Consider the following 144,179-nt stretch of genomic DNA (forward strand, 5'->3'; position numbering starts at 1 on the left):
TTCATTTCCTGTTTACCAATCAGCCCTCTATCCATGCCAGTACACTGCCTTCAATCCCATGTAACTTAACTTTACACTCTAACCCCTTATGAAGGACTTTATAGGAAACCTTATGAAAATTCAAGTAAACCACATCCATTGGCTCCTCCTTATTAACTCTACTAGCTACATCCTAAGGATATTCCAGCAGATTTATCAAGCATGATTTCCCATTCCAACCAAGCATTGATTTTCCATGCTGATTCTGTCCTACCCTGTTTCTGTTTTCCAAGTGCTGTGCTTTTAAAGCTTTTCTAATGGTTTCAAGCATATTTCTTACGACCAACGTCAGGCTAACAGGTCTATAATTCTGTTTTTTTTTCTCTACTTTTTTTGTGGACGATGAGGTTACATTAGAAACACTCCAATCCCTAGAAACTGTTCCAGAGTCATTGGAATCTTGAAAGATGAAAAGATGACCACCAATGCATCTACAATTTTTGGGGCCCCTTCCTTAAGCATTTTGGGATAGAGATTAAAAGACCATGGGGATGTTATCCCATCAATTTCCCTGACATAACTTCTTTACTGATTCTGATTTCCTTCAGCTTCTCCTTCTGACTATACCTTATGTTTCCAAACATTTTAGGAATATCAATGTTTCCAAACATTTTAGGAATATCAATGTGTCCTCCTTTGTGAAGATAGGGCCAAGCTTTGAATTCAATTGGTCTACCATGTCTTTGTTCTCTGTAATAACTTCCCCTGTTTCTGGCTGTAAGGGACCTACATTTATCTTCACTTATCTTTTTCTCTTCCCATCTCTGTAGAAACTACTACAATCAGTTTCCATGTTCTCCACAAGCTTACTCTTGTACTCTGTTTACCTGCTCTTAATCAATCCTTTCATCCTCCCTTGCTGGATTCCAAATTGCTTCCAACCTTTGGGCTTGTTGTGCTGCTTTCTGAATGTATGTGTCACATTCTTAGTTATAATGTTCTTCTTAATTTTCCTTGTTAGCCATTGTTGACCACCTTTCTCAATTTATTTTGTGTCAGATGGAAATGAACAAGCGTTACAGTTTATTCCATTCTCTTTAAATGTATACTATTGCCTTTCCACTATCATCCCTTTAATTAACATTCCCCAGGTCTAAATTTCCTCTAGCGGCTGAAACCACTTTTTTATTGTCAACTTCACACATCACATTGATGGCATAAGACGATCAGAAACTTAAATAACCATTAACCTTGGACGTGCCCCAAAAGCAGGTCGACACATCCAGAAAACCAAAATTGATACTGGAGCTATTATCAACATGCTACCACTACACACCATAAAAGCAATCTACAAGAAACTATCTCATAGCTTTTAATGGATCATCAATGCCGTACAGTAACGCAATCACACTGCAGAACCAACATGCAAGTTCAACTTATATGCCTGAAGTCTTCTACCTTGTTGCTACCACTGGTCCAGCATTGCCAGGGCTAATATAAACAAATCTCAGCATCATAATCATTTATATGGTTCACGTACACACACTCAGTGTTGAGAAGAAAAAAGCCATAGGACTTTCCCTTTCAAAGACAGAAGGGAATGAAATGGATAGTCATAACGGATAACAAAAACAGCGAGCAGGTAGAGAACTAACACAATTACAAACCAGACATTCAGGTCAAGTCAGAAATCCAGTAAAAGTGCCTGGATACATGCACAGTTTTCTGAGATATCCAGCAAGCCCAGATCATATGATATTATTACCGATCATGGAGCTGAACTGCAAGGGAATAGGAGCCAGCTCAAACTAACCTATGATACGCCAATCATTAACACAGGAGTGAGGAAGAAAATTCCAGTAATGATGGTGCTTGTGTGATGATGCTTATTGTCAGTAACAAAACACTGAAGTTGTTGACCAAGGGTAACAAAGAATTGAGTCTTGGATATGCCAGGCCACAAGTTTGTTGATTGTATCGGAGTGCAATTCTACTGCTGCTGCTGCTGATAATTCAAAGCGCCACTTGGATACACAATCTTGAGTCGCTAGAACTGTTTGAAATTGATACCATTTAACACAGAAGAAGTGTTAAAAAATTAAAACTTTCTTTTGGAAAGGAGGAGCATGTGCACCCTGCCATTAAAAGGCTTCATGGTTGAGGCGTTTATATGCGAAGTACATAATATTGTGACTTGGCATCCCCCTTCGTCTGCTGTGGATTTGCAAGCTATTCACACAAAAATCAGTTAATGCATTGCAATGTTTGCTTTATTAACTGGAATGTAGTTTACTGTTTTAAACACATTAATCCGTGAAGGTGACTGATTATTCAATTATTTTCATTGACATGACACCACCTAAAAAGACAAAAGCAGCAGATATGGAAACATCATCACCTGCAAATGTCCTCAAAGTCACAAAACACCTTAACGTGGAACTATAGGGCATTCCTTCAACTTTGCTGAGTTAGAATCCTGGTATCCCATCGCCACCCCCTGCCCCTTCCGAACAGCACTGTGGATGTACTTTTACCGCATGAGCTACAGCAGCTCATGAAGACGATTCACAAACCTCTTCCCAATGGTAATTAGAGATGAGTAATAAATGACAAATAAGTGGCATCCACAGCCTGTGAATGAGCAGAAAAAAAGACTGCTTGTCTGAACCAGTCTTGAATGAGCCACAGTTACACCAAACACAACATTGGCAAGAGAAAAGCCATTACACAAATGTTGCCTGTATCATTTACTGCAATCCATCCTGCTCAATATTTGCCCTGACGTTACTGAGCTACAAGTGCCCAGTCTGTTTGATTCTTCATTTCAGTTGATGTTCATTTTTCTTTGTATGTGTCTTTGTGAAGTGCAGTGGCATGTAATTACACCAAAAAGCCAAATGTAAATGCATGTTGTTGTTATGATAGATACATAATTGAAAAGATAACCATGATGGACCTGCAAAACTTCTGTCCAGTCATTCACTAAGTTGCAGATTGCACATAGAAAGAGCTGAACTCTGCACAGTTGTACTGTGTATGTGACTACAACACTTACTCATTGACTTTACATTAATTGTAGCTGTGTGTTTGCTCAATTCTTAAAAGCCAAACTTCTGTTTATGCCCACATTAGAACTCCCTGAGCCCATTCAATATACTACCAGTAAAATCAATGGACAAATAATTTGTTCCGGCATTGGATTTTTGTATAATTCTCAATAAACACGACAACACATGTAGATCTATTGGGAATGGGAATGCATGAAACCTGCCATATTTAAAAAAAAATTTTGCTCCATATGTTGCAAAGGCATAATAACATGTACCGATATCACTGTGCCTTAGTGGGACATGTAAAGGAAACAACAATAGTCTTGCCTTCCTTGTTCCTGCAGATTTTGTACATTTATACGAAACCACTTTTTAATAGGATGTGCAAGAAAATAGTAAAGCTTTGTAAATTGTGGATCATTGACAACTCACCATCTGTGTCTCCGTGTCACCACAAAACTACGAAATGAGGAATTGCCTGAAAGTATTTCTGTTTCAGATCTGAAGAAGAACCTTTCATGTGAGCTGTTTCCAAATGAAAGTTTAAAAGAGCAATTTACAGATTAAAACACGGTTGTTGACTCCATTAGTAATCTGGACACGAAATATATCTGGAGATTGCAACTTTTTGGACTTGCCCCGAAATTAAAATTTACAACATTGTAATAGTCACTTTACTGATAAGATGAATGCAGAAATACAGATATATTTAAAATTAAAACCCTGGAGGGAGTGCAAAATGCATTTTTCCTCACATCATGTAAAGTCTTAATATACACTAACCGACAGACATCGACTGCTATGGTCAGTAAACATCCATATTATCATTGCATCATGTAATTTCCAGCACAGTAGAAAGAGAGTAGGTGGACCATTGTAATCTTCTGTCAAGTGACTTAAATGTATCAAAGAGTTTAAGGTTAATTAGAATGCAAACATGCTTGAGAGGTCTACTACAGAACATAGAACATGGAGCCATACAGCACGGTACAGACCTTTCGACCCATTATGCCTGCGCCAACCAAGATGTCATTCTAAACTAAATCCATGTGCTTTCACATGGTCCATATCCCACTATTCCCTGCCTTGTCACGTGTCTGTTTAAATGCCTCTTAAGTGTTGTTATCTTATCTACTCACCACCTCCCCTGGCAGTGCTTTCAAATCTTTCCTTGTGCATCTCTTTTTAACTGTTCACACTCACCTTAAATCTCTAGGCCATCTTATATGACATTTTCACCTAACAAAAAGGATTCTGACCACCCATCTTATCCATGCCCCTCATAATTTTATACACTTCCATTCGGTCACCCCTCAGTCTCGAACACCGTAGCAAAAACAATCGGTGTCTATCCAACCTCTCCTTATAGCTAATTCACTCCAATTCAAGTAAATTCCTGGTAAACCTCTTTGTACCCTCTCCAAAGCCTCTTCATCCTTCCCACAGAGTGGTGACTAGAACTGCACACAATATTCTAAATGTGGCCTGACTAAAGTTTTATACAGCTCCACCATAACTTGTCAACTTTTATACTCAAAGTAATTGCAGCAGATCTCAAACCAACAATTTTCTGATGACATTTAAAAAACCACATTGAAGGCAATTGGGCCATATGACACCATGAGTAAATGAGAAATAGTGAAAAGGGTGATGGGTAATACAACAGCTGATTTTTTTTGTCAAATAGAAATAGGTATAAGAACAACAGAGGTCATCTTGATTTAGAGTCATAGTCATAGATTTGTATAGCATGGAAACAGACCCTTTGGTCCAACTCGTGCATGCTGGCCAGATAAACTAAATTAATATAGTCCCATTTATCAGCAATTGGCCCATATCCCTCTAAACTCTTCCTATCCATGTGCCCATCCAGATGCCCTTTAAATGTTGCTATTGTACCAGCCTCTGCCAATTCCTGTTGTTCCAATCACTAACTACCCTCTACATGAATGAAGTTGTCCCTTAGTCCCTTTTACATCTTTCTCCTCTCACTTTAAACCAATGCCTTCTAGTTTTGAACTCCCCCACGCCAGGGAAAGGTTTTTGTCTATTTACTCCATCCATGCTCCTCATGATTTTGTAAACTTCTGTAAGGTCACTCTTCAACCTCCAATGCTCCAGGGAAAATAACCCCATCTTATTCAGTCTCTCTCTATAGCTCAAACCCTCCAACTTTGGCAACACATTTGCAAATCTTTTCTGAACCCTTTCAAGTTTAATATTTAACAGATTAGAATGAGTTATAATGTGAATAAATAGTCAGGTTTCAAAACATGGGCAGGGAATTAATCAACCATATTCCTAATAAATGTCAGACTGGTTGGAGAAGGCAACCGATTAGTTCTTTTCTGCTCCTCTCCCATAGAAGCTCTATAGTGTGGAAATAGGTAATTTGGCCCATTAAGTCCACACTAACTCTCCAAAGAGCATTCCACTCAGATTCCCCCTCCTATCCTTGTAACCCTGAATTTCCCATGGCTAATCTGCCTAACATACACATCCCTGGACACCATGGTCAATTTAACATGGCCAATCCACCTAAGCTGCATATCACTGGACAGTGGGACAAAACTGGAGCACCCAGCGGAAATCCATACAGACATGGGGTGAATGTGCGAACTCCATACAGACAGTCACCCAAGGGTGAAATTAAACTTGGGCCCCTAGTGTTGTAAGGCAACAGTATTAACCACTGAGTCACCATGTCACCCATTCATTTTGGATCAATCTCAAAAACGGACTCAAGAAAGCTGAAATAGGAACAATGCCAAGACATTATATGGGCGATTCCTCAGAACATCCTGGAGGAGCAATAAGGGCTTTTCAAATAGATAACAAACAAAATCTATTTGCTATGGCACTCAATCACAAGAAATCACAGGCTTTAAATAGTTACTCCTAGAATAAAACAAAGACTGTGCATGCTGGAGATCTGAAACAAAAATAGAAATTGATAGAGAAACTCAGCAGGTCTGGCAGCATCTGTGAAGAGAAAACAGAGTTAATGGTTTAAGTCTGATTACCCTTACTCAGAAGTGAATTTCTTTCTTCACTAAGGGAAGAGAAAAATCTAATTTCCAGGATCAAGAAAGGAATGAGAGAATATTCAAATGATAGATAAGGTTATGAAAAGGCTAAATGATTTTATAAATCTGATCTGTTTTATAATGAAGTATTAAAAAAGATGGAACTGACTTTTGCTGAACAGAGTTTTGTTGTAAGTTGATGAATGGGTTTGTTGCCTTGATCACTGTGAGTGATGCATTGAACAACAATTAATGAAAAGGTGTAAAACTAGTGGTTGCTTTGATCCTGTCAGGTATTTTCAATTAAAATTATACACGTGGATCTGTGAATTGTGGATTGTCACTTACCTTGACCATGCCTTGTTTACCAACAGCTTGATTTCTTGCATTTCAAAATAAAAAGAGAATTTTTTATACTTTTAAACTTACTTTTTATTCAACATTTCTTTCCCTGATTTTCTGCATTTTGATACTAAAATAAAAACTAAGAAATTCCCAAGAAATCAACGTTAAAAAGAAAAATTAAGAGTTCATCATGAATGGAAATTCAATGCGAATTGAGACACCTCTAGATATTCTCGCCCAAGGTTGGGTACTTCGACCCTACTCTTGAATCTCATGTGCGTGATTTATTTTTAAAGTCACCCGATTCCTCCATTTTCATTTAACTGCTGCCCATCCTTCTACCATTTTGGGCCTATTTTCATCCAAATTCCTGTTTTGTTTTGGCTTTCTCATGCCATGCTCTATGCACAGTCAAGCTGGATTCAGTGACTCATTTTTGCTACTTACCCAAATCAGCATCCTTCTGGTGTAAACTAAAGCAGAGTTTGAGAAACGTATTGATGATGAGGTTATCACTATCAAACCTGATCCTAACCTGAAGTCATGTCTAAATATATTCCCAGCAGAAGTTTCCTGGTGATAATCAATAATAGGAATTTTGGATGAATTTATATTTTGTAACAATCTTATTACAAGTTTGACACCATCCAGGACAAAACAGCTCGCTGGCACTACATCCACCATCAGCACTCAGTAGTAGCAGTGTGTACTATGTATCAGATGCACTGTAGAAATTCACCGAAGATCCTCAGATAGCACTTGCAAAACCCATGACCACTTCCAACTAGGACATCGGCAGCAGATACATGGAAACACCATCACATTCAAGTTCCTCTCCAAGCCACTCACCACCTTGACTTGGAAATATACCTCTGTTCCTTCACTGTTTCTGGGTCAAAATCCTGGAATTCCCTCCTCAATGGCATTGTGAGTCAAACCAGAGCAGGAGGACTGCTATAGTTCAGTAAGGCAGTTCACCGCCACCTTCTCAAGGGTAACTAGGGATAGGCAAGAAATACAGGCCCAGCCAGCGACGCTGACATCCCACAAATGAATATATATTTTTTTAAAAATCAGTTGAGGAGGGGCCAAATGGTTCTCCTCTTCTTCCTCATGTTGCTAAACCATAACATTTTTTGAAGAAAAGAGAATATCGGCCCCTAGATCATAAAATCCCTGTTTGCAGGACTTGATTAGTCAAATTCGGCAGGTGTGGTTCAAGATTGTTGTCTTACAAATGTGAGAAATAGCAAATAGGGACCGCCTCAAGGAAATCTTTCCTCAATGACTTTCTTCATGAGTTGCACTTATCACTAATGACACTAAGGACACGTCTGTAAAATACAATATAAATCTGTCTCCCTATTTAGTCCAGAACCCTATCCCCATCCCCCTCTCTGATGAAGGGTCTAGGCCCGAAACATCAGCTTTTGTGCTCCTGAGATGCTGCTTGGCCTGCTGTGTTCATCCAGCTTCACACTTTGTTATAAATCTGAGCAGGTTTGTTTACAAGCATCTTGTCTCACGGTTCCTCTCCTTGGAGATTGAAGGCAGATTAAGCCTGAAACCATAATATTTATATCTCTTTCTCTTCCTACGAATAAATGTATCCAATATGGCAGTGATTTCTAGAATCATAATTAAGGCAATGAATGACGCAATCCTTCTTATCTCTCTGCAAGTATAACTTAGTTCATCCCATGCTGCTTTCCTTTAACAGTGCCACTGTAAATGTTTTCTCTTTTGAAGCTTATCCAATTCTATTCAAAAACCACTGTTGAATTTGCCTCCACTACAGTGCATTCTAAATTCTAACTAGTCCTATGTAAAATGGCTTTCCCATGTCACTGTCTTTTGCCAGCCACCTTATATTACCTTTTTCTGGTTCTCAACCGTTCTACCAATGTGAACACTTCATACCTGTCTATCATTATATCATAATAGTTTCTCATGATGTTCAACACATCCATCACATCCTGCCTCAATCTTCCCTATTCTGAGCAGGACTAATCCCAGCTTTTCCAATCTATTCATGTCACTGGAATATCCCATCTCTGGAACTATTTGCATAGTTTGTTTCCACACCCTTTCTAATGCTGTCAAGTCCTGCAGTACCCAGAATTAGACACAGCATACCAGGGGAGGCTCTCTAAAGCTTTCCTAAAGCTTCATTGTGATGGCGTATCTGAGAATTTCTTATCATTCCCTGGGTTGCAGATTGAGGGAATGAACCAAGAGATTGAAAACAAGAAAGGGTGATCGAGGGTGCAAGAAACCCTTCTTTAACAATTGACCTTGTTGCTTAGCTAATGTAGGCATTGCAGCTCTGAATGTCTAGATAGCCCTGTCTCCATAGCTGGTAAGTCCTCAAGTCAAGTAGACTGTGAAAAGGAATTCACTAACAGAAAACAGGGTAAGACAAATGAAACTAAGAATATATGTTCAATCCATCCATATACTCCATTCCCCCGACTCTGTCATCTTCTCTAGCCCTACAATCTTCCAAGACTACTGACTCCCTCCCAATCTGATCTATGCTTCACCATCAATGGCCACCATACCTTCAGTTGAACAGGCCATAAACACCGAGCTTCCCTTTCTGAACCTCTCTGCTTCTCCACCATTCTAATCTACTTTATGTTCCCTGTAATACTAACCTATGTAACCAAATTGTCCTAATTGTTCTTTCTTTGGCTCGGTGTCAATTTCTAAAGAGTCATTAGGATCCTGTTCAATGCATTGGGATATTTCAGTGTATTAAATGCATGTTGTTATGATTCCAACATCAAAATGGTTCTATAACAGCAGCTATTACTTTCACATAAATTGCAATCTGCGTTATTTGAACAGATATTATTCTGTTTGTTACAAAATCACAGAAACAGGTTTATACGCATTAATTGTCCTTTCTAGCATAATTCATTCGACTTACCCCTTTTCAGTACAAGGTGTTTACAGATATACAATTTGCGTATTACACTCTTACTCCTTTAACTAATATTGGTGCCTCTGTCTATTCAAATCAGTACAGATTTAGGTTCTGGGAGCAGTATTGGAAAATTAGAAAAACAAAGTGAATGAAAACAACAGGAACAAGAAAATGAGGTACTGTAAACTATTCACACATTTGAATTAGAATTTGGGTTACATCAGTAACAAGTTACTGTCCGTGAGAGGGATTTGTTAAGGCACTCCCTATTGCCACTGTTTATTGAACATTTTACAAAGTGTAAGAAACTGTTACACATGCCGTTTCTTCAATAGTACACAGTTCGCCTTCATGTTAAAATGCATGCATGTAATAACAGAAACATCTGTCTGAGGAAATAGTTCATGGCAGTTAATTTTAAGTCAGAAGTAGCCCTTGTATAAGTGTTTTGGTTTAATACTTAATATGCTGCAAGGGATTAATTGTAAAGTTACATAATCATCAAGAACTATTTGCATATATAGTAGACGATGCCCCATTTTAATGGGAAAATCGTGTCGGTGATTATTTAATAATGCTATATTTAAAAAGTCCAAAAGCTCTAAGAACTAGGGAATAATTTGCTTCCAGCTATTTGCATCTTATAGAAAATAGCTGTATCAGTGCTTTTGTCATTAGTAACACTTTATAGGAATAAAGTTTTCTCAACAATTACTACCCTATGTGTCCCTTTACTCAGTAAAAAGGCAGAGCCAAATGTACATATAGAAGATCTACAGGCTACAAAATGACTATATTTTGTCAAAATGGACTTGATAGTAAAATTGCATCTGTGACCGAGGTCAACTCGTGTAATACTGTAACTTAAAGGATTTGTCATTTTCTGCATAATTTATACAGTAACTTGCTTTATACGAGGATGCGTGGTTGACCCAACATTGAATTCTTACAAACGCACAGCGTTCGCGTATCCTGTGTAATCAAAATTTTCTTTAGTATTCCTAAGGACAAAACACAGCTCTTTGTAGCAATGTTCTTCACTTGTTAACTTTGTTTGTCAGGTTAGATGTTCCAACAGACGTGCCCTTTCTTTCAGTTCATTTCAATGAGGAGACGGCCCTGTTTAACAGATGTCCTTTCTAGAAAAAGCATCATCAGTGAAATAGAATCTGGGAGAAAGTTCATTTCCAGTAGTCCTGAAACTATTCAACTGCCCACAACTGCCTTTCCAATTGGAAATATGTTGGCAGATCCGTACTGTGTACTTTACATTGTGGGTACATTATAGGACTGGTTAGTAATCCAGTGTTGCTAAATGATGATCAAAGGAACAACATCTGTGACTGGCAAATGTCAATAACTGGTTACAAGCTCTTAACTGGTGCAAATGTCTAATATTTGCTCTTGCTTCATGGAAGATCATTGATAGTTGGTCAAATTAGTTACAAATCTGATGACGTACAAAACTATTACAATGTCTTCATTTGGTTAATGTTCACTTTGAGACAACAGATTATCGTTTAGAGACTTCAGAGGTGGCAAAATGCCCATAGTTAGCTAATGATTCAGAAATGGACAGAAATCCAGTTTAGCAACAGTTCTGGCACGCAGTAATATTCCATGAAGTTCCATGATCCCAAGAGTTCCAATATTGGGTATGGATTCACCTATGTTTGAAAGCAAAGAGAATTAAAGCTTAATGCTAGTAATAGCTGCCCAAGTGAGAGGGAACATGTGTGTTAGGATGACGGGGCACATTTGGATTGGGATAAATGCCCGCTGTAGGAGAGCTCCAATATGGTGAGGTTGCTCCAAAGAAGCTAGAAGACGTCACTGGCATAGAGGTGGGGTGGGGGGATACAAAGTTCATCTTCTGTGGATGTGCATGGTAAGCTGACATGTAGGAAAGATCTGAAGGATACTTATACATAGAAGACTCTGTTGGATGTGGTTGGAGAGCCTGTGCAATGCCATGGAAGTCAAATTTGTATGCATAACGCTTGCCATGAACCTTGGTCATGATGTTTTTGTCATAATAATAGCGCAGAGCTCTGCTCAGCTTGTCATAGTTCATGTTTGGCTTGCTTTTCCTCTCTCCCCAGCGCCGTGCCACTTCATCTGGGTCTGTCATTTTAAACTCGCCATTGGTTCCCTCCCATGTGATGCAGTTGGCGTTGGAACTGTCAGACAACAACTCTAGGAGGAACTGCCAAAGTTGTATTTGTCCACTTCCTGAAACAAAATAAGAGTTTTGGATAAGTCATTTGCAGCTCAGCGATTATATGCAAATAGCTAGCTTACATATTTCAACATTCAAAATATGGACATTGAATTCTGTGGTGCATGGAGAAATCAAAACTTTCCTGATGATTCTATAAGTTAATATACAACTCCTGGTTGAATTGAGCCTTACAGTTTACTACTTACAGTTGTTAACTACAAAAGTATGCTAGGGTAAAACTGCAGAGGGCAATGTGGGATCCTTATCACAATCCAAAGAAAGCCCACTTAGCTGATAGCAGGTATGGAGGGATTGACTTGAAGAGTCATAGAGCCATACAGCACAGAAATAAACCCTTCAGTCCAACTAGTCCAAGCTGAACAGAATCTCAAACTAAATTGGTCCCACCTGCTCGATCCTGGCCTATATCCCTCCAAATCTTTCCTATTCAAGTACTTATACAAATATATTTTAAATGTTGTAATTGTGTTCACGTCCACCAATTTCTCGGGATGTTCATTGCACATATGAATCTTATTTGCGGTACAAAATTTGCCTCTCGTCTTTTTTGAAGCTCTCTTCTCTCACCTTAACAATGTGTCCCATAGTTTTGAAATTCCCCATCCAAGGGAAAAGTAAATTACTAAAAGACATCCTGTTAAGACCCCTTATAATTTTATAAACCTCTATAAGGCCACCTGTCAACCTCCTACCTCCAGTGAAAAATGTCCAAGCCTAACCAGTCATTCTTTATAACTCAAATCTTTATAACCAGCAACATCCTGGTAAATCTTTTCTGAACACTCTCCAGCTTAATAATATCATTCCTACAACTGGGCAACCAGAACTGGAGACTATCCTTCAGAACTGGCCTCACTAATGTCCTGTACAACCTTTACATGACTTATTAACTCCTGTATATAAAGGGCTGAGCTGGGGAGGGGTTGAGTAAATCAGGCCTGTACTCATTGGAATCTCACTGGAATACAGAAAAGTGAGAGGTGATCTTATTGAAACTTACAAGGTTCTTGGGGGTTCTTGACGGGCTAAATGCAGAAAGGTTGTTTCCCTTGTGGGAGAGTCTATGATTACAGGGCTTTATCTCAGAATAAGGGGTCACACATTCAAAACAAAGATGAAAAGGTATTTCTTCTCTCAGAGGGGAGTAAATCTGTGGAATTCTTTACAGGAGAATGCTATTGACGCTGGATCATTCAAGTATATTCAAGGCTGAGACAGACAGTTTTCGAATTAGTAAGGGGATTGAGGGTTATGGAGAAAAGGAAGGAAAGTGAAATCAAGGATTTGGGGGACAGCTATGATCTCATCGAATAGTGGAGAAGACTTGATGGGCTGAATGGCCTACTTCTGTTTCTGTATATTATGGTCTTCTCTTCCACTTCCCAATCCATTATTCCAAGTTTTCTGCTGTGTCAAAACATAACCTCTTTACAACAACATTCTGGGTGCCAACACATTAAAGACCTGGATTCAACTGCCAATGATTTGATGCATTGACTGGAAGAAGTAATTGTTGCTATGACATTGAGGTCTGCAGAGGGATTGGATTCACAAAGTTGTGACAACACAGGAGGTCATTTGACCTCATGTCTGCACCAGCCCAGAAAGGTTGGTCTCAGCAGAGTCAAATCCATCAATGATTGCATCAGTCAAGAGCTGTGTCTGAAGAACATTAGCTCTGATGTCAATCTTGTTCAGCTGCTGACATGGCTGGAATGAATTCTGTGGAAATTGAAAAGGTGGACATACTCCGTTCAATTACCAGCAACATTCAGTTCCACCCCAAGAGCACACAAAATACAATCGGGAGATCATAGCACTAACAATAGCATCTTCTAGAAATCTCTCTTTTAGGCAGATTCTGAGAGTAAGCTTCCAAAAAAAAATCAAAAGACCAACTGCCATGTGACCATGTAACAATTAAAAATGGCAAGGCAATTTGCATTATCAGGAAAATTGTCTGGAATGGTGGAGGTACTGATCTGTCTGGTATGTGAAGTCATAGAAAGAGGTTTTCATGTCCCTTGTGCAATTTTACAATTAGCTAATGAATGAAAAAAAATTTGAATTCATTCACATACTGTGTACCCTGTCAGAAATGCCACAGTAATTTTTGCAATTTGTGGCATGTAATGGCAAATGAAAAGGAAAATCTGTTTCTACACGGCAATAAACCGAAGCAGGCTGTGTTATACTAAAATGATGCACCACATTGTGATAAACTGAAATATTCTAGATTAATGCACAATAATCAACTGCATCAAAACTAAATATGAACACAGAGTAAAAAAGGGCACCACATTAAGAGATCATTTCACACTGCAATAAACTGCAGCTTGGTAAAATGCTGTACCACTCAAAACTACCGCACCACACTGAAGAAACTGAAACAGATTAATATATTGTAGCAAACTGGAAAAACTGAACAGTAAAGTTCTGCCTCAGTTTCTATTAAACTGGGCACTATAATAAAACACAGCACCAAACGACAATAAACAGTGTCATATAAAAATACTTTACACATTGAAGGAAAGTATAACAAATAAAACACCATGCCATTCTGTGACAAACTGAGCCAAACTGTAGTACTATACTACATAAAGTGAAACCTGGAAATTACTGTGATAAACTGCAATACTTAAACTAAGATGCTGGAATAAACTAAATCACAATCTAATTTTTGACACACTGTGCTAAACTGATCTGCAAAATAAATTGTATTATATTATGATAAAATTAATCATAATAGTGTGTCTGCAGTAATAAAATGAACCACTCTAAAATAATGCACCACACTGTCATAAAATTAGGAACTTCACTATAAATGGGATAACTAGCCAAATGGTATCCATGCAATTTTTGACAGCTCAATGGGATGTGGCTCTTTAGATTGGAAGATGATTAGTGTTGTCAACTTTTTTTTAAGAAAGAGATAAAATATGTTTACTTAAATATAGGCCCATTAATTAGATGTCAGTAATAGGGAAGATACTTAATGGAATCAGTCAGGAGGCAAAATCTGACTGCTTAAACTGAGAATGACATTATGCAGGGTGGCATGGTGGTTCAGTGGTTAGCACTGTAGCCTCAGCGCCTTGGGCCACTGTCTGTGTGGAGTTTGCACATTCTCCCCATGTCTACGTGGGTTTCTTCCTACAGTCCAAAGATGTGCAGGCTAGGTAGACTGGCCATGCTAAATTGCCCATAGTTGTCAGGAGTGCGCGAGTTATAGGGGGATGAGTCTGTGTGGGATGCTGCAAGGGGCAGTGTGGACTTGTTGGGCTGAAGGGAGAACTGTGGAGAATCTAATCAATGCCTTCATGACTACAATAAAAGGGAGTTTCTGCCACATATCCTTGACTATAGCTTTTGGTGTGGTTTGGAATAAGAGTGAAGTTTTTGATATTTGAGGATATCAACTGTAATCTAGGTCTCACCTTTTTCTTTTAGTCTGACATCCATCCCAGCCATTTTCACTCACACCTAGCTTGGGGTCTTACTGTGATCCTGAGCCTTGGGGAGCTGTGCTAGTGTTGGCAGCCAACGCTTTCCTTGGCCTGCTCCAATGAAAAACAGCTGGGCCATAGTTCTCATTGGGTGGGACATCTTACACTTGGGCCGTCGATCAAAGGGAAGCTCAGACAGTGGCCGATTAAACATCTTAAAGCTGTGAGCAAACCAACCACCGCATCCACAACTCAAGCTACAAATCTACTTGAGAACTTTAGAAACATCTTAACCATTGAACTGATGATGACTTTCCATCCGTTCTCCAGTCAGTGGGTGAGGCCCCTGTTGGCTCACCAAAATCTCAGCTGTTCTGTCCAGTTTTGAGTCTTCATATGACAGTCAAACTTAGGAAAGAATGTCAAGGGGGTTCACAAAATGGGTCAGAATATCAGTTTGAAGAATTTTTCTGTGAAAATGGAACCTGGATTGGAACTGTCTACGTGAAAGATGAGTTATTTGAAAGAGGTCCATTGCTAGTCCATTGTGTTTAGGTATTGTGGTTTCTGGTACAAAATTTCTCATACGTACTTGTAGAGTCAGTTATGGGCATCATTAATCATTACTTGTACAATTCTGTGACTATTCTGTTCAGGTATTTTGTGTGCCTGTGGGTTGTTGAGTGGATGTTTGTACTTCACACTGGGGCAATACCTGGTTCCTGAGGTATTCGTGGAGAAAGTAAAGTTGTTTGTGGATAGAGCTCAATTGGTTGGCATAGGTTTTCCACTGTCGGGCAATTTTTAGCGTGCTGCGCTCAATAGTTTTTTTATGTTTTGGAAAAGGTTTATAGCTCAGGTAGTGGGTGAATTTGTTGACTTGCTCACCGTTCGTTTTCATTCAGACATTTCAGTCACCATGCTAGGTAACATCTTCACTGAGACCTCAGGTGAAGTGATGTTGTTTTACTCCACCTGAAATTTATACTGTCTGGTCCGTTATGGTAGGTGGTGTCATTTCCAGTTTTGTTCTGAATGGGTTTGTATATGGGGTCTAAATCAGTGTGTTTGTTGATTGCATTATGGGTTGAGAACCATGCCTCTGGGCTACTATAGTTACATTGTCCCAGTTAAACTGAAGGCCTGCATTGTCTGAATGTGCCAATATTAAGAAAAGTTACAGGACAACATACCAAAATAACCCAAGCAAAACATAGACATGCACATGAATTCCTAGAGTCATGGTCCTCCACCCATAATGCAATCAACAAACATATAGAATTGGACCCCATATCCAAACCCATAGAGAACAAAACTGGAAATGACAATACTCACCATAACGGACCAGACAGTATAAATTCCAAGCAGAGTAGAACAACATCACTTCATCAGAAACCTCACTGATGATGTTACCTAGTGTAGTGACTGAAACATCTGAGCAAAAACAAGCCTGCTAGGCAAGCAAATCAACGACCTCACCCACAACCCGAGCTACAAATCTTCGCTAAAACCTAAAACCCCGGCCATTTTTATCCTGTCTGTCATTGTGTGTATGTCTCTGCATTAGATTAAAATACCACAACTGACACTGTTAAATTGATTCACTGTAAAATACAGTAGCACTTCATAAGACTGAATCATACTATCTCAGCGTCATGCAATACGTTAAATTGCTGCACAATAAATTACTGGACCACAATGCGGTCAAAAAAATCCACACAAAACTTTTGGATTATATGGTAATAAAAAAAGCTGTGGAAAATACACTAGCCCACACTGTTATAAACTTAAAGAAAAACTGTTCCATACTGTTATAAACTGGTCTGCATTTGAACATTGTATCAAGCTGAACTACAATAACATGTGTTTTGTAAGACATAGAACTGCAATAAAATACTGTACAATATTGTAGTAAACTGAGTCACAATAAAATATGCAGACACACGGTAATAAACCAATTCACGAAATATTGCATCAGATAGCAATAAATTCAATAAATTCAACTTTGCTAAAAGAAATTACAAAACAAAATATTGTTTCAACTGTAATGAGCTGAATGATACTAAAGTTGCACTCAACCACACTGTAATGAAATGAACCACATTAATACACAGTACCATACTATAACATATCCAGAATGAGATGTTGCATCAAACCATAAAAAGTAAACAATGTAGTGTCTCACTTTAATTAACTGAATCACTCTGAAATAGTTAACTGCAATGCATCAAAAATAAATCATATTACATCACTGTGCCACAATATAATCAATTTATTGTGCTAATAAATATTGATTGTTTCAATAAGTTTTAATAATTTTAACACCATAAAACACTGCACCATGCTGTGATGAACTGAACAATAAAATAACTGCAATACAATGAAGCACTTCACGACAGCAGCACACTGTAAAAATTGAACCATAAAAAGTACAGCAACACATTGTAATAATAAATGACTGTATCACACAGCAGTAAACAGCACAATAAAGTACTGTACCACATTTTAATGAACTGAGCCATGGTTACAAAATACTCTAACAAGCTGTAACAAGCCATTCACAATAAAATATTTTACCACAGCGTAATAAATCGAACCACAACAAAATAAACTAAACATTGCTCTACCCAGTAATAAATTAAATGACAGTAATTATTCAACCTCGATGTAATAAACATAAATCATGTTAAAATTCTGTAATGATCTGTAACAGCTCAAATCAGAATGAAATAATTTACCGTGTTTACAAACCAAATGGAGCACAGTGCATTAAACTGAACCAGATTAAAAACTGTACGATATTGTGATAAGGTGACCCACAAAAAGCTGCTGTACCACTTTATAACAAAAGAATAGCAATAGTATATTGTACCAGCTTGTAATAAAATTAAATATAATAAAATACCATACTACATTACAATAAACTAAACTACAATAGCACACTGCACAACATAGAAATAAACGGAATAATACTGAACAATATTGCAATACACTGAACTATTATACAACACTAGCACACTGTTAGAGATTGAACCACAATAACATACTGTAATGAACTACACCACAATGAAATACTGTATCACACACACTACAATCAATAGATCATAAAATATTGCACCACAATGTAATAAACTCAAACACTATTTAAAATGCCACTGCTGTGTGTTAATAGTCAATTACCATGTCATAAACTGAATGATAGTTTTTTAAAAGTGCACCACAAAATACTGAACCCACAAAGATTAATGGAATTATAAAACACTGCAACACTATCTAACAAATTGAACCACAAAATAATACAAACTACAACAAACTAAATCACAACAGTATACTGAACTCCAAACTACCTAAAACAGTATAATTAAGTACAGTACTACATTCACAAAAACTAGATCACAATAATGTCTGACACTGGAAAAATAACAGGCTGTACCCTTGACAGGATACAGTACCACACTTTGATAAACTGAATATGGTATCATATCAAACTTAAATAAACTAAACCACACAAAGGCACTGAAACAAACCATCCTCCACTAAGTTACTGTAACACATTGTAAGCAACTGCACCATAACAGATTGTGTACAACACTGAATTATCAGAACCATACTAAAATATTGCAGTACAGTGCAACAAACTGAAACACTATAGGGCATTGTGTCACTCTGCAGTAAACTACAGCACAAAAAAAATAGTGTAGCACATTGTTTTAGTAAAATACTGCTCCATACTGTTACAATCAGCACAATGAAGTATTTTAGCACACTAACAAACTAGCACACAATAAGATATCGCATCATATTTTACTGAACCACAATAAAATTTTGTATTACTTAGTAATAAGTGGAGTCACAATAACAAACTGAACCTCAGTAAAACATTGTAGTATTCTATGAAGACACATACAGAATGTAATAAGTTCCAATCTGTAATAAATCCAGGGATGGAATAGAACAGTGGCCTACAGTAAGATATTGTATAATACTGTAATAAACTGAAGAATGAACCACAGCACCACACTGTAACTGAGATAAGAGGGGTGGGAGAGAGGGTAGCAATGTCATGAGAATAATCACATAGAGGCCAATGATAATAATCCTGGAATTCTGACTCAAATCCTACCACAGAAGCAGGTGATATTTAAATTCAATTAGTAATTCCGAGATAAAAAGATAATCTCAGCAATGGTGATGATGGCAGCTAATATAATCGTTGTAATAATTTGTCTTGCTCATTAATGCCTTAGTTTCCGTCAAGAAGAGAAATCTGCCATCCCGACATGGTCTGGCCTATATTTGACTCCAGGCCCACTTCAAAGTTGGTGACTCATAGCTGCCCTGAGAAATGGCCATTCAGTCCAAAGGCAGGCTGGGTTGGGCAACAAATGCTGACCTTGCCAGAAAGGATTCCATGAAAAGATAAATAAAACCTTAATAAACCACGGTGAAGAAAACAACACCAGTTTGTAATGAATGGGTTCTGTATAAGTCTGTGATAAACTTATCCACAATCAACTATTGTAGCTATTTGTAATAGACTGGGGCACAATAAAATACAGTCACAGTGACAACATATGCAGTGTTAAAGTACCCTATCAGTCTTTTTTTTTTATTCATTAGTTAGATACCAGGATGCTGTCTGGACTGGAGGGCTTGTCTTACAAGGAGAGGTTGACTGAGCTTGGACTTTTTTCTCTGGAGAGAAGGAGGAAGAGTGGTGACCTGATCGAGGTGTACAAGGTAATGAGAGGCATGGATAGAGTCGATGGCCAGAGACTTTTCCCCAGGGCAGGATTGACTGCCACGAGAGGTCATAGTTTTAAGGTGTTAGGAGGAGGGTATAGAGGAGATGTCAGAGGGAGGTTCTTCACCCAGAGAGTTGAGCGCGCATGGAATACTTTACCAATGGTAGTCGTGGTAGTGGAGTCATTAGTGACATTTAAGTGACTGCTGGACAGCAGTGAATTGAGGGGAATGTAGGTTAGGTTATTTTAGTTTTGGATTAGGATTATTCCACGGCACAACATCATGGGCCGAAGGGCCTGTACTGTACTGTACTTTTCTATGTTCTATGTTCTAGATGTCGGCATCATCGGTTGGGACACCATTTAGTGCCTCTTCCTTAGTGCCCTTGAACAAAGATGTTTACTAGGCCATCACCGAAGGTAGCTAAGAGTCAGCTATTTGCTGTCGATTGGGAGACACATGTCAGCTAAGCCAGGCAAGGATGAAAGATTCCCTCTCCAAATGGACACTGGTGAATCAGATGGGTTTTCACAACAATGGTGACATGGTCACCATTGGGTTCATTTTTAAAGTCCAGATTTTTTAAAAAATTGACTTCAAATTTCATCTACAAAGGCAGAGTGCAAACTCACATCCCCAGTATATTAGGGCTGTGGATTTCTGACATTACCACTGTGTCACAATCTTCCTTACTTTACACTTAAAAATAAATGCCATACATTTAGAGATCAGTATTTTCTTTTGGCAAATCCATGTTACTAGCACATCTGGCATGATTTTTTTTCAGTTGATTGGACATGGACATTATTGGCCAGACTGATATTAATTAGCATCCCTTCAGAATGTGCCATTGAGCTGCCAGTGATGGAGGAATTCCAGAATTTTCAACCAGTGACAGTAAAGGAATGACAATAGTTTCAAGTTGATAATCTATGGCTTAAACGAGAAATTACAACTAACAGCCTTCCCCAGTCATCTGTGTTTCTGGGTGATAGAAGGTGAAAGGTGCTGTCAAAAGACTATTGGCAAGTTTCTGCAATGCACTTTCCAATAGAAGACAGTGCACTGCGGTCGAGTGAGTGAATATCTTAGGTGTTGGTTAGAATACTTGTCAAGCACAGTGCTTTGCAGTGAGTTTGTGATGAGCTTCTTGTGTGCTGTTGGAGCTTCATTCATCCAGGCAAATGGAGAGGACTATGTCACACTCTTGAACTGTGTCCTTGTGGATATGGATAAGCTTTAAAGAGCTAGGAGGTGAATTACTCGTTCCAGAATTCCCAACATCTGACCTGCTCTAGTGACGCTGAATATTTCTTCGGCTGGTCCAATTCAGGATCTCAGACTGAGGGTTCAATAACCATAATGTACTTGCACATTGAAGAAAGTTAGTTAGATTCTCTCTTGTAAGAAATTAACCACTGCTTGGTTTTTTTTGGTGGAATGATACTTGACACTTACTAGGACAAGTCTAAACATTTTCAAAGCCTTGCTGTTTGTGAGTCCCAAGACTTCAGCCGAATCAAACTGGTAGATTTTAAGAAACATTTTAAAGGACGGAGGTAGAACTTTTGAGGAAAGTTCAGAGTTTCATGTTACGGAGATCGAACTTAGTGATAAGTACACTGTGATTAATGAATCACATTTGTAAACTGTACTACATTAAAATTATGTACCAACCAGGTAAGGCCTGATTTGGAGGTAGGCACGGATTTAAAATAATTGGCAAATAATCCAGATAGAAATCAAGAATGCTTTTTTAACGGGAAGTTGTTTTGATCTGGAATGCACTACCTGAAAGAGCAGTGGGTGCAGATTTAGTTGTAATCTTTAAAAGCAATTATATGTATATTTGAAGTGGCAATATTTGCAGGGTTAACAGGAAAGATCTGCATTTATATAGGGCCCTTCACAACTCAAAACATTCCAAAGTGCCTTACATCCAGGTAGTCATGGGTGTAAGAAACATAGCAATCAACATGCATGCAGCATGCTCCCAAATACCACAATTTGATCATGACTGGATTATTTTGATTGAGAGGTAAACATTGGATTGACCATTGGAGAATGATATTCCCCTGTTCTTCAAATTAACACATGAGATATTTTATGGTACTTTGGAAAGCTGACAGGACATTTTTTTTTCCTCTGGATCTCATCCAGAAGACTCCCTCAAATTCTGCATTAAAGGAGAAGGGATGAGTTCGGAAATTAGACAAATTGAATACCTCCTTTAAATATCCAGAACAGTCAAAAAGGTTATCTCCTGTGTGAAAGAATTCAATGATTCTTCCCAACGCACTGCACCACATTAGGATATACTACTTTCACACCACCACATGGTGTAACATACTATGCTGTAACATATATATTACTCTGTGCCACATTGAAAAGCTGCACTACAATATAATTCATTACCTGTGCATTTCTGAAGAAAATAGATTTCAATTCCACACAGTCATTGGAGCCCAATATGTCTTTTCAGTTTTTAAGATATGTTGCTCTGCTATTAAGCATCTGTAAAATCACTTTCTCTAAATGTTTTCTACATATGCTTATAAAAAAAACTGAGAAGTTATTGAGGAGCACAGTCCATTTGTTCCTTTGCCAAGATGCGAAACTTTCTGGTGATTGTTTTGACATAAATAGCAGATCCGAGATAGCAGAAAGTAAATTGCAGCTAATCAGCCTGTGCCTTTAAGTCAACAAGCATATGTCCGCTGGTCATTGTTTCTGGTGATGTTGCAAATCAGTTTTCTTTTGCTAATTCAGTATGAAGAGTGAACACTGGATACACTCCAGCAACATTCTACATATCTTTTGCAGATAATTGCTCTTATATTGATTCATCATCTTACCTGGATTGGCTAACCGGCTGCTGGTGGGTCCTAGAATTTGATAAGGATCTGAAATACAGAAGCACTCTCCTCAGTATTCACCAGAATGGAAAACTAAATAAAAATGGATTTAAATTAAAAGAACATTCAAATCAAATGCTGGAATTCTATAATAAGCATTCATCTAAATAGAAAGTGTCAGAAAAGTATCAAATTTCCTCCGTTTCAGACCCACCCTCTAGTTCACTCTGGCCTCTGTCCTTTGTTGTACAAGCATTGCCTCAGAAAATGTATTGGACTAGTAAATGTTGATTACACCAGACAGTCTCGATGTGGTTAGTCAGGTTACTCATCCAGTTTTGGGTAAGATTGCAGGAAATTTTGAACACCAGGACATTAGACACACAAACATTTAGTTTTCTACTCCGATATAAATTCAGTCTATAACCCTGCATGGAACAAATCTGATTCCATATGCACACAGCCATCTTCTCAGTTTTAGAGACAAGTAATAGGTTGTTGCTTTAGAAATCAGCCCACTTAGGACTAGAGCCATGAAGATTGAAAGGTTCGATGTTTAGGCTTGTACCTGCACTCAGAGAAAGTCAAGAGATTAGAGAAATGGAAGGAGAGTGAACATAAAAGAATAACACTAAATAAATATCCTACATCAGCTTACATCTTCTCCCTATTTCTTTCCATTGCTACGTCGATAGAACATTCTGCAAGGCCATCACACTCTTTCTTTTACTCTTCACTATTACCTGGTTGGGGCCGAGGCTGTTCTGAGCTCTTATTCACACTTTGTGTTGCTCCGGGAGAAGCTGAAAAAATAGATTCATAAACTAATTCAAAGAACTATTTATAGAACCACATCTTTGAACAGAGGATGAGCAACGTTTGTGAGTAAAATTGCAAATGATCAGAAAACAGGATTCTTCCGAAAAACAATTCTGTGAATAGGGCAAAGGAAAGGTTGGCATTCTGGAAAAGTGGAGGGACTGAAGAATCTTTTATCATCCAACATTCGGAAAACATTTGTTCCAACACAGTTTTCAGCGTTCACATTAGAAACTAACCACTTTCACTTAATTTTGACATCCATGTGTTTCTCAACCAGTAAGATTTGAAAACAGACAACACTCTTTGTGGGTTAGAAGCAAATGAACTGACACTGCATCCCAATGCCATATGAATAGAAAAGGACCTGCCATTAATCGCTAGTCTATGATGATTCAGTTAACAATAGAAGAAATGCTCGAATTAGCCTTCAACCCTCCTAGGAAAGATGTTGTGAAACTTGAAAGGGTTCAGAAAAGATTTACAAGGATGTTATCAAAGTTGCAGGGTTTGAGCAAAAGACAGAGGCTGAATAGGTTGGGGCTATTTTCCCTGGAGGCTGAGGGGTGACCTTACAGAGGATCAGAAAATTATGAGCGGCATGGATAGATGAATAGCCAAGGTCTCTTCCCCAGGGTCAGGGAGTCCAAAACTAGAGAGTATATGTTGAAGGTGAGAGAGGAAATATTTAAAAGGGAACTAAGGGGCAATGTTTTCATGCAGAGGGTGGCGCATGTATGGAATGAGCTGCCAAAGGAAGTGGTGGCAGCTGGTATATTTACAACCATCAAAGTGCATCTGGATGGGTATTTCAATAGGAAGGGTTTAATAGGATATAAGCCCAATGTTGGCAAATGGGACTGGATGAAATTAGGATATTTGGTCAGCTTGGATAAGTTGGTCCATAGGGTCTGTTTCCCAACTCTAAGACTCGATAACAAAGGCATGGAGGTGTGGACTGGCTCACACTTGATTCCAATGTTTCACAAAACTAAATGTGCGATTGAAGCTCAACTCTTCAAGAATGGCAGTTTGGGCAAAATGCTTCACAGCTACTGAAATCTGTGAAAGTGTATCCAGCGCAAACTGTTCTTCGGAGAGAAAGATAGAAAACAAAGCACAAAATTATTTAAATGTCAATATATTATCAGCTACCTCAATTCTAACTCACTGCATGAAATACACAGCTAAGAGAGAAAAAAAAACTAGAAGAGAGTTTATCGAAGAGCACTATAACATGCCTGTACTCAGTTTGGAAGTATTAAAGGCTGATTGACTTTTATTCATTTATTCTAATTTTTAATGTAATTAAAGCACTTAGTGAAGTTGAAAATGGCTAACAATTGGACAAACTCCTAAATAAACAGCAATTATATGAGTTGAAATTTGCTGGTTGAGATTTAATGTCACTCACGTTAAATTGCCTAAATTGCCAACCAGTTGGGGAACAAACAAGAAGCTCTCACCACCTCTGAGGCCTGCTAAATTTTAGTGCCTGACCAGCATTTCACTGACCAGTGTCAAATCTACCTAAGAATTCAGGACCCGGGGATGGAAGGTCAATCCCCGGAGCTGCTGGTCAAATGGCGGCTCACGGGTAATTGGAGTGGGAAGGCTGTCATGTGGGGACAATCAATAGACCATGAAAAATGAGAACAGGACTAGACCCTTCAGCCCCTCAGGCCACCGCATGACTGGACAGTTTGCACACAGCACCATGTCTCCTATTCCCTCCTACAGAATCGAGAATGTCTTGCTGCAATTATACAATTCTATGGAAGGGTCACCCAGCCAGAAAAATGAACTTTCATTTCTTTCCACAGATGCTTCCAGAACTGCTGAGATTTTCCAGCAATTTCTGTTTCTGTTTGCAGCTACACAGGGCTTTGGTGAGACCACACCTAGACAATCGTGTATGGTTTGTTCTCTTATCTGAGGAAGAAAGTATTTGCTGTGGTGCGGATGCAGAAAAGGTTTACGAGATTGATCTCTCAGATGACATAATTGATGTGAAGAAGAAAGATTGATTTGGTTAACATTATATTCAGCAGAGCACAGAAGATGAAAGTTGGGGAATCACATAGAAACCTATAAAATCTTATCAGCACAAGATAGGGCCAATCCTGGAATTCTTTCCCTTACAGCATTGTGGATCAACTCACAGCACATCGGCTACTGCAGGTCAGGAAGGCAACTCACCATCACCTTCTCAAGGACAACTAGAGTCAGGCAGTAAAAATGCTGGCCCAGCCATCGATACAGACATTCCACAAATGAATAAAAATGGATAAAAACTGAAAGACCCCTGGATGCTATAAATCAGGAACAAAAACAGATTTGCTGGGAAAGCTCAGCAGGCCTGGCAACATCTGTGAAGAAAAAAGCAGAGTCCGGTGACCCTTCCTCAGAACAAAAAATAGAATGCTCCCGATGATGGGGGAGTCCAGAACAGAGGCCACAGTCTAAGGATACAGGGTAGGCCATTTAGGAATGTGATGAGAAGAAATTTTTCCATTTAGAGAGCGGTGAGACTGTGGAATTCCCTGCCACAGAAAGCAGTTGAGGCCAAAATATGGCATGATTTCAAGAAGGAATTGGATATAGCACATGGGGTTAAAGGGTTGAAAGATATGGGATAAAAGCAGGAATAGGTTCTTGTGTTGGATGATCAGTCACGATGACACTGAATGGCCTAGGAGGTGCATTGGGCCAAATGGCCTGTCCTGGTTCTGAATTCCTGTCTTTCCATGGTTCTTCCAAATGGTTTTTCAACAGCAGGAAGACTGACTGACAGCCTGTGTGAATTAGTGCAAAGCCTGGCAGCCAGGCTTCCTGAATATTGGACCAGATTAAATTTTGCCTCATAAATCAGAAGTGACAACAGTACCCAGTGTCAGTACATCTCTCAACTTCTCTCTGTTTTTCCTCATAAATGGTAAAATACTTGACCATCTGTACCAGTCAGGAGAGAGTTTCCTGGATCTGCATCGTTATGTCACCCAGGCATTGTGCGCATCATAGGGCTCTGTGGATTTTTCAAAGCTTTGCAATATGACTCTGAAAGTTTCCAATATAACTTGATTCCCAGTTCTTACAGATTCAGACCCAGAAAATCTCATGTTTTCTCATCTTGTATCGTCATTATTTTGAAGTCAAAATTCACAGCATCTCTAGCTCGAATTCATTTTTCTCAAGATTTCAGGTCAAAGCTCTTTACTTATCTGAAGCCTTTCATAAATTTCTACAACATAAGATTTGTCTCTGTTAATAAATATTCATTGAGACCATTTTTCAAAATTGCTTATAGAGCGGCCCCCTTGAAAGCCTGAAATTCCAGAATGTTATACATTCACCTCTGGGATTTCCTCAACACTTATAATTCCCAACTGCGGATTTGCATTCAAAAAACTACCTTTAAACTTTGTTCAAACTTGCTGATGCTCTATTCTGTTGATACTGGCACTTAATTTTGCTTTTAAATATATTCAATGGCACTTACTTTTTGTCACATTGTTCATACTATTGCCCCATCCAGATCTCCTGCCAGTATCATATGATGCATCTAAAAAGATCCAAAAGACAAGGTATAGTGAGAAAACAGTTTATTAATCCTGTACCAACAAGCTCAGTTCACAATATTTCAACTTCCCAACAGAATTTATGGGGCTAATGCTGAATGTAAATTTCTAGACGTGTCAATACTACAGCGTATTTAATCCAGAGCTGCACAATAACTAAACAGAATTAACAGGAATCTGTAGGTCATCAAATCATATATAAATTGGGAAGCTTCAAAACACCACAACAGATTATCCACAGTTACCTCATTCATGGTTGTGGGACCTTTGGTGTGCCCAAATTTTTTGTTGAACTTCCTAAATAACAGCAATGACTTTCAAAAATTGGTTTTGCAATGCACTGGGCAGCATTGACAAGAATGACAAAAATCCATGTTTTTTTTTTCTTAATTTCTACAACATACAACAGGGAGATGCCCAAAACCTGGTAACAACAGGGTGTCCCTCCATCAAACACACTGCAGAGGAGATCCTGTGGTGTGGTGGGTAGCGTACTTAATTCTGATTCAAACCTCTGAATTTAATTCCCACTCAAGAATTTGATAGCCAAGGAAGGTGTGCTTGTAACATGGCAAAAGAGATTGAGTGTCAACTTTAAATCCTTCCAGTACACATCAATGGAAGAGAATGGGAGAGATTCCATCCATGTGATGAAGACAAATTGTACACTCCACCATCATTATCCAGACTGTAAAATTAAAGTAATTGTGTATGTTGTCAGTGTAGCTCAGATCCTTGGAGACCTAGTTGGCTAGGTAGCCAGTGTGGATCAGAAAGGTGCAAATAGAATGGGGTTCGGTCTGAATATGGACCTGCCTCCTTGTACTACCTATGGTGGGCATTCCTGCATTAGGTTTGGACCTGTCTTCAGGCAGAGAATCAATAAAAAGTTATTGCAGTTTATTGCTGGCACTGTGACAAGAGGTTAATAACTCTTCCACAGGTAAGTGAAATATTCTTGCCTGGATTTAAGTAATGGCTAAAGAATGAGCAGTTAATCTGATTTGGCTTTTACCAACCTGAGTGTAACCATCAGTAGGCATGGTGTGTTGCTGGTATGTGGCTGCCCACCTAAACACATTAGCCCAGACTGTCCTGTGGTGGCACCTCTACAATGTAAATGCATGTGCCCAGTGCAAACAAAAATTTAATTGTGCCATTTTGTTTGGAACTTTTCTTCTTTGGAACATTAACTTTTCTGAAAACAGGGAGAAGTTACTTATCATAGCTCCACACACCCCTTCCAACTACATTAATGCCAATCATCATTTTCCACAAATAATTAATTACGTTTTTGATGCCACTTTCACTTAAGTTTGCTGGATCTTTATTGACAAATAGTTGCGCGCAAACAATGCTCGTGTTTAGCAAAGTGTAAATCGGCCAACAAATTCAATGGATTAAGAGATATGCCACAAATTTTCAGCCCTTGTGTTTTATTTTTACTACTAAGTAGGGTTTTTTTTACTCAAGTGGCACCTCACCCTCACTTGACATTATTTTTAAGAATTTAAATTACATGTTAATAACTATTAATTTTGTCACATTCAGTCAAGTAGTATAGACATTCAAAATGTGATAATAATGTATTTTAAACTTCTGTGACACAGAAAGACAACAATTTAAAATGTTCAATCCAATTTCCACATTGAGCAAACAATGTCTAGAGCTTTCATCAACATGACTTCCTGATTTAATTTTCCTTTCTGTCCCTTTTTTCACTTTACCCAACTATTTTTCTCTCTTCGTTTTACTTTCTGTTCCTAATTTGAAAGCTAACTCATGTTATTTTCTTCTCCTTCCTTTTTCAAACCTTAAATCTCATTGACCGTAGAGATATAGCACTGATCCAATCATTCATAAAGGTCTTAGCTTCCCTGTTGTTCCTGCAAAATCAGTTTCTGAGATTTCCAGAGTGCAACAGCTCAGTTGTGCATGGTAAGTTATAAAGATTCGGACTGAATGCAAAACACATATGCAATATTTAACCATGAAATTTGCAATAAGTTTTCATTTGTTAGTGTCACCCTCCGTCTGTCTTTTTGTAATAAGCTTATATGGGAATCACTAAGTAATTAAAATAAACGTTTCTCCCTGTTGTTTTCTAATATGAAATACAATAAATATATTACTTTTACAACAGAAAGATATGAACATGGGGCAAAATTTAAGGAGAATGAGGTTTGTTTTAAGAATTATCCTAAAGGGAGAAAAGACAAATAGTCAAGTTTATGGAAGGAATCGTTTGCAGTTTTGGTCTCCTCGTCTGAGGAAGGACATTCTTGCATTTGAGGGGGGAGTCTAGTGAAAGCTCACCAGGCTGATTCGTGGGATGGCAGGACTGGCATAAGTAGAAAGATTAGTTCAACTGGGCTTGTACTCACCAAAATTTAGAAGAATGAGGGGAGGATCTCATAAGAAACATATAAATTCTTGATGGGACCGGACAGGCTAGATGCAGGGAAAATTTTCACAATATTTGAAGATGTCCAGAACTAGGAGTCACAATCTAATCATAATGGTTAAGCCATTCAGGACTTAGATGGCAGCAACAGTACTGCATCTGATTCTAAATCAGAAGGTTGTGTGTTCATATCACATCAGGCTCACAGTGTTTGACAAAAGCTCAAAGCATTGGGAAGCACAGTGTTAGCTTAGGTGTGTTAGCATGGGAAATGCAGGGTTACAGGGAAAGGGTAGGAGAATAGGTCTGGGTAGGATGCTCTTCAGAGGGCTAGTGTAGGCTTATTGGGCCAAAAGGCCTACTTCCAAAATGTTGGGGTTCTGTGAGGAAGAATTTCTTTACTCAGAGAGTTGTGAACCTGTGGGACTCTTGCCCAAACAAAGCTGTTGTCATCAGTTTGTTACATATTGTCAAGGGGGAGCTGGGCATGGCTCTTGTGACAAAAGGATATAGAGAGGGAGTGGGATGCTGAAGTTGTATAATAAATCATGATCATATTGAACAGTGGTACAAGCTCAAAGGGTGAATGGTCTAATCCTGCACCGATGTTTCTAATTCCAGAGCTTTGGTATTAGGTAAATGAAGGCAACCCAATGGAGAAATGAATGAAATCTGGAGTGCTCAAACAGTCAGATTTAGAGGATTACAAGCATTTTCAAAGTTGTGGGTTGAAAGAACTTTCAAAGCCGGAGAGCCCCAATCCTATGGAGAAATTTGAAAACAAAAATGAGGCTTTTAAAATCAAGATGTGGCTTAACTGGGAGCCAATGGAGGTTGACACAGGCAGAGTAATTGGTAAAGTTCAGCAATGAGCTATCAAGTATCTGAATGACCTTGAGTTTACAGAGGCTGGAATGTGCTTAGTCATGAGCTGGAGCTAACCAAAGATGGAGGAGTTTCTTATTAGCATGATAAGCTGAGGCAGGGTGAATTGCAGCAGGTCAAAAGGATATAGGCAACTTTAGCAATGGTGCGTACCTATGTTTGGAAACTCATATACAGCTTATGTCTAACACCAAGATTTTGAACAGTCTGGTAGAGTCTAAGACATTTGCCAGGGAGAAGGCTGGAGCTGGAGACTAGGGAGCAAAGTCTGTGGTGGGAATTAAAGGCTTCATTCTTCTCAATATTTAATTGATGGAAATTTCTGCTCATCCAATACTGGATGGTGTCCAAGCTGTCTGACGATGTAAAGACACTGAGGGGATCAGAAGTGCTGGTCAGGTGGAGTTTATTGGAACCAGAGGGAGGTGAGATTTTATTTAAATGTAGTTAGTTGACATGTTTGGAAATGTAATGCTGAAACAGTTTCAACAGTTAGTTCCAAAAGCAGATTGGGTACATACTTGAAAGGAAAACAAAATGCAACAGCGGGGATGTGGGATTAATTGGATAACATGCTAAAAGAGACATACTGGCAAAATGGACTGAACGGCCTTATTTTAAACATTGCATGATATGAGAATTAGAAACCTGGCAATAGAACAGGAGTCCTAATTGAATGCTGTAAATTACTGTGCGTTCACTACTTAAATCACCTCGTACACTGAGGGCTGTTGTTAGGTCAGTATTTAAAGTAACTCCACATGATTATTTGTGAATGTTGAAGTTTGTTTTATTCCCAAAAAGAAAGTTTAAGGTCAGCTGTATAAATGAAGGCACGGAATGTGGCGCAGCTTTCCAAAGCAAACTGGTTTTTCAAAAGAATTATTTAAATGTGCAAAACTTAAATGGAGCTGGAAGGGGGCGTTGTTCGAATGTGCTGGCTGAGGGTTTGTGTGAGTGTTTTGTACTCCGGCCAAGAGGAGGCGAGGTCACGGGTTTAAATAATTAGTTAGTAGCCAGACTACAAGAAGCAATACACAAACACGATTTAGGAAATGGCCAGGATTTAATCATTTCACTGTAAACACGCCATTAGTGTTTGTGTAGAGGTACAATTGCATAATTATTGGGCGCCAGCCCAAAACGCCAACCAGTACGTTATTCGTTAAGGAAAAGAAATCCATTTTTTGCCCCAAAGATGAATTGTTTTTTCTTTTCATTTCTTTTAAATTCCGGAAAGGCTGTTCGTTATAACAGAAAGAGACTATTTCTCGTGTAATTAAGATATTTACAAATTAATCAACTTCTTCAAACTCTTCTGTGTAATTAAATAGTGCTTAAATATAAACATTCCAACAAATTATATAAAGTGACTCAGTAAGATTAAACCAATGAAAACGGATATTTAAAACACTTCATTCAAGCAAATGTCTACTGTGATCGAGTCAGTTTTGAACGGTATGGAGAATAATAATTTATTTTGTTTAATACATTTCAGTTTGTTTTATGGGGCAGCGATATCACCTCTAAAAAAAGTCTCAGTGTCGTCGTCTAATATTGAGCAGAATCGTCTGTCATTGGTACTGTAATTATTGTGGAAAGTGCCGCGGGAAAGACATCTATCCCCCAGCCCCGCCTAACCAACTGGCCAGTTTCACGGGCTCCAGCGGTTGTTTGTGGTCCCCGAAGCGTTGCGAAATGTGGGCTTGAGCACAGCTCCCTCTTTGTTTTCCTCTCACATTACTTTTTTTTGACACGGCGCGTTTGCAGTCGAGTGTTCGAACCAGACAAAACACAAAATCGAGAGCAGAGCCGTTCTGAGTTGCTGCCACTGTGCTTTGTCTCCTGCCAGCAAACTCCTCCACCCCAACAACTCCACAAAACCTTCACCACATCCCCCCCCCCCCCAGCTAAAATTCACAACATTCACCGTCTCACCTTGTCACATACAATACAACGCCGGCGTACAGAAAAACAAACATGTCCTGGGTTTCTGAGTTATTTTGCTACTGGAATAAACTGAACTGTGATAAAATGAAAATCACTCTCTTTACATCTTGGGAACTGTAGCACTTAGCCTTGTGTTTATTGGACTGATATCCCAAGGAGCAAAAATTCAACTCATTAGGATGTAAATTTGTTATTTTTCTGTGTTTAAGACAAAACTGTGTCTATAAAAAGCGGTGTTTCCTTTTGCGTCTAAAACCCGCCCTGTTTCCTGATGTGAATCCAATGGCTCATTCTGAACTGACTCACGAAAGCAAGACTTGGTCAGCATGGAGGACTTGGACCGAAAGGTCAGTTTCCGTGCTCTATGACTCTATAGCTCTATGACATATTTGTAGGATAACGAGAGATGAGCAATACATGTCAGCCTTGTGCTCACAGCAGGAGAGACGTCAAACTGAAATGAAAGAACATATCAGAGACTTAAAGGGCTCACATTATTGAGCTACAGCAGAATCCTTCCTTTCAGGCACACATTCTGGAAAATCCACAATAGCTTGATAGTAGTTCTATATATAGTGGAGCTTTAACTGCAGTTGTATCATACTATCAACACAAATTAGTATACCTTTTGTCAAATGTAGTTTAAACTATCCCTGATATCCCTGCCCAGCCGATTACAGTTCTGTAAATGTATGTTAGCACGCAAATATTGTTCCTTCTTCTAAACATTATGAGTTTGCAGGAGGGTGTGCCCACTATCTCATCAAATTTAAAAAAAGTCTCTGAAGTTAGTGTCCTTGCAAATCAACAGACCACCCAAACACTTCTCAGATTTGGTTATATAGCCAACTGGAGCTAATCTCTGCACAATACCAAGTCCGTGATATGAGATTCCCCTCCTAGGAAACCATTACACACGCAAGTCTTTTGAACACAATCAGCTATCAGACTTACGGTGTAATTTCGCCTCACACTGTACCCAAGACTAGTTGGTACTAATTCTGAATTGGTGGAGAAACTGTTGTGTCACGTGTTGAGGTAATTCAATAATTGTCAAACCGGTGTCAGTGCTGAATGGCTCTTGAGTAGTTACAATCAGAGTCAGAGAGACGTACAATACTAAAACAGACCTTTTGGTCCAACTCGTTCGTCCCAACCAGATATCCAAAATTAATCTAGTGCTACATGCCAGCGTGTGGCCCATATCCCTATAAACCCTTCCTATTCCTATACCCATCCAACCGCCTTTTAAATGTAATTATACCAGCCTCCACCACTTCCTCTGGCAGCTCATTCCATACATGTACCGGTCTGAGTGAAAAAGTTGCCCCTTAAAGTTTTTCTAAATCTTTTCCCTCTCACTTTAAACTTATGCCCTCTAATTTTGGACTCCCTGGCTCCGGGGGAAATGGCTATTCACCCTTATGATTTTCTAAGCCTTTTTAAGGATAGTGGCATTCCCAGTGTAAATCTTCATGACTTGATAAAACAGCCTTGATGAACATAGGGAACAGCCAATAGTAACAAATCTTACCAATAACATTGAATTTTATTTATGTAGCATTGATAATAGAGTAAAACATTGCTGAGTACTTCAGTGTAGAATTGTGAAGAAAGGTTTGATGCTGATCCACATTATGGGATATTGGGGTTGACGGTCAGAAGTTGTTTCACCGAGGGTTTCAGGGAGCATCTTAAATAAGGATAATGAGACAGAGAGGGGAGGGATTTTGGTAGGGAATTTAGCCCTGAAAATGCTGAAGAGGTAGTCTGTGGGGTTAGTGCGATTGAAAATGGGGATCTAGGATTGTCAGAATTCAACACGTATCTCAGAGGATTGTTGGGCTGAAGGAGATCGGAGGGTGAAGAAGGGTAGATTAGATTCCCTACAGCGTGGAAACAGGCCCTTCCGCCAACAAGTCCACCCCGCCCCTTAAAGCATCCCACCCAGACCCATCCCCCTATAACCCACACACCCCTGAACACTACGGGCAATTTAGCATGGCCGATCCACCTAGCCTGCACATCTTTGGACTGTGGGAGGAAACCGGAGCACCCTGAGGAAACCCACGCAGACACAGGGAGAATGTGCAAACTCCACACAGACAGTCCCCCGAGGGGGGAATCGAACCCGGGTCCCTGGCGCTGTGAGAGTGCGGCGCTAACCACTGAGCCACCGTGCCGCCCCAATTTCAATACAAAAAAGTGAGAATTTTGAAGTCAACACTGCTTCGCCAGTCGCCAGCGTCGGTGAAATATTATAACATTCAAGGATATCGGACAAGTAAAAGAAATTGGGATTGGTGCACTTTTAATGGTAGTTATGTTGCAGCAGACTCGATGGGCCGAAGGGCTTTTCAGTGCGGCATAAATCTATGAATCTATGAGTGAGCACAGGGAACTGAGTATGTTACAGCACAACATCAGCCCTGACTCTATGACACAGCGCTGAGAGAGTGCTGGTATAGATTGGAGGTGCATCATTGATTTGAAGATGCGTCCTCATATACACCCTCAGGTTGAAGTTAAATAACAACAGGGCGTAAGTCTCAGTCTGTGACCGATATTTTTTAGTCAATCAGCATTACGCGGAGTCATTGTCACTTGCGAAATGTGGAATTTTGCTTTGCTCGGTTGCAGTACTGGTTCCTACATTTAAACAATTGCTCTACTTCAAAGTATTGGACTTCAGCTATTACTGTCAATCAGTTGCATTGGGTGGGTTACATCTTTTCACGTGCCTGATTCAAGATTTCCGAAACCAACTTTCCACTCTGAACTCAAGGCATGCAGTTACTGAGGAGACAGAGTGGTCCTCGAAGCCTCCCTGAAAAAAATGCAATACTTCCCGTGCTTCACGAGGATCTCTTGCCCAAGATCACCCAGACTGGAGAAGAAACATTGCAAAGATACAACAACCTCAAACATGTGGGACTGTCCCAGGTGGAAAGCCACATGCAAACAATCGAAAGAACTACCAAAACCTAAGCCTCCTATCCACCTACCCCTCCAAACTCCACCGGCAGCAGGGTGGATCTAGCATCTGACTGTAGTTAACCCAAGACCCGCAATTCTGGACCAGAGGATAGCCATTCTCGGTCCCAGGGGATTGTCTAAAAGGGCAACTTCAAAGCACCAGACCTGAAGGTGCCTGGTGGCTCGGTGGCTCAGTGGTCAGTACTGATGCTTCACAACACCAGAGGCCTAGATTCAATTCCAGCTCTGTGTTTGTGTGGGTTTCCTTCCATAGTTCAAAGCTCTGCAGTTTAGGTGGATTGGCCGTGTTAAGTTGCCCTTAGTGTGCGGGCGAGGGGATTAACCATGGGCGAGTAACAGGGATGGGGTGCTTTTGGGAGGGGGGGGGAATGTGGAATCAGTGAGCTGAATGGCCTTTTTCCATACTGTATTGATTCTATGAAATGGGAGGGGAAGTCATTCTGGTAAAACAAGACACAGTCTGAACTCTGGGATAAGGCAGGAAAATCTCTGGGAGACCCAGTCCAAGTGCATTTGGATCCTAAAAACAGTGTCACAAGAGCTTTGCTGGGATTTACAATTCTGTTTTCTGAACCCATTCCACTCAGACCACTTCAGAACAGGATCAGACCAAATACGCGTGTTGGTTGGGTAAAGGGTGGGGAATGTGGGTCTTTGCGTTGGATTTCCATATTGGTCCCTGTCCCAGTGAGTACACTCTTGAGCCTAACACTCGGTTAGGATGATTAAATGAAGCTCAACCTTCGGCGGGGCTTATCGAGGAGTTCACGCTGAAATATCACTTCGTTTTGGGATTGCAGGTTAAAAAGAAACGAAAGGCGCATCCCGATTCCCGCAGGAATGACAGGGAAAGCGAAACAGCGTCTCCCAATTCTGTACAAGCTAAACCGGTAACAAACACAAAAGTGTTGAAGCTGATCACTTGATCTAACCTATTTGAAACACTCAGAACATAACCACAGCGAAAGCGGGTGCGAAGGAGCTGTTGCCATGAGAGAGCACGGTACTTGTAGCAGATCTGAACCTGGTTGTTATTTCCAGCCTGGGCGAGGCTGGCTGCTATACCAGCAGCAACAAGCTGTGATTAATTCAGACGACAGTGAGAGATCTCTTTTCTCTTTTTGTTCCATTTTCTCTCTATCAATAATGAGCGCGGCAGATTGGTTCTGTTTTGTGCACCTGCCTGGCAGTGAGTCAGGCCAGAGCACCGACACCCCTCCTCCCGCGACCCCCACCAGATCAGTTCCTGATGGGGTATTTATTCAGCTTCCTCTTGGGTAAATAAAAGAGGGCGGACTTGTGGAAACCCTATTAAAGCATCAAGGGCTGGATTCTGGTGAGCTTTTGTCTGAGTAATGCACCTTTTAGCTTAGCATTCAGGTAGAGGCGAGGGGCAGCTGAATGGAAGCGAGGTGGAGTGTGCACTCCACCGCTGACCTAGTACCCGGCACCTGCGTTCGCCACTCAGAACGCCACTCACTGCGTTCCACAAGCCGCCTGCACAGATTGCTGGATCAGGTCAAAGACTCAGCTCTCACAAAGCCACGCTGGCAGACTGTCCCATTTCCTGCTTCCCCCCCTCCCCGGTGGAACTGGTAACTGCTCGAGAATTCTATTTCCATTCACTCGTCCCACTTCCTGTACAACTCCCTCATCTTTTCCCAACTTCTCTCCTGAAAATGTTTCTATTTTTGTCTCTGATAAGTGACTGACATGTCCAGAAATAATTCCCAATCCCAGCCCATCGCGGAAATGTCACATATTTATATCTGGGATTCGACAGGATCTCCTCTCTCAAAAATTCATCGGCTCACAGAGGCCATTCTGCCACTCATCATACGGAAGCATCTGTTCCATCCACCCATTCGCTTTTTACAGTTTTCCAACGACTTCAACTACATATCCCATTCTATGTTAGGTTTGTTACCCAATCTTCTTCCAGCAGTTTTTCCACATCAACTCTCAGAGAGAGAGAGAGAAAAAATTTGATCCTGCCCCCTCCAGTTCTTTCTCGCTACATCCCTGTCTCTCGTTCTTGAGTGTTACCCATTCTCTCATAAACCCTTGCTTCTGTTCTGTGGAAATTCTTTATAATTGGAACATTTCCTCAACTGTTTTTGCCTTCGGGAGAAGAATATCAGCCCAGAACGAAAATACAGGAAAGCACAACTTGTGTTGTAACACGGTGGTTATTCTGCAGCTCCAAATCAAAGTATAAGAGGAACAGGTCAGTATGTATCATTCAGGAGTTTTGCTGTTTTTACTCCTTCTGGAAACATCTTCGGACTTGCTGTTAAACTACAATTTTGATTTCCAGGTATGCGTCCAGTCAATCTATTCCACACTCTTTGGAAAGCTTTGATATCTTACCAAAAGAGCAGTGTCCAGACTTAGCGTCTCTATAGTGTGGAAGCAAGCATTCACCCTATCGAGTCCACATTGACCCTCTGAAAAGCATCCCACCCAGACCCACCTCCCTATACTATCCCTCTAACCCTGCCTTTCCTATGGCTAATCCACCCAGCCTGTACATCCCTGGACACTATGGGCAATTTGGCATGGCCAGTCCATGGAGCCTGCCTATCTTTGGACTGTGAAAGGAAACCGGAGCACCCAGAGGAAACCCCCACAGACACAGGGACAGTTGCACAAGCCAGGATTCAAACCTGGGTCCCTGGTGTTGTGAGGCAGCAGTGCTAACCACTGAGTCACCATGCCCCCCAATTTTGTAGAAGAATCATAGAATCCCTACAGTGTGGAAGCAGGCCATTTATGGGCTATAATTATGGTTCATTAAGTAGTTAGACGCAATGCTTCAGGTGGGTCTGAGCCAGTGGTTTAGAAAGATTTTGAACATGAAAACATAAAATAGAAGCAGAGGGAGGCTATTTGGCCCAATTGTGTGTGTCCGTCTTTCAGGAAGAAAGCTCAATGACATCTTCTCGCATTGTCTCCACATCCTTCAGTTCCCTTTGTAACTACAAATCTATCAATCTCTGTATTACACTCAAAGTGTGAGCATCCACAGCTTTCTGTAGGAGGGAATTCCACAAACTTTTGAGGGAGGAAATTCATCCTCATATCAGCCCTAAATAGTTCATCCTTATTCCCAATACTGATGCCCAGCTCCAGACACCTAAGACCAGGTAAACTTTTTCCTAGCATCTACCCCACCAAACTCATTGCATAAATGTATATACTTCACCAAGATCATTTCTCAAAATTCTACATTCTCAGAAATGAAAGCCGAGTGTATTTACTCTTGCTTCATTGAACGTTCTTCTCAGGCCAGGAATCAGTCATGTGAGCATTGATATCAAACTGCCTAAGGTAGCATATCTACCCTTTGGTAAGGAGTCAATACTTCTTTGCCATTGAACATGTGATTCTAAAACCAAAGGTCTCATTTTGTCTTTTTTTCAACAGATTTGCTATGATATCCTGGTGTCTTTAAACATTTATGGGCACCTCCATGCCTCCCTGCTCCCTCATCCTTTTAAATCTGTAACATTTGTGGGATTGTATTGCAGTAAACAGGAGTGCAATGTAATATAAGTGATGCTGCTGAGTAGTAAATTAGGCTGTTTTGCAAGAAATTTGAATGTTCTGCAGTAAATTAGGCTATTCTGTAATAAATTAGACTGCACAGTAGGAAGATAACAACGTGTGAGCCCAGGCAGCATCAGAGGAGCAGGAACACTGATGTTTCGGATCTGGCCCCTTCATCGGAAAAGGGTCCAGATCCGAAACGTCAGTTTTCCTGCTCCTCTGATGCTGCCTGGCCCGGTGTGTTCATCCAGCTCCACACCTTGTTATCTCAGATTCCAGCATCGGCAGTTCCTACTATTTCATGGTAGGAAGATAGTTGAAATGGGATTCTATTCCGTAATAAGTAGGACTGTTCTGTAAAAATGACTGGTTTGTAATAATGAGATTGTGTGTAATAATGAAACTTTTGTAATCAATGAGACTTTCCATCGTATTTGAAACAATGCTGCAGTAAGTGAAATTGTTGCCTATTATTGAAAGATAGAAAGGAAAGAAATTGCAGAGATGAGGAAATAGTTATTATCTTGAGGCTAGAGGTGCAATATGGTTGTTAAAGCGAAAGAAAACATTTACACACTGCTTAAAGTAGGGGTGAAGGAAAACACTGAATAGGAGGAAGAGTGGTGAGCATTCTGCAACATGTGAATTAGTAAGAAGTAAACAGTATCATTGCAGATATAACGCTAATTCCTGATATTGACAGAAGTATCAACATTCATAACTGGTACGTGAGTAAGTTGTGACACTGGTTAAAACTCTGGAAAACTTGATCAGTTTATTTAAAAAGTAGCTAGGAAGAAATATAAGTATCAGTCAAAACATGACTTTTGATGGCAAGGAACCAGAATGCAAGACAGGCAAGTGATTGAGAAACAGAAAAGGAAATTAACTTATTTTCAGATTGTGGGCACATACGATTTGGATTTGTCTTTTGCATTAAGTTGAAAATCACAGCGTAGGAGCAAGGTAAGAGTAACCTTAAAAAAATTACATAATGTAATCCAGTTTAATTGTGGTAACAGTGAGGAAGTCAGAAAAGAGTGAGACAACAGGAGGGAACAGTAATACAGGAGCAACTTAAAGGGCTGGGAAGCATTTACAAGGAACAGGTCTGGAAGACAGTCTTGTGTTAGAATTAGCCAGTTACAAGCAGAATTTGCCTACACTGGAGTAAATGGAGTTTGATTAACCACGAGCATTTGAGGAATGTGTGATAGGAAGCCTGGTAAAGAAAAATGCAACAGCACACACTGTCCTATGCAGATACAGAGTATGTGATCTTAATTTCTCCACAAAGCCACTAAGTAGATATGTTTTCTTAAAACTTTCTTCATTCAACCTTCATCATTTATTTAAATTGGTTTCAGTTTGAGTTAACTCAATGCATAGTGGAGTTAGATCAGCCCATTCACCAGTCCGTTCCCACATGGCAGTAAGTTGCCATTTGCATTCATAGTGAACCCTTCATTCAGGGTAACACTTTCAGGGCTGAGAAACTTTCTGAGGTATAAAGTAATGGACATCCAGCAGTCTGCATACTACTGTCTGAATACTTCTATCATTTTAAAAGTTAATTGGGAAACTGAATTACTTACTTTGGAAAAAAGTATTCCAAAATGTGGAAACCTATCTTTCAAATGAAAGCATGGAATTTTCATTCTGGTCTCAGTCTGGGAACATGAATACTTGGCAGTGAGGATTCACTCTACACTTCAATGTCAAACTGTTACTTCTTCGGGCAGAGTCACATTACTTACTGTCCAGTTGCACATTTCAAAGCAGCTACTGACAGACAGCCTGGGAACAGACATTTTGTGTTGTATTTCCCTTTCCAATGACGTTGTTGAATTCTGCTCCTATGACCTCATGAACGAGGTGTGAAATTTCACAAAGCAGACACTCACTGTTGGCAAGCCTTGTTGGATTTCCTTAATATTCAGACAGTACTTTTTCCAACACTGCACAGTGATCACTCCTACCAGCACTGTCATGGACAGTATAGTTAGATGAGGTAGATGTTCTCTCCAGTTTGCTCTCTTACTACTTGTTGCACATTTAGTCTGGCAGCTGTGTCCTTCACTGTTTGGCGAGTTCAATCAAGCTGGTGCAATTAGTGGCACGTAGTGATGGACGTGGAAGGCCAGACTATATTTTGTGTCCATGCTTCTTTCAAATTATGTTCAACATGAAGGAGCACAGATTCATCAACCACAGAAATGCAGGCAGTAGTAATCCACAGGAGATAGCCTTTCATTTATTTTCCCAATGGCCCTATTATCTAAATGGATAGATAGTTGGATGGATAGATACGTGGGTAGATAGGTAACAGGGAGATAGAGATAGACATTATTGTTTCATAATTTCACAACACCCCAAAATAATTTATGTTCTATTGCATACTTCAGTCACGCATGTTGTAATCTAAGAAAGTAGCAACGGCTTTACACATTGTCACAACCCACACAATAAAAGATTTGCTAAAGAATGGAAAATCTGCCTTAATGATTTTTTTTCTTTTGGCCAGGACATCAAAGGGAAGTCCTCTGCTCTTTTATGAACTAATGCTATGGAATGTTTATATGAGAGAGAAGACATGGCATCAATTTACCATGTCATGTGAAAGATGGCAGTGACAGTGCAGCACCCCTTCAGGCTACATGATGTACCTACAATCTGTGTCATGGAAACAAATGTGTTACCACTGAGCCATAGATGACATAATCAACAGATCATTTGAATACCGTAAGGACAACAATACTTTAACCATGGGCCATGACAACACTCCTACATTAACAACATGGAAAACAAGGTTTGAGGTTGCAAATTTTAGTGATATCTGTCATCCAATCAATTTTATGTTGGTGCGGTCTCTGACATTATGGGAAATTATCCTGCAACTGAGATTAATATATAAAACATATATTGAGCCATAGTTTACCATTATTATGGCTATTGAACCTAAAGTTCATTCAGTGTCAGTGCCCCATCAAAACATACACTATTGCAGAAATATTATTAGCCTATTAGTCCGAATTTCCTTAACGTCACTCCCACACCTTTAGAACAGTAACATAAGTTTAAAGTGAGGTTCCTCCTCACATCCTGGTAAATTCAGCACAGTGAGAAGTTTTGGTCTATGTATTTGGTGAATAGTTTCCTGGGCTTTACTAATCACCAAGATGATGGGAGCTCATATATTCAATACTGGTAATAACTAATAGCACTTCAGTTTAATACAGGATGGACTTGATTTTTTGTAATTTTTGTTGCTGGTTATTGCAAAACATAGAAGCGGGAAGCATAGAAAATAAGAACAGGAGGCCATTCAGCCATTTTAACACTCTCCGCTATTCAACATGATTATGGCCGATCCTCTACCTCACTGCGATATTCCTACTGTCTTTCCATGCTCTTTGACACCTTTATGGTCTGGCAATCTACTTCTTTCTTCAATATATTCAGTTCCTTTGCCTACATAGCCTTCTGTGGCAGAGAAATCTATATGAGCATAATCTCTGACTGGGGATGTTTCTCTTCATCTCAGTCTGAAATGGCCTTCTAATAAAACCTGAATCAGTGATGCCCTTGTTCAATGCAGTTCCTCACCCCCACTCCCTGGCCACGGGAATCACCATCTCTGCCCAGCCCTTTTTACACTATTCTATGCAATTTCTTCTCATTCTTCTGAAATCAAGACTAATTATAAATATGCATAAAATGCTGGTATTATTCACACTGCCCATTTGATATGGATGTATGAACAAAAATTATTGGCCTATAACCTAATGACTCACTGTCCTGTCTCAGTGGCGTATATTTTACCCCACTGTGACACAGCACCTGTATATCCAAGGCACAGAGTCACATTCCTTTGTTAAATGTTTTCCTGTTACTCAGTGTTTCATCTGTTAGTCAGCATGCTACTTTTTTGCCATGCAATGTCCTGCCTATGTGCCTCAGTGGGCACCTTCTCTGTGCAGTTGTATGGTATTGCTTCTATACTCTGTTTTATAGTGCTGCGGAATCTGATTTCTCACTGGGTAATTGGGCCACCTTGTGTCACCCCTCTGTTATAAGGAATAAATGAAATCACTAAGGTAGTTGTTTGCAAACAAGGGAATTAGTGGATTCTTTCAAAGCTGACCTGGGAAGAGGACAAGAGTAGCCTAGATTACCATTGATCATCCGTTGAAATTCAATGAAGTGATTTTTATTCTTTTATTCGTTCACAGGATAAGGGCGTTGCTGGCTAGGTCATCATTTATTGCCCATCCCTAATTGCCCAGAGGGCAGTTAAGAGTCAACCACATTGCTGTGGGTTTGGAGTCACATGTAGGCCAGATCAGGTAAGGATGATTGTTTTCTTCCCTACAGGACATTAATGAGCCAGATGGTTTTTTCTTGACAATTGATAGCTTTATGATCATCATTAGATTCTTAATTCCAGATATTTATTGAATTCAAATTTCACCATCTGCTGTGGAAGGATTCAAACCCAGGTCTCTGGATTAACAGTCCACAGATGATACTACTAGACAATTGTCTGCCCTGCGATCTGGGATGTCCCATCTGATTGACTGATTGGTTGATAGGAACAGCTTCAGCAACAAATTTTAAAAGTAGGAACATTATCGAAGCTAAGAGGAAAGAGTGGGATAGCTACATGAATAAGAAAAGAAATGCTTGGGGGGAATTTGGGCCAAGTGCATGCAGGTGGGACTAATCTAGTTTGGGATTATGGTCGGCATGGACTAGTCAGACCAAAGGGTTTGTTTCTGTGCTCTATGACTCTATGGTTCTTTCACAGAACCAATAAGAACGTGACAGGCTGCAAAATCTTCTTCTGTGCTATATCAGTCCATGATTCACATGAGAAAAATGACCAGTTGACATGAGATACTAAGAACTGCATACACCCAAGGAACCAGACCCAAACATTAGTCAGTGCATCCTGCAAAGGGAGAGGTGTGGTCCATTCCAGATGCTGAATACGAGCATCATATTGTTTTGCTTTTTGTTGGTCATGCACCAGTGACAATGTAGCTCATTCACATGCACTAGAACATTGCAACTTGTTGTAGACTGACCTCAGCCCTGTCACAGTCACGCTGATCATGGGACAAAGTTCCAACTGATACAGAATGTGTGGAATGACAAGCAAGGAAGAAGTTTCAGCTGCTGCTTTCAAATGCTGCAATCAAAAATCTTGAATATCAGATCCTCACATTGCCCTAAATAAACAGTGCCAACACTGGTTGGACAGATTCCTAAAGATTTCATCACACAATCTGCCTGTCATGATTGTCCCACCCAGTCAAACAGCATTTAATTCTCATTTCTGTAACTAATATCAAAACTGTCCCACCAAGTGTAAGAAAACTTTTAATTTTTAATGTCCCTTTCATTTTATTCAGCTGTTTGGAAGGAATTAATTCTGACAACTCGAGGATAAATGTGAAGGGTTAGCAAACTCTCTAACAACAGAGCAGAAATAACAATCACATGAGCAAATTACTCACTATATGAGGATCCTAACTACCGAATATGTTTAGATGTTTATGATCTGAATCTTAACAATTTCTCAGAAACATTGCCTAAAGAGCTGGGTGGGATCTCCTTTGGGACCACATTCCAGTATTTATCTAGCTTGGGAGAGGAACTCTATTTAAAACTGTTTACTGTTTAGTGTTGAGTAAATTTGAATTTACATCCCCAAGAGTCTTGCTGTTTTTGTGATACTTCAAACCAAAGCGTGCCACATTCTGATTAAATGTATCAGTGAAGCAGGCAACTGAAAGCCCGATTACCTAACCTTTGTTGTTGGCTGTAGCCCCTCTTTTACATCACTGAATTATACAATCTTCAGTACTTTTCAGGGGGAATCCTGAGTTGTTCCAGCATTTCACAATGCAGGCATTTTAAGGTAGTGACTGCGAACTTCAAGACTTTATTTATTGTCTATCAGAGTAGAAGTCCCATTTTTATTAACATCATCCAGTTTTCCTAGCCAGATCATAGTTCTAATGCCCAGATCCTTTATCGCTGTGTTTGCACGGTGAGAATTTTTCATGTAAGAATCCAGCAAGCGAGGTTACCATACACAGAGAAAATCACACGCCAATTTCTAAGACTACTTTCTAGCAAGAGTTATTGATCAGTGAACGGAAATGGGAAACCTGGATAAATTAGGTCCATTTAGCTCAGAGGGACTTCAGGTATGTTTAAATTTTGATATGCCTTATGCTGCAAGTCTGCAAACTCATCGCAGAGCAACAGATTGGCCTAGAGACCACTTATTCCATGTGGTCAAGCTCCAATTCCTGATTTAACCGTTAAGGGGAGCTCCATCTGTTTATTACTGTGCTTATTTTCAGGTCTTGCATTCTCAACAATGATGGTTCAAAATTTTCTGTCAAGGTAACAATGATGCTGCTAAGCAGTGAAGCTCTCACCATTGTTTAAGTGCAGATTGCACAGCACGTTTTGGTGAAGTGCTGATGTGAGTTGATACGCAGATGTCTAAGGCTAAAAGAAAAGTGCTATAGATCTGAAATAAGAACCAAAAGTGTTGGTGAAAGCAGAAGAATCATTTTGAACTCAAAATATTAACTCTGTTTTTGTCTCCACAGATGCTGTCAGACCTGCTGAGTTTCTCTGACACTTCCTATTTCAATTTCAGATATGCAAAGGTTGCTGATAGAGTGAAGAGAGTACCTTGCTAAGAATTCATGAAGCTGCTGTAATTTTTACACTGTCAATACAAACTAACAATACCTCTTAAGATGTGATAGACAATACTGAGAATCAACCTTTCTAGCATGGAAAATCAGCTATTACAAGAATGGAGTCTCATTCCTTCTAGTTTTTTTTTGTTGGTGATGTTAAACATATCATTGATTTTGTTTTTCTTTCCCTTTTGTCTTTTTTTCTCTCCTCTTAAATCTAATCTTTGTTTCACTGCATTTATGTACCTTTTTTGACATTGACTCTCTACAATTGACAGCACATTCTCAAACTCTGTGCTCTTAATTTTACATTCCTTAAATTTGATTAATTAAGAGGATGGATAGTTTATCAGAGATAATGGGAACTGCAGATGATGGAGAATCCGTCTGGTTCACTGAGGTCTTAGATACCCATTTTGCTCATTGTGCCATTATTGGGTTATCCTTTCCAACACTTGTGCAATTAAAAACAGTTAAGACTTAAAGGTGGAAATCAAGTCCAATTAATATGCACATTATTATATGTTCTGCCAAGGTGACATATGATCTAATGTAAACCACTTGCATTTGGATGGAGTCCTAAAATGCTAAGGTGTAGTAGGCAATGGAGCAAGTGCAGCTAAATGGGATTAGTATAGTTTAGCATTTGAAAGTAGACATCTGCATGATAGGCCAATGTGTCTATTTCTGTGCTGTGAGACCTATGACTATTTGTATGGAAACATCATTTAGCTATATTTTCAATTATTTTAAAGCACATTACCATTGCACAAGCTTCCAGCATCAATGTCAATCAAGCATTATTTTTCAACTTACTAACTTCCTGTCATCTGGTATTCATTTGATTTTAATTTTAGTTCCTTGAAGTTTGTATGGATGATTTTCACCGAGACCACCTCTGGTATTATGAACCGTGCACTGGTGGCCAAAATGGGATCTTGAGCTGCACCACCAGCTTAGCCCACATTTAGCTGAACCATCAGGATTTGAAGCCAACAACTGCAATAACTGCCTAGAGGGACAGTGAACTATTGATTGCCAACCAGAATACTCAGAATAGTGCTTATTAATAAAGCTGCACATCATTTGGTGGCTATGATTCAACTAACACTCTCCTGCCTGGGAATCAATGTTGATCAACTTAATCAAATGTTTAGTGTTGTTAATATACAGAAGAATATACATCCAGGATCATGATATGGACTTTTTTTTCCCCACTTGTTCATGGTACATGACACATATCTGATTAGACCAACATCTATTGCCAAATCTTAATCATCCTGGAGAAAGTGATGATGAGCTGCCTTCTTAAATTGCTGTGATGCATGAGGCTAGGAATATCTACAGGGAATGAGATCCCAATGACAGTGAAAGAATGGCTATATAGTTCCAATCCAGAATGTTGGAGGGGAACTTGCAGGTGATGGTGCTCCCGTGCATCTGCTGCCCTTGTCTTTCTGGGTGGTGAGGTGTGTGAATATGAAAGGTGCTATTGAAGGAGTCTTGCTGAGTTGTTTGTAGCTGTTACACAGTGCTACTAATATGCATCAGTGGCTGAAGGGCTGAATGTTTATGATATTGGATTGGGTTCTAATCTAGCAGACTGCAATGTCCAGGATGGTGTCAGGCTTCTTGAATGTTGCTGGAACTGAACTCATCTAGCCAAATGGAGATTATGCCATACACACTCATGACTTGTATCTCCTAAATGGTGGACAGGCTTTGGGGAGTTAGAAGGTGAATTACCCACCACAGAATTCCTAGCCTCTGACCTACTGTAATATTCATAATATTTATATGGCTGGTCCAGATCAAATTTGAGGTCAATTATTGCCCACAGGATTTTGATAGTGGGGGATTCAGTGATGGTAGTACCATTGAATGTCAAGGCATGGTAGCCATTCAATTATATATCAACCTCAAGGCCTACAGGACCGAGTTTGACAGGATCCATAAGAAAAGGTAACATAAGCAGTGCTTACGTAATATCCATCTTGGATTAATAGTTGCAGATTGTGTGAGTAAAGGCAGAATGTTAGAGGGTTACATATTGAGGGAAAAGATAAACTATTACAGAAGACGTTAAATTTAGGGAAGATGTTCAACTCGACACAAGCATAAAACTACATGAATTGGTTGGTATAAAAAGGAATCACCCAATTTTTATTTCTACTGAAATAAGGCACATAAGGGTCTTACACCATAGTGGTAGACCCCTACCACTTCACAGGGAGCATGGTGGCTCAGTGGTAGCACTGCTGCCTCACAGTGCCAAGGACCCAGGTTTGATTTGAGCCTTGGGTAATTATGTGGATTGTGCACATTCTCCTCATGTCTGTATGGGTTTCTGCTGGGAACAAGCAGTGGAGTAAAAGAAACTGAATAATTGTAGAAGGAGCATTGTGAATTTTTTTTGTGGGGTTAGTATGGGTGGACAATTTGATCGGCATGGGCCAGTTTGGGCTGAAATGCCTGTCTCCATGCTGTAGGGCTCTATGACTCTCAGCAAGGATCCCCAGTTCACGTTCTCAGATGTGTTTCACAATATGTTTGAACAGGTTGATTTAAATAAAACAAGTCACAGAATGGATAGACAAGTGACAAGTGGAGCTTAATACAGAGAGGAGTTAGGCAATGCAGATTGATGTTAGGTAGAACCAATATATACTTAATGACATAGTGCTAGCAAGTGTGCAGGGGCAAATGAACCTGGTGGTTCATATGTGTATGACTTTGAAGATGGAAAGACATTGTGAGAGAGTCATTAGCAAAGCATAAAGAATTACTGGCCTCACAGTGCAGGTAATGAACAAGGTGACAGGGAGGTTATGCAGAAAAGCTCCAGTTGAGCTGAAAGTGCAGTGTTACGTCTAGTCCTTGTCACCACACTTCTGAAAGAATGGGGGATTTCATGAAAGGGTGCAGGGAAGATTTACCAGAATGGTTTCAGGGATAAGAGATTCCAGCTACACGATTAGAGTGGAGAAGATGTGGCTGTTCTCATTGGAGTGAAGGGGATTGACAGGAGAATTGATAGAAGCATGAGAGGCTATGGTAGGTTTAGAGAAAGTAGACAAAGGAAAGCTTTGCCTATTAGTTGAAGGTTCAAAGATCAGATGGGGGTGGGGGGGTGGCAGATGCTGAATGGGTCGACACAGATTTAGAATTTGGGGCAAGGGATTTTGAAGAAATATGAAGAAGAACAGTTTCAAGTAGTGAGAGGAATTTACCTGGAGCTTGTTGCTGCAATGATGGTGGAAGTGGAGATATTTAATAATTTCAAAAGGAATTTGAATACTTGCAGAGAAACGGTACTGACCAGACATTAGTGCAATGGTCCAAAGTGTCACAATGACTCCATAGGCTGGATTTTACAAGATTTTACGGTTCCACCTCCCCCCAAGGATGGAACCAGGTCTCAATCCCACGACAATTTAATGCTGGCAGCAGTACCAACACCTTTCAGGCAGGACTGCTGCTCGGATCTCAGGAGGAGTTCTACCCCCTTAAAGTGTTGCCTGTCCATTGCTTGGCTCAGTCTTGCTCCAGCAACACCAAATTGGAGTGATGGGGTGCTCTAAGACAGCACCTGGTTCTGCTATGTATTTCCTTTACTTCCACCAACCCTCTTGTAATATTTGTGTGTATGTGGTTTGCTAGAATAAAGCAATGAATGATTTACAATAAGTGTTCAGCAGAAGATATACATATTAAAATAATGAGTGGTACCTTAGCAGATGTTAACTAAAAGCAAGTTACAGAAACGTTAGGCCGGTTAGCAACATTACACTTGGTAAGTGATAAAGATGCCTCCTAAGAGATATCAGGCTTAGAAACAGTAAGGTCTGCAGATGCTGGAAGCTACAGTCAATAAATACGGAGCTACAAAGCACAGAAGGCCAGCCAGCATCCAAAGAGCAGGAAAGTCAACAATTCAGGCTGAAATTCTTCACCAGATTTACTTGAGTCATATGGTTGCCAATAGTAAGGACAAAATTAACTGACTTGAACAACTCAAACAGAAAACTAGAACAAAATACTTCCATATATATATATATATAAACACACACACCAGTGGGTAGAGCTATGCAAAGGCTTCAAAGTAACTCTTGCAGACTGTCATATGTGATCACTGCTTCAGTGCTAAATTGAGGATTGACCCAGTGAATCTATGGCTTTATCACAATGAGAACAAAGGAAGATGTTGGAAGTGGTCATGTGCCTTCGATCTTCTGCTGAAGTTTTCTTTAACTGGAAATGTGTTTTGACAAAGCAACATATGGACATTGATGAAACATTGCACATCATCTCTAACGCAGTGATAATTTATTCTCCTTTGGACCCAGAAGGCGATTTTTAGTTTATTTTCAAATCACAAATAAAATTATTTAAATTAAACAAATTGAACTAACCTTCTTTGGCTGGGAGACGTGCTGATTGATCAGTGTGAGATGATGTGGAATAGCTTAATGGAGAGCTACCTATGGAAGATATTGCAACCAGTCAATTAAAGATCTACATCAAATATACAACAGAATGCAAATTGTTTACAGTATCATCCTAGCCAGCCCACAATGACAAAAGGCAGCTCATGACCAAGTAACCACTTCACAGTGTTTTCAAATCAAGGGTATCTCAGCTGATTCTACACAAGTAATCACTTACAGTTCAAAAATATCTCAGTACTTCAACAGGCAACAAAACAAAACCACAGAGCTGTATATCTGTCTTTCTTGAAAGTGTCAAAAATAATAATAAAAGCAATTTTACATGATTAACATGTATTGCAAATGACAAGTCAGCTTTGCAGTGGCAAGCAGTGTAACATGATATCTATTACCTATGAAATTGACTATAATCTGCCAATGATTCGATGCTTTATGCAAACCAATGTTGTCATCCTAAAAATAATAATTACAAGATGGAAATAAACAAGTTGTGTTAACAGAGCACCCTGCACTTACTTTGAATGTCACAAAGTGCTTCATAGCCAAGGAATTACTTTTCCAATACATACTTGACAGTCATTTCCATAAATATTTTGCAGAAGCGGAATATCATACAAACAAACAATTAAAATGCTTAAGTTAGTCTCTTCTCATTGAATTAGTCCACAGCAAATTGGTAACCTATTTCACACAATGTTAAGTTCAAGCCAATGCAACAAAACAAAGGCTGTCATAGAATAGGCTAAGGATTTGTTTAGATATTGTTTTGAACCAATGAGTTCAGAGATGTTGCTATACACACTTCAGAAACTAGTGGGGCTTAAACCCAGGTTTCCAAACTCAAAGATTTGTGTATTGCCACTGCACCACAAGAGCCCTGACCACATAAACTCTACTGAGGATCTGTTATTCAACCAAGTAACTGCTACTGACAAGAATTAATTTCAACCCCTTCCTACCCATTGCTTTTACTGATATGGGGTGAGGAATTCTTGTATATTAGGCCATTGGTAAAACTATCTGCTTTACTCCACATAGTATTTTGGACAAAGAGGCAGCATTTAGCAGTTTAGTTGAAAAAGAATATTTTCAATTATGTAGCACTTTCTTGTATTGATCTCTCAATCTATTAGACCATACACCATTAGATAGAGAAGCACTGTTAAGCCATTTGGTCCGTCAAGTCTGCTGCACCATTTGAGCATACTTTCTCAAACCCATTCTCCTGCCTTCTCCCTATTACTCAAGAACCTATCGATCTGAATCTTAAATGCATTCAATGCTACCACAGCATTCTGCAGCAATTAACTCCACCGATTCACTACTGTCTGGGTGAAGAAATTTCCCACAAGTCCTAGTCTCTCCTACAAGTGGAAAGAACTTCTCCACATCCAGTCTATCCAGGCCTCTCAGTGTTCTGTAAGTTTTAATGAGACCACTCCCACACCCCATCCCCCTGAACTCTATTGAGCCCAGATCCAAAGGTCTCAACCACTCTTCATCTGACAAGCCTTTCGTCGCCAGGATCTTGTAAACTTGCTCTGGACTCCCTCTAATGCCAGCACATCTTTTCTTACATACCCAAAACTGCTCACAATATTCGGAATGTAGTCTGACCAGAACTTTAAACAGCCTCAACAGTACATCTCTTCTCTGTATTCTAGCCCTCTTGAAATGAATGCTAACATTGCATTTGACTTCCTAACTGCCAACTGAACCTGAATATTAACCATAAGGGAATCTTGAACCACGACTTCCAAGTCCTTTTATTCTTCAGACATTGAAGCCTTTTTCCATTTACAAAATAGTCAACACCTCTATTCTTCCTGCAAACATGCATAATCTCACACTTTCCCACATTGTATTCCAACTGTCACTTTCTTGCCCACGCTTTTAGCCTGTCCAAGTCTCTCTGCAGCCTCCCTCCTTCCTCATCACTACCTGTCCCTCTACCTATCTTTTCATCACCTGCAAACTTAGTAACAATGCCGTCAGTTCCCTCATCCAGGTTGTTAATGTGTAACGTGAATAATGTGGTCTCAACACCAATCCATGCAGAACTCCATTAGTTACTAGTTGTTATCCTGAAAAAGATCCTTTTATCCCCAGTCTCTGCCTTCTGCCAGTCAGCCAATCCTCTACAGATGTTGGTTACTTGTCCCTAACACCATGGGCTCTTATAATATTTAGCAGTTTCTTGTGTGCCCCCACCCCTGTCAAAGGGCTTCTGGAAATCTGTCAGCATAGATTGTGTACTAGAATGTTGCATGAATCTGCTGATCTTCCAACTCTGAATTGAAAGGACTACCAAAGAAATGAACCAAGCTAAATATGAGGCTTGTGTGGTGTAGTCTTAGTGTCCTTAAGTCTGAGCCAGATGTGCCTGAGTTCAAGTCCCAGCTCCTCCAGAGGTGTGTCACCATATTTCTGAACAAGTTGATTAGAAAATAGCTTTTGAAATAGGTAGAGAATTCCATTGAATTTCTCTGTGCTGCTGTTCAGCCTTCATTCAAATCACTTTCAGTTCCAGGTTGGCTGGAACTGAATGCCTTTGTTGTATCAGTCCAGTGCAAACATCTGACAAGTTCCCAATACCAAGAAAGAAACCTGTTTACTACCAATTTAAACAATCCCTATCTCCCAAACCTCAATCATGTGTCCTATTTATTTACCTAACTAAGTTGTCTCTTTGTAAGTCAGGTTTGCTGGGTATTCTGGATACAATAAAATGAGGAAATTTTCTTACTGGAGTTAAACTAAGAGAGCACAGGTGTACTTTGCCAATATGAGAGTTACCACTGGATCAATTAATTTGCACTCTGTGGATAAATATGAGATGATTCATTTGGTAGCAAAATAGGAAGGTGGATTATTATCTGAATGGTCATAGATTGGGAAGGGAGGAGACCTCTGTGCCCTTGTGCACCAGTTGCTGAAGTAAGCATGCAGGTGCAACAGGCAGTGAAGAAGGCAAATGGTATGTTGGTCTTCATAGTGAACGGATTCCAGTACAGGAGCAAGGATATATTGCTGCAATTGTGCAGGGCCTTGGTGAGACCATACCTGGAGTATTGTGTGAAGTTTTGGTCTCCTTATCTGAGGGACGATATTTTGGCTTTGGAGAGATTGTAACAAATGTTTAGCAGACTGATTCTGAGGAATGGCAGGGCTGACATATGAAGACAGACAGGATCAGTTAGGACTGCATTCGTTGGAATTGAGAAGCAGGAGTGGTAATTTCACAGAAACATATGAAGTTCTAACAGGATTAGACAGGGTAAACATTGGAAGGATGTTTCCAATGACTGGGGAGATTAGAACCTGGGTTCACAGTTTAAGGATGAGGAGGAGGTAATTTAGTACTGAGATGAGGAGACATTTCTTCACACAGAGTTTGATGAGCCTGTGGAATTCTCTGCCACAGAACATTGGAGCCAAAATATTGAATGGTTTCAAGAATGAGTTAGTATTAGTGTTTAGGGCTAAATGGATCAAAGGGTATGAGGAGAAAATGGGAACAGCGGACTGAGTTGGATGCTCATTCATGATAATAATAATAATAATGATAAAGCAAGCCTAAAGGACTACATGATCTAATCCTGTTCCTATTTTCTATATTTTCTATATTCCTATCTTATTTCATTATAGTTTCTCACCTTAGACACATAGGAATGACAGACAATTTTTTTTTAGCATACCCTTCCCCATGATAAAAAATGCAGGTGAATGTGAAAAAAAATGTTCCATTTCAAAAACAAACAAAAAAAAGTTCTTCTGAACAGAAGTTCTGGAAAGATCGGGGTAATTGTTGTTATCACTACACAGTGAACCAAACATCGCTTCTGCTACAAAGTGTGAAGCTGGATGAACACAGCAGGCCAAGCAGTATCTCAGGAGCACAAAAGCTGACATTTCGGGCCTAGACCCTTCATCAGAGAGGGGGATGGGGAGAGGGTTCTGGAATACATAGGGACGGGGGAAGGCGGACCGAAGATGGAAAGAAAAGAAGATAGGTGGAGAGGAGAGTATATGTGGGGAGGTAGGGAGGGGATAGGTCACTCCAGGTAAGCGGAGGTGTTCTGCAAAGCGGTCCCCAAGCCTCCGCTTGGTTTCCCCAATATAGAGGAAGCCACACCGGACAATAGATACAGTATACCACATTGGCAGATGTGCAGGTGAACCTCTGCTTAATATGGAAAGTCATCCTGGGGTCTGGGATGGGGGTGGGGGAGGAGGTGTGGGGCAAGTGTAGCACTTCCTGCAGTTGCAGGGGAAGGTGCCGGGTGTGGTAGGGCTGGAGGGAAGTGTGGGGCGGACAAGGGAGGAGTGTGGCTTTTTCAACATTGGGGAAACCAAGCGGAGGCTTGGGGACCGCTTTGCAGAACACCTGCACCTCTCAGTTGTGAACCATTTTAACTCCCCCTCCCATTCCTCAGATGACATATCCATCATGGGCCTCCTGCAGTGCCACAATGATGCCACCCGAAGGTTGCAGGAACAGCAACTCATATTTCGCTTGGGAACCCTGCAGCCCAATGGTATCAATGTGGACTTCACAAGCTTCAAAATCTCCCCTCCCCCCACTGCATCCCAAAACCAGCCCAGCCTGTCTCCACCTCCCTAACCTCTCACCCATCCCTTCCTCCCACCCCAAGCCGCACCCCCCACTACCTACTAACCTCATCCCGCCTCCTTGACCTGTCCATCTTCCCTGCACTGACCTATCCCCTCCCTACCTCCCCACCTACACTCTCCTCTCCACCTATCTTCTTTTCTCTTCATCTTCGGTCCGCCTCCCCCTCTCTCCCTATTTATTCCAGAACCCTCTCCCCATCCCCCTCTCTGATGAAGGGTCTAGGCCCGAAACGTCAGCTTTTGTGCTCCTGAGATGCTGCTTGGCCAGCTGTGTTCATCCAGCTTCACACTTTGTTATCTTGGATTCTCCAGCATCTGCAGTTCCCATTATCACTTCTGCTACAACCTGACATAGCTGGTCTGCTTGATACCACTTAACACAAAATCCAACTGACAAAGCTAATCACCACGCATGGTCAACAGGGATATTTACTCTATTATCCACTCTTGAACTTGTTCTGAATAGAAATGTTGTTTTATTCATCATGACATTAGCCCAGGGAATGGCCATAATATATCAAACCCATCCATGTCTGAAAACTGTCAGAAACTCCTCTGTAAACCTTAGATCCCCACAGTTCATTGTGCAGTATTATGCCTCCATGCTGTATAATTTATAATTAATTCAGCTGCGACAGAGTTGGGAATTTACTACGATAGTCTCTAGATTCAACTCTTTTCTTAGTGAATTACAATCATAATAAAGAGTTATTTACACAGTAGAATTAAACTATAATTCTGTGGCTGGAATGAGTTTTGTTTCATATTTTGTTCCAGGGTCTTGGGAATGTAGCTGACTAAACAATCAATGAAAGTGTGATTCGTTGTTCATACACTTAGCTTACTACTGTCTTTTAAACACTTATTTAATTTTATAGCGCATTGCGAGGCCATAATTTTCAACAGAAGTCCACCAGCATCCACTGGTAAGAAGCCAGACACTGACCATGGGCAATGCTATTTTGGATAACCCTCTGGATGTGAGCTACAGTAAGGAGGAAACATAGGGAGTTATACTGGGCTGTATCTGGAATACTTTCATAGCATTAAAATCTGTGAATGCAGCAATCCGGAGATTAAATGTGCCTCACCCACTGCCTCAGTTCCAAACACGAACATTCATCTGCTGCAGATGGAAGATTCAGTTTGTCTAGGCTCGATTCCCAGTGGACGGTGAAATAGCTTCAAGACATGAAGTCTGAATTCCCTATTGTTGATTTTCCAGTCTAACTCCTAAATTTGTCCAGAAGGGGGAGTGTGACTCTCACATTCATAAATCAATATGTGAAATCAAAATATGTGAAAAGAACAAGTCTTTCAAATTCATGGCTCATTTACTTATCATTCTGACCTTCTGCATATTGATTATTTCTTTTTTTTTCAATAGAATGCACTAGATTCACAGTCTTTTGAATGCATCTTTTATAAAATTGTTTCTAAGTTGTCATGCAAAAAAGTAAAGCAGCCTAACTAGCCTATCAGAAGACTATTAAAAAGAGAAAAAGTATCAAAAGTTGATAAGTCATCCCCTTCTGTAATAAAACAAAACAAAACTATGGATGCTGGTCCTCTGAAACAAACAAAAACAGAAAACACAGGAGAAACTCAGCAGGTCTGACAGCATCCATAGAGAGAAAACACAGTTAAGGTTTTGAGTCCAGAGACCCTTTTTGTTAATTTGAGCCCATGCTCTGCCCTGTAGCTCACCAGGTGATCTAGAGAAATGTGCCATTTAGATTGCATTGACCAACCGAAATTTTAGAAATACATTCATAAGATATGCTTCAGTCCTGATGTAATGCTGACAGTGAATTATCTGCCCTTCTGAATATATTACATTACCTTTCAGGCAGTATAACCTAATAATAATCTCAAGTTTGCATTATCTCTGAGACCATCCCTGACAAAATACTTTAGGCACTGATAAATAGTAACAGGAAGAATATCGAGCAGTAAAACACCCACAAAATCTATAACAATAATTGAATGAAACTTTATTTACTTTTCTACTTATATCAACAGCAACTGTAATACTTTACTTATAACTTGGTTTCTCCATGTTACTACTTGTACCTAGCTACCTTTGTACCTGAGATGGCGTTGTTTGTGACAATATTGCACATATTTCACTGTATTCCCGTACTTCTGCACTTGAATATATGTGACAATAAAGCTTAAATCAAAAAAGTCAAGAAATGCAGGGTGCTCAACTGATGAAACTCCACACACCATGGGAAAAGCTAAAAGAAAAATCAACTAACTTTCAGGGCTAACAAAGGAAAAGGTGGTACCTTGGGCAGGAGTGAAGGTTAATTCTGCTTTCAGTGCAAGACCTTCTTGTGTCATCTTGGTAAAAGAATTGAAGCCAGCACCGATCGCAAAGAATCATTACGAGGCTGACTGACAATTAAAATGCTTGATAGCACTTCTTAAAGAATCAGCTCCCATAACACATCATTTAATGACATTTACAATAGCAATTAGCTGACCAAGAGTAAACAGGTCATTGCAAAGAATTCTAAGCACTGCCTAAAAGGTTGTCATATTTTAATGCTCATTTATTACTGAAAGTTTGAAGAAGACGGGTGAAGCTCATCAGGAGACTTTCTGAGAAACCCTGTTTTGTATTGTATTTTTAATGTAATAAAAGATGCCAAGTGTGTCATAGCAAATGTTAAGACTAACTCACAGATGGAAATTTTCTGCCCAATGTCTGAAAACTTGATTAAAGCGATAGGTTTGAAGTAGTATCTTAACGAAGTAAAATGGGATAGGGAGTTTTTGTTATGAATTAAAGGAACACAGCTATCATGAAGAGTTGTGAGGTTGGAGGAGATAACCACAATAGAAAGAGTTGAAGGAATGAATGGATTTGGAAACAAGGAAGAGAGGTCTAATATTGAGGCATTGGTTAACCTGTGACCACAGAGATGATAAGTGAATGAGTTTTGATGGAAGTAAGAATATAGGCAGCAGAATGTGGAGAGATATCAATTTTGTGGAGGATAGAATGTGGAAGGATTGCACTGGAATAATCATGTCTAGAAGTTATAATCATGCTGGAGGGTTTTTGACAGGCTGAGAAGGGCAGAATGCGAGGATGTTACAAAGACGAAAATATGCAGTGGTAGCAATGTCTTGGATATGGGTCAGAAGTTAATTTAAAAGTTGAAGACTTTCAACAGTCTGGTCAGGCTCAAAAAATGTCAGAGAGAAGAATAAAGTTAATGGTTATGGAGCAGTTTGTAGCATGGAGCAAAGACAATGGCTTTGGTTTTCTTAGTGTTTAACTGAAGGAAATTTCTGTTTATCCAGTAATGGATGAGGGCCAAGCAGTCTGATAATTTCAGAAAAAGTTGAGACGAGCAATGGTGAAATTCAGCTGGTTCAACATCATGTGAAAGCTGACATTATGTATTGGGAAGTTGCTGCCAAGAGGCAATATGTAAGTAAGGAATAGGAAGAACACAATAATAACTCCTTATGGGACACAACAAGTAGAGTTCAGGGAGTTGAAAGGGGAATCATTGCAGATGATTCTCTGACTACAATTAGACAGTTAAAAATGAACCAGGTTTGTGCATTTGGATGTGGAAAGAGTGGACTATAAAAATGAGGAGGAGTAGCTGACTTTTACCATGGTTATAAAGGGCCTCATTTGTGACTTCACCAACTATTTATCAGCGTCTAGTTTGTGAACGTCTGAGAATATCATCTGAAAATTGTTTAGTTCTGTTCCAATCTGCTGCAAGACAGTAGAAAAGGAGACAGTGCACGAAAGTGGGTTTTAGGTACAGGAGATTTCCCATCCACAAGTTCTAATCCACTGAGATGTCCATTATCAAAACTGAGAGCATAAATGTGTCTTCTCACTCACTTCCTTAGTATCCTAAAGCCTCCCACTTTTAATCAACCTGCTCGGACATATTATGACAGATCCCTGGAGCAGATGGGGCGTAAAGTCAGACCTTCTGACCTAGACATGGGGACACTGTCACTGCACCACAACACCTGCTACTGCATATCAACCAGCCCAAACACATTTGTAGCTGTACAAAAACTGCATCATTTGCTAAACCTGCAAGGGTTTGAATTAACACCTCTAGGCAAGTTCAAATTATGGCAATCAGCAATTAGAACAAAAACCATGTGCTAAAACTAGAATTTCAAACCAGGTGTATCTTATTAGCACAGGACCCTTTAAGCACCTGTTTTCACTTTTCCATCAAAATAACCACAAACTAGCAGCACTGTATTTTTGAGGTAAAAAATATTTAAAGCCGTTGCATGAAATGTCTTTAGGGGCATCATTAATGCATTTAAAACTACTATAAGAACATTTCTACAAAAACAGATGAGCTAACTTTATAAAAGCACACAATTACATTTCTCAATTTGAATTTGAATCAATTTGGAATATTTTATGTGCTTTGATAATGTTCATTTTTATATTTATTTATATGTATTCTATTATATTTACACTATATTTAGTATTTTTAATGTAGCAAGCCATCTCAAAGTACTTCAGGAGTGTTATAAAACAATATAATGATATGTTAGGAGTTGTGACCAACAGGCTTTATCAAAGAGGTACGTTTAAAAAAGCTTCTTAAACAAAGTGAGTGAGGTGAAGAAGCTTAAGAAGGGAAACTTAGAGCAACAAACATTCATAGAGCCAGACAGCTGAAGCTCTAGCCACTGGCAGTGGAGCAATGAACAATTGGGATAGAACATGGAACAGTGCAGCACAGCCAGTTCAGTTGTGCTGAACTTTTACCCAAGTAAAAGGATACACAAGAGACATGAATTGTAGGAGTTCAGAGGTATCAGGCAAGAGGCTACAGGGATCCAGAGGATAAGGCAGATTGATTATGTGCACACACACTTTCACCCAATTTGGGCAATAATGGGCAAATGTTGGAAAACTCATTATCGACCTATTGACCACAGCATGAGCATTTTGTCCATTGCCAGCAAGTCCTGGAATGGAAGGTGAATGCATAGCTTTTAACTTGGAAGCATAGTGCTACCTCCAGAAATGTAAAACCTCCTAGCAGTGCTGCAGAGGGATTTGAAAACAAGTGGAAGATGTTAAAATTTAATTGGTGCCAGACTGGCAACCAATACAGGTCAGCAAGAAAATGGTGAAAGGCAACCTCAACTTGACACCAGTTAAGATACAAGCAGTAGTATTTTGAACAGTATCAAGTTTATGGAGAATACACATTGATGGTGCCTGCCAGAACACTGGAATAGTAAACTCTTACCATTGCAAAGGCATAAATGTGAATTCCAGTGGCAGATGAGTTCAGGAAAAAGGGAAAGCAGACAAAATATGAAGGTGAAATAGGAAGTGTTTGTAATGGAGGAGATATGGGTGTAATAAAAGCCTAACCCAGGCCAAAACATGAAACTACAGAAGCAAGTAATTAAATTTGAACTTTGGTAATAGGAAAAATAATTGTAAAATATGTATCTGAGCGTTAAAATAGTTTCAAATATTCTGAGTCACTGGTTTGATTTCCATACCAATTTGTATTTAGAATTTACCTTGAAACCCTTAATTTCCTTTCTATTTTAGAGAAAAGATCCGATCCTGATTCTTCCACTCTTTAAATAGCATAATTTGGAATTGAATCTCGCAGACATTTTATTCAAGCAACTTGGATGTTTCATCCACACTCCTATGTGTTTTTTTTCAATTATCTAGTGCAGTAGCCATGAACAGCAGAGTTAAGAACATTAAATCATCCAAAGTTCATACCATATTGAATGATAGGATAGGGGATATCGGACCTGGGGTACATAGGAACAGATGAAATAAGAGCAGGAATCAATCATATAATCCTTCAACCCTGCTCCATTATTCAATATGATCCCGGTTGATCTATTTTCTTTACAAATTCTCCATTCCCATCCACCTCCAATCAACCCCACTCTCTTGCCAAACAAGAATCTAACTACCTGCTCCTCATAAATATCCAATGACTCTACTTCCCCCATCATCCGAGACAGAGTTCCACACTTACACAGCCTTCTGAGAGAAAAGCTTCTGATCTTTCTCCAAGAGGGCAACCATTAATTTTAAAACAGTGTCTCCTCATTTTGATTAACCCAGGAGAAAAATGCATCCTTTCCACATTCACCTTCTCAAGACTATTCAGGATTGTATACACTTCAAACAACCCACCCCCTCATTCTTCTAAACTTCAGAAACAAGCCTAAATAGGCCAAGCCTGTCCACTCCACCCTCATAAGACAATCCGTTCTTTCTAGGAATCACTTGAGTAAACCTCCTTAACCATTGAGCTGGCTATGGCAAATTTTATATGGAGAGGAGAATAGGTTCAACGAATAAAAATTGATGGGTAGATTTGAGATCAAGTGACAAACTCACAAAAGTGATATCAGATAGAACAAAGTGTGGAACTTCATGCCTCTTAACAGGATGGAGACCGAGATTATAATGGCTGTGATCATGGATCCATACCTTAGCTATTAGCAATTGTAGAATAAGATTTTTGGTTGGACAGTATCGATCTCAAGCTGGGAATTTATTGTTATAATCGAAAAGTGGGATTGATAAACAGCATTTTATTTTCATGATCCATCAATTTTTAACATACTTAATATGTTTTTCATATTAATTTGCAGTCTATATAATGGAATAGTGTGGATATGTCTTGGTTATCATTTGTAGGAGAAGCCATTTCAAGAGAACAAGGTCGCTTTTTTTGCTTACAATGCAGTGGAGGGAGGACAAAACTTGATTGATGAATAACAAAGCGGAAGAATAACTGCTTAAAAAGGCAAGACGTTTCAACAATTAAGGAACAAAATACTCACTGACAAACAACACGGCAATCACAATGTATGTGGGAGCACATAAGAAGACCATTCAGCCCATCTTGCCTTCGGCAGCTCTTTGAAACAATGAGATCTACTCTCGTGCTAACCTGATAGCCCTATGACATTCCCTTATCAAATATGTACTTTTCTTCTTCCAAAGATGTGCATGTTACGTGAATTGGCCATGGGAAAAATACAGAGTTACAGGTACGGGTGGCTCTGGATAGGATGCTCTTAAGAGGATCAGTGTGGGCTCAGTGGATGAATGGTCTGCTTCCACACTGCATAGACTCTACAATTTGTTATTGAGTCCAATTTTTCAGGTATCTTATACTCTTCTAATAAATATTTATCAGCTAATATTGACTTGAACGAAAATAAAAATCAGTATATAAGGGTATGGGCATCTGTGTTTGTCTATATTTCATTTAATGTTTTGCAATATTTTTAATGTCGAAGTACAATTGAAATATGCTGTGTGTTATGCTCTGTGGACTTGGAAGGATAAGTGCATGAGAGAGTCAAAGCTGTGGGATTTTGGGATGTTGTCTGTCAGATTTAGAAAATGCATCTAAAACAGTAAGTGAGTCAACAACTATCAGGGAAAGTTGGCACAGCTGAAGTGAGGAGGCGTTGTGGAAGAGCTTTAGCGTGGGGGCAGTAATAATTCTCATTCCAAAATGGATTTGAGGTCGGGAGCTACCATCTGTTTAGTGGATAAGAATTTACTGAGAGAAGCGTGTCTTCATGTGGGAGAGAAAGGAGCACTCAATAACTACGTCATATTTATCTCAAGAACATCATGTCCAGGTAAATAAAAACATTTCCTGGAGATGACAGAGAGGAACTAGGGAAGTGCATAAGAGGTAAATGAAATATAAGGATATGATGTCAGGGTGAGGTGAAATGGAAGAAGCAGCTGTGCAGCAAAACCATTGGCTCAGATCTTGTTTTGCCTCATTGTCATATTTCTGTGGTTCAATATTTCATTTAATTCTATGATACATCTTTCAATTCAAAATATCATGTCTAATTTTTTGATTAAAATAATGTTATAAAATCTTTCCTACTTTAAATTAAATCAAACAACCAAACAGTAGCCTCTGTTGTATTATACTTGCAGTAAGAAAAACCAGAATAATATTATTAACAGCACCAGATGTGAAATGTTATGATCCTGGCCTGTTGAATTAACCTCTCTCTTTTGAGATTTTTTTTTAGTTTTAAGGGGAATACATTCATTCTATTGAGCAGAACTCCCATTTGGAGCCCTGAGGACTTGGCTGGCCCAGAATTTTTACCTTGGATTTTGTAAAAAGTGTATGGCTATCATGATTTTTGCTTAAATATTTCATACTGCAATGGAGGCTATTGCTGACACTACAATATTCACTGACAACAAAATGTGACGCTGGATGAACACAGCAGGCCAAGCAGCATCTCAGGAGCACAAAAGCTGACGTTTCGGGCCTAGACCCTTCATCAGAGAGGGGGATGGGGTGAGGGTTCTGGAATAAATAGGGAGAGAGGGGGAGGCGGACCGAAGATGGAGAGAAAAGAAGATAGGTGGAGAGAGTATAGGTGGAGAGGTAGGGAGGGGATAGGTCAGTCCAGGGAAGACGGACAGATCAAGGAGGTGGGATGAGGTTAGTAGGTAGATGGGGGTGCGGCTTGGGGTGGGAGGAAGGGATGGGTGAGAGGAAGAACAGGTTAGGGAGGCAGAGACGGGTTGGACTGGTTTTGGGATGCAGTGGGTGGAGGGGAAGAGCTGGGCTGGTTGTGTGGTGCAGTGGGGGGAGGGGATGAACTGGGCTGGTTTAGGGATGCAGTAGGGGAAGGGGAGATTTTGAAACTGGTGAAGTCCACATTGATACCATATGGCTGCAGGGTTCCCAAGCGGAATATGAGTTGCTATTCCTGCAACCTTCGGGTGGCATCATTGTGGCAGTGCAGGAGGCCCATGATGGACATGTCATCTAAAGAATGGGAGGGGGAGTGGAAATGGTTTGCGACTGGGAGGTGCAGTAGTTTGTTGCGAACTGAGCGGAGGTGTTCTGCAAGGCGGTCTCCAAGCCTCCGCTTGGTTTCCCCAATGTAGAGGAAGCCACACCGGGTACAGTGGATGCAGTATACCACGTTGGCAGATGTGCAGGTGAACCTCTGCTTAATGTGGAATGTCATTTTGGGGCCTGGGATGGGGGTGAGGGGGTAGGTGTGGGGGCAAGTATTGCATTTCCTGCGGTTGCAGGGGAAGGTGTCGGGCGTGGTGGGGTTGGAGGGCAGTGTGGAGCGAACAAGGGAGTCATGGAGAGAGTGGTCTCTCCGGAAAGCAGACAGGGGTGGGGATGGAAAAATGTCTTGGGTGGTGGGGTCGGATTGTAGGTGGCGGAAGTGTCGGAGGACGATGCGTTTTATCTGGAGGTTGGTGGGGTGGTGTGTGAGAACGAGGGGGATCCTCTTAGGGCGGTTGTGGCGGGGGCGGGGTGTGAGGGACATGTTGCGGGAAATACGGGAGACGCGGACGAGGGCATTCTCGATCACTGTGGGGGGAAAGTTGCGGTCCTGGAAGAACTTGTACATCTGGGATGTGCGGGAGTGGAATGTCTTATTGTGGGAGCAGATGCGGTAGAGGCGGAGGAATTGGGAATAGGGGATGGAATTTTTGCAGGAGGGTGGGTGGGAGGAGGTGTACTGTAGGTAGTTGTGGGAGTCGGTGGGCTTGAAATGGACATCAGTTACAAGCCGGTTGCCTGAGATGGAGACTGAGAGGTCCAGGAAGGTGAGGGATGTGCTGGAGATGGCCCAGGTGAACTGAAGGTTGGGGTGGAAGGTGTTGGTGAAGTGGATGAACCGTTCGAGCTCCTCTGGGGAGCAAGAGGCGGCGCTGATACAGTCGGCCTCCTCGTTCTCACACACCACACCACCAAGCTCCGGATACAACGCATCATCCTCCGACACTTCCGCCATCTACAATCCGACCCCACCACCCAAGACATTTTTCCATCCCCACCCCTGTCTGCTTTCCGGAGAGACCACTCTCTCCGTTACTCCCTTGTTCGCTCCACACTGCCCTCCAACCCCACCACACCCGGCACCTTCCCCGCAACCGCAGGAAATGCTACACTTGCCACCACACCTCCCCCCTCACCCCCATCCCAGGCCCCAAGCTGACATTCCACATTAAGCAGAGGTTCACCTGCACATCTGCCAATGTGGTATACTGCATCCACTGTACCCGTGTGGCTTCCTCTACATTGGGGAAACCAAGCGGAGGCTTGGAGACCGCCTTGCAGAACACCTCCGCTCAGTTCGCAACAAACTACTGCACCTCCCAGTCGCAAACCATTTCCACTCCCCCTCCCATTCTTTACATGGCATGTCCATCATGGGCCTCCTGCACTGCCACAATGATGCCACCCGAAGGTTGCAGGAACAGCAACTCATATTCCGCCTGGGAACCCTGCAGCCTAATGGTATCAATGTGGACTTCACCAGTTTCAAAATCTCCCCTTCCGCAATTGCATCCCTAAACCAGCCCAGTTCATCCCCTCCCCCCACTGCACCACACAACCAGCCCAGCTCTTACCCTCCACCCACTGCATCCTAAAACCAGTCCAACCTGTCTCTGCCTCCCTAACCTGTTCTTCCTCTCACCCATCCCTTCCTCTCACCCCAAGCCGCACCCCCATCTACCTACTAACCTCATCCCACCTCCTTGACCTGTCCGTCTTCCCTGGACTGACCTATCCCCTCCCTACCTCCCCACCTATACTCTCTCCACTTATCTTCTTTTCTCTCCATCTTCGGTCCGCCTCCCCCCCTCTCCCTATTTATTCCAGAACCCTCACCCCATCCCCCTCTCTGATGAAGGGTCTAGGCCCAAAATGTCAGCTTTTGTGCTCCTGAGATGCTGCTTGGCCTGCTGTGTTCATCCAGCCTCACACTTTGTTGTCTTGGATTCTCCAGCATCTGCAGTTCCCATTATCTCCAATATTCACTGAGCCTTTTTTGTGATGTAAGGTTAACTCGCCCTCAGGTTAGGAACACAGCCCAATAAAGGAATTGTCCCAGAACACCCATGGAGGCATTTAGGGCTTATCAGGGAATTAATGTGGGATTTAACAGTGAAGTTCATCCATCTGCAATAATACTAAATAAACTGAAACCTAACAGCATATCCTAGTTACTTCTCATAGGAGTAGCCCAATTATAATGTATCTCAAATTTAGGGATGAAAGCAGTAAGTGCTGTAGAACCTCAACAAGCCTGGCAACATCTATAGACAGAAAAATGTAGCTACTGAATGGAATCCAGTGACCCTTCTTAGGAACAGATAGCAGCCGTATATGGCAGTATTTATGCTAATGACAGGTGGAGTGAGGGGAAGGAGGAAATAGAATATATGGAGAAGGAGAAAGAAAGAAGAACGAGAGGCAAATTAACTGATTGCTGATGGTAAGTTGAGAGGGAGATAACTGGAGAACTCCAGAGAAGCTCAACATGAGCTGGAAGAGAAACTTCTCGTCTTCCACTCAGGTAATTTACAGTTTTCAGGACTCAGTATCAATTTTAACAATTTCAGAACATGAACATAGTCCAGTCTGTTCATTGCCTCCCATGACAACTCTCGGTCCCATTCTGTGAGGGGTGCTCCCATTTCTTACTGTTCACATTCTAATTAACACCCAGTCAGCATTTATCTCCCTCCCAGTTTATTGTTAGCAACCCCTTTGTTTGCCTCTCTTCTGGGCCCCTACCCCATGTGTTCTACTCACTCATTCCCCTATTCACCTCTGTCCCATCTACTGAGAGTTCTGAAGAAGAGACACTGGGCTTCAAATGTCAACTTTTCTTTTTCTGTTCCATCCAATACCTGTCAGGTGTCTCAGCTATTTCTGTTTTAAGAGGATTCAGATCCAGTGCAAGCAGCTCTTTGTTTTATTTATGATTTAGGAAATTGCATGGATTAAAGCCCAAATTCTCACCCTCGGATCAAGTATCAATTCAGCAAATATTTAATCTCGAAAAGCACTAGATTTCATTATATTTTATAAATACTCTGCCTCAGGCCTTCAATGCCTTTAACCGAAGTGGGGCACCGGTAATAAGGCGAAACACAGTCACCTTAGCAGTGAATACAATGGAGAGGGTGAGCAGCTGGTCTCACTTAAAGTCGCTCATACACTGGGACACCTGAGATACAGTTTGGCAGAAACAGCAGCGTCTTATTTATTAATAGAACCACATACTGGAGTTAAGGAGTGTTCGTGCGCAACCGTAGCTGTTTGAGGCACAGGCAGGGCGTTGAAAAAAAAAAGTGGAGGGTATATGTGAGCTAGTTTCCCGTACAATACAGGCAAGCACACCCGGTGTGGCGGGGTGTGTGTGGGTGGGTAGATGAGAAATGCAGCTCTGTTGTTCTGCCTATTTCTCCCACATCTCGTTCGGTCAGAAGGCCAACCCTGCCAGACGTGGCCCTGAAAGTCTCAATGAAATAATCCTGTTATTATTTACTTTATTATTTTTCCTCCCATCCATCACTCGTCTTCTCTGCTTCCCAGTCGATTTGTGGAAAGATAGATAGATACAACGGTAAAGCTGGGAGGTTCTCAGTGTTTCTCAGATTAATAAACTCCATTTTACACTTGAAATTGCAACGAAATCGACGGCAAAGAGCAGGACAGAGGAGGAGGCCACGTGTTGCTTAAACAGTCAGCTCTTCTGATGCTGCTCGGCCTGCTATGTTGATCCAGCTCTGCACTGGGTTATCTCAGAATAAGGTGAAAAATTCGTGCAGGGAACCCAGAACCGTGAATTTTGCAAATAATCACATACATGCATTAGCCAAGTGAGAGTTTGTAGCATGGGGCGTTAGAAATAAATTTCTGACATTAAATGTTAGTTTGGATATTTCAATAACGTTTGTAAAACAGTTCCAATTTTTTTGTTTCATGTTGGTTTAACATTTTACACTATTCTTTACGGATTTAAAATGTCACTCTGTTCCTAGCCTCTGCAATAGTTTAAAAGATTTCACTGGATTAGATGTTAAATGCCGCTATTACGACATTAATCAACTCCATGTGAGTGCGCGTTTATGTGTGAATTTGTACAATTGTAAATGTGTCTTGCTGTTTGTGTGTGTTTGATAGGTGCGTGTGTGTGCGTGATACATGTGTTGGGAGGAGCACAGGGAAGGGGGGTGGGGAGGTCAACTCGTATTTTGACGGTAGCAATCGTCTTTAGGCGTCGGCACTAACAAAAAGGACTGGGGCCAAACTAGAATTTTACTAATCTTCTGAACCAGAGAACTGTCTCCTCTGCTCAGAATAAACAGCTAACAAAACCCAAACCCATTTTAGCAAGTCCAGGTTTAATTTGGAAATGCCTGTCATTAGTCGGGTGTTAATCTCTCTGTTCCACTATCTGCTTCCCCAGAATGTGTCACATCGTGTAACGGGGAGTTATGTGGCAAGGCTGACGGTTAGAGATCACATCTTCAACCTCTCAAAGCCCACAACAAGCTCCAATCTCTTTTTGTTGTAAATTTTACAGACACCCTGAGAATGAATCCTCTCATTCTTGCCCGGGTTATTGATTGAGACACAAACATCAGAGCAGAGGCCTCACTGCAGAGCGATTCAACTCAGAGTAGTTAGTAACACGAAAGGAAAGTTTAACAATCTCCAACCCGACTGCCCTCAGATCTGTGATGTGGATTTCCAGAGGCATGGGCTGCAATTCTATTAGAAAGCCCCAGCCCGCAAACCCACATCATTATTAAATTTTCACGGTTTGATATAGAGAACAAGCCGGCGCGGGACATTGTCTTTAGCATGAAAAATTGGCCTCAGAAGCTTTTAGCAAACCACCGACTAGCAACCTCAAACTGTCAGCAATTGCGGGTCCTCTCCCCCCTCTGACCCACATAAGGAGGGTGCCATATGTGAGACCCACTCTTTAGGCTCATGTTCCATATCTGGAGACGAATCGCTTCTACCTTTGGAGGGTTGAGCCCCAGAACATCCCGAGCTGAACAACTGGAGTGGGGCCCACTGGGAGCAGAAAACGACTGATCGGAGCGACTCCTCATTCCGCTCACACACTTCGCCACATTTTATTACATTTCGGCAAGTAACCTTACATTGTATGGGCCAAAGCAACACGAGAAGGGGAGAGAACAGTCGCAGTGGCTAGCTAACGATAAGGCCCAACTAAAATCAAGCAGGATTTTATACATGTGCTGGAACTCGAGAATGTCGAGGCTAGTCTAAACAGCCCCCTTTGCATTTCTTCGATCTCAGTTCCAACCCCACTAAAACTAACCCCGGAAAAGTGCCCCCTTTTGGCTCCAGTTAGCCCGAGTTCGGGATTTGAGAAAGCAGTAACAGTACTGAAATCAGCCTAATTTTCAGAATCCTCGCTGCCACTGGGAAATCTCACCTTCGCTCAAAAAGTTACAATTCAGGCGCTACTTGCCACGAGATTGTTGTCTAACAAAGTTCCGATTCACTGAAACCAACTTGAGGCGTTGAACGGAGAAATATTCAGTGTTCGGTTATCCTAATGCACTATATATTTCATGATCTGCACCGAAAGCAAAACCTTTCACTGTACCTAGGTCCATGTGACAATAATAAACCAAATCAAATGATACAGCCGGACTGTCAGACCTTGCAGCATCTGAACATACTCAAGTAATAGATAGAGGAGTTTTTAAACAGTGAAGGGTCAGGGAGGATGGGGAGAGGGCGGAAGTAGGGTGTCGAAATAAAGAGACAGCCGTGAACAAGTTCAACGGCGACGCGAATCGATGGGCCAAACGATCTTCCTATAAACAATAAAAGACTGGCTGGGGGGGCGGGTGTTTATTACAGAAAAAAAAATAAAGCGAGTGCAATGGCTAGGCATAACAGATCAACCTATTCCCTAATCCAGTTAATGTAGCTCAGTCGTTTAATTATAATTGTTAATATGCACTTAAGTGAAAGAAATTGCTAGTTTTATAGTACAGGAAAATGCATTGTCTCACTCTGGGTGTAGTGCACAGCTTAGAAATAAACGGCGCAGTTTTAATTTATCACATTGGAACAGAAATCCAACAGTCCAGCATTTGCTGTAATCAATTCCACTCTGTTCCTCATACATCCGACGAAAATAAAAAAGCAGCATGTTCAAACAGTTACAACAATGAAACTGTAAGTAGCCGGGTAACCTACACCTGGTCCTGAACACAAACACATCCAGGTTTTGGTCCGGGTACTGCCTCCCCGCCGCAAACTAACGATTCATTTTTTGAACAAGATCGGAAACCATTGGTTTATCCACAGACACGAGCTTCACTAAATTTCGCATTGTGTACTGACATTAGCAAAGCATCATATTTGAAAGCTACAGCCATTTCAGAACGAGACCACACAAGACGTGTTTGTGAAATGCTTGCTTTTTTTCTATAATTAGTTGAATACAATTGCTTTGTGGAGTATTGGCAACAAAGAACTTGCTAGGCTAGACTATCTCTGCAACTGATGGGATCCAGGACAAGTCACCATCACTTCGAGTGAAATTTTAACTCAATTGCACCAATACAAGCAGCGCCGACTCACTGCCACTTCTAGTTAGACTGATGGTGAGAGGTGGAATCACACTTACTTTCCCTGAGGTAATTTAGATGTGAGAGCAGGACTTCAGCATTGTAGAGGGAGGTCAGGCGGAGAAAGTCTTCCTTGTTCATTTTACAGAGCTCCTTGCCGTCAGTGTTGTGAAAGAGAGCCGTGTCGATCTCCAGCAGCCCGTATTCCTTGATGGCCCACTCCAGCCACTGTCTGACGTGTTCCTGGCTCCAAAGAGTCGGATCTGCGAAACACCAGCCATTTAAAGAACTCATCCAGAATCCTGCATAAACCGCACCGACTGCACAACACTAAACTCTCCAATCCACACGTTGTTCTCGTTAAAGGGACAGTGCCGATTCTGTACGCAGTTAATACTGAGGCTTAGCTCCCACCAGCCGCTTGACTCAATCCAGATGCATGCGAGCCAGTCGGCTAATTTCTGGTAATGGAAATTGAGTGCATAATTGGATCAAAATCAGTGAGCTTTAGAGATGCTGTCGAGTCTTATCACTGATATTTCACCTTGGTGTAATTAAAGCAAAACTGAGAAAGGGGCACGCGGGACAAGGGGACGGGGGTGGGGGTGGGGGTGGGGAGGAAGGTGGGGAGGAAGGTGAAGGTGGGGGTGGGGGTGGGGGTGGGGGTGGGGGTGGGGGTGGGGGTGGGGGCGAGGGGAACTTGTGAAAGACCTCCATTGGTGGTAAGGCCTCCATCTGGCCTGAGAGACTACATTTGCTACCTATCCTGCAGTTACCTGCCGGCACGATCACTCTCCTCTCGTTGGTGGTCATATTGGGCGGGGGAGGTCCGTTCTTCTCATCCATGTAACTGCCGTAACTCATGGGGTTGTTGTCGGTGCCACTCACCAGCTTATTGCACTTAGCCACGCTGCAGTCTACAGGTGAATCTCTGTCGGAGGCGAAGAAGGAGACAGGCGTCAGAGCGAGGAAGGTACAGAGAGACACAGGTGCCGCAGTTCGCTCTCCGCATCCCCCCCCCCCCAACTTTGTTCATTTCCTCAGATTACTATACAACAGACCGCCGTTAGCGAACTTCCTCTGAAAATGTGGGCATCAGTTCCCAGAGCGTGTGACTCACTTTACATGTGTGTGTGTGTGTGTGTACACAGCGGTCAACGGTAGATTATCCCATTGTTCAAATGAATTGAATTTACAACATACAAAGCATTTCCAGAAGGAAAAGAGGCAAGAGTTCCAGGGTGCGTTAGATGTGAACGAATTTTCCTAAGTGTTGATTTCGTTTAATCTTCACGCCACTCGCCACCAACTTTCCAATACCCAAATACAAAACTGGCTGTTATTCACATAAAACCAGCTTCACTGCTCTATGCGCGTAACCGAATGTTTTATTTTGTTTACAGAGACTGATGACAAAAGGAGCGAGGTGAGTGAGGAATGAAGAACAAAAAGAGACAAGATGTGATGAGATTTTCACATGTTTGACTGCAACCCTACGGAGGCGGGATTCGGTAATGTGGGGACTGTTTATATTAGTAGGCTAGGAATCCAGAGAACGTGTGTTCAAATTGCCCATTGCAATTTGAGGATTTAAATTTCATTTCTAAAGGACCTGGAACCAATAAAAGCTGACGAAATGTTCCCAGACCCAATGGGTTCACTAACGTCCTGTTGTCCTCATCCGGTTTGGTCTGCACGAGTATCTCGATCTGTAAGCTGGGCCAAAAATCCCCTCTGTTGTGTAAAAGGTCTAGCCCAAACGTTTCAAGAGAGCTAGAGACGAATGGAATCCCCTCAATAAATGACGGCATTTTACATCTTTAAAGAAGACAAAATACACTCGGTTGTGGCTGGGAAGCATTTTCATCTGGGTATTTGTTAATAAGACCTTCTGTGTTGACTGGCGGAGAGGTGCGCAGATCACAATCTAACCCACATCCCTCCCAACAGAACTACACCACACACTTGGGGACTGCAGGGATCACATTGAAGCGTTAAGTGTGGTAGAGCGCACAGATTATTTTATCCAGTTATGTCATCAGATGCAAAAATATTAAGTGCAAAATATGTGTGCGCTTGTTAGAAATACAATGGGAGAATTCATAACGCTCTTTCGTGGAACGAATCGAAGTAAACTCAATGCACGTGCACGCTTAATTGATACAAACACACTTGGGTGAGATGTATTTCAGAGCTGAGACTGGGCTAGGGAATTCAAAGCATTGCATTGGGGCAGTAGGGCATTATTACAGGTTGCGAGGACCTGAATCGAACAGATCAACTGTTCAATGCACTTCTGCCCCTGCTCTGCCTGTGGCATCGGCCTTGGTGGGAAGAGACCGCCTGATCCGGTGTTACCTGGACCCGTTAATATGGTCGTATTCCCTCTTGATGTGAACCCTGACGGGCTGGTTGATCCATTCTTGTTGAGGCAAGGGATTGATTTTGTGCGTTTGTCCATAGTCGGCGGCAGCTGAAGCCGTCATATCCGCTTTGGGGAGATGTGCAGCCACGTACGAGGTGTCAAACAGGGACTGATCGTCACTCACAACCGACAGGGCTTCCTGAAAACAGCAGAAAGAGCAGAGTTCAAACAGTGAGAGAGTTACAGGTACGGATAATAATCCCAATCCGAGATACTAAATCCTCCAACCTAAAGCAGAGATTCAGGGGGCAATGATACAGCGCCCCCCTCTCCATTATGTGATTGTGACAGCAACAGGTTAATTATTTCAAATAGCCTCACCCTCAACAAGGAGAACGTAATCACTTCAGAAAATGTTCATCAATGTCACACACACATCTGTTTTAAATCCAGCCCACGTCATGAAAGGCTTTTAAACGATACATAATAAATGTATAAATCCCGGTGAACAGACGGCTGTGCGTGTTTATTGGTGTCACAGGACCATTATTAAAGACGCTGGCCGTGAACGGAACACACATAGTCGTTTAGAACCGACACTTTACTAAAATGAACACCTTTTGGCGAAGCTTGCATCTTGCGCACATCAGGACAATTCGCAAGAAATACCAAGTGGTATTCTTGAAAATTGTCTTGACCAGGAGCAGACGAAAAACGTTCCAGCATTTTTTTTCCTTTCGGCAAATTTTAATGGAACAATTATTAATTGAGCACTTTTAGTGACCATGTTATCTCAATTAAAACTGAAAGCACAGGAAAGTCCAATTTATTCAGGTACGCTGTCCCTGTGAGCTGGAAACACTGATCTCGTGTCTCCCGATCAATCTCTGGAAGTGACTGAGGTGTCTGCACGTTGTGGAGAAAATGTTGTACGAATCTTGCATTGAAAGGGAGTAACAAAACTGCGAGAAAGTCTGAAGCAGGTCTAGAAGTTAATAGAAGGCAAGCGAGCTTTGGGTGTAGAAGTAAAAGTAGCCCTCTCGGCCCCGGTCCGCCGTGGCCCGGACTGAGCTAGGACATTGGGAAGTATTATCCCAGTACTGTCCGTGTTCGTTCAGGCTTGTCTGCTCAGCGACTCCGCACTTGCCAACGCTCAGAAACCCAAGCCAAAACCAAACTTCTGTGAGCTCGGCAAAAGGGATAGAGTTAGCGAGGGGAAGGAGCAGGGAGAGGCGCCTAGTCTCCTCAGAATAAGTAAGAGAGAAAAAAAAATCGCAAAATAAATGCCGACAAAAGTCGAACATAAATCAGAGGGAGAACAGGAGGAGAGAGGATAGTTTTCCATCTTTATTGTATTAAGGAAAAAGGAAATCTGTCAGGAAGCAGGGGTGTAAAGAACGGAAATGTATGCTGGGTCGATAAGGGAGGGGGTTTGATGAGAAACCTACAGTTCAGTTATGAATCAATCAAACCTTCACTTTAAACTGTTTGTTCTAGGACCCTGAAGAGCGCTCACCTCTCTCCCTCTCCGGTTGAACGTTCGCCACTCCGTAACACTGGATTTTAAAGGGATTTCCCCCTGCCTTGGTCCTATTTATTGGCTCACCGTCTGCCCCGGGGACAGCAAATTCTCTGTCGGAGCGAACAGCAATGAGCTGCGGGCAGCGTGCACACACTGCGCGGCGGCTATCCTTCAGAGGGACATACCAAGGGGGGTGGCGGGGGGGGGGGGGGGCGGAATTGCTGGTCACACACACGGTCGCCGCGCGCTATTTGTGTCTGTCTGGGGTCGGGGGGTCGGGGGGTGGGGGACGGGTGGCACCGGTCCTGAGTGCCGCTGGGCGCTGTGCCATCCGGCGTTGCGCAGTTGGTAGAGGTCGGCGGCAGGTCCCCTCTTTGTAATGAGAGCAGCCCCTCACTCTCCTGGTCTAATCCAGGGTGAGTGATAGCCAGCTCTCTGTCCCCGGTGCAACTCGAATTGGAGGAGCGAAATGTCCCAAGCCCTGCAAGGACAGGGGCACAGTTACCCCCTGCACAAGCCTCTGTCTGTATCATCTCCCAAACCAAGGAGAAGACGTTTCCAAAGGAGGCAGACAATTTGAGGGAATCGCCCTGCTTGTTGCTGGGCTGGAAACTTGGGGTGGGGGGCTGTTGGATTTGGCTGGGGGTGCTGGTAGTGGCTGAAGTGAAGGAGGGAGGTGAAGAAAAAAAGTGGCGTCAGCCCGAAGGAAAAGCGAAAAAACTAAACATCCCGAAGAGAGGAGATTCTTAAACCCAGCCCCCAGCCCAGAGCCCCAGCCCCCTTCCCTTTACCTTAATAGTGCCGTCCATTTCCCCCGATTTCTTCCCTTTTCCACAAATCGGAACAATATCGCAAACATGACACGGTCAGGAGGTAATTACAACCACAATTCTTACTCGGACAAGCGAGGTAACCGGATGAAAGATTGGCAATTTTGGGAAGTGAAGTCAGCTGCTCGGGAGGAAGCTGAACCAATGGTGGGGGCTCGTTACACATTTTTTTTTGAAAGCAGGATATTTTGGCCGTCAAGATAAGGCAGAGAGAGAAAAAAACACACACAGAAACAATAGCCGTTTCTCTTTTGCGTGGTTCCAAAGCGTTTTCCTGTTCGCCCCTCACCCTCTCTCAGACAATTCTGCCCTGCTCCACACGCACGCACAAATTCACATGCCCCTTTACTTCAGAATAGAATGAAGCCACCAGCTCTGGTTGTGTTTATAACCGCTCACAGAGTCAATTGGCAGTCCTTTCCCCCACCCCACACAATCACAACCGTCGGCGGATTATCTCCAACTCCTTACGCCCTGTTTTTAGGAAGGCTTTGACATTTATTTATTTATGAAGGTCAGACAAAACAATCCCGGCCCCCGGCATCATCTCAAGCAACAAACGGCCTTTTCCGAAGCCCTTTCAAAAGTTACCCGCAACCAGTCACCAAATGAAGCAATTCACCTACCGGCTCCCTGTTACAGTTCATTTGCCACTTAAAATACACACTTAGGAACTCTTCTTACTGTACTCAGTATAATTCAGAATTGAGTTTACCTGCTCAGGTGATTTTTTAAAAATTTATTTAAATGCATTTATTTGGAATCTGCCCTTATAGTCCAGACGTGGCGCTCCTGGTTTCTATTAAAATGCGTTACAAGTCTTCAGTGGCCTTGTTCAATCTTGAGTAACTTAGCGAGTTAAGCCCGCAGCTCCCTCTCTCTCTCTCTCTCTCCCACCCACATCACACCCCTACCCCCAACCTCCCCCCCCCCCCCGACAACCCCGCAATCCCCCCGCCTCTGAAATGATTCTCATCAATCCAGGCAGCATTTGACTGGAACTGCAGATCCCAACCTGAGCGGATCGTGGTGGGACACTGACCAATCGGGAGAGGGCTACTTTCAGCGCTAATTGCAGGTTTCATGTCTGTGTGTTTGCAGTTTCACTTTCTCACTCTCTCTCTCACTACCGGGAACCTCTCTCTATCCGTATCCTGAACGCTGCTTCACTGTATATGTGTCTTCAGTCTGGGTTTACAAGTGCGGGATTATTCACAGCGAGTCAATGGGAGTAGGGGAAGAGATTGTCAGTTTGCAATAAGGTTAATCGAATACTTTAAAATACAAGAAAAACACTTCTTATTGGTGCTTTGACCATAACAGGGACTGGTTTTGTAGAGTTGCTGCAGTTCATGAATGAATGAGCCTTTCTTTGCAGATCACAGAGATTCTCATCCCCGATCTGCGGCAAAATGTTCTTCAGAAAGTCAACAGCTCGGTTCTTGTTGAGGTACACAGGCTCACCCTGCTCTCCTCCTCCTCGCCCGTGAGGCTGTCCCATTCGCGCCCCCAACCCGCGCCCCCCACACAAACACATCAAACCGGCGCAGCCCTCTCCCCACCCGGCTGCAGCTACAGTCCATCATCGCTCTGTATCAATCTTGAGAACCCCGAGTCCTGGGCTGTGCAAACAGTCACTGGGAAGAGAGGTCGGGGGTTGGGGGGTTACCCAGAAAGCCGAGCAAATAGACCTGAAGACTTGTTTGTAACGGGGAACAGATTCTCACTTTGTTCCTGGCATTTCACTTCTTAAGAGTTAAAGAAACTAAAATTGTATGGGGAGAACGTGTTTAAATCACGGAAAGCAACAAGAGGGCTGCCTAGAATTTATGACCCAGCTCTGGCGGTGAGCTTTAATATCTCATTTTACTTTTCTTAGGGGTGGAGGAGAGGAGATGACGATAACTTCAGACATCCAAATAAAACGAACCTATTGACTTAGCCTCGGAATGGTCGGGGTAAATTCCCGAAATTACAATGGCTGTACGAAAAGTTGGCGGGGCGGGGGCGGTGGATTCGGGATTGTGGTACGGTGAGGTGTATCTGCAACTCTGAGCGCACAAGCAAGCTGTCTGGGCCGTTGCTCCAGGCCATAATTAATTTGAGATTTATTTTTATTGGAGAATTTCTAGTCTCCGCTGACCTTAGCAAAACAAGCTTGCAACCAGGACCTGGATGCGCTTGAATGAAACATAATATAACCGCAGAGTCCCTCTTGTTTGTCTGATTCAGGGGTTCGTCTGAGTGTTTGAATATTGATACATAGCTTTCTTTTCAAAGTAATGGACGTTGGGGTTGTAATTAGATCGATATCTCGTTGTGAGCATCGTCCTAAAGGGGCCAATAGTGACCCATGTGAACCCCAATGAAGCAGAAAGGGAGGGCACTTTTTCTCGCTGAGAGTCTCGCTCACTTGGTGAGCTTTGGTTGAACTCTGGAAAGGAGAGAGCAAGGAACAGAGTGAGAATTGTTCCCCCTTTGGTTGGAGACTGTCTGAAAACCAGCCTTTGTGAAATAACACAAACGTTATGACTGGGTGAAAAAATATGCTATTTCAAGGGGGTTGGGTACAAGCCCGAGGTCTATAAACTGCACTCTTTAATAGCGCCATAGAATATCAGTGACATCAATGTTTTCGAAAGGTCTTCTTTAATAGGACTGAGGCGCGTTTTAAACTTCTGTGACAAAGCTTCCCCTTTTGATCATAAGTAGTTAACAGTGAGATAAATAGCTTTTGCACACCTGCAGCTGCGTGTTTCCACCTTGAAACAATAGTACACATGATCACAAACTTCTTCAATGACTGCAAAATGGGCAGATATTTACCTTGTGTGACTGTTTTTTTAAAAAAATCACAAGGTATCTATCTGGATCATATACATGCACGGTGATCGAATCAGACAAAACTAATTGGACTCTACAAATGATTTATTTTTTTATTTCATTCGAGATGTTTTTTTCACTGTTGTTTTGACTTCTGGTGGATTCCTCACCGACCCCCCCCCCCCCCACCCCGTCTCGTCAGCTCTGGGTCGGGGAGGGGTTCGTGCTGGACGGGGGAAGTTCCTCGTTCTTAAAAGGTCTGAATCTATGAAGAAATCGGCTGATGCCCCACCCCAAAAAAAGGGGCAAAGAACGAAGCGATGAAGACTTTAGTTTGGAGTTGGCCAGATACGGTCTACAGCCAAGCAGCTGGGACATCGGCCATGTGACTGCAAAAACCAGAGAGGGGGCCTTAGTCCCCTTTCTCCGGACCATAGCAGCTATGACAGCACTTCTAAAGCGGATCTGCAGTCAGTCCACACTCACATTACGCACATTCCTGAGCGGAATGGTCGATTCAAAACTCGTTCACATCGTCTGTCTACTTAATTTGATTTCACACATGTTCTGACTAGGCCTGAAGCCGGGCTGCCATGCAATATTAATCTATACTAAATAAAACTACGAGAAATTCATTTTTCGTTTCAAATTTGCATCCGCCGCTGAACTTGAAGTTTGGATTATTATGTTTATGTTAGGCTTTAAAAATGGAGAGACAGGCGATAGCGAGAACGTCCAATTCTATTTTTTTCAAAGAAAGGCTTTAATCAGTTCCAGCCTTTTTGACGTTACACGCCACTTGGGAGTCTGGATGATAACGAGGGATGAGAGAACAACAGGTAATATGACAGCGATAAGGAATGAATAAGCAAAGATATTGTGGGCGATAAGGAGTGAGTGTCAACCCTGTGTTTAACTTAATGGTAGACAGGGCCTTATGCAGCCAGTTTCTGAAATTACAAATCATTCTGAAATTGCACAGGATTATATCTGGATCACTGGAGCTAAACAGCTAGAAATTCAGACACAGCTGAGGGGACAATTTCAGCAAAATTCTTCAGCATGCCCCTTAGCTTTTCTCTTCGATTCTTCTTACTGACAGAAAGCGTGTTAAATGGATTGAAGTTCAGGCTGTTGCAGGTACACTGCTGCCTCATTCTTACCTTTACGTAAGACGAGGTGTCCGGAACAGTCTGAAACATCTTCCTTCAAGCTGCCCGCTTTCTCGCTCCGGTTGGATCCACGTCCTGAAAGGAGTCTTACATTTGAGAAGGAGAGTTTTGCTAGTGCCCCTATTACCCAGGCCACCACACCTTGACCCCTCTACATTTCCTGTCGACTGCCTGGCCATGTCGAACCGCACACAGCGGACATAAAATACATTCCAAATCACTCAGATAGGGCATCACTTTATCCTAATCCGCCACAGACACACCTACAAAAGTGATGTTGCTCAGGAAATGTTTAAACGCTGCTCCTTCAAACATGCATCGCATTAGTGAGTCAGTCAGTTTGTCTGTCCATGTATCCATTCTGCCTATCTATCCACCCACCCATCCTTTAGATACTGTCTCTGTCCCTCAGGCTCCCTCCCTTCCCGGTATATCTATTGCAGGGTTAATATTGTGTGGCACTCATTTCCCTTCCACTCTTTCATTCCTTTAATTTCCTCCACGCCCCTCTGTTCTCTCCTTAACTTCTCATTTGCACCCCCCCCCCCCATTCTTTCCGATTCTCTTCCTCTCTTCACCTTTGTGTTCTTCCAGAATTCATTTGGATGTGTCTACTAACCCGAGAGAGTCGCTCCCTTCTCATTCCCGAACTCGTTTTAAGTTTGTTTCAGCTGCTCATTGCTCCGTGCTGTTTTGTTTTAATCCCAATCCCTCAACAGTCGTTTTTCACTCTTTAGGCTTTTGTTTTTTGGGGAAAAAAAAGAACTAGAATAAACCGACTCACCCTCTACGTCGGCTAAAAGCACCTAGGTTTCTTTAACCCAGCGCAGTAATGCAGCAGCAAGATAGGCTGGTTAACGGGTCATTGTCAGCCTAATACTGACTGTGTACAAATCTTGACAAGAAAGTACATACTGCGGTACAGTGGGGGCTGTGTGCCTCCAAAACTCCAGACAGACCGAGTTCAGCAAAGCCTCGGGGAATTACTATTAACAGACCTTTTTTTAAAAAAAACAAAAGAAAAGCTTTGGTTTAGTTGATCAATCTCTGAGATGAATTCGAATTAATTACTGTGAAATGGAAATCCTCCTGTGTCAAACTGATTGTGAAATCCGTCCCCATGAATTACTGCCCCCACCCCCTTACATTTTTACCATAAACCCCGAGAAGTAGGAAACTTGGATTTTTACTCTTTTAAAAGGAGTTAAACCAAGAGGCGACGCTGAGTGGAGCTCAAGCTCCGTAGTTTCAACACAATCTCGAACTTAAACTTAACTTAAAGGAATGGACTTAACTTTAACATAGTCAGCCCTAACTTCAGTGACAAAACCAAGAAGAGAAAATATCACTTTTTTTTTTAAAAAAGGAGGTATTCAGGGTACATTTATCCATTTTTTAAAACAAAAACTAAACCCTTTAATTCAGTCAGTCTCCCCTCCCCCACGGCGAGCCAGCCTCCAGCATATTGAAACAGTTTTCTCTGAACAGTAACATCTAACGAGTCGGGGTGAAAGGGGCCAGACAGGTCGCTCTGTCTGCGTTCAGCTCTACCGTTCAATTATATACTAACGGAACTGATGAAGGTATTTACATTTCTAGGCAACGCAGAGTTAACTAATTCGTGACATTGCAGGGAAATGAAGTAATATTGAGAGGGAAAGAATACGCGCCCGAATTACAAAAAATACGTCATGTAAACAGTGAGCTACACATTTGAAACATTTGAAGTTTTAAAGACTTTTGGTGATGTAGTTTACAGCCACGGGACAATGACACGTACACACAGTCAAACAGATAGACAAACACAGCCACACAAGCACATACAGGCGCACACAAACATAACCACAAAAACAGTATCACACAAACACGTACCAACAAAAAAACAGACGCACGCAAACGTGGACACTCAAATGCATATAGTTACACACAAACACATACAGTCTCACACAACACAACTGCATACAGATACAAAAACACCGACACACAGCTGCTGGCACCTAAATACAGACAAACACAAATACACAAACAAACACACGGAAACTCAAAGGCTTACACGGACTTACAGAAACGCACACAAACAGATATACACCCACGGAAACGAATACAAGTGCAAATACACAGACATATTCACGCAAATGAATGAAAAATTGATTGAGCGAATGAATGAAGGCCGTGACCTGGAGTAGCGCCGAGTTCTGGAGCTGATGAAAACAGTCCAACAAATTTTCAGATGTCACAATCTGACAACTGCTGAAATAATTAAAATGCAAACAATCGGAAACACTAAATTCAGAAACACACTAACAGACCACTATGAGCGAAGGGAAGTGAGTCAATTCAGCCATGAGATTTTCACTGCACCGTTTTCACAGCCTCGCTGCACAGGATCTATTGTTCACCAAACTGTGAACTCGATCGAAGCTCAATAAACAGTTGATTCAAAAAATAGTTGCATTTGAGAGAAAGCATCTGGTGTACAACTTCTTAGACACAATTTATTGCACACTCGAGTCTTGTGTAAACAAAAGAAGTAACATGTGTTAGCAAGAAATATAGCCTGGAACTTGCGGAAGATGAATTTCAGAGAAGGTACAGATATTTTGAAGGGAGTGTTGGATCATAAAATCACAGAATTTTAAAGCAGAGAGGATGGCCATTCGACATGTGCCTGAGTGTGCTGGCTCTTTGAAATCTGTTCACATTAATCCCAAAACCCAGCTACTCGCCGTCACGCTGCAAATTAATGATGTTAAAATGCATCGTCCAATTGTCTTTTTGAAAGTATCTATGAATTTGAATCTTTCAGATCGAACATTCCAGATAACCGCCACACTTGTGTGAAACAATGTCCTTTCATTTCCTCTCCAGTTATGTTTCTCATCATTTAAAATACCTGACCACTTTTCAACTACACCCCACTTGCAAAAGATAACCGTTTCTTCCTGCTTGCATTACCAAAATCCTACATCATTTTACACACAACTGCGCCTTCCTTTAAACCCCCTCTGTTCTTAAGACAACGATTCAAACTTTTTCCAACTCCTGGATATAATTGAAACCCTTCTTCCGAGGTTACATCCTACAAACTGCTATTTTTTTTTACCTTCCTCGAGACCGTGACATCCTTCCCAATTTGTGGTGCCCAGCTGAACACATGCTACAGCCACAGTCTAACCAGAGACTGGTAAATGTTTAGTAAGATCTCCTGAGTTCATTATTTCGAGCCCTATTTTCAAAGCCGAACACCCCATAATATTTGCAACTGAATTGTCAACTCCAATGATTGATTAACATGCATCGCCATATTCCACTTAAAATGAAGCCATTTCAATGATACTGCCTCTTAATTTATTTTTCCCTACATGCACCATTTCACATCCACTTAAGTTATGAATGGAGTTCTCTTGGACACTCCTGCTTGTTCCTTGATTCATTAAGATCGCGGCTGATCTGATTGCAGTACTTCCGCCCGCGGTGATAATTTTTGAGTCTTCTCTTAGTCAAGAATCTACTTACTTCTGCCTGAAATAAATCTACCACGTACACATTTTACCAGTTTATGCTCTTCTGTGTACTACAGACATTTTTCCAATCAGCCTATTACTACTTTCCTCTAGGACAGTTGGGACTTGCACCTTGACCTCCTGCATCACTGCACCACAAGGGTCTTTTACTGCTCATTTCATTGCCAACATGTGAATTATTTGCAGGCGTAGGACTTGTACTCCCCGGGTGAACTTATAGAGGTTTATAAAATCATGAGCGGTATTGATAGGGTTAATAACCACGGTCTTTCTCGTAGGATAGGGGAGTCCAAAACTAAAGGACACAGGTTTAAGGTGAGAGGGACCTAAGGAGCAACTTCTTTCACCACATGGTGGTGCATGTATGGAATGAACTACCAGAGGAAATGGTGGAGGTGAGTGCAGATGCAACATAAAAGGCATCTGGATGCTATATGAACAGGGAGGGTTGAGAAGGATATGGGTCAAATGCTGGCAAGTGGGACTAAATTATTATAGGATTCTAGTCAGCATGAGCGAGCTGGACCGAAGGGCCTGTTTCCCTGCTGTACATCTCTATGACATTGTGTTTAGTTGCTCATACAGTGGTATTGACACGGATCACAACGTCACGATCTACCTTTCCGCAGTCGGTAAATCCATTTGTCATCATTCTTCGCCCCGCCCTTAAAGATGTTTTTCAGTCCATCTGTATATACACGTGCACACCTAAGTACTGCGTGCCCCAGGTAAATATGACTTAAAGAGCCGTTCAGGCCCGGTAGATCGAAACTGCTTATTGGCGTGCAAGCTCTGTCAGAGCGCGCTCCTCTGATGACTCAAAGTATCCACCTTTCACAGAGCTGACCGCATCCAAATCAAAAGACAAACAAGTTGCCGAATGTATGAAGCAGCAACCGCGCATTCTAGAATTAATAAAGGAAACGTGCTTGCAGAAGATGGAATGATTCAGGTGGCAGCACTTTGTGAAACAAAATTCTCAACCAAACATATCTATCGGCCCGGCCCGCTATTAGAAATATTTTTAAAATTATTTGCAACGAAAATCCAAGTAAAAGGACATCGTGGAAACTGGTACAACACAAAACAGGGTCGATATTGTAACTAAACGAAATTTGTATGCATTTGTTTTGGAAACTTTAAATTAAAATATGTTCGTTTCAATTTGAAATGTACAGAAAACGATCTTTTACAGGATACCGATTGGGTTAAACGTAATGGTTGCAAGTCCATTCGGCGTCTCTTAACCTGTGCTATCTCCCTCGTTGCTTGCCTTTAGCAGCGAATTGGAGCATTTCTACTTAAAGGTCAGCGGCCTGAGAGATTAATTTCTATTTTCATTTTTTTCTCTCTCCAGGGATGCTGCCTAACTTCCTGAGCGTTCTCACCATTCTCCGATCAAACCGGACCATTTCTAGCGTTTTCGGTCCCATCGTGGTTTTTATTTCTCTCTCTCTCTCTCTCTATTGCCTGCCGTAGAAGAACGGCAGATACAGGCCGCTGACCGGCTTTAACCAAAACCTCCATGCGCACGTCTGATCACTGTGTCAGTCAAAGAAAGTAGCCGATTTATACAAAACCATGTAAAGAGCAAAATATGTCTGGTTTGCCATTCCATTAATTTCCGGAATGCACTTGCTTTTTTAAAAAAATGCCAAATCCGAACACAACGAAAAGAAGTTTGGTTTGAAGCTGATGTTGGAACTCCGGGTTTACAGATTGATGCTCACAATCCAGTAGTGCCAACAACAACAAGAACTCCCCACCTACAAGGTCAAATACATGTACAGCAAAAAAAAACTTTCCCGAGCTACCATTAGTGTTGAGGAAGGCTCATTGGACCTGAAATGTTAACTCTGACTTCCCTCCACAGATGCTGCCAGACCTGCTGAGTTTTCGCAGCACTTTGTTTTCGTTTTTGATTTACAGCATCTGCAGTTCTTTAGATGTTTCTTAGGATTAAATGAAGACCACAGCCGAAGCAGTGACTCCCATTAAATAGACCTCCACTAGCAAAGCCAATGCGGCCGGTATCAGTCAGTGCTACAGCACGACTACTGTCCGAATTATAAACACCGCTGCGCTAGAAAGAAGCGTTGTCAAATTACTCACTGACGTCCAAATGACCAGATGTAATCTTAAAACAAAACAGAAATTGCTAGAAAAGCTCAGCAGGTTTGGCAGCATCTGTGCAGGAAAAAAAAAGTTAACTGGGTTCAGAGGAAGGGTCACGGGACTCGAAACGTTAACTTTTTTTTGCCTTCACAGATGCTGTCAAATCTACTGAGCTTTTCTAGCAATTTATGTCTTGTTTCCTGATTTACAGCATCCGCAGTTTTTTAGTTTTTTTTTAGATGTAATCTTAACCTTGCAATACTGTTTCCAGTACAGACAGACTACAACAGATATGGCAGTCCCAGGACAGATGGATCAAAAACACTCCAAACGCACCAAGTCTGATGAACCTTCTGAGGAAGGGTCACTGGATCCAAACCTTGCCTGTAGGTTGAAACCTCCCTCCTCTTCTATCATAAAATAAAAATGAAAGAACTGCGGATGTTGGAAATCAGAAACATAAACAGAAATTGCTGGAATAACTCAGCAGGTCTGGCAGCATTTGTGGAGAGAAATCAGAATTAACATTTTTGGTCGAATGACCCCTCCTCAGAACTAATGGTAGCTAGTAAAATGTCAGTTTATATGCTAAAGATAGGATGGGGAATGGGCAAGGTGTAAAGGGTAGATGGAAACAGAGCCCAAAGAGAGAGAAGAACAGTTGGACAGACAAATGAGTGGACAATAGTTTGGCTGGGAGGGTGAATAGTTGTTAATGGGAACTGTTAGTGGCCAACAATGGGTTGTCTATAAAAGCAGACTATATGATAACAAGGTCTGGGAATTTGGGTAAGGGCATGAAACAGCTCAAGCCCTAAAACTGTTGAACTCAATATTGGGTCCAAAAGGCTGTAGAGTTCCCAAGTGGAAAATGTGGTGCTCTTTCAACCTGTTCATCTTATGGCTGTGATCTCTTTAGCCTTTCTCAACAAACTGCTGAATGCGATGTGAGCTGGACTCACCCCTCTGGTCATTCTCTTGCTGCTGAAACAGAATGCTCTGGCTTCAAGTACCACCTCACATTGATCATGAAAGGTGCATTGACGCTGCTCAGTGTTGGGTATCAATGAATCTCCAATCTCCCCCAACAACTTCACGCCTGAATGCAATCGCTGTCAAAAGAGTAACCTTCTAACTTGGAGAGACATCTCAATTTTTTTTTGCAAATCTCAACTCATATCAGCATGTATTTGCCTGTGATGACTGTACCTTCTAAAAATAAAACAAAACCCTTCTGATGTGAATATCACTCGCAATCATTGCATTGGTTAAAAGGCTCACAGAAGGTAGTGATGAGCCATCTTCTTGAACCACATGCAGATCATGTGCTTAAGTAAAATCATAGTATTATTACAAAGGACTGTGTGCACTTGTATGTAATATTCATGCGCAATAATGTTTGTAATATAGACTTGATAAATATAGTGCATGCATCACATGTGTTTAGGAAACATATAGCTCTTTATTATCTCCTGATGAACAGCAAATATAAATAAATGTCTTTTTCATTAGAACTTAATTTTCTCCTTCCAGTACAGCACTGCAGGAATTCTTCAGAATAGCGTCCCCGGAGCAATTCTCTTCATTTCCTTTATCACTAGCAATTCCTCCAACATAAGGTTCTTCACTGATGATTTCACAGTGTTCAGTAGCATTCACAGCTCCTCAGATAGTGAAGTGGGCCATGCTCATTTGTAGCAAATGTCAGACAATTTTCACATTTGGATTTGTAAGTTGTAAGTAACATTCACACCACACAAGTGTTAACAGTAACCTTCAGTAACAACAATAGTAATAAAGTTGGTAGCATTAACAGTAATAAAAACAAAAGAGAATTTAATCACTTTCCCTCAACACCCAATGGTGTTACCATCATCAAAACCCCACCATCAGCATCCTTGGGATTACCATTAACTGCAATCATAACTGGACCATCCATAAAAATACTGTACCCACAAGATCAGATCAGAAACTGGAAATCTGATAGCTAAACTCTTATTTTTTAACTGCCCAAAGCCTGGCCACCAGGAATAACATGCTATGGAGTTTGATGAAATGCCGAGTAGGTAGAGCTTCAAAGATATTCAGTAAGATTGAGATTGTCGATATTGCTCAATGGCGCCCTCTACAATTTTTTTGAACATTAACTGCCTCCACCACTAAGGCACAGTGATAATAGTCTTCCCATCTACATGATGCATTAAATCAACTCGTTAAAGTAGTTTTGATATCACCTTCCAAATTTGCAGAATCTACCATCTAGGAGAAGGGTAGCAGACACATGGGAACAACAACAGCAACAATTATATGTAAGGTCCTCTCTAAGCCACACACCATCCTGACATAGATTGATATGGCTGTTCCTTCAGTGTTGCTGAGTTTAAAACACAGAACATCCTACCTGACAGCACTGTGGGTGCACTGGCAATAAGTGTACTGCAGCAGTTCAAGAAAGTGGCTCACCATGACTTTCTCACAGAGTCATAGAGCTATATAACATGAAGACAGATGCTTCAGTCCAACTCGTCGATGCCAACCTACGTAAATCTAATCCAATTTGCCAGCATTTAGACCATATCCCTCTAAACCCTTCCTATTCACATACCTATCCAGGTGACTTTTAAAGTTGTAATTGCACCAGCCTCCACCACTTCCTCTGGCAGCTCATTTCACACATGCACCACTCGTTGCATGAAAGGTTGCCCCTTAGGTGCTGTTGACATCTTTCTCCTTTCACCTTATGCCCTCCAGTTTTGGACTCGGCTACCCTGGGGAAAAGGCCTTGGTATTCATCCTATTCATACCCCTCAAAATTTCATAAACTTCTATAACGTCACCCCTTAGCCCCCGACAGCCCAGGGAATATATCCCCAGCCTATTCAGCCTCTCCCCATAGCTCAAACCATCCAACATTGGCAACACCTTTGAAAGTCTTTTCTGAATCTTTTCAAGTTTCATAACATCATTTTTATATCAGGGTGACCAGAAATGCATACAGTATTCCAAAAGTGGCCTTGTCGATGGCATGTCCAGCCACAGTATGACATTCCAATTCATCTAGTCAAAACACTGACCAGTAAAGGCGAATACACCAAACACCTTCTTCGAGATCCTACCTACCTGCAACTATACTTTCAAGGAACTATGCACCTGCACTCCAAGGTGTCTTTGTTCAGCAACACTCCCCAGAACCTTACCATTATGTGTATAACTCCTGTCCTGATTTGTCTTTCTAAAACGCAGCACCTCACATTTATCTAAATTAAACATCTGCAGCTCATCAGCTCATAGGACCATTTGATCAAGTTCCCTTTGTACTCTGAGGTAACATTCTTGGTTGTCCACTACGTCACCAATTTAGGTCTCATCTGTAAACTGACTAACCATACCTCAGATATTCACATCCAAATCATTTATATAAATGATTTTTCAGTGCCAATTAGAAATGAGCCACAAATGCTAGTTTCGACCATGATGCTCACATCCCAGGAATAAATACGAAAATGTAGTTGTCATACACTTCCAAGAAGCGAAAAAACATCATACAGAGAATCACTTAAATGCTGTCATGGCAGGAAAGGACTCGGTTGTTAGGTACAGGTTGTGGTTTGTTCTGGACCAAAGGATCATTGATACAAGGTTAAATGTAAAATGTTTAGACAGAAAGCACAATAATATTCTCTTCAGAGAGTTATAAGGTAGTGGAATTTAATTCTGGAGTTAATGGCTCAGATAAAACCTTTATGAACATTTAAGGTTACATACATAAGTGAACGCAAATGAATTTGAAAGGCTCTGAGAAAAGTGTAAATAAATGTGATTCAAGCTATTTTGTTGTCACATAACGTAAACAGCATAAGGACTAGTTGGGTCTAGCAGCCTGTTTTAATTTGATATTTCTACCTGCATATACATGCAGACATTAGGATTTACTGTTATGAAAGTGCATAGGTGTATCTGGTTCACTGCAATGCTGTGACTCAACTGAAAATGTGTATTGATTCTCAAACCCTATTACACCTGAGCTCAACATGTAAGTTACCTGCCTGTTGGAATTAAGTTCTGGTTTTTTATTCACGGGCCAAAAGGTTGTTTCTGTGCTGTATTGCATTAAGTTAACAGATAATACTGATTGGTTTCATGCACTTATCAAGAATTACTATTTAGACACGTTCTAATCAACCTGTTCAGAAATGTTACCCCACCCTGTGGAGCAGGATGGGACTTGAACCTGGGTCTCCAGACTCAGAGGCAGTGACGCTATAGCATGCTATAAAAACCCTAGGAAGTCCTGATTTTCTTTCCCAGAAGTCAATCCAATGCAGCTCACTGTTATTTTCCCAGTATCCTTGCCTCTAGCCCTGACTCCATGAGGCTGGGAAAATTCAGCTGCTTGCTTTATAACTCTCCCCATAGATGTTTTCCAACGCATTAGCTACTTCTAATGTTTTGTTTACATTTCAGATTTTCAGCATTACCAGTATTTTGTTACTGATATTGATCATTAGCTTGAGAGATTAATGATATAATGTCAGAGGCTACAAGATTTCAATGCTTTGTTTCTTTAGAAGCTTTTGTAGTGCTTGGTTCTGTTGTCATTGCCGGTGGATCGAGCAGTTTTAACCCAATGTTTCAACTGTTATTTAACTCTAAAAACTAGCTTCCTCTTCAATCATTTTTCTGTTATGGGATTTCTGGTTGAAGAACAATATAACTTGCAGTTTAATGGATACACACGCATAGACACACCTGAAAATAAACTCACACAAAATCAAAACACAAACGCTTACTTGAACATACACTCACACTCGCCTCCCATCAAGAAAAAGAGCACCCAAATGCACACAGCCCTAAAAATATGCTCACACCATGGTAGATATACTCATATGACACCCAAACAATCTCATTCGTGAACATTCTCGCACCATCTTGGAACACCCACAGTCTTGAAAACACTTTCATACCGCACACACATTTGGCTTCTATGTGCATTTATACAGTATTCTGGTTTGTATACACTTGGTGGGTGGGAGTAGAATATTTAGTTTTAATTCTGATTAAGTATATACTCTGGATTGTGTTTTCCTTTTGATCTGTGTTTGTGAAAATATTCTGGTGCAGTGTAGGTGTACATACAGGAGTGTATACGTTTGGATGCCATTTGTAAGCATGTGTACATATTAAGTTTCTGTGTAAATGAATTCCTGTTTAAATTCCATTTTGGATGAGCTTAAAGTTGTGAAAATATATATTCTTCATTTAAATATATTGCATAAGTCAATTTTTTTTGTGTTCAATCATGGGATGATGGCATGACTGTTTAGGCAGCATTTATTGCCCATCCCGAATTGCCCAGAGGGCAGTTAAGAGTCAATCACATTGCTGTAGGTCTGGAGTCATAGGTAGGCTAGACTAGACAAAGTCAAAGTGTATTCCCTGAAGTGAGACTAGCCCATTCCTACATCATCAAATTACTGGCTGAGACATTTAAAGGATCAATTGTGTTTAGCTAAAAGACAATGGATGGGACTATGCTCCGGACCTGGGTCAACCCAAGTTTGGGATAGCAGCCATGCTGAGTTTGAACTGTATTATTGCCTAGCTAAGAATAAGCATTATGTGCCTAAACCTTAGGAAAACCAGTAAAAGATCCAAGTTAGTTGTGGTTCTAAGCCACGATCTTCACATATTAACTGAGAACAGAATGAGAGAGTTAGGTTTTTCTTCCTGTCACCAGGAGTTGCAGTGGAAAATATCCAGAATTTCTTTCTGTTCTGCTGAAAATGAAGTGAAGTAGTCTTCAGGTATCATGCTAGCTGAAGAAGTAAGGAAAATGTATTTCACTGAACACAACTATAAATGCAAATTCAGACTATTCAACCACACAAGCCTTTATATCTTGTGAACACAACTCTTTCACTTCATCTCTTCGGTTCAGACATCAACAGGCAAGCTATGTAAAGGGTTGAATTGAATTCTGTCTTTAAAGGTTGTGTTTTTATCCTTATTTGCATTTAATCCCGGTGTATATTTAATTAATTTATGTACTATGTATTTATATATTTTCCTCAACTATTTTACAGCAGCATTTTGCAAGCAATTAACTTTTACATTTATTAAGATTAAAGCTTTACTGCAAGTTGTTTTTAAATTAAACAACTTGCAAATTAGAAAAAGAAAAACAGATCTGTGTACATAAACACAGAAATTCCTTGCTCATAGGCCACTTAGAAGATGCCTTTTTACATTGTGGTGATACATATGGCTGGGTGCTGTGTGAATGTTTACTTCAACATGTATCTGCTTAAATTCTCTTATATATGGTTATGTAAATGTTTGGGTGTTGTATGAGTGATACTTTTTATTAATTCATGGGATTTTGGTATCACTGGCTGGTCTGCATTTATTGCCCATCCCTAGTTGCCCTTGAGAAGGTGATGATGAGATGCCTTTTGAACTGTTGCAGTGCATTTGCTACAGATGAATCCACAGTACTGTCAGGGAGGGAATTCCAGGATTTTGACACAGTGACACTGAAGGAATGGCAATATATTTCCAAGTCAGGTTGGTGAGTGGCTTAGAGGAGAACTCACAGGTTATGGTGTTCCCATGTATCAGCTGGCCTTGTCTTCCAAGTGATAGTGTTTTTGCATTTGAAAGCTGCTGTTCTAAGTAGTCTTGGTAAATTTGTGTTGCATCTTGTAGATTGTACACACTACTGCCACTGAGCATTGGTGTTAGAGAGATAGAGTGTTTATGGATGTAGTACCAATTAAGTGGGCTGCTTTGTCCTGGGTGATATCAATTTCCTTGAGTATTGTTGAAACTGCAGTCATCCAAGCAATTGGGAATAATCCATCACACTCATCACTTGCGTGTTTCGGATCGTTGATAGCTTTTGAGTAGTCAGGAAGTGAGTTACTCATTGCAGGATTCCTAGCTTCTGATCTACTCTTCAAGCCACAGTACTTATACAGACAGTTCAGTTCTGGTCAACGGTAACTACTGGGATGTAGAAAGTCGGGGATTTAATGGTGAAAAAACAATTGAATATCAAGCGTTAATAGATTCTCTATCATTAGAGAGAGTCATTGTGTGTTGGCATTTTGTGTGCTGTGAGTGTTACTTGTCGCTTGTCAGCCTAAACTTGTTTTTTGTCTAGGTCTTAGATAGCAAGATGTAGAGCTGGATGAACACAAGCAGCACATTAGGAACATGAAGGCTGAGGCTTCGGCCTACACCCTTTGGGTATGGACAATGTAGTATCTAAAGATTTGCAAATGGTGCTACACATTATGCAATCATCAGTGAAAATCCTTACTTTTAATTCTATGTCAGAGACAAGGACATTGATGAAGCAGCTGAAGATGGTGGGCAGCGACATTGACCTGAGGAACTCCTGCAGAGACATCCTGGAACTGAGATGACTGACATCAAAAAATCACAACCATCTTCCTGTGTGCCAGATCTGACTCCAACCAGCAGAGAGTTTTCCCTCCCATTCCCATGAACTCCTGTTTTGCTACGGGTCCTTGATGCCTCATCAGTTAAAATGCAACCTTGATGTCAAGGGCAGTCACTTTCACACAACCTTTGGAATTCAAAACTCGACATGGCTGCTATCTCAGCTTGTCCACTTTTGGACGCGGGCTGTGATAAAGCCAGAAGTCACATGACACCAGGTTATAGTCCAACCATTTTTCTTTTGAAATCACAAGCTTTTGAAGCGCTGCTCCTTCATCAAGTGATGTCCAGGGCTGCATTCGGGCTGTAATGACATCAAATGCTGAGTAACCTGGTGGGACCCAAACTGAGCATGAATAGATTCGTACTAATCAGGTGCTACCTGGCAGTATTCTTATTAACATCTTTCATTGCTTTACTGATGGTCGAGAGTAGATTGATGTAGTTGTAATTGGCTGGATTGGATTTGTCTTGCTTTTTGCATTCAGGACATCCTTGGGAATTATCAGGCAGAGACTAGTACGGTAGCTATACTGGAACAGCCTGTTTAGGGGCATGCTAAGTTCTGGAAAATGTCTTTAAAATATTGTCAAGGCCCATAGATTTTTTAGTATCCAATGCCTCTAACCATTCCTTGATCTCACATGAAGTGGCTGAAGAGAGGCACCTGTGATTCTGCAGATCTTTGGAGGAGGACAAGATGGGTCATCCGCTCAGCAATCCTGGTTGAAGATTGTTGCCGATACAATAGTCTTATCTTTTATCATGAATGCTGAACTTCCAAGGTGGTTGAATTTTGAACGTTTTGTACCTTTGACTCAAAACAAAATGGAGAATTCAAGGTAAACATCTCAGCATCAAATCATATCTATAGGATCTGGTTGCCATAGGGACAGAAACACCAGCAAAATATTATTATGATAGCATTAACATGGACACAGTAGGGGTCAGAAAATTTGGAATTACTTCCAAACAGAATCTGCATCTATTAACGTTTCGAAAGAACATTAAATAATTTATTTTACTTTTAAAGGAATCGATTGTGATTTTTGTACAATGTGAAGTACTGATCCATATGACTTGAGGACCCTCAACCTGGAAGCTGCATCAAATGGGGATAAAATTAAAATATGGAGGAAATGTAGTACACAGACTGAAAAACTGAGGAACCAAGGGAAGAGAGGAGCTTGGAGTTAAGATTTCTGTGGAAGCAAATGTGCCACCGTTTGAATGATTACATAGCAGACCCTGTTTACATGAATGCTGCTACCTATGCAAAATTGGTAGCTAAGGTCCAGATGGAAAAGCATTATAATTTTTCATGGAGTAACTCAAACTGACCTTACAGTTTGCACGAACTGTTTGCTTCCTTCATAAAAGAGCTTTTGTTGTATTCGCCATTCCAAATGCAGTATATAGTTCACACTGTTAACACAGCTTGGAGCTGGAGGAACACAGCAAGCCAGGCAGCATCAGAGGAGCAGAAAAGTTGATGTTTCGAGTCGGGACCCTTCCTCAGGAAAAGGTTCACACTGATAATAGTTTGTTTAACTCAATTTTAATTTGAGTTGATTCTAATTCACCTCAAACTTATAAAAAATGGAATCTTGCCCAGTAATTTCTTCATTTACTGATCATTTAGGAAATTTGTTTGTTTTGGTTTATGAATCTCATAGGGATTACAAACTGTCTATTTGTCTATTTTCATATTTGAATATTGTGTGAGTGCAAATTCAGAAGCACAACGCTAATGAATATCCATGTGTGCATTTCTGGAAGCTGCTTGAGTGTGTAATCAGCTGTATATATGTTTGGGGTTAGATGAGCATACAATCAAGTGTATGCACATTTGGGTGTTGTGTGATTGTATAATTATATTTCAATATTGAGTGCATCTGTTGGAGGGCTGTGCCAGCTCATATTCGGGTGTGTATGTATTTGAATGCTCACTGAGTGATTTTCAAGAATGTGCATAATATAGGGGTGCTGAATGAGTGATTTTGGGGTAGATACATTTCAGTGTGATGTGAGAGATATTTTGATAGTGTGTATGTTTGTTTGCTAGCTGAGTGATATCCAGATGTGTATATATTTGGATGCTGAGTGAATGAAATTTAAGAGCATATCTTTTGAAGACCTTTGGTTAAAAAGTAGAGCAGTTAGATAATTTGTAATTTCCTCAAATTCCAAGAAATATGTAATTATTATTAAAAATATTTAGAAAGGATGCTTGCTAGAGCTGATGCAATTTGTAAAAGTATTAATTCTAATTTTCTTAGAAAATAAGAAATGCTGGTCCTTGAGATCTGATGACCCTTGACGTGGGAGCAGTGCCCACAGTAAAGGAGTTAAAAAAACATAAGTCATGTACTGATAGGCCATAAATTAGATGTGAGATATAAAGGAGAGCTACAGGCTGAGGAGCTGGAGGTTGAAGGCGATCAATAACCAAATGCAGGCCAGAAAAGAGAGCAGAGAGAGACAGAAGGAGGTACTAAAGAGCCCTAGTGAGCAGAAGCAAATCACTGTTGGGACAAAGTCTGTTTCTTTGCTTTGGCAGAAAAGGAGGCACGCATTTTTGGAGGTACTCTGGTTTGGCCAAAAAGGCCAAACTTGGAAAGAGATAGTAAAGAGCCAGATGTTTTCCCTGAAATGGCCAAGTAGCGATCTGTACTCTGACTGGAAGTAGGGTCATATATGCTTTATGGATTGCCCAGTAACTCTGTGAGATCCATTGTTGTTGTATCTATTAATTGCAATTTAAAGTACAATAAATAATTTAAACTGACTGAAATAAAAGTAAAATATTGTCCATTGGTCTTTCATTGACGTCATTATGTAAATATGATTCTTTCAATCTGTTGGTTTCCGGAGAGATCATAACAAAATTGGGAGCTCATCCAGCATTAATCTGAAATTGGCTGCAAGCTGTGTTCACTGAACCTTTGCAGAGTTCAAACAAATAAGATTTCATATTTGCTTTTATTGTTTTCACTGGGGAATCAACATGAGCAGCTTTGATGATTAAGCTTTGGTGATGCAAGAGGGCTTGTCTCTGAATGTCTTTAATCAGTGAACAGAAGATAATTTGAATGCCATTGCAAAGAAAATGGGGACCAGTTTCAAATCAAGAGCTAAGAGGGAAAAAACTGTTGGACAATTGGCTGAGTACATGAAGCTTGAAGGAAAAAAGGAAGCTTCTGGCAATATGCAAGGAAAGTCAACAAGACTTCAATTCAAAAGAAAACCAACAATAAAGTGGACATGAGAAGAACAATCAAAGTGAAAATTCAAAAGAGAATGTGAGAATGAAAAATAGAAATGGAGACATTGGAATTGGAAAGAGAAAAAATTCAAACTATATAAATCTGTGTTGGGAGTAAAAGGGAAGGAAGACATGGAACCAACTTCTCTCACTTCTGTTTTGACAAAAATACTTGCTTGAACCCTACTTTTGTTGATAAAGAAGTAAACTTAATAGATTTTTGATCTTTGAGAGAATTAAGGGGCTAATAGAAATGGGAACTGGGTGAGAAGGTCAGAGCTGAGGCAGAAGATCAACATTAATGGGAGAGCATATTCGGTCAGTGAAGGTTTTTAGCGATATATTCAGATGAAGATTAATTAGGTGGAGGCATCAACCTGTTATGTGTGTATATCTAAATTATGAAATGAAAGGAAAATCTCCTAGGCTTGTTTCTGTTTCTGTGAAAATACTTTATTGTGACAAGGAAAAGCCAGATGTTGCAGGGTTGAGAATGTGAATCACTGTGCCAGGAGGAAGGCCTCACAAATCTAGCTTGCTAACAGGACAATTACGTTTCTTGAATTTCTAACAACCCCAATGAAAATTAGAAATGGAATGAAATTGGAATTGGAAAGAGAAAAATTGCCTAGTATACAGTTTGTCAGATCGAGTAATCTGTAAATATGATATTGGATTGTGTTTTACACACAACACTCAGTTAAATTAATCACCTGAATGAGGTGAATCCATACTGATGGAGACAGAATTCCTGCTGGAATTCACCACACTGGATGGAAGTCGAACTTTATTCTTCATTCATGGAATGTGGATGTTGCTGGTGTGGCCCGCATTCATTGCATATTTCTTATTGCCGAAAGGAGGCAGTAATGAGCTCTTTTCTTGAACTGCGGATGCCATACTGTTGTTAGGAAGGGAGTCTGAGTTTTTGACCCAGTATCAGTGAAGGAAAGACAAGTTAATTCCATTTCAGAATAGTGTGTGTGTTGGAGAGAAACTTGCATGTGGTGGTATTCCCATGCATCTCTGCCCTTTTCCTTCATGATAGTAGTACTTGTTAGCTTGGGATGTGCAGTCAAAGGAGTCTAGGAGGGTTGTTGCATTGCACCTTGTAGATAGTAAACACTATGCATTGGGCAGTGAAAGGAAATGGTTCATAGCAAGTGGGACGATATGGAATTTCCATGGTGTTGTTGGAGCATCAAGACAAGTGGGGAGCAGATGGTGGACAGGCATTAACTAGACAGGATGTGAGATATTCCCGACAGAAATTATAGTCTTTGACTTCCTCTTGTACTCACAATATGTACATGGCTGGTTTTGTTCAGTTTCTGGTTAATACTGTTGTATTGGCTTTGACAGTGGGGGGATTCAGCAATGGTAATGCCATTCAGTATCGAGGAGAAATGTATCTCTCGTGTTCGAGATAGTCATTGTTTGGCACTTGTGTGTCATGAATGTTATTTATCACTTACCAGCCCAAGTCTGGATGTGGTCTTGTTGGATATGTATACAGAATGCTTTAGGATCTGAAGAGTTGCCAATGGTGCTGGGCACCATCCAATCATCAGTGAACGATCCCATTTCCAATTTTACAATGGAAGGAAGGCCATTCAAGAGTTAGCTGTAAATGATTGCACCTAAGACAATACTCTGAGGAACTCAAAGTGCCCTGAGACTGAGGAGACTGACCTTCAAAAAAAACAGGAATGGCTGTCATCGACAGAGTGTTTTTTTTTCGCTAATTTTACATTGTAACCGGCTTTGCTAGCCTTGACAACGTATTTGGTCAAACACTGCCTTGATGTCAAGGTTGGTCACTCTCACCTCAGCTATGCAGCTAAGCTCTCCTGTCCAAGTTTTGACCAAGGCAATACTGAAGTCAGGAAATGAAAGGTTCTGGGAGAACCAAAATTGAAGATCAGCTAGCAGATTATTGCTGTGAAACTGCAACTTGACTGCACTGCCAGTTATAATTTTTGTCAATTTGCTATTTATTGAGAGTGGCCAGATGGGGTAGTAATTTGTTGTAACAAAAACAAAAGACACTGGGAAAGCATCTGTGGAGAGAAATCAGAGTTAACATTCCAGGTCCAGTGACCCTTCTTCAGAAATGATGGTACTTAGGAAAATGTCAGATTCTATGCAGAAGATTGGATGGGGAGAGTGGGTAAGGAGTAAGTGAGAGGAAGGGATAAAACTCAAAGAGAGAGAAGAGCACTTTGTCGACAAAGGAATTGATAATGGCCTGTCTACGATGGTGAATAGCTGCTAATGGAGAATGCTAGTGGCTGACAATACATAGTGTGTAATGGCAGGCTATGTGATAATCAAGCATGGTGTGTGAGGTTGGGGGCTAGCACATGGGAGAGTTCAAGTCCTAACGGCCTTCTGGACTCAATATCAAGTTCAATAATTTTTGGGCCTGAACTTGGTCTTGCCTCATCTGGCACTGGAGCGATTCCTCTTTGAACATCATTCCACCTGTTGGATTGAAGACAGTAAGGACTGCAGATTCTGGAAGCCAGGATCAATAGATGCAAAGCTGGAAAAGCACAGCAGGTCAGACAGCATCTGAAGGGCAAGAAAGTCAAAGTTTTAGGTCGAAAACTTCCATCAAAACTGGGAGGAGGAGGGGAGTACAGATGTAATTAGAGGGAGAGGGCTCGGGCTGGGGATGGGAGGTGGGATAGAGATGGTTAGTTGCAGGTAGAGAGTTGTAGTGATTGGTCATTGGGAAGTGTGGAGTGGATAGGTGATTGGAACATGGACAGGCTAGGTCGGGTCAGGGAGGCAATGAAGAGGGGAGGGCTGGAGGTGGGATGAGGCTGGGGTTGAAGGGATTTTGAAGCTGGTGAAGTCTACATTGAGGCCATTGAGCTGTAAGCTCCCAAAGCAAAATATCAGATGCTGTTCCTCCAGTTTACGTTTGGCCTTACTCTGACAGTGGAGGAGGCCAAGGATGGACATGTCACCAGGGGAGTGGGACAGGGAGTTAAAATGGGAAGGTCAGGTTGGTTGGTGTGTGCAGAGCACAGATATTCCACGAATTGATCCCTGAGTCTGTGTTTTGTCTCCCCAGTAAAGAGGAGACCACATTGCGAGCAATGGGTTGGATGAAGTGCTGTGAATCTCTACCAGATCTGGAATGATTGTTTGGGATCTTGGACGGAGGTGGGAGGGGGAGGTGTACGGGCAGGTGTAGCACCCCCTGTGGTTACAGGGGAAAGGTACCAGGTGTAGTGGATGCGTTAATGGGGAGTGTAGACCTGACAAGGGAGTCACAGAGTGAATGGACCCTGCGGACAGGAGTGGGGAAGAAAATTTCTTTTGGTGGTGGGGTCTGATTGTAGATGTTGAAAAAGTTGGAGGCTGATGAGTTGTGTCCGGAGGTTGTGGGGTGGTACTTGAGGACTAAGGGGACTCTTGTCCTTATTGTTGCTGGGGGTAGGGGTTTGAGGGCAGAAGCACAGGAAATGGAGAAGATGCCATTGAGGTTATCTTAATCACAGAGGAGGGGAAATTCTGGTCCCTAACATGGGAGGATATCTGGGATGTCCAGGAATGGAAAGCCTCATCCTGAGACCAGATGCAGCAGAGGGACCATTCATTCCGCTATTCCCTTGTCAGCTCTACATTCCCCACCACCTTTTCCACTGCACCTGGTACCTTTCCCTGCAACTGCAGGAGATGCTACATCTGCCCTACCCCTCCCCTCCCACCTCCACCTGAGATGCCAAACAATCCTTCCAGATCCAGCAGAGATTCACCCGCACTTCATCCAACCTGATCTATTGTATCCATTGCTCCCGACATGGTCTCCCCTATATCGGGGAGACTAAACGCAGACTCGGGGACTGGTTTGCAGACCTTCTGTGCTCTGGATGCACCAACCAACTTGACCTTCAGGTTGACATCCATTTTAATTCCACCTCCCACACCCTGACAACATGTGCATTGTTGACCTCCTCTTCAGTCACTGAGGCCCAACGTAAGCTGAAGGAACAGCACCTGATACTCCACCTTGGAAGCTTATAGCCTAATGGTCTTAACATTGACTTCACCAGCTTCAAAAATCTACCTATTCCTAGCCTTACCCCATGACCAGCCCTCCCTCACCTCCTCAACTCCCTGGTCTGACCTAACCTAACCCATCCATCCATCTCCTGACTCCACCCTTCACACTGGACACTCACTATAACTCTTGATCTACTTCTACCTATTACCACCTCTACTACCCTGGAGCACCAGAGGAAATCCACACAGATAGGGGGGGAATGTGCAAACTCCACACAGACAGTTACCTGAGGGGGGAAATCGAACCTGGATCCTGGTGCTGGGAGGCAGCATTGCTAACCATGGAACCACCATGCCACTCAAAGACTTTGCCTTTGGATAGCGACACTGCTATGCTGTCTTGAACATAGAACATAGAACATAGAACATAGAACATAGAACATAGAACAGTATAGACCCTTCAGCCCACGATGTTGTGCCAAACTTGTACCCTAATCCGAACGTGTCTCTAACCTCCAACCCTACCTTATTCTATCATCCATATGCCTATCTAATAGCCACTTAAATGCCCCAAATGAGGCCAACTCCACTACCCTCTCCGGGAATGCATTCCATGCCCCAACCACTCTCTGAGTAAAGAACCTACCTCTGACGTCTCCCCTAGGTCTACCTCCACTCACTTTAAAACTATGCCCCCTTGTAATAGCTACCTCTACCCAGGAAAAGTCTTTGGCTGTTTACTCTATCTATACATCTGATCATTTTGTACACTTCTATCAAGTCACCTCTCATCCTTCATCGTTCTAAAGAGAAAAGCCTGGGCTCTCTCAACCTTTCCTCGTAAGACCTTCCCTCCATTCCAGGCAATATCCTGGTAAATCTCCTCTGCAGCTTTTCCAATGCCTCCACATCTTTCCTGTAATGAGGTGACCAAAGCTGGACACAATACTCCAGACGTGGCTGAACCAGGCTTTTGTCTGGCTGGAGAATAACTTCACGGCTCTTGAACTCCATCCCTCTATTAAAGAAAGCTAACACACCATACGCCTTCTTAACAACCCTATCCACCTGGATGGCAGCTTTCAGGGAACTGTGAACATGAACCCCAAGATCCCTCTGCTCCTCCACACCACCAAGAATCTATCCGTCAGCCCTGTACTCTGCTTTCAAATTTGTCCTTCCAAAATGAATCAACTCACACTTTTTGGGGTTAAACTCCATCTGCCACTTCTCAGTCCAGCTCTGCATCCTATCAATGTCCCTCTGTAATCGAGAACAGCCCTCCACACCGTCCACAATATGACTTGTGAACTTGTTAATCCACCCTTCCAGTCCTTCATCCAAGTCTTTTACAAAAATCACAAATAGAAGAGGACCCACGACAGATCCTTGTGGGACACCTCTTGTAACTGAGCACCATATTGAATATTTTCCATCCACTACCACCCTTTGTCTTCTAAGGGTCAGCCAATTTTGAATCCATTCTGCCACATTTTCCCAAGTCCCTTGATCCCTTACCTTCTGCATGCGCCTACCACGGGGAACCTTATCAAATGTCTTACTTAAATCCATGCATACCACATTCACTGCTTAACCTTCATCATTCAATAAGTTTGTGAGGCATGATCTATCCCTCACAATTCCATTGACTTGAGTCAGATGCTGCTTTCAATTTCCCATTGGTTAATAATTGCACAAGTGTTCAGTAACTGGGATGTCAAGTTTCAGATGAAAGAAAGTCATCCCAGCACCCGGACTTAATTGTGCCAGCTCCATTCAACCCAATCCTCTACCATACTATAAATCCTGTGCCTGGTCAATCCAACATCCCAAGCCCTATTCTCTGCCAGATATTGAAAACTTGTTTCTAATTCATAGCTTCTTTATAGCAGCTCCCACAGAGGGAGAGATTTCCAACTCAAAGTGACCATGTCCCAAGCCTCAATCAGGTCCAGGTAAAAGACAGATAATTCCCAGAAAAACATTTGGTGGAAATATCCTCTCTGTAATCAGAACTGCAGGTCGTAGTTAAAAATGTGCACCTTGGCAGAGGTTCAATGTAAAGGTATTGCTGTGGGGTGTGAAAGTGTAAAATTGCTATCTGCGTGCAAAGTACCTGACTACCCAACCTAAATAGGAGACTCAATACCTAAGCAGTGACCCAATGCTGCTTCTGAAGAAGGGTGACTGGACTTGCAACATTAACTCTGTTTTCTGCCCACAGGTAGTGCAAGGCCTACTGAGTTTCTCTGGCAATTTCTGTTTTTGTTTAAGACCTTCAGCATCTGCTGTTCTTTGTTTTCTTTGAACCAGTTTTACCTGTCATCTCAGAAAAACTGAAAACAAACAAATGAGTTTTCTGTGTATGTTTGTGACAAATTCCAGGGGAAGAACCAAAGTTGGTGCTGCAATATGGTGGCAATATGGGTTCAGACCAAAACTTAACCCTAATACTCAAAGCAGTTCTGTCCAGTGCCTCAGAGAGTGTTCACTCTGCTTTTCTTCACAGGGAAAGGTGAACTATCAGATGCAGGAGGCATGTATTACTCCACGTAAGGCACCTAAACTCCTCCAGAGGGGAGTCCATGCCAGCTAGACCCTTGAACATGAGGCACATGGTCATCAGTGTCAGTTGAAAGGACCACCTCCACATTTGGCCCAAAAAAGTCCCATCTGTTTTTTTTATGCAAGGGGCACAGGAGTGGCTCCACGTAAATTGAACATAAATGGCCAGATAGGGAACATGCCTGATGAATCCTAAAGGTCCCCTACCAGGAATATCTTGAATTCCACAGACACTCCACAGCAGTGGACAGAAGTTGGAGTTGGGTGATGAAATGTATCCTGAACCCTAAACTTTGTAAAGTCCTGACTATATATTTGTGATCCACCCTGACAAATGATGATTTCTGATCAGGGCAGAGACAAGCACTCGACTGACAAGCCCTCTGGCAATGATGGACCAATATATGCAGAAGTGATAGGGACGTCTAAGGGGCTTTTAGATTAGCACAGGAATAAGCAAGGATTAGAGGGATATGGACCATGGCCAGAGAAAAGGGGTTAGTTTAATTTGGCATCATGTTTGGCACAACATCGTAGACCAAAAGACCTGTTCTTGTGCTGCACAGTTCTATGTGCTTTGTTCTGTGATCTAAGAGTGATCTCATCATGAACATGGTGGCCTGGCATTAGGCAGCACAGTTCCACAGCAAGGTGATAATGCTCCAGCAAAGATTTCAGAAATCCATGCTGAGGAAGTAGACTGAACACTTGTTTTTAACAATTACAGCTCTGCATCAAGTGATGGGCATCTCTCCAGTCACAATACCTTCCTCCAGGGCTTGTGCACAAACATTTCACGAGAAGTCCTGGAATGGTCAGAGGAATTCCATTTGTTAAATTGCCCAGCCCCAAAGACTTGCCTTGGAGAGTTATTTGAGGATATCAGTCAGCTCCTCATTTAGGCAGTGTCAGGGTTGATGTGTAGCAAGTCCTCCATGGATTTTTGTGAACACTCTCATTGAACAAATCCAGAAAGAGAGGAGTGGGATGGCATACCAAACTCCTCCCCTTGAGCCCTGATAACCTCCAGGCTTGAGACAGAGTCTGAGAGATTGATAGGATAGTAAAAGGCCTTTCCGCCCATCATGTCTGACCAGTCAAACTAATCACCTCACTATTCTAATCCAGTTTACCAGCACTTGGTCAATAGCTTTCTTTACCTTGGCATATAAATGGACATCTAAATACTTCTTAAATGTTCTGAGGCTTTCTGTTTCTATCACCCTTACAGGCAATGAATTCCAGATTTCCACCACCTTCTGGATGAAAAAGGTTTCCTCACACCTCCTCTAAACCTCTTGCTTCTTATCTAAAACCTATGTTCCTTTGCCATTGATCCCTTCAATAAGGGGAAACATCTTTTCCTGTCTACCTTTTCAATGTTGCTTATAATTTTATGCAGTCTAATCATGTCCTCACTCAACCTGTTATGCTCCAAGGAAAACAACCCCAGTCTGTCCAATCTTTCTTCATTGTGAAAACTCTACAACCCAGGCGACATCCTGGTAAATCTTGGCTGCGCCCTCTCCATTACAATCACACCCCTCCTTTAATATGATTTCCAATACTTATACAGCCACAGACCTTTGCCAGGCCAGGCTAGGCAACACCCAGGGACATCAGGTTGTCCATCAGCTTAGCCGGTGTCTCCACTGGCAATAATGAGTTCATGTTCTCTGCCTCTAGTGGAGGCGTTGAGGGTAGGTAGGGGAGTGCCACAACATCTGGGGTAGAGGGACAGATTCTGATGTTGCTTCCTCACCTCCAAAAGTGGTGCCTTTTTCAGGAAAAGTGAGGAGTGGGGCAGACCTCTGTTTCACCAAGAGCCTCTTGTTTCTCCTCTTCCTCTTAATTAACTCATTTGGGCTTGGGACCATGTGTTACACAACGGATTCAGGGTCCCATGGTTTCATGATGGGTCTGTTGGGCTTAGCAGTATGCAGTGCAGGAGGGAGGGAGTGCTGAACTCAGGGCCACATGAGGACTAATTTGACTCAGTGCCACATTGTGGCTGGGGTAGGTTTGTGGACTTGGGACCTTGTGGGCACCTACGCTTAGAATTTTTCAGATTTGAGGCCATGCAGGAGATGGTTGGGTTCAGAGCTACATATGAACATACTGAGCTTGGGGTTACGGGGGGCCAATACTAGGGCACTACCTTGAGATACTTTGCCTTCTTCCTTGTTTTTTTCTATGTGGATGTTCTCACTCCTCCACATGACCAACAGCCATGGTGATGTTGCTGTTGTGGACATCCACCCTGGCATCTGATGTGGTTTGCTGGTGTGGAGGTGAATGAACTGCTGTGTGGATGGTGGAATCTGATTCAGTGTGACTACAAAAGAGGATTGGATAAACATCTGAAGCAAAAATGCCTGTCGGTTTAGGGGATAAAAAAGTGCAAGGAATGGCATAGCATAGAGTCCGCGTGGACTGTGGGTTGAATGGCCTATTTCAGTACCATAGCGTACTAAAGTAACAATTATTCTGAATTGGGCAAAATTACAGATGCAGGCTTTGGTGATACAAAAGTACTTTAATTCTAAACCTTGTCTAGAGTCATCATGGAAGTGCCACTTCATGGAAACAGATCCTTCACTCCAACTTGTCCATGCTGACCAAGATTCCGAAACTAAAGTAGTCCCATTTGTCTGCATTTGGTTGATATGCCTTTAAACTTTCTGATTCATGTACTTGTCCAAAAGTCTTTTAACTATTGCAACTGTGCCCACATCTATCACTTCCTCTGGCAGTTGATTTCACACATGAACCACCCTCTGTGTGAAAACATTGTCCCTCAGGTCCTTTTTAAATCTTTCTCCTTTCAACTTAAATCTATGCTCTCCAGCTTTGAACTTCCCTTACTCAAGGAAAAGGACCTTAGCCATTCACCTTATTTCTACCCCTCGTGATTTTATAAACCCCTCTAAATGGTCACACTTCAACATCCTATGCTCCATCGAAAAATGTCTCAGCTTATCCAGTCTCTCCTTGTAATTCAAACTCTCCATTCCTGGTAAATCTTTTCTGCATCCTCTCCAATTTAATAACATCCTTCTTATAGCATGGTGACCAGAACTGTAAACAGTACTCCATCGGTGGCAGACGCTTATTTATCCAATATTCAGATGGTCACTCATAGATGCCAAGCTCATTACGTTTGGTGGAAATGATTTTATATTTTTACACTTTTTTAGACCACATTTATCAAATGTTATTTCAAATAAATTATAAACTATTTGGTACCCAATTACACATTCAAATGCACAGACAGGGAGGATCAGTAGGCCATTTAACCCATGTTTAATTGGATTGAAATCTTAAATCCACTTTCCCACCTCCCCCTGATAAAGTTTCACTCACTTACTTAGCAAGAATCTGTCCAGTTGTGCCTTAAAAATGTTCAAGAATTCTAATTCCACACTTTTCAGGCAGGATTCTAATGACTGAGTCCTCCAGTCTTGCTGTCTTACAGCAAAAGAAGCTATTCAACCCATCTTGACAAACTATACAAGTCACTAGTCAGAGCTTAGCTGGAATACTGTGGACAGCTTTGGCCCCTTATCTACGGAAAGAGATACTGGCATTGGTGACAGTCCAGAGGAGGTTTACTGGCCTGAACCCGGGTAGGAAGGCTCTTATGAAGAGAGGTTGAGTAGGTTCAGTACTCATTGCAGTTTAGAAGGTGAACTTTTGAAACAAACAAGTTTCTTAGAAGTGAAAACATAAGATGCTGGAGATCACAGTGGGCCAGGCAGCATCCGTGGAGGGAAAACAAGCTAACATTTTGAGTCCAGGTCACTCTTGATGAAGACTCATAGACACTTCAAATGTTAACCTGCTTTCTCTCTATGGATGCCACCTGACACGCTGTGATCTCCAGGATTTTTTGTTCAGTTCAGGTTTCAGAATCGGAAGTAATTTACTCTTACATAAAGTTCTTGTGAGACTTGACAAGGTAAATACTGACAGGTTGTTTCCCCTTGTGGGAGAGTCTATGGGCAATAATCTGAGAATAAAAGAGCACATTTAACACAGAAATGAAGAGGGATTTCTTCTCTCAGAGGCTTGTGAATCTGTGGAATTCTTTACCAGAGAGAGCTGTAGTGGATGGTCATGAAGTATATTCAAGAATGAGATAGATTTTTAATCATTATTGGAACCTAAGGTTATGCGGGAAATGCAGGAAAGTGAATTTGAAGATTATCAAACCAGCCATGGTCTCATTGAAAGTTGGAACAAACTAGACAGGCTTCTGTTCCTACGTTGCATGGTCTCATTTGCACTCATTATCAAGCACCTATCTATGTTAGCTCCAACTCCCTGCACTTCGCTTATATCCTTTTATGTTAAAGCGTTTAAAGTAATTACCTAAATATTTCTTAAGAATGAAAAGGAAATGAGTAAATAGGAGAAGCAGTATTTTTCTTTGCATTAAAACTGGGCTTCTGCCTGTTGAGATAACAAGGTGTAGAGCTGGATGAACACAGCAGGCCAAGCAGCATCAGAAGAGCAGGAAGGTTGATGTTTTGGGTCTGGGCCCTTCTTCATAAAATGCAAAGCCTCTTTCTTCCAGTTGATCCCTGATATTGTCCCTGTCTCATTTCCTGAGATTCCATCTGAGACAGTGTTTGATAGTCTGAGGCACATTAGGGAGCACCAGGAGGGGATCAGGAGCAAATGGGGTAATAAGTGCATGGGAAGGGGTGAGGAGCGTGTAGGACACAGTGGGGAGTATGCAGGAAGGGTTGAGAAATATGTAGAATGGAGTAAAGTCTGTGGGAAGGGGTTAGGAGCTGGCAGAGGGGCTACAAGGAGTCTGTGGGGTGGTAAAGACTGTGCAGCAGTGGGTAAGGAGCACCACTGAGGGATAAGGAACATGGTAAACTCAAACCCAGAGAGTGTGGAGAGGCAGTGGTAGTCAGGTTTGATGGGTACAGGTACATGTGCGGGTGTGAATAGTTCTGAAATGCAGACACAGTAACTTGTGTGGGAAGGGGAGTGGAGGAGAGAGGATAATGTACTGGAGGCATGTGTGGCCTCCCTCCAGGGAGCAAAATTACTTCTGAGGCATGGACTTTGTCCAGTCTGTGGGCTTTTGTGTTTTCACCCTGGGTTCTTGGCCTGAGCACTTGCCATTCAGAGACTGGGAATTAGCGGGGTTGGTAATTGAGCCTCCCCACTGTGCTGTGCTTGAAGATTGATTCAGTGCTGTAAAACAAAACAATTGCTGAATTTGTGCACAGGTGAGAGCAGCAGTCCTTCCCTATGAGGATATAGCAAGAACTGCAGATGCTGGAGTCAGAGAACACATTGTGGAGCTGGAGGAACAAGGGTTCTGAACCGAAGCATCAATTTCTTGCTCCTCTGATGCTGCCTGGCCTGCTGTGTTCCTCTAGCTCCCTTAGTGTGTTATCTAGTCCTTCCTTATGAGTTTTTATTTCTCTCTGCACAAAGGCTGCCAGACCTGCTGTTGAGTTTCTACAACACATCCTGGTTTTGTTTCGGATCTCCAGAATTTGCAGTTCTTTCTTTGATTTCGTTATGTGTTGTTTCCTTTTAAATCTAACCCTAAAATGACAGACAAGGCTGAAAAATATGCAAGATTCAGGTTGCATGTGATATAGAGTCATGGAGGACTACAGCACAAAAAAGGGCCTTTTGGTCTGTTGAATCTGCCAGTTGCAAATAAACACCTAACTCCTCGAATCCCATTTCTGGCACTTGGTCTATATCTTTCTAAGTCTTGGAATCTCTAAATACTTATTAAAAATAGATAATCCAAGAGTTTCTGTCAGCACAAGGTTACCCAAAACTGAAAATTATCATATGTTTTATCTTTTACAAATACTACAAACAAAATCTGTTTGTGTTTTTAATGCTTTAGTGCAAAAAAACCCTGAAATCCTGGGATATTCAATTCATTTTCTTTCCCAGGCCATTGGTTAACAATAATGTTCAGATTTATTGGTGAATGTTTTGCAACAAACGTTTTAAAGCTTTCCAAAAGCAGAAGTCAAAATAAAACTGTAAATCTGAACTTCACACAGGAGGTGTGGAAATAACACAACCAGCCAGCAGCATCTGGATAAAGACGGATTAGCAAAGGTATTTTTTCTGAAGAAGGGTCCAAACCTGAAACATTAGCTTTCTTGCTCCTCTGATGCTGCTTGGCCTGCTGTGTTCATCCATCTCTACACCTTGTTATCTCAGATTCTCCAGCATCTGCAGTTTCCACTATCTCTTAGCAAAGGTATAGTTTGTCAAAGTCTCGTGAAATTTTCAAATTCTATCCAAAGATACATTTACAAAGTGCAGCCTACAGTTTGTCTGCCAAAAGATTGCTGTTCTCTGGTTAATTGTTTCAGGCCAAAAAGAACAAAACTGCACCAATATAATAAAATGTGAGGCTGGATGAACACAGCAGGCCAAGCAGCATCTCAGGAGCACAAAAGCTGACGTTTCGGGCCTAGACCCTTCATCAGAGAGGGGGATGGGGAGAGGGAACTGGAATAAATAGGGAGAGAGGGGGAGGCGGACCGAAGATGGAGAGTAAAGAAGATAGGTGGAGAGAGTATAGGTGGGGAGGTAGGGAGGGGATAGGTCAGTCCAGGGAAGACGGACAGGTCAAGGAGGTGGGATGAGGTTAGTAGGTAGCTGGGGGTGCGGCTTGGGGTGGGAGGAAGGGATGGGTGAGAGGAAGAACCGGTTAGAGGCAGAGACAGGTTGGACTGGTTTTGGGATGCAGTGGGTGGGGGGGAATTGCTGGGCTGGTTGTGTGGTGCAGTGGGGGGAGGGGACGAACTGGACTGGTTCAGGGATGCAGTAGGGGAAGGGGAGATTTTGAAACTGGTGAAGTCCACATTGATACCATTAGGCTGCAGGGTTCCCAGGCGGAATATGAGTTGCTGTTCCTGCAACCTTCGGGTGGCATCATTGTGGCAGTGTAGGAGGCCCATGATGGACATGTCATCTAGAGAATGGGAGGGGGAGTGGAAATGGTTTGCGACTGGGAGTTGCAGTCAATGATATGTGGATATTGATCAGTTCTGAGGTATATTTGCAGTGAAAGTTTACTTTTTTTGGAAGTTTGGAAGGTTGGGTTATCATTTAGATTAAGATTGTTCATGGATTTGGAGTATGTCACCCAAATTGTCAGGGTTGTTAAGAAAGCATATGGTGTTTTGGCTTTCATTAACAGGGGGATTGAGTTTAAGAGTCGTGAGATCTTGTTGCAGCTCCATAAAACTTTGGTTAGGCCGCACTTGGAATACTGCATCCAGTTCTGGTCGCCCTATTATAGGAAAGATGTGGATGCTTTGGAGAGGGTTCAGAGGAGGTTTACCAGGATGCTGCCTGGACTGGAGGGCTTATCTTATGAAGAGAGGTTGACTGAGCTCGGTCTCTTTTCATTGGAGAAAAGGAGGAGGAGAGGGGACCTAATTGAGGTATACAAGATAATGAGAGGCATAGATAGAGTTGATAGCCAGAGACTATTTCCCAGGGCAGAAATGGCTAGCACGAGGGGTCATAGTTTTAAGCTGGTTGGAGGAAAGTATAGAGGGGATGTCAGAGGCGGGTTCTTTACACAGAGAGTTGTGAGAGCATGGAATGTGTTGCCAGCAGCAGTTGTGGAAGCAAGGTCATTGGGGACATTTAAGAGACTGCTGGACATGCATATGGTCACAGAAATTTGAGGGTGCATACATGAGGATCAATAGTCGGCACAACATTGTGGGCTGAAGGGCCTGTTCTGTGCTGTACTGTTCTATGTTCTATGTTTTGATTTAGACTGTCCTTGAATTTAGGATATATTTTAAATTACCTTGTCTGTAAATTGGGGCTACTTTTAATTCAGATTACTTATGGCTTGTACAAAAATTGAGATAAATTATGACATGCTTTCTACTTGGATTGAATTGTGCTGAGTGATGTTTTTGATGGAATAGCACCAGTTAGGTACATTGGGAGTTGCGCTGAATTTCTGTCTGAATTCGGTATGTCTCTGTGTTTACCTGCTCTGGTATGTTGCTTTCCTACAATCCGTGCGTCTAAGAGTATCAGCTTGCAGCTTCTGAAGCCTCCAGCCAGCTCCTGGTGCCTTATTTCCTGTTTCTATTTCCAGCTGCAAGACACTAGCCCATGTAACTTGAGCGCATCAAGTTGACCATCCGTGACATTTTCTTTGCCTTTAGCCTTAGCCACTAGCCAATGCACAGGAAATAAAGCCGGATACATACAGAGGGTTCCCGGGCGAGAGCACACATCACTTTCACTTCTGACCTGTAGCCAATTCCAGCAGAAGTATCAGTCCAGGAATCAATCCCTCTTTGTCTGTTGTGATCCAGTGGACAACCTTTCACCCACTTCACAAGTGTTAAAGTGATTGAACTGAAGGAGAAGGGTAAATGCAGAAAGAGAGGGGGCGGGATGAATTGAATGCAAAGTGGAGAGAAAATAAGAAAGGGACACTGGGCATCAAACAGAGAGCCAAAGAGGTCATAAACCAGAGAGAAAGAGAGAAATAGGCAGGAAGAGAAATTTGAAATTGGAGAAAAACAAAAATAGAGACTGAGGTACCCTAAGAGAACGGGAGTCAAAGAACTAGAGAACAGAAATACGTTGAGATCAAAATAGAAGAAAGAATGTTAAAAGAATAAGAGAGGGAGTAAACTACAAAGTCAGGTAGAGAAAAAGCACAGAGAAAGACTCCATAATTGTACATTTTTCCTGAGGTACTTTATCTAGCTTTGCTTCCCAGATACTCTGTCTTAACGTCACATTAACCAATCAGAAGAATAAGCCTAATGTTCATTTCTTCTATAATATTAAACTTGTACTAGGCATTTCAAACTGTACTCTTAATCCTCTCTCACCACTCCCCCAGGGCATCCAGATTGCAAATATACTGCACTACCCATCTTCAGGTGTTGCTGAAAAAGCTGTTATGTGGTTGAATGTAAATTACACTTTGCCTGTGAGGAGAGGCTGATGTGTAGATGTAATATACTTTCTATCAGCGTTGTTTTCTTAAAGGAAGGACAGCCAGGAATATGCATTTTGCCATCGTATCAAAAAGGTTCTGCAGGAGCTCTCAGAACAGTTTAAAACCCCATTTAATTCATGATTTAAATCATAAACCATATGCAGCCATGTTAGAGTGGTGTAAGACTGCTCCTGAAGAGTTCTTACATAATTTGCCATTGTTTAATTCTAAAATCACATCAAGACCTGATTCCAAAATTATAAATAATTCTGATATTTTGTGAAACAACTTCAGATTAATGTTAGGGTCGTATATCATGGTGAAATTCTTTATTCCAGTGGTGCTATGAATATATCCCAGAACTTTTTTGCTTTTACTACAGTGGAGTTTACTGAAGGGTTTTTAACTAATTGCTCCAACTGGATTTTGTAGACCAGTTAAAATTACTGTTTTCCTACTGAGTGAAAATCTGATTATTCGATTGTGTAATAGCGAGGCCATCAAAAGTTATTCTCCGAAAAGGTCACCACCTGGAAGAAAGTGTTTGATGAAGGAAAGGGGCCAAATAAAAGTTTGATCCTTTTTGTGTTTGAGAGTGAAAGTGGCAGCAGATGTGTATAACAGCATAATGTAAAACAAAAACATAAAGCTAAAAATCAGCCTGCAGCTGGAAAGGTAGGGTGCACTAGATGTTACGGTCCTAGTTTAGCAACACAAACAATAGATAAGTGCATTCAATACACCTGATAATTTGTAGAGTAGTACTGACTGCAAAAGATTCCAAATTGTTGAAAAACCCAATTCAGTTATTAATGATATTTGGGAAAGATGGAGGCATCTCTTTGATTTGGCCTACAGATGACATAAATACCACACTACACAATTATAAAATGACAAAAGATAGCGCTTTAACAATGCTGTCTCATCCCAGAAGCATTTTTTAAAAATACAAGTTATAGCCCTTAGTCAGAAGTGTAAATCATGTTAAACACCGGCAGTGATTTGCAGAATTTTGCCTTGCAGTAGATTGCCACAAGTGTTAAGTCCCTTAAAGTGATGCTTTAATCTCGTTAGTACTATTTCCAAAAGCCAATGTTCTGTTGCTATGTCTCAATTACTATGTTTCTTCTCCATGAGTCAGTGAGTGTGTGTGTGTGTGCGTGCGCGCGCTTGTAGTCAGACTTAATACTTGCTAGAAACTGAAAGGGCCTTCTGGTTAATTGGAACATTATTTCTTCACCCAGCTAGTGTATGTCTAGTGGTTGCAACTGAAAGAACTTCCAAAAAAGATCATTAACAGAAATGAGTGCAGTGAGTAGGAACCCATCAATGACCTCAGGCTCCCTGATAAATAGTTTCTGCTGCAATGAATCGCTCCATTTGTTCTCACCCAGCGTGTCCCCTCCCTGCAGCCAACTTTCCACCTTAAAAGGTTCTTTTTATTTTGTTAAGTGGTCGCCAAGTTGCAAAGTTCCTGAGAATGTTACAGTAAGATCTGTTTTTATCCACAAACTACTCATTCATTGGAGTGGGGGGGGGGGGAGTGGCAGGTGGTGGGGGATGGGGGTAGGGGGCAATGCCATTCAGTTTTAGGGCAGTTCTGTCATGGTTTAAGTTGCAAATTTCCTTGTCATGTGAAGGAGAAAGGGTTGGGGAATTGGGACAGACCATGACCAGAAGGAAATTGCAAGTGCTTCTTTTCCATTCCAGACCATAAGGCAAAGACGGAATTTTACCATGTGGGAAAAAGTGCCTGTATATCCTAATCCATCATGGTATTTTCTTGCAAGACCGTGAGAAATAGCAACATGATTTAGTCCCATGAATATCATTTCATATTTCATATGGTACCAGTTTGTGCTATTACAATCTGAGTGCATACAGCCTGGAATGGCAACTTTTCTGCCCAGGTACATTTAAAACTACAGAAGGTGGTGTGCACAGCCCAGACCATCATGGAAGCCAAACTTCCACCCCTGGACTCTATTTACATGGCTCGCTGCCACAGAAAGGGGGCCAACATCATCAAGCACCCATCATGCCCTGATAATGACCTCCTACAACCTCTCTGTCAGGCAAAACATACAGAAACCTCTTCTCTACACAACCTCTTCTGTCAGGCGAAAGATATAGAAGCCTGCACACACACACAAGCAGATTTGGAATCAGCTTCTTTCTGGCCGTTATCAGACTGTTGAATGGACTCTGTATCCTCAAATAATGTAACCTGCAATGTAACGCCTATGCCTCTAAGCCTTTCTGATCTGTACATCCTTTGCTTGTTGGTGGGTATGTGCATCTGTTTGCAGTCGGGTTAGCCATGATCTTATTAATTGGTGGAGCAGATTGAAGGTGCTTAATTACAGATGTCTCCTAACTCATACGGTCAATTATATAACATTGTGCTTTCCTAATTACATGCTGGAGCGGGGTACTAATGTTCAGTGAATCATTCAAGAAGACATCAGATCCTTACGCATATCAATGCTCAGCAATCTCTCTCTTTGAGAGAACATGATTCAAGTTTAATCTCCCTGCCAAAAAGAGCAATTTCACATTTTTGCACAATATTCTCTATTTGCCATGTTTTTACCTACCTCTATATTATTGGAGCTCGGTACATTCTCTTCACAACATACTTGTTTACTACAACAAAAACAGAAATTTCTGGAGAAACTCAGCAGGTCTGGCAGCTCCTGTGGAGGGATAACCAGAGTTAATGTTTTGAGACCAGCAACTCTTCTTCAGAGCTGAAGTTCTTCAGTTTAAGTAACTACGATTTTCCTGATCTTCCTTCCTTCCATTTTCTGATTTATTGTTGCCTTTCGGGTCTTACTTGTAAGCTCTGTTGAGAAGATTGATGTAAAATACCTGTTCAATTCATCTGTCATTTCCTTATTTTCCATCTTTAAATTTTGAGCCTTAATTTCTGTAGGACCACTGCTCACTTAACTAACTCTTTTGCCAACAAAGTGTGAAGCTGGAGGAACATGGCAGGCCAGGCAGCATCAGGGGAGCAGGAAAGTTGACATTTTGCATCAGGACCCTTCTTCAGAAGTTCAGAAGGGTCTTCATTTCTGAAGAAGTGTCCTGACCAGAAACGTCATCTTTCCTGTTCCTCTGATGCTGCCTGGCCTGATGTGTTCTTCCAGGCCCACACTGTTACCTCTGACTCCAGCATCTACAGTTCTTACTATCTCAACTCTTTTGCCAGTTCTATTAGAATTCATAGAAAGAATTAACATTTTATATTTCTAGCTAGTTTTCCCTTGTACTTTATTTTTCTCTTTTTTTTGTTCATTCTTTGTTCAATCTTCTGCCCTGCTACCTGTCTTCGCACAAATATGTTTTTTTCTTTTAGTTTGACATTATCGTAAACATTTCTAGTTACTTACAGATAGTAGGCTACATAGCCTGTAATTTTTTTTCCACCGTGTGGATTCCAAGACCCATGCATGGCAATACTTCGGTCTGTCAATTGGTATACCTGGAACCTCCATGTACATGAATGCACAGTCACACAGATTAGAAGGAATACTGATGCTGACTCCATCCCTTGAAGTTATGTTTTAAATATCGCTATTGTACATATTGCAAAATATCCTATTAAATGGCTGCCGTTGCATTTTTGTTTTATTATCCTTTAAACAAATTTGCCAATTCATTTCAGCAGGCTTTATTTTCATACTTTAATGACTTCTTGGTTTTTGTGTAAAATCCCACTCCTCACTCCTTCAAACTGAATGTAAAATTCCATCATACTATGGTTGCTGCTTTTAGGGTATGCCTTCATTATGAGATCATTAATTAATTCTGTCTACCTGCCGAATATCAGATCGAGTAAGCCAACTGAGGAGTTGGCTCCAGACCATGTTATGAGAAACTGACCCAAAAACATTCTATGCATTCCTCATCTATGCTATGTTTGCCAATCTGACTTCTCCAATCAATGTGGAGATTAAAATCATGCATGATTTTATTTCTGAAAAGCTGTCATTTTAATTCCTTTGCAATATAGATGACAGAGAGCGGTGGTGAAGGTTTGCCTTTCACACTGGAGGCCTGTGACCAGCAGTGTACTCCAAGGATCGATGCTGAGTGCATGGCTTTTTGTTATTTATATAAATGATTTGGATATGGACATAGGAGGTATAGCTAGTAAGTCTGCCAATGTCACCAAAATTGATAGGACAGTGGACAGCGAAAAAGATTACCTCAGATGGCAGCAGGTCCTTGATCAGATGGGCCGGGATTGGCAGATGGAATTTAATTTAGATAAATGTGAGGTGCTGCATTTTGGAAAGGCAAATCAGGGCAGGACTTATACATTTAATGGTGAGGTGCTGGGAAGTGTTGCTGAACAAAGAGACCTTGGAGTGCAGGTTCATAGTTCCTTGAAAGTGGAGTCATAGGTAGATAAGATAATAAAGAAAGTGTTTAGTATGCTTGCTTTATTGGTCATATAGGATGACCAATAAAGCAAGAATATAGGAGCTGTGAGGTCATGTAACAGCTGTACAGGACATTGGTTAGGCCACATTTCGAATACTGCGCAAAATTCTGGTCCCCCTGTTGCAGGAAGGATATAGTGAAACTTGAAAGGGCTCAGAAAAGATTTACTAGAATGTTTCCAGGGATGGAGGGTTTGAGTTATTGGGAGAGGCTGTATAGGCTGGAGCTATATTCCCTGAAGCATTGGAGGCTAAGGGGTGACGTTATAGAAATTAATGAAATCATGAGGAGCATGGATAGGGTGAACAGCCACGAACTTTTCCCCAGGTTGGGGAGTCCACAACTAGAGGAGAAAATTTGAGGTGAGGGGAAAAGATTTAAAAGGCACCTAAGGGGCAACATTTTCATGCAGCGGTTGGTGCATGTATGGAATAAGCTTCGAGAGAAAGTGTTGGAGGCTGGTACACCTACAACATTTAAAAGGCATCTGGATGGGAAATTAAATAGGAAAAGATTAGGGGGATATGAGCCAAATGATGCCAAATGGGATTAGATTAATTGAGGATATCTGGTTGGCATGGATGAGTTGGACTGAAGGGTCAGTTTCTGTGCTGTACAGCTTTATGACTTTTAGACTGTATGTGGTTACTGTTAAGGTGCCTGTATATTGATCTCATAAGTGGCTTCTTGCCTTTATCATTTCTTATTTCAACCAAAACTGTTTCCATTTCTTGTTTTTCTGGATTTAGGTTGTCCTCCTTTATTGTGCAAGTTCATCATAAACTAACAGAGCCACCCCTTCATCTTCTGCTATTTTACTGTTATTCCTAAATATTCAACACTCTTCAGAATTCACATTTTAATCAATGTAATCTTGTAGTCTTATTTCTAAATTGGCCATGAGGTAGTATTGACTCATTTCTATTTGCAATTGATTATTGTTTATTGTGAGTGGAATTGAATACAAAAGTAGGGAGATTTTACTTCAGTTATATGGGGCACCGGTGAGACCAAACCTTGAGTACTGTGTAAATTAAGGGTCACCTTATTTAAGGAAGGACGTAACTTTGTTGGAAGCCATTCACAGATAGGTTACCGGACTAATACCAGGAATGCGGGTAGTATTACTGATGAAAGGCTGGATGGTTATGCTTGTGTCCATTGGGAGTTAGAAGAGTGAATCATGAAGTGATTGAAACAGTTAAGATCTTGACAGGGTGGATGTGGAAAAGAAGTTTCCGTTAATGAGGGCTAGAATTAGGCATAACTGCTTAAAAATAAGGGGCCCACCGCTTAAGACAGAGGTGAGGAGAAACCTTTTCTGACTGTGGGTCATCAGTCTTTGGACTGACAGGGCAGTGGAAGCATAGCTTCTGAATATTTTAAAGGCAGAAATAAATCCTTGATAAGCAAAGGCATGAATATTCACCTGGAATTTGAGTTAATTAGATCAGCCTTCAGAGCAGCTGTCTCAGTGGGCAGAGTGGCCTATTCCTGCTCCTATTTCGTTTGTGTGCATGTATATTTGTACATTCATATTACAGATTTTACTGACTCCTTTCTGTTATTAGCTGTTGAAATGTTGTAGACTCCTGTTGATCCATGTCCATTATTGCAGTTTAAACATTACAGAGATCCTCTGATCTCTGCCTCATTAGCGCTCATCAAAACATTGCTGAGTAACTCTTGTCCCTGTTCATTACTGCCCTTCATGGGGTTTCAGCATTGTCAGCTAAGCAAGTTTTTGTTGCCAATCCTTAATCGACCCAAGAAAGTATTGGTGAGCTGCCTTCTTGATCACTGAAGTTCCTGTGGCTTAGTGCTGTAAAAAGGGATTTCCACCCAGGGAATGTGAAGGAATGTCAATATATTTCCCAAATCACAATGGAGGGGAATTCACAGATGGTGGTGTTCCCATGCATTTGATGCCTTTGTCCTTCCAAATGGTAGAGGTGTTAGGTTTTGAGGGTATTGTTGAAGGACCCTTGGTAAGTTTCTACTGTACATCTTGTTGATGGTGTACTCTGCTACCATTATATGTTGGTGGTGGAGGGAATGAGTGCTGAAGGTGGTAGATGAAGTGTCAGACAAGTGGGATGCTGTGCCTTTGGTGATGTTGAGATTTAATATTGTTGCTAGAGATATCGTCATCCAGGCAAGTGGAGAGTTCTGACAGTGCCTTTTGGATGGTGAGCAATCAGAATCTGGATTACTCATCTCTGAGCTGCTCCTTTAGTCACAGTATTTATGTGGTGAGTTAACGGTTTCACCCAAAATAATGATAGTGGGACATTGAGGGGTAGCTGTGTTATTGAATGTCACAACATGGTGAATAGATTCTTTTCTGGTCAAGACGATGATTGCCTGGCATTTGTATGGTTTGAATATTACTTGTTACTTTTCAGAGTACTGATGTGGTACAGAAGAAGGCTATTTGCTCCATAAATCCAAAACTGAACTAACAAGCAGTGGTCAGAGGGTTTGTGTAATGTTTAAACTGCAGTAATAGACAGATTATTCTGGCCTTGCTGTAAATAGGGATAGGCACCTTAAATATCCTCGGGGTCTTGAATGATACTGAACATTATTTAAACATCATTAAACTCCCCTGCTTTTGTTTAAATGTTTTAGATTACCTCTGGTCCCTGGATGTTATTGATATTGTTAAAAATTTACATTCTTTCTGATCATTCTGGAAATATCCCAGCTGCAGGGCTAAAGACTTAAATTCCCTAACTTGCCATGTTTTAACCAAGCTGTTCCAGTATAACAACAACACTGGCGTCCAGCAGAGAAAGTGGAAAACTACCTATTTGTGTTCAAATCACAAAAAGCAGAATATATTCAATGCAGCCATTTGCTACTTTTGAGCATTAGCAATTAATGCTAGATATCATGGAAATAGATATTAAGTGGCACCTATTCTTCAGTGCTCCATTCTGGCATTGCCAGAACTTGTTACAATCTTAAATAAAAACCAAAATAACTGTGGATGCTGTAAATCAAGAACAAAAACCAAGTCGCTGGAAAAGCCCAGCAGGTCTGGCAGCATCTGTGAAGGAGAAAACAGAGCTACAGTTTTGGGTTGGTGACCCTTCCTCAGAACTGACCCAAAGCAACTGGACCTGAAAAGTTAACTCTGTTTTCTCCTTCACAGATGCTGCCAGACCTGCTTGGCTTTTCCAGCAACTTTGTTTTTATTCTTGTTGCAATCTTAGTTCAAACATGGGCAAAGGAGCCGAATTCCAGATGGGAGGTGATAGCCACTACAAAGCAACACAGTATTTTGCAGATAATAAAATGTGAGGCTGGATGAACACAGCAGGCCAAGCAGCATCTCAGGAGCACAAAAGCTGACGTTTCGGGCCTAGACCCTTCATCAGAGAGGGGGATGGGGGGAGGGAACTGGAATAAATAGGGAGAGAGGGGGAGGCGGACCGAAGATGGAGAGTAAAGAAGATAGGTGGAGAAGGTGTGGGTGGGGAGGTAGGGAGGGGATAGGTCAGTCCAGGGAAGACGGACAGGTCAAGGAGGTGGGATGAGGTTAGTAGGTAGCTGGGGGTGCGGCTTGGGGTGGGAGGAAGGGATGGGTGAGAGGAAGAACCGGTTAGGGAGGCAGAGACAGGTTGGACTGGTTTTGGGATGCAGTGGGTGGGGGGGAAGAGCTGGGCTGGTTGTGTGGTGCAGTGGGGGGAGGGGAGATTTTGAAACTGGTGAAGTCCACATTGATACCATATGGCTGCAGGGTTCCCAGGCGGAATATGAGTTGCTGTTCCTGCAACCTTCGGGTGGCATCATTGTGGCAGTGCAGGAGGCCCATGATGGACATGTCATCAAGAGAATGGGAGGGGGAGTGGAAATGGTTTGCGACTGGGAGGTGCAGTTGTTTGTTGCGAACTGAGCGGAGGTGTTCTGCAAAGCGGTCCCCAAGCCTCCGCTTGGTTTCCCCAATGTAGAGAAAGCCGCACCGGGTACAGTGGATGCAGTATACCACATTGGCAGATGTGCAGGTGAACCTCTGCTTAATGTGGAATGTCATCTTGGGGCCTGGGATGGGGGTGAGGGAGGAGGTGTGGGGACAGGTGTAGCATTTCCTGCAGTTGCAGGGGAAGGTGCTGGGTGTGGTGGGGTTGGAGGGCAGTGTGGAGCGAACAAGGGAGTCACGGAGAGAGTGGTCTCTCCGGAAAGCAGACAGGGGAGGGGATGGAAAAATGTCTTGGGTGGTGGGGTCGGATTGTAAATGGCGGAAGTGTCGGAGGATAATGCGTTGTATCCGGAGGTTGGTAGGGTGGTGTGTGAGAACGAGGGGGATCCTCTTGGGGCGGTTGTGGCGGGGGCGGGGTGTGAGGGATGTGCATCTATATCCCCCACAGACGGCAGCACTTCACAATTTGGCTCCCAGGGGCATTTTGGGATAAACAATGCCGCTAGCCTTGTCAGCAGCGCTCGCATCACATGAAATATTTGAGAAAAGATCCAGTCACTGAGTGTTAGTGTTATCAATAGGTCGTCGTATTTATCTATTCGCATGTTATTATTATAATTATCATTGCCAGGCTCCCTCTAGTGGTTGTATGATAGTGCAATCAGCAACAAGCCAACTTCCCTTTGGTTCCTGTACAGTAGTGTCAGCATTAACAACGCAGATATGCCGTTACGCTGTGAAGTCGGGCCTTCAGTAAAACGATATGATCTATTTTATTTCAGCGTGTTCCTGTTACTGCTTAAGGTTGGCTTGAATTTCTCCTCCCCCAGGTAAGTGGGCTGTGGTAAAATTGGCGGGATGATAGGAATCTGTTTTACCTGTAGATATTTTCAGAAATGTTACTGTGCATCTCTGGAGCAGGTGGGACTAGAACTTGAGACTTTTGGTCTAGAGGTAAGAGAGCTGCCACTCCGCCACAACAGCCCCATCAGATCTCGGGCTTTATCACTGTTGAGGAAGATGCTAATATGGTTCAGTTTCATTGAGGCCAATCACGTCCATTTGAGAACTTCTTATCATTGGATCTGTCATTACAGCAGTGGTAAGGGTCACTTGGCTAACTGGACAGTCTGCCTATTAAAACCTAATATATTTCCCTCAGACTCAGTGCGGGGTGATTGCCCCTGATTGGGTGCCCTGTGACCACAAGTGACTGAGTTTCTTTTTTGCTCATTCCTACCTCAAACTTGCTGGGATACTTATGATTGGTCCCTTTGAATTACTAGCTGTTCCTTTGGCCTGCTTCTGGTGATGGCGCTGGGACAGTTAAGGCATTGTGCTTCAGACAGTCAGAAACTAAGACTTCAGGTCATGAATTCTCTGAACCACGTGAAATTGAGTGGCAGCTTCCAGGTAAGCAGAAGTCTGAAAACATGGGCATTTGTATGTTTCCTTACTGCACTTACACAGCTATTGCCATGAGAGACATGGCAAAGACACTGACCACTATCTGAGGCCAAACAAACCATTTGGCATCCTTCTGAGCCTGGTTTTAGAGTCACCCTATGACCAAGTTAGTCTACTTCCACCTTGGTAAATTTACCTGTCTCTACTCCTGCCATTGCTCAACTGCTGCTGAAACCATCAGCAATGTCTGTGTTCCTCCTAGACTCAAATGTCCCTCATTAATTTGGGTTCATCCTGAAACTGAGTGGCAATTTCCGAACCAGTGCCAAGCACCCTTTCACCTGCGCTCCCTGACCTACAATTGCTTCCTCTCTGGAACGCCTCAGCATTAAAATTGTGACCTGGATTTTTCAATCCCTTCATGACCTCTTTGTCATATTTTTATTAGATTTTTCATCCCAGTTCAGACCTCTTGAACTAGTTCTTTCATTTTGTTATTAATAGTTAGAATCACAGAGCACAGAGACAGGTCCTTTGGAGCATCCTGGTCAAAATGATCAAAATGTCCATCCACGCTAAGCCCTTATCCCTGCACTTTGCCCCATATCCTTCTAAACCTTTCCTATTATTAGCAAGGGTCGTAATACAGGTGTATGGCAAACTCCACTATGAATCTTCCTGCAGTCCAAATAAAATCAATAATTAACCACCATTCATTTGTTTAAATCAACAAATTTAGTAAGCCTGTCTCTCTCTCTCTCAATCTGTAAGCTCTAAATTGGCCCATAAGTCTGCTGTGCAACTCTTTCTGTTGTTGGACATCAGGGTGGCTCAGTGGTTAGTACTGTTGTCTCACAGTGGTAGGGACCTGGGTTTAATTCCACCCTTGGGTCACTGGCTGTGAGGAGTTTTTGCACCTTCTCCCTGTATCTGAGTGAGTTTCCTGCCACAGTCGAAAGACGTGCACGTTAGTTGGATTGGTCATGCTAAATTGCCCGTAGAGTTCAGGGATGTTCAGATTAGGTGATTAGCCATTGTTAATATGGGGTTATGGGGATATTGTGGGGGTAATTGGGTCTGGGTGGGATGCTCCTTGAAGGGTTTTTGCAGATTTGCTGGGCCAAATGGCCTCTTTCTGCACTGTAGGGGTTCTATGGAAATCCACATCAACAGGATTACTTTCATCAACGCTCTGTTACCTCATCAAAATACTAAGCAAGTCAGTGAACTATAATTTGCCTTTTATGAAACCATAATTAGCCCACATTAGCCCTGGTGATGATTAATCTTATGCTCAGTTATTATTTCTAAGGGCGTCCACAAGTTTTAACTGACTGGCCTGTAGGTGCCAGACTTATTTTATACCTTTTAATGAATAAGAATGCAGTACGTGCAATACTCCAGTCCCCCGGCAATACCTTCAATTTCAATAAAATGTATTGTTCCCCAAACTTACATTCAAATTCCTTGGAACACTGTAGTAGGCCATGGACATTAAGGTCAGCCCGGGAGGAAGGTGGAATTTTTTTTTTCTCCCTTTATTCATTCACAGGATGGGGACGTCACTTTTAGGCAGCATTTTTGTCATTCCCTAATTGCCCAGAAGGCAGTTGAGAGCCAACCACATTACTATGGGTCCGGAGTCACATGTAGACCAGACCAGGGAACAACGGCAGTTTCCTTCCTTAAAAGGACATGAATGAACCAGATGGGTTTTTCTGATAATTGGCAATGGATTCATGGTTATCACTAGATTCTTGATACCAGATTTTTTAAAAATTTAATTCAAATTGCACCATCTTCTGTGATAGGATTCAAAACATTATCTTGGTCTCTGGATTAACAGCCCAGCAATAATACTGCTAGGCCATTGCCTTCTCCACGCAGCGATGGCGGTATAGTCGTGAGCAAAGCTGCCTTCCACTGCCGTTAACCCAGGATTGACTTCCGGCCATTGCAAGTTTAGTGTTTAAAATACAGCATTCGTGGGCTTGACATGAAAGGAAAATTAAAATGAAACGTTTATTGTCAAACTTGCAAATTGAATAGATGTGTTCTGCAAAGTGGTCATTTGACTTTCCAATATAGGGGAGACCACATTGTGAGCAATGAGCACTGGTACATTAAATTGAAAGAGCTAAAAGTAAACCACTGTTTCTCTAAGGAAGAATAATTTGGAACCTAGGATGGCAAGAATGGAGGTTGTGAAAGGACAACGGTAGTAGATTCGCCAACTTTAGGTACATTTAAGTCGTCATTGGACAAGCATATGGACGTACATGGAATAGTGTAGGTTAGATGGGCTTGAGATCGGTATGACAGGTCGGCACAACATCGAGGGCCGAAGGGCCTGTACTGTGCAGTAATGTTCTATGTTCTATGACACTTATTGCTTCACGAAAGGGAGACAGTTCTTGTCAACATAGTAATCTAAGATTGTTGCATTGTCTGTAAACTCCAACAGGCTACAGTTTTGGCATGCCTCAAGCATTACTGTGTCCATTTTAATTAATAAACTTTTTCTTTAGCTATGGCATTTTTCTTTAACTATTAATCACTGGAAATCTAGATTCATTAAGCAAATGGATTTAGCTTGCATTAAAATGAACAGTAATTATTTTTATTTGCTTATAGATTTGGGTTCAGTTTGTACGTATTGGCCATCTCTAATTGCCCTGGATAATGTGGTGGTGAGTTTCTTGGGCCATTACTGCCTTTGGTGTGTGGGGTTAATTGGAAGGGAGCTCATGGATTTTGACTCAGTGACAACAAAAGAGTGAAATATGCTTCCATGTCAGGACAGAGTTTATTTGGAGGCTAGCATGGAGGCAGTGGCATTCCCATGCATTGACAGGAATGAATGTTGAAGGTGATGGATAGGGTGCCAATCAAATGGATTGTGTTGCTCTGGATGTTGCAAGGCTTCTTGAGTGTTGTTGGAAATGTGCTTATCCAGGCAAGTATTTCTTACTTGAGTCTTAGTTGTAGACAGAATACAGGGACACAGGAAATGATTTGATTGCTGTAGGATTCCTAGCCTATGATCTTCTTTTGTAGCCTCAGTATTTATATGTCTGGTTCCAGTTTCTGGTCTATGGTAAGTTGCAATATAGAACATAGAACAGTACAGCACAGAACAGGCCCTTCAGCCCACAATGTTGTGCCGACCATTGATCCTCATGTATGCACCCTCAAATTTCTGTGACCATATACATGTCCAGCAGTCTCTTAAATGACCCCAATGACCTTGCTTCCACAACTGCTGCTGGCAACGCATTCCATGCTCTCACAACTCTCTGCGTAAAGAACCTGCCTCTGACATCCCCTCTATACTTTCCACCAACCAGCTTAAAACTATGACCCCTCGTGCTAGCCATTTCTGCCCTGGGAAATAGTCTCTGGCTATCAACTCTATCTATGCCTCTCATTATCTTGTATACCTCAATTAGGTCCCCTCTCCTCCTCCTTTTCTCCAATGAAAAGAGACCGAGCTCAGTCAACCTCTCTTCATAAGATAAGCCCTCCAGTCCAGGCAGCATCCTGGTAAACCTCCTCTGAACCCTCTCCAAAGCATCCACATCTTTCCTATAATAGGGCGCCCAGAACTGGACGCAGTATTCCAAGTGCGGTCTAACCAAAGTTTTATAGAGCTGCAACAAGATCTCACGACTCTTAAACTCAATCCCCCTGTTAATGAAAGCCAAAATACCATATGCTTTCTTAACAACCCTGTCCACTTGGGTGGCCATTTTAAGGGATCTATGTATCTGCACACCAAGATCCCTCTGTTCCTCCACGCTGCCAAGAATCCTATCCTTAATCCTGTACTCAGCTTTCAAATTCGACCTTCCAAAATGCATCACCTCGCATTTATCCAGGTTGAACTCCATCTGCCACCTCTCAGCCCATCTCTGCATCCTGTCAATGTCCTGCTGCAGCCTACAACAGCCCTCTACACTGTCAACGACACCTCCGACCTTTGTGTCGTCTGCAAACTTGCTGACCCATCCTTCAATTCCCTCGTCCAAGTCATTAATAAAAATTACAAACAGTAGAGGCCCAAGGACAGAGCCCTGTGGAACTCCACTCACCACTGACTTCCAGGCAGAATATTTTCCTTCTACTACCACTCGCTGTCTTCTGTTGGCCAGCCAATTCTGTATCCAAGCAGCTAAGTTCCCCTGTATCCCATTCCTCCTGACCTTCTGAATGAGCCTACAATGGGGAACCTTATCAAATGCCTTACTGAAGTCCATATACACCACATCCACAGCTCGACCCTCATCAACTTTTCTAGTCACATCCTCAAAAAACTCGATAAGGTTTGTGAGGCATGACCTACCCCTCACAAAGCCGTGTTGACTGTATTTGATCAAGCCATGCTCTTCCAGATGGTCATAAATCTTATCCCTCAGAATCCTTTCTAACACCTTGCAGACGACAGACGTGAGACTTACCGGTCTATAATTGCCGGGGATTTCCCTATTTCCTTTCTTGAAGAGAGGAATTACATTTGCCTCTCTCCAGTCCTCAGGTACGACTCCAGTGGAGAGCGAGGATGCAAAGATCTTCGCAAGTGGCGAAGCAATTGCATTTCTCGCTTCCCAAAGCAGCCGAGGACAAATCTGATCCGGGCCTGGCAACTTGTCAATCTTAATGTTTGACAAAATTTTCAGCACATCAGCTTCGTCTATCTCTATCCATTCCAGCATGCACACCTGCTCTTCAAAGGTTTCATTCACTACAAAGTTGGTTTCTTTCGTAAAGACAGAAGCAAAAAACTCATTTAGGGCTTCCCCTACCTCCTCAGGCTCCACACACAAGTTCCCTATGCTATCCCTGATCGGCCCTACTCTTTCTTTGACCATTCTCTTATTCCTCACGTAAGTGTAAATATCGTTAATAATGGAGAGTCCAGTGACGTTGATGTCATTGAACACCAAAGTGCAATGGTTAAATTCTCTTAGAGTCAGAAACAGACCCATCTGTCCAACTCATCCATGCTGACCAGATCTCCAAAACTGATCTTGTCCCATTTGCCAGCATTTGGCCTATATCCCACTAAACCCTTCCAGTTCATATAGCCATCCAGAACATTTTAATTGTTGTAAATTTGCCAGCCTTCACCACTTCCTCTGGCAGCTCATTCCATACATGTGCCACCCTATGCATGAACAAGTTGCCCCTTAGGTCCGTTTTATATCTTTTCCCACTCACCTTCAACTTTTGCCCTCTAGCTTTGGACGCCCCGAACCCAGAGAAAAGACTTTGCCTATTTACCCTATCCATGCCCCTCGTGATTTTATAAATCCCTATAAGGTCACCCCTCATCTCCGATGCTCCCGTGAAAATAACCCCAGCCGATTCAATCTCTCCCTATAGCTCAAACCATCTAACCCTGGCAACTTCCCTTTCAAGTTTCACAACATTGATTCTATGGGAGGGAGACCAGAATTGCACACAATATTCCAAAAGTGCACTAACCAATGTCCTGTGCAGCTGCAACATGATCTTCCAACTCATTTGCTCAATGCATTGACCAATAAAGAAAAGCATACCAAATGCCTTCTTCACTACCATAGCTGCCTGCATCTCCACTTCAAAGAACTATGAACCTGTACTCCAAGGTTTTTTGTTCAGCAACACTCCCTAGGGCCTTATTATTAAGCTTAAAGGTCTTGCCCTGAATTGCCCCTTGTTGGAGATAATCATTGCTCGTCACTTGTGTGGTCCAAATAGCACTTGCCATTTATCAGCCTATGTGTTGCTCTGGTCTACATTAATATCTGGGAAGTTATACATTATGCTGAACATTGTACAATTGTTGAACTTTCCCACTTCCGTTCTGATAATGAAGGGAAGACCATTAATGAAGGAGCTGAAGGTGGTTGTGCCCCGGAAACAGTAATGACACATGTTTGTGAAAGCCCTGAAAACTAGGATAAATTCCAAATCCAGCAAAAGAGGACTAAACTGATATTAAAGTGAGAAAAAAAAACTACAACGGCAAGCTAGTGAGGAAAATAAAAATCTAACAATAAGAGCTTCTTGAAATATATAAAAAGAAAGACAGAAGTCAAAGTGAACAGAGGCCCCTTAGAAAATTAATCAGGGGAGATAGTTATGGGGAACAAGGAAATGGCACAGGAATTAAATACATATTTTATGGTGGAAAATAATTCAAACACCCTATTAAAATTAAGGAGTACAGGCGAGGAATTAAATATCATCACCATCAATAGAAAAGTAGCATTTATCAAACTAATGGGCCCAAAGGCAGATCAGATCATTGCCCCAATGGCTTGCTCTCAAGGATCTGAAAACAAGCAGTGGCAGAGATAATGGATGCATTGGTTGTAATGTTCCAAAAATTAGCTTGATTCTGGAAACGTACCAGAGAATTTGGAAATTTGCCGATGTAACACCTTATTCAAAAAGAGAGGGAAGCAAAAAGTGAGTAACTAAAGGCCAATTGGCCTAATGTTTATTGTTGTAAAAATGTTGGAAGCAGTTAACAAGGAAGAAATATCAGCACATTTGGAAATCAAAATCTAATCAAGCAGAGTCAACATGGCTTCGTGTGAAGGAAATCATGTCTGACTAATTTATTGTAGTTTTTTGAGGAAGTCTCAACCACAGTGGATTGAGGAAATCAGTAGATGTGTTTTATTTGGATGTCGAGAAGGTATTCAACAAGGTACCTTACAAAACGTTAAGCCATGACACAAGATCCCACAGTGTAAGAGGTAGTATATTGGTGTGAATAGAGAATTGGCTAATGGGTAGGAAACAGTGAGTTATTAGTTGGCAACCTGTGACCAATGGGTTTCCACAGGGATCAGTGCTGAGACAGCAACTGTTTACAATATATATTACTGAAAGGAAGTAAGTGTACAGTAGCCAAATTTGCAAGCAAAATAAAAGTAGGTGGAAAGACAAGTTGCACAAGGGATACAATCAGTTCACGAAGAGATATCGGTGGCTTAGGTAAGTGGGCCAAAAATTGACACATGCCATATATTTGTAAATGCAACACTGGAAGCTAGCACACAGGTGCAGCAGCTAAAGGAGTGTTGGCTATTATTTCAAAGGGTTGGAGCAAAAGAGGATAGAAGTCTTACTGCAAATGTACAAGGTGTACTGTCAGCGGGTTTAGTCCCCTTATTTCAGAAAGGATTTTCTTTGGACGCAGTTCACAGAAATTTCATGAGGGTGATCCTTGGTATGGAGAGATTGTCTTATGAGCAAAGGTTAAATGAGGTAGAATTCTACTCACTGGAGTTTAGAAGAATGAGACGTGATCACATTGAAACATATGGGATTCTTAAGGGGCTTGGCAGGGTAAATGTTGAGAGGATACTTCATCTCATGTGAGAGGATAAAAGGGGTACAACTTTTCAAAATACATTTATGGCATGCAGGCATCACTTGCCAGGCCAGCATTTTATCATCTCTTCCTAACTGTGCAGAAGGCAGTGAAGTGTCAACCATATTGCTATCAGTCTGGACTCGCATGGGGCTGACATATTCCTTCCCAGAAGGATATGAGTGAACCAGCTGGGTTTTCCCCTACAATCAACAATGTTTTCATGGTTGCCATTAGACTCCTAATTCCAGACATTTATTGAATTCGAATTCCACCACCTGTCATGGTATAATTCGAGCCCAAACCCAGAACATTATCAGGGCTTCTGGATTAATGATCCAGTGATAATACCAATGAGCCATCACCTTCCCCTTGTGGAGGCAGAGTCATTGTGTATATTTAAAGCTGAAATAGATACAACAAAGAACAAAGAAAATTACAGCACAGGAACAGGCCCTTCGGCCCTCCAAGCCTGCGCTGATCGAGATCCTCTGTCTAACCTGTCATCTATTTTCTAAGGATCTGTATCCCTCTGCTTCCTGCCCATCCATGTACCTGTCCAGATACATCTTAAAAGACGCTAACGTGTCTGCGTCTACCACCTCCGCTGGCAACCCGTTCCAGGCACCCACCACCCTCTGTGTAAAGAACTTTCCACGCATATCTCACTTAAACTTTCCTCCTCTCACTTTGAACTCATGACCCCTAGTAATTGAGTCCCCCACTCTGGTAAAAAGCTTCTTGCTATCCATCCTGTCTATACCCCTCATGATTTTGTAGACCTCAATCAGGTCCCCCCTCAATCTCTGTCTTTCGAATGAAAATAGTCCTAATCTACTCAAGATAATAAAATGTGAGGCTGGATGAACACAGCAGGCCCAGCAGCATCTCAGGAGCACAAAAGCTGACGTTTCGGGCCTAGACCCTTCATCAGAGGTTGCAGGAACAGCAACTCATATTCCGCTTGGGAACCCTGCAGCCCAATGGTATCAATGTGGACTTCACTAGCTTCAAAATCTCCCCTTCCCCTACCGCATCCCAAAACCAGCCCAGTTCGTCCCCTCCCCCCACTGCACCACACAACCAGCCCAGCTCTTCCCCTCCACCCACTGCATCCGAAAACCAGTTCAGCCTGTCTCTGCCTCCCTAACCTGTTCTTCCTCTCACCCACCGCTTCCTCCCACCCCAAGCTGCACCTCCATCTCCTACCTACTAACCTCATCCCACCTCCTTGACCTGTCCGTCTTCCCTGGACTGACCTACCCCCTCCCTACCTCCCCCACCTATACTCTCCTCTCCACCTATCTTCTTTTCTCTCCATCTTCGGTCTGCCTCCCCCTTTCTCCCGATTTATTCCAGAAACCTCACCCCATCCCCCTCTCTGATGAAGGGTCTAGGCCCGAAACATAGCTCTGATGAAGGGTCTAGGCCCGAAACGTCAGCTTTTGTGCTCCTGAGATGCTGCTGGGCCTGCTGTGTTCATCCAGCCTCACATTTTGTTAACTTGGATTCTCCAGCATCTGCAGTTCCCATTATCCCTAATCTACTCAACCTCTCTTTATAGCTGGCACCCTCCATACCAGGCAGCATCATGGTGAACCTCCTCTGCACCCTCTCCAAAGGGTCCACGTCCTTCTGGTAATATGGCGATCAGAACTGTACACAGTACTCTAAATGTGGCCGAACCAATGTCCTACACAACTGAGATAGATGTTTGATTAGTAGGGGATTCAAGAGTTATGGGGAAAGGGCAAAAATGTTAACATGAGGCATGTTGAATGAGCCATGATCCTTCAGAAAAGCGGAGCAGGCTTGTGGGACCAAGTGGCCTACTCCTGTTCCTATTTCTTATGGTTTTATAGACATCACCCTGAAAAACTCCTGCAGAGATGGCTTAGTGCTGAGATAACAAGGTGTGAAGCTGGATGAACACAGCAGGCCAAGCAGCATCTCAGGAGCAGGAAGGCTGATGTTTCGGGCCTAGACCCTTCTTCAGAGATGGGGGGAGGGGGGAACAGGTCAGGGAGGCGGGGTTGGACCCAGTAAAGGTGAGAAGGATGGACAGGTTAGGCAGGCGGGGATGAGCTGGGCGGGTTTTGGGATGCAGTAGAGGGAGGAAAGATTTTGAAGTTGGTGAAGTCCACATTGATACCATTGGTCTTCAGGGTTCCCAAGTGAAATATGAGATGCTGTTCCTGCAACCCTCGGGTGGCATCATTGTGGCACTGGAGAAGGCCCAGGATGGACATGTTGTCTGAGGAATGGGAGGGGGAGCTGAAATGTTTGCGACTGGGAGGTGCAGTTGTTTGCTGCAAACTGAACGTACGTGTTCCTCAAAGCAGTCCACAAGCTTCTGCATAGTTTCCCCAATGTAGAGAAGGCCACAATGGGAGCAGTGGATACAATATACCACATTAGCAGATGTGCAGGTCAACATCTGCTTGATATGGAAGGTCTTCTTTTGGCCTAGGATGGGGGTGTGGGGTGAGGTGTAGGGGCAGGTGTAGCACTTCCTGCGGTTCCAGGGAAAAGTGCCGGGTATGGTGGGGCTGGAGGGGAGTCTGGAGTGGACAAGGGAGCCACGGAAAGAGTGGTCCCTCTGGAAAGCAGATAATGGTGGGGAGGGAAAAATATCTTTGGTGGTGGGGTTGGATTGTAGATGGCGGAAGTGTTGGAGGATCATGCATCGGATCCGGAGGTTGGGGGGGTGGTATGTAAGGGTGAAGGGGATTCTGTTTTGGTTGTGACTGCAGAGAGGGGGTGTGAGGGATGAGTTGCGGGAAATGCAAGACACACGGTCAACGGCGTTTTCAACCACTGTGGAGGGGAAGTTGTGGTCCTAGAAAAGCGAGGACATCTGGGATGTCTGGGAGTGGAATGTCCCATCTCGGGAACAGATGTGTTGGAGGCGAAGGAATTGGGAATAGGGTATGGCATTTTTGCAGGAAGGTGGGTGGGAGGCTGTGTACTCCAGGTAGCTGTGGGAGTCGGTAGGCTTGAAATGGATATCGGTTTCCAGGGGGTTTCTAGTGATGGAAATAGAGCGGTCCAGGAAGGAGAGAGAAGTTCGGAGCTGGTCCAGGTGAACTTAAGGTTGGGGTGGAAGGTGTTAGTGAAGTGGATGAACTGTTCGAGCTCTTTGTGGGAGCACGAAGCGGCGCCGATACAGTCATCAATGTACCAGAGGACGAGGTGGGGTTTGGAGACAGTGTAGGTACGGAGGAGGGATTATTCCACATAACCTACAAAGAGGCAGGCATAACTTGGACCTATGCAGGTACCCATGGCCAGCCCATTTTTCTGTAGGAAATGGGAGGAATTGAAGGAGAGGTTATTAAGGGTGAGGATGAGTTCAGCTAAGCGGATAAGGATGTCAGTGGAGGAGGACGGGTCGGGCCTGCGGGACAGGAAGAAGTGGAGGGTCTTTGGGCCATCTGCAATGGGGAGGACTTAGTGTTGAGGTGATTAGGAATTAGTTACTGTGAATCAGTTCTAAGAATCTTTAAATTCAGTCAGAAATTTATTCAAGTCGCTCATTTACTTTAGACTTACATTAATTTTCATTAATAGTAAATTCTTACTTAAGTTTGCACTAACTGCTAAGTATGCTAAACAGAGATGGATATCTCACTACTTACATACAGTGATGATGATGTAATTTCCTAATTTCTCTAATTCTCTGACCCTCAGCTCCCAATCTTACTTAAATCTTCACCCTAAATCCCAGTTTTCACTCTATTTTTAAAGGAATGGCATTTCAGGCTGGTTGTTGGCATCCCTTGATAGATTTGTCACAAAACAGAAGCCTACTGTGTCCATGCTGGTTCACTGTAAGAACAGCATGGCTAGTTTCAGTCCTTGGCTCTCTTCTTTTGGCCCACCAGTTTATTTTTCACTTTCAGGTGCTTATCATATTTCCTTTCAAAGAGAAAATTTCTCCCAAACAGCAGTGCTTGAGGCAAGTCACAGGATTCCAATGTGTTGCTGCCATCACTTACATTGCACAATCCTTCCGTTTGTGTGCATTAGTGTCACCAGTAACATTATTAACTGGAAATAGCAACAGGAATGGATGGAGGTATGAAAGAATTGACAGCAGCAAAGTGGTTTAACAAAATCTGGAGCTCAAGGCCCATACTGAGCTTCTTGAGGGCAGACAGACTGTTTCGAAATCAAAGATCCAAAAGTACAGGGTGAAAAAAATTAAATATAAAATCACTGGAAAACAGGAGGGCTATTCGTGAGTGAGATTTGCTTTCTTTCTCTGAATCATGGTGTTAGTTTAAATTAAGAGTTAGGAAATTCTGTGTTTTAATTGGGATGAGTAAAAAATGAAGCAAATTAATAATTACTGAGTAGTAGACAAAAAACTTCACAGAAGAGCAGATTTTATTAGAATGCAAGAAAATTTTGTGGGGTCCGTTCGGTGATGTGTTGCTTATATCAGGATTACAGGCTAAGTTACAATAAAGATTTAAAGTATATAACCAAATTTTAATCAATTAATATGTTTATATGGTTCTATTTCTACAAATGGACAATTAAGTGTTATTTTAAAATCTGCAGGGCCAATCAGCACTGTTGTGGAGAGACATTCAAGTTGTGGGAGGAAAACATATTGTAGTTAAGTTCTTTCTCTTTGTTAGTGTGACTGGTAGCATTACTAATTTCCCTTTTGTTCCTTCGCGTGAATGCCATTGTGTGTGAAATGCAGGGGAGAAGATGACTATGGAGTAGGAAAAAAGTCAAAAAAATTGTTGGGAAAGCAAAGGGGGACTATCAAGATAAATTATCAAGACGTGTATAATGATATAGTGTAAACACATAAATTCAATGAAAAGTTAAGATGGAATACGGTCAAGGTGATAAACTCATAAGCAATAATAATAAAATGCTGAACATACTAAATCATTACCTTGCTTTAGTTTTGACCAGGGAGACAGACCTGGTACAAATAACACCAGAAGATGGCATTAAAAATTTAGTATTCATATTTGAAATTAAATAAAGAGAAATCTTCAATAAACTAAAGCGACTCAAGTGTAAAAATATCTTCATCTGTGTGGATTGCATCAATGTGTTTTAAAAGAATTTAAGAAGTGAGCAGAGACACTTTCATACATGGTAAATAAATATTGGAAACCTTGGTGTGCAGGTTCATAGTTCCTTGAAAGTGGAGTGCAGGTAGGTGGGATAGTGAAGAAGGTGTTTGGAATGCTGGCTTTTACTATTCAGTATATTAACCATAGGAGTTTGGAGGTCAGGTTGAGGCTGTACAGGACATTGGTCAGGCCACTTTTGGAATATTGCACACAATTCTGATTGCCCTCCGAGAGGAAGGATTTTGTAAAACTTGAAAGGGTTCAGAAAAGATTTACAAGGATGTTGCTGAGGTTGGAGGGTTTGAGCTACAGGGAGAGGCTGAATAAGCTAGGGCTATTTTCCCTGGAGTGTTGCAGGCTGAGGGGTGACCTTCTCAAAAATCATGAGGCGCATGGATAGGGTAAGCAGGCAAGGTCTTTTCCCTGGGGCAGCAAAGTCCAAAAGTAGACAGGATAGGTTTACGATCAGAGAGGAAAGATTTCAAAGGGCCCTAAAGGGCAACTTTTCATGCAGAGGGTAGTGTGTGTATGGAATGAGCTGCCGGAGGAGGTCGTGGAGGCATCTGGATGGGTATATGAATGGGAACGGTTTGGAGGAATATGGGCCTAATGCTGGAAAATAGGACTGACAGCTAACATTATAGCTATACTTAGGTTTAGTTAACTAGCTGCAGAATAACATGGTAAAAGCATCTGGAAGTCAAAAACATAATCTATGACCAGACGTTTGATTATAGTGTTTGGGGGGTGTCATGTTGAGGGTGTAAAAGACATCGGTGAGGCCTCTTCTGGAATTCTGTGTCCAGTTCTGGATAACAGGAAGGACATTATTAAGCTAGTGAGGGTTCAGAAAAGATTTATAGGATGTTGTTGGAATAAATTTTTTTGAGTTACAAGGAGAGGCTGGATAGGCTGGGCCTTTACACTGGAGCATGAGAGGTGGTGATATAAAGGTTTATAAAATAATGAGAGGTATAAATAAGGTGAACGCCAGATGTTTTTGTTTCCTCCTAGGGTTGGGGATTTCATGGCAAGAGGACTTTTTCAAGGTGAGAGGAAGAAGATTTAAAAAAGACACAAGGAGAAACATTTTTACACAGAGAGTGCTTCATGTATGGAATAAATTCCCAGACAAACTGATGGATGCAGGTACAGTTACAACATTTAAAAGACTTTTGGATAAGTACATGAATAAGAAATGTTTTTAGGAATCTGGACCAAAGGCAAATGAGACTAGTTTAGTTTGGAATTATGTTCGACATGGACTGGTTGGATTGAAGGTTCTGTTACCATCCTGTATGACTCTGTAACTCTATAAATATTCAGTATGGGCTTCATAAAGGAAAATTTACCTTGATCAAACTTTGTTGAATTCTTTGAAGAGTTCCCAAAGTTGACAAGGGTTCTGCAGTAGATACAATTTATCTGTTTCCAATAGGCCTTCATTTAAGCTATCATAAACAATAATGTACAAAGTCAAAATGTATAGAGTCAGGAAATAGCTACCTGGCTCCAAGGCAGATAGCAGATAGTAGGGATAGAGAATAATGGTTCTGAATGATAAACTGTAGAAAGTTTAAGAAACAGTGCTGGGAGCACTGGTCTTCCAGTTTACATTTCAGTGAAAGACCATCATATACAATTTAACAAAATACGGGTGGTATCTGAGATAACAAGATGTATTGCTGGATGAACACAGCAGGCCAAGTAGCATCAGAGGAGCAGGAAAGCTGATGTTTCAGGCCTAGACCCTTCTTCAGATAAAAAAAGAATCTTGAAGGGATCTGATCCCTTCAGAACTGAGATGAGGCAGAATTTTTTCAACCACAGGTTGGTTAATTTGTGGAACTCATTGCTGCAGAGGGCTGTGGAGGCCAAGTCATTAAGTGTATTTAAGACAGAGATAGATAGTTTCTTGATTAGTATGAGGATCATAAAGGTTATGGAGAGAAAGAAGGAGAATGGAGTTGCAAGATATATCAGCCATGGTCGAATGGTGGAACAAACCTGATGGGCTGAATGGCCTAATTCTGCTCTCATAGCTTATGGTTTTATGACATGCACGCTGTGTGGGCTCTGACTGCATTACCCCCACTGCCACCCCCACCTCATGTCTATGGACATTGGCAGGTGATATGTGCCAGCTTCTAAGAACCCTCATGGCAGATCTCTGATACCTTAATAGGTAATAGGTATAAACGCTTCTGCGCCTTGGGCTGCCCTGCTAACACTCATTGTAATGCTGCAGCAAGGAGACTGAGTGCTCAAGAACACATACCCAACTCATGGACTGGACCAGGCTGCATCTCCAAGCTCTTCACTTGCTTTCATAACACTGCCTTAATGTGAGCCTCCCAGGATGCTCACAGCATCCCTACCTTGCATTGCCTTGCCTTTTGGGGAAAAAAATCCCTCTGCCAGAGATACCAGGCTCATATTACTGCCGTCCTGACTTGTTGTTCAGCACAGACTCAAAGCTAGGAAGCATATCATAGAAATCAACAGTCCTTACACATGCCAAAGGGATAGCCTTTGGCCAAGCTTCACAAAGCCAAGGGAAATAACATCCTCTCAGGCAGTCAGTCAGGACTCTCTGCTCAGAAGGGGTAAAAAGCCAAATGGAGGTCAACATGTGTTGAGTGTTTCTGATCCATTGCAGGCAGTTTTCCTCTTGGAATGAGGCAGAGGCAAGTGGATGGCACAGTGGGTACTGTTGGTACATGAGGAGGGGTTTCCTGAGCAGAGAGTAGGGGGCACAGAGAGTATGCTGAGTTAGTGATGTGGGGGCTGACAGTGAGTGGGCAAGATAGCACAGGCATTAAATGAGAATAGTACAGCATGAACTGTAAGATAAATATGCGTCCTGTAGCATAGATAAAGTGGAAGCGAGAAGATGGTGGCATTTCTACTGCTGGTACAGAGATGGCCATTGACCTTCTTCCTACAATGCTGGCCGTTCCTCCAAAGTGACGGAGATGGCTTTAACCTGTATGGCAACCTCTGACCAGACTGGCATGGTCTACTGTAATGGGCTCCACTACTGGTTCTGGAGAATGAGGAAGTCTTGCATTGGCAGAATGCCATCCAATGGGAGCTCTTGGACCTGCTGTTATGGGCTCCACTCCTGGTTTTGGAGAATGAGGAAGTCCTGCATTGGCAGCGTGCCATCTAATGGGAACTCTGGGACCTGCAAAGCAGAGCACCAATTTCCCACTGTCTGCCAAGTCCCAGGAAATTGTCAGGAACTGTACAGGGCACCTCTGGTGCTTGACTGGATGCGCAACAGATTTCCAAAGATGGCACAAATACAAGGGATGGCAGCCATTCAATGGATATTCACTTTTTTGGAAACAATAAGATGGTTTGGAAAATTGGATATGACAGATGCCACTGTGGTGCGATTGACCATTAATAAGGCAGGTTTGGTAAGACACAGACAGAACTTGCTCAGCCTGGTGGTGAGAAACCATCCAAAACCTTGGCACAACCCGGACTTATCAAAATCTGGCTTCAAAATCTCCCCTCCCCCTACCGCATCCCGAAACCAGCCCAGCTCATCCCTGCCTCCCTAACCTGCTCTTCCTCTCACCGATCCCCTCCTCCCACTTCAAGCCCCATCCCCATTTCCTTCCTACTAACCTCATCCCGCCCCCTTGACCTGTCCATCCTCTCCGGACTGACCTATCCCCTCCCTACCTCCCCACCTAAACTCACCTCTACTGGCTCCATCCCCGCCTCTTTAACTTGTCTGTCTCCTCTCCACCTATCTTCTCCTCTACGCATCTTCGATCTGCCGCCCCCCTCTCCCTATTTATTTCAGAACCCTCTCCCCGTTCCCCTTTTCTGATGAAGAGTCTAGGCCCGAAACGTCAGCTCCTATGATGCTGCTTGGCCTGCTGTGTTCATCCAGCTCTACACTTTGTTATCTCTTATCCAAAAAGGAATGAGGTTGTGCCCATGATCTATCAAGCAAAATTTCATCTGGGATTTGTCTTGTTCAGTGGGATCATAACACCAAGCTTTGGAGGGAAATAAACAAAACTGTGGCGGATTATAATAAATTACAGGAAGATACTATTAAAGTTGAAGAATGAACAAATGAATTTCAAATCAAATGATGATCTTGATGAAAAAAGTTACATATTGCTCAGAAAATAAGCTCAATATCTTTGATGAGCATACTGGCCTGGGATTACAAATCACAAATCATTAAATATGGTAACACAAGTTAAAAGAACAATTAAAATAGATGCAAATTATTCATGAGGACACAGTTTCCCAACAATATCCATCAGGTGACCTCATTTTCATGCTCCAGAATTTGGGCACCATGGTGGCTCAGTAGTTAGTACTGCTGCCCCACAGCCTCAGGGACCTGGGTTCAAGTCCATCCTTGGGCAATTGTCTGTGTGGAGTTTGCACATTCTCCCCGTGTCTCCATGGGTTTCATCTGGGTGCTCTGGTTTCCTCCCACAGTCCAAAGATGTGCAGGTTAGGTGGATTGACCATGCTAAATTGCCCAAAGTGTTCAGGGATGTGTAGATCGGGTGGGCTTTGGGAATGGGTTTGGGTGGGAAGCTCAGAGAGTTGGTGTGGACTTGTTGGGCCAAAGGAGCTGTTTCCACACTGTTGGCATTCTATGAATTCATATTGGGGTGGCACAGTGATTCAGTGGTTAGCACTGCAGCCTCACAGCGCCAGTGACCCAGGTTCGATTCCAGCCTCGGGCAACTGTCTGTGTGGAGTTTGCACGTTCTCCCTGTGTCTGCGTGGGTTTCCTCCGGGTGCTCCGGTTTCCTCCCACAGTCCAAAGATGAGCAGGCTAGGTGGATTGGCCTTGCTAAATTGCCCGTAGTGTTCAGGGGTGTGTGGGTTCTCGGTGTATGTGGGTCTGGGTCTGGGTGGGATGTTTCAAGGGGCGGTGTGGACTTGTTGGGCCGAAGGGCTTGTTTCCACACTGTAGGGAATCTAATATGACCCAAGAGTAAAAGTTGTGGGGATGTGAAACGTGCTGAGTGGGGTTGTCAAGGAAGAGCCTGAAACCTGATGGGAATTTTTTAAACTGCAATTTATTTAGAAAAAAAAACACTCTAATCTTTTCACAGACACTTGTTTTCATTTTTATTTACATTAAGGCACATTTAACATTGAAAAAAGAACAAGAATTTAAAGGATTCCTGTAGCTGTTGGCATACATTCTTCGCTCCATGGCAGACTCTGAGCTCAGGACTGTAAATTTCATCTCATGGTCTCACAGGAGTTGTGATCTCACAGTTTGGGAAGTCCTGCAGTGGGATTTATTTCGAGAGGAATAGAACTGACAGGTAGTAAAGTTATGCTAAACTCACATTGAAACATCAATAAATCAGCCTTGGCATACTGTGTACAGTTCTGATCACTATATAATAATGAGGAAGCAGGCACTGAAGAATGCAAAAATATTTATAAGGATGATGCGAGAGATATGAGGTCATACATATTTCTAAAGAATGAGCAAGGTGAGTGTTTTTCCTCTTAAAAAGGCAAAGCTAAGGGTTTAAAAGTTGTGAAAGATTTTGCTTGTGGTGAAGAGCAAGATAGAGGTCATCAGCATAATGTTGTCACTCGGAAATGGTGATGAATATAACTACAGGGAATAGATTGGGTGAGAAGCATTGATACATTTAAGGAGAGGCTAACTAAGCATAAGGGGACAACGGAAGTGAGAGCTATGCTTATAGAGTTGGATGAGGAAGGATGAAAAATGCTTGAGTGTAGCACAATACTAGCATGGATAAGTTGGGTCAAATGGCCTGCTTCTGTGCTGTATATTCTACTTAATTCTATTTAGCAACATGTTAAGGTCTCCCCGGCTACATTAGTGCCATCAATATAATTTCAGTAATGTGGATGTACTTTCTGGTCTCTGTGTCTGAGTGTTATCAGTAATATGGCATGGTACGCTCTGTACCAAGCTTGTGTGTGCAGCAGTAATACTATCAGCCTGTTCATTCTATAAGCAACATTGCAGGCTCCCTCTGGTGGCTGTGTGCTCAGACCAGTACTCATATTTAACAAAATCTGTTGTACTTTGCAATGGCTCGACCATTAACATCACAGTATCTCAGATCCTTCAAATTTGATTGCTATCGGGAAAATTGCTGGATTTTCTCTGGTTTTTATATGCTATTGCTGTCAATAAAATTTTAGATTTCCTCTGGATCCACAAAGATCACGAATAATGTTGTGGATTTCCACATGGCCTGCTGACAGTATAACTGTTAGCAGTAACATTGGAAAACATGCTCTGATCCCGACAGTTAAATGTGATTTGTGACATGCATTGCGTATTCATTTTTGGCAATTGCGTGTTCTTGCAATCCATAATATTTCAGAATCTTTGAGGCAACTATTATTAGAATTTCAGATTGTAATTGGTGCCTTTCGGTGGCTCTTTTAATATCTTCAGGTTAACATACATTAGTGTCATCAATTGTAATTTCACTTTTGTTCCCATCTTTTATTGCCATTACTAATGCTTTGAATTCTTTTCCAATTCTGTATTTGTACCATCCGCAGAACTTCAGATTCTGGTTGCTTCTGGTTCTTGTTAGTGCCGTCGGTAACAGTTTAGATTAATTCTGGGCACTATATTGGTGTCATTGCTACATTTTCAAATACTGCCTGTATCATGCATTAGTACAAGAAGTAACATTGTGGAGCAAAAACAGAAGTTGCTGGAAAAGCTCAGCGGTTCTGGCAGCATCTGTGAAGAAAAAAAAATCAGAGTTAACGTTTCAGGTCTGGTGACCTTTCCCCAGAACTGGATCTGAAATGTTAACTCTAATCTTTTTCTTCACAGGTGCTGCTCGGCCTGCTGAGCTTTTCCAGCGACTTCTGTTTTTGTTCCTGATTTACAGCATCCGTAGTTCTTTGGATTTTTATTAAGTAACATTGTGGGGCTCCCTCTGGTGGCTGTGTCCCCGTGTCATCTCAAAGGCGAAGCATTATCTTTTGTCCCTTTCTAATGTTTTAATCAGTAACATTACAGGATTCCCTCTGATTATTTGAGTTTAATTGCCATCAATAATATTGCATCATTCTCTTAGATTCCCTGTTTTAACCCCATCAGCAACATTACAAAATATCCTAAAGTTCCTGTGTATTAATCCTGTCATGAGCATTGTGTGTTGCATCTGGAACTTCTGTTTTGTAGTTACTTGGTGGTACAGAGTTTGAGCATCATGTTAAAGTCCTGAAAGACTGAGTCCTGAAGAAGGTTAATACCCAAAATGTTGACATCTCCTTTCCTCAGATGCTGCCTGGCTTGCTGTGTTCTTCCACCCTCCTGTTTGTCTACCTTGGATTCCAGCATCTGCAACTTTTTTTTTTGTCTCGCAAGATTATACCACTGTGAAGTTTCTTCAAAGAATGTCCACTTTGAAGTTCTCTGCTTTCCTCGTACATGAACTCAGTGGTCCTTTTCTCACTGTCACCCTGCTGTGACATCTTCAGTCCTTAAGCTCTTCAGTCATAAAACAGACCTGATTGATTGAGGCATTTGATTAGATTCCCTACAGTGTGGAAACAGGCCCTTCGGCCCAACAAGTCCACACCACCCCTTGAAGCATCCCACCCAGACCCATCCCCCTGTAACGCACACACCCCTGAAAACAATGGGCAATTTAGCATGGCTAATCCACCTAATCTGCACATTTTTGGACTGTGGGGGGAAACCAGAGCACCCGGAGGAAACCCACGCAGGCATGGGCAGAATATGCAAACTCCACACAGACAGTCGCCCGAGGCGGGAATCAAACCCAGGTTCCTGGCGCTGTGAGGCTGCAGTGCTAACCACTGAGCCCCGTGCCACCATGGAAAATGTATTAGAGAACAGTTACACCAAATTTCTGTTTAAATTTGAAAAGTTTCTGACTCTGGTTCAAACATGGCATGCAAATGTACCATACACAGCATCATTCATGCTTTTGTTGATTTGAAAATGCACATTGCCTGCTTAAATTATTTTTGTGCAGAGGACCAGGTCCTATGTGTTAATTATTACAGCTTTGGTTGAACAAGTCCACACTGAAAGCCTGGTGGATAATTTCAAATTTGTTTTATCACAATTCCTGACAAATGTGTTCAGTAAGTGCTATGCGATTGTAGAATCACATCTAATTTTGGAGACTATTTTCTGAATTTTGCAAACATTGGTTACTTAAAAATAATAGGTTTGTATGTTCTGAAGAGTTAAATGGAGATGCTGTTTGTTCGAATTTATTCATGAAGACTCTAATCAGTTTATTGCTTACAATATATTGCAACTCATGAATGGAAAATAATTTCCTGTCCAGTTTACCTTATGTTACTCTGGAAAGGTGAGGTACTTCTAAAATTTGAGCAACAGATTGACATTGCTACTATTTACCATTAACATTATTACTTGGAGTTGATCGTTCCAAATGACCTCCACTGTACCTTTGTTTCCTTCCCCTCTTTTGTCTTTTCTCCCCCTTTGTTCTCTTGGTGGGTTTCATCTTGGCCCCTCAGCAGCTTGTGGCAGATCCTGGCCTGGTCTCCCGGCAGCTCATGGAAGGTCCCAGGCCTGGTCTCTCAATGGCTCTCAGCCTTATCTCTAGGTGGTATATTGTCTGGTCTCTCAGCAGCTGATGGTGGTGCCTGGGTTCAGCGTGCGAGTGGATCCCGCCCGAGCATGTTCCCGAGGAACCGGGGAAAATGGGAGAGATGGCAGCTTCAGGAGCAGCGATGGTACCTGCAGCGGGCGGTGTCAAGAACATACGGCAGAGCAAGATAAGCAGAGGACTCGTCAAAGACTGTTGAACATTAAACTTATTCTTTTATTTTCCCAGTTTAAACTCCAAAAAATCTCTGTGTAAACTTTCCTATTTCTTTATTTTTCTGGTATTCTATGAAGTAATGTTTAACTTGTTAACTGTTGTTTCTCGGAGTACTTAAGCTGAGCTTGTTTTGTACCTATGTACCTTGGTACCTAAGATGGCATCATGTGTGGTGACATTACACACTTCTCACTGTACTTCCGCACTTGAGTATGTGTAACAATAAAACCGAAAACTTAAAATCTAAATCCATTTAGTAACAGCATAAGTAGTATTCTCCACTGACGGGCAGACCCAAATGATGTTCTGCCAGTCACATGGAAATGCAACATAGCATATTAACTTCAGTATTACTGTGTATCATATTTCCTGTGTTATTGATAAGTAACACAGATTTAATAACGTGGATTAGACTCCCTACAGTGTGGAAACAGGCCGTTTGGTTGAACAAGTCCACACCATCCCTTGCAGCATCCCACCCAGACCCATTCCCCTATAACCCACACACCCCTGAACACTACGGGCAATTTAGCATGGCCAATCCACCTAGCCTGCACATCTTTGGATTGTGGGAGGAAACTGGAGCACCCGGAGGAAACCCACGCAGATACGGGGAGAATTTGCAAACTCCGCACAGACAGGCACCCGAGGCTGGAATTGAACCTGGGTCCCTGGTGCTGTGAGGCTGCAGTGCTAACCACTGAGCCACCGTGCTGCCCCTATAATGGATTAAATTCGCTTTATAATCTCATACAGATTTATTTAGCAGTTCAGACTACCATTTGCAGTTATGAGTAACTATGTGTGTATTTCTTTCTTATATACTTCTGGGCTGCATATGGCAAATGATCTTATGGTTTTATCCTAGACTTTGGCTTATTAGCATAGTCTAGCTTTTGAAACCAGAACATCACAACGTGATTCCAGGTAACTGGACCTTCCAACCTAGTGCCTGGAGCGTTATATCAAATAACACATTGTTCCAGTGTTCTCTAATTTTGTTTGGTAGTGACACTAATAAATATGTAGAAGCTCTCTGGTTGATTGATATTAGTGCCATTGGCATCACTGCATATTTAATAGGTTCTCAACACCGTTTGTGTTCTAAACAACTTTACAAGTTTCCGTCTGATTGTAGTAAGTTAATTCCATCAATAACTGGATCGATTCCTCTAATTTCCTGGTCTTTGACATGTTCAACAACATGACACTGCTCTGTTTAGTGATTAAGAAAATAAGATTCAGCTCTGTGTATATGTTATAATGACAACATTTAAGGTTATACCTTGCCTCTGGTAGTTATCACCATTGGTAACATCGTAGGCATCTTTCTTGTTCTTATGTGGCAATAATATGTCTTTAAGAGGTGTATTGTGTTTTCTTTTTATGAAGAAAGTTTGAGACAGAGATTTAAAAAATAGACAGTGTGCTCAAAGCCAATAAAGTAAGCGCTTGTGACGCCTTTTAAAGTTGGAATAATAGAAGCATCCTCAATGGGTGGGGTCAAGCTCCCACAGAACACCCTACACTTACCTTTAAAATAAGAAAACATTAGGGTCTAAGCTATCTTCTTAATGTATTTTGAGGGGTTAGGTCTTGTCCATAACACCTTGTACAAATTGCCATCTGTAACATTACTTAATATCTCTGACTCCTGTATGTTGTGACCATCTGTAACATTGCAGTTTCTCTCTTGTTCCTCAGCTTGAGTGCAATCATTTTTTTGTTCTCAGTTCCCTTTGCATTATTTTGTCAGCAAAGCTCCCTCTGGTGGGAGTGTACTTGTGCCATCAGTTACATTTAAGATTTTGCCTTGTCATTTTGTGTTATCAAACTCTATTGCAGGAATGTCTCAAATTTCATCAGGGTCTGTAACATAGTAGGATTGCTTCTGGTTCCTGTTCGCTATTGATATGACTAACTTTGCAGATGCCCTCTGGTTTCTGTCTGCTCACATTACCGGTGACATTGCAAACTCCCTCTCATACCTTAGTTTTGCTGCCATGTGTAGCCTTGCATGTTCAGTCCACATCTTCTGTCCATACTACCAATAATATTTGGAACCTCTCAGTAATTGTGTCCTTGTGCCAGCATTAAAATTTCATGTTTCATCCTGTGTGTTAGAGTCATCAGGAGAATTACAGACTTTTTCTGTTCCTTTGCTCATTTGACTTCGTTACAATTATGGTTCAAACACTGATTAAAAGTAGAACATAGGAAGATGGGCGCGGTTGTTGGAGGGCAATCATCACAGCTCCAGGACATCTCTGCAGGAGTTCCTCAAGGTAGTGTCTTGGGCTAAACCATCTTCAGCTGTTTCATCAATGACCTTCCCTCCATCATAAGGTCAGAAGTGAGGATATTTGCTGATGACTGCACAATGTTCAGC

At 41.8% G+C, this 144,179-nt stretch overlaps 1 protein-coding gene across 10 annotated transcripts; it reads right to left on the bottom strand.

Annotated features, from left to right (window-relative positions):
• Positions 1–9,300: 9,300 nt before the first annotated feature.
• Positions 9,301–79,639, bottom strand: fli1 (Fli-1 proto-oncogene, ETS transcription factor). 10 transcript variants are annotated; one of them, XM_048562303.2, is made up of 10 exons: positions 79,547–79,639; positions 78,754–78,837; positions 72,409–72,614; positions 70,827–70,981; positions 70,110–70,313; positions 49,938–50,006; positions 26,937–26,999; positions 23,362–23,421; positions 22,619–22,666; positions 9,301–11,561 (listed from the first exon to the last, which is right to left on the bottom strand). In XM_048562303.2, exons 2-10 carry the CDS (start codon positions 78,790–78,792, stop codon positions 11,032–11,034), a joined length of 1,374 nt encoding a protein of 457 aa, XP_048418260.1. In that variant the 5' UTR covers positions 78,793–78,837; positions 79,547–79,639; the 3' UTR covers positions 9,301–11,031. The 10 variants fall into 10 exon arrangements, with proteins under 10 accessions (XP_048418260.1, XP_048418259.1, XP_048418261.1 ...); XM_048562302.2 differs by having other exon boundaries at positions 78,754–78,848; XM_048562304.2 differs by lacking the exon at positions 79,547–79,639 and adding an exon at positions 79,382–79,521.
• Between the last annotated feature and the right edge of the window lie 64,540 nt (positions 79,640–144,179).

The sequence above is a fragment of the Stegostoma tigrinum genome, chromosome 32 (assembly GCF_030684315.1).
Source record: "Stegostoma tigrinum isolate sSteTig4 chromosome 32, sSteTig4.hap1, whole genome shotgun sequence".
In the NCBI taxonomy this organism is placed as follows: Eukaryota; Metazoa; Chordata; class Chondrichthyes; order Orectolobiformes; family Stegostomatidae; genus Stegostoma; species Stegostoma tigrinum.

Bases quoted from the DNA above. Each gene is read 5' to 3' on its own strand.
- fli1 (XM_048562303.2), bottom strand. From the start codon at position 78,792: ATGTTTCAGACTGTTCCGGACACCTCGTCTTACGTAAAG. The intron at 23,422-26,936 runs GTAAGTGCCATT...CTATTTTTTCAG, and splicing joins TATGAACAATGTGACAAAAA to CTTCTCCCGGAGCAACACAA. The intron at 11,562-22,618 runs GTAAGATGATGA...ATTTTGTTTCAG, and splicing joins CAGCCGGTTAGCCAATCCAG to GAAGTGGACAAATACAACTT.